Source organism: Nelumbo lutea, chromosome 3, assembly GCF_056320005.1.
Source record: "Nelumbo lutea isolate HS-2025 chromosome 3, American lotus-T2T, whole genome shotgun sequence".
In the NCBI taxonomy this organism is placed as follows: domain Eukaryota; kingdom Viridiplantae; phylum Streptophyta; class Magnoliopsida; order Proteales; family Nelumbonaceae; genus Nelumbo; species Nelumbo lutea.
Window position 1 is genome coordinate 90,665,508 of NC_142686.1, and position 144,179 is coordinate 90,809,686.

General features: G+C 40.7%; 1 protein-coding gene, 1 non-coding gene and 3 pseudogenes across 6 annotated transcripts; 4 read left to right on the forward strand and 1 right to left on the reverse strand.

Moving 5' to 3' along the window:
• Positions 1–6,957: 6,957 nt before the first annotated feature.
• On the forward strand, positions 6,958–97,159 carry LOC148866705 (cullin-4-like). 5 transcript variants are annotated; one of them, XR_016109915.1, is made up of 19 exons: positions 6,958–7,643; positions 11,043–11,158; positions 11,290–11,636; positions 33,715–33,895; positions 34,089–34,211; positions 34,327–34,614; positions 58,925–59,050; positions 59,252–59,353; positions 59,448–59,501; positions 75,555–75,661; positions 75,790–75,850; positions 75,947–76,078; positions 94,898–95,069; positions 95,211–95,356; positions 96,007–96,144; positions 96,228–96,308; positions 96,419–96,499; positions 96,614–96,694; positions 96,799–97,159. XR_016109915.1 is itself a non-coding variant. In XM_088978130.1 (17 exons), exons 1-17 carry the CDS (start codon positions 7,292–7,294, stop codon positions 96,910–96,912), a joined length of 2,484 nt encoding a protein of 827 aa, XP_088834256.1. In that variant the 5' UTR covers positions 6,958–7,291; the 3' UTR covers positions 96,913–97,159. The 5 variants fall into 5 exon arrangements, 2 of the variants coding, with proteins under 2 accessions (XP_088834256.1, XP_088834257.1); XR_016109914.1 differs by lacking the exon at positions 94,898–95,069; XM_088978130.1 differs by lacking the exons at positions 94,898–95,069; positions 95,211–95,356.
• Positions 35,832–35,915, forward strand: LOC148866706 (U6atac minor spliceosomal RNA; annotated as a pseudogene).
• On the reverse strand, positions 88,931–89,322 carry LOC148866707 (small ribosomal subunit protein uS9-like; annotated as a pseudogene).
• A 33,447-nt stretch (positions 97,160–130,606) lies between the features above and the next one.
• Positions 130,607–134,463, forward strand: LOC148866708 (25S ribosomal RNA; annotated as a pseudogene).
• Positions 134,464–140,249: 5,786 nt separating this feature from the next.
• LOC148866709 (small nucleolar RNA R71) lies at positions 140,250–140,357 on the forward strand. Its single transcript, XR_016112107.1, has one exon. It is a non-coding gene; the product is annotated as a small nucleolar RNA R71 (small nucleolar RNA).
• The last annotated feature ends 3,822 nt before the right edge of the window (positions 140,358–144,179 follow it).

Here is a 144,179-nt window from a genome sequence, read left to right on the forward strand (position 1 = left end):
AAATTAGAAAGTCCTAATTAGATTTAATCCTATCCTACCTAGTAATCTTAATCTCTTATCTTCCTACGATTATAATTGTAATTTAAATATGATAGGACTCTTCATTCTTGAATTCAAGTTGGGCTTCTTTAATAACTTGGGCCGTTACAAGGCTTTCCTGCGAATTGAGCTTCAACTGCGAACTGGGCTTACTATGAACTTGCTCCAACTTCAAACCCAATTTTGACCTCGATGCAGATTGAATATGTCCAAACCCAAAACATGGGAGTTGTGGAGTTCTCTCTTATCTTTCTAGTGCATCTTGGATCATCTGAATCCAAATCCGGAGTTGACAGTTATGCCCCCATTACTAAACGGTGTCAAAACTGTGCAAAATCATCCGATTAGCCTTGTTTTCTTCCAGTTGCCTTATTGTTTGCCCTAAATCAAAATACAAGAGTAATGAGTCCAATTAAGTGTTAATTTACTGTTAAAGAATGAGTAACTGGGGATAAAAATATGATAATTTTTTATTCACATCAAGCACTAATCCTGTAAGGGAGGGAAAAATCAATTCAATAAAGTAAACAATAATCTTGGCCAAAAGTAAGCACAAATCATAGAAAAAATGACAAGAAAACAATAAAAGTAAAACCATGGACCTTGATAACAAAAAAAAAAGAGCTTGAAAAACAACACAAAGATTGATTTATCGTCAACAACTGTGAGAAGTGATCGAGAAAGACAAACCCCAACCTTGGTTAACTATGGAGAACAACAAAAAAGCCAAATCCTAATCGAGAGAGTAGGCAACTATGAAAAACTCAAGGTTCTCTCGAAAAAAGAACATAATCATAGCCCATGCAAAATAATTTAACAATGTTGAAGCAATCATTAGTGGAAAATTGGGAGATAAATAAACAAAGTACCCTGCCAACCTATGCAAAATACTTTAACATTCCAAGCCATTCAAGGGATCGTTAATGGAAAATTAGGAGAGAAACGGAGATGACTGTAGAGAGAGAAAGGGTTTTATGGGGTGAAGCTTAGCGTTGGGGTTTTTGGGCTTCTAAGTTCAAGGCTTACATCTAACAGAGAAAAACGATAAAAAAACTTGCAAAGAGAAATGGTTAGGGTTTATGTGGTTTCAATTTATGAAGTTCAATGAAGAGAGAGATAGAGGTTTTAGGGTTTCTCATCATGGTTGCTAGAAATTTACTGCAATTCCCTCTCAATAGATAGCCCAAAAACTATTGTGCTTGTTGGTTAGGGCTTTCAAGCGAAAGAGATTTTTCACCCTGGTTGAGAGAGTGAGGCTCAATATGAGAGGGAAGGAGGGAGGGAGTGAGTGATGAAAGAATGGTAGGATCCATCTAATGGATGCCAAAAGATTGCGGAATGGGTGGACGAATTTCAAAAATTTTCCTACCTTCTTCCAATTGGGAATGCGGATTTCAAAAATTTTTCTACATTCTTCCAACTGGGAATCGTATTCCCTAAATTTAGAATACAATATTCAAGGATCATATTTGAAACCAGTTTTGAACCGAAAGGAAAATTGAGGATTATACCTGATCCGAGAAGCAGTATCTCCCAAAGTTGGTGTTCACGCCCAAAGAGGACACCAAGATCCGCTCCTGCTGAAGATGACACAGTTATAAGTGGAACGGAACCAGCAGAGTGCGTCTTACACACTGGATCCTTCTCAAGAACCCTCTGGAAACTCTGAGCACCAAATCTTTTTCAATCTTTTTTGCAAGACTGATGTCAATAATTGATTTATTGATTTCTTCCTTTTGCAAAGATCAAATCTTAGAAAAAGGAATGGTGGCGACTGGAGGAGAACTCTTAGGACGAAGATGGCTGAATTGCTTCTCTTCTCTCTGGAATGTGTATGAGATCTAGTCTCAGTTCGCAGGATGCTTTCCTGCTTGCTCACAACCCTTGGATCGAAAATCTCTTTTCTTTCTTCATAGGGTTTCTCCTCATTTCTTCTAGATTAAGAAACCTCCTAAATTATAAATTATCCCAATCCAAATCAGTATTTGGATGGGTGATTATCTTAATCCTATCTCCAGATTAAGTTAACTTACTCCTGATCTTATTAGAAGGTTACCAGATTCAAATCTGATTTGAGTTTGGTCTCCCAGAGTGGATAAAGTTATAGGCCCAATCCTTTTGCTAACATTAATCTCAGATCCACCCCATAGATGGGTGATCATATCAGCCTAGTTCGAAATGGGCTTTAGGCCCATTAAGTGTTCAACGCTTAACTAGTTTTCAATCTGTTGCTCAGTTGGGTTTCTTTGTATGGCGTGGGACCCAAGCATTGATCTACACACCAGCCACATGGGTTTGGCTCAGCCTTTATTACAAGGCCCAACAGAATTCACTGAAAAGCTCAGTGAACCCCTGAGCCCATCACATGGACCCTATGGGCCCAACACTTACATTAAGTGGTCCCTCGGCCAAGCCATCTTATAAAAACCCAGGGACTGTGGACAGGTGCAAGATTAGCCTATCAGGTACTATCCTAAATGGTTTTACACTTAACCTCTTAGCCTTTAATGATCAAGCACTGCCCGACAAGAGAGGGCCTCTCCCTCAGCTACAAGGAACAGTGCTGCACTCTCCACTCACGTGGATCCCAAGAATTAAAACCATTTGCAAACATTTTGAAACTGTACAATATATATATATATATATATATATATATATATATATATATATATATATATATATATATATATATATATATATATGCAAAAACAAAATTCCAATGATTGAAATCAACTACCAGCAGTTTGGTTTCTATTAGAGAGAGTGCATTCTCGATCATTACCTTTGTTCGACAAATGGGCTGTTTCTGTCACTATGATCACCCACTCAGATGAATTCTTAGAGTGTCCCAACATACCCTGGTTTTGATCCCCGCTAAAGATCTCACTAATTGGCATATCAAAGACAGCTCGATCCGACACTTAGTGAAGTGTCTCAATCAAGTCTAGGGGTCAGGTGTAACTTTTCAATTTTGCCCATCTGTCTCCAAGGTTCAGGGCAATACGGGAAATCTGGTCCGGTTTAAGGATTCGAGTAATTCTATACTACATGTGCTTTGGGTATTACCCTGGCGGTCGAGACAGGCCATCCCAACACTTGGTGGCACACCAATATCAACTTTGGCAAGATAAATCTCCCCAGACTTATCCAATCGGCTGTGAACATTTAAAATTAACATGAGTCTCTATAAGTGTCCAGTTTTAGGGTCTTCCACAGAATTATATCAAACAACATGAACCAAACATGTACTTTATTTATTTACACTAAATAACAAAAGTACATCAAATCATATTAAAACTAAGGGCATACAAAACTGTCTAACAAGTGAGTGAGTGAGTGTGAGGGATAGAGAGAGAGAGTAAGAAGTGTTTTTGGATCAGTGTTCTCGAGCAATGAGCCAGGTCTCACCATTCAATTGGACACACGTCAACTTATTATTCATAGATATAATCACTTTTATGCACATATGTAACATTAGCGATTCTTGAGGGTAGTTTGGGGAAAAATGTTGAAAACCTCTATTAGATTCCAAATACTGGATTCTTAGCGATTTCATCGTACAGATTTCCTTTCTATATAGATAGATAGTTTCCTCAACTCTACACATTCCTTAACATTAGATGATCAATATTTAACAAAAAGATGCATTAATCATTTGTTATTAACACATTAGAAATTATATACTTGAGTTATAGGGATTAATGACTCTTTTATGATGATAATACTTCCATAAAATGGTGTTATAATTTGATTAAGAAACAACTTAAAAATCATTGACCCATTTACCATGGCATAGACTTTGAATAATACTCATTATTAGGTCACTTTAAGAATGTTTTTTTTTTTAATTATTTTTACAAAATACTAGTAAATAATTATTGTATAAGATGCTGCACTTTTTTTTTTTTTATGGTTAAAAGTTTGATACAATGTCCATCATAAAACCAGAAAATCAAAGTTTGTCGTGCTTCAACAAGCAACTCATAGCTTTTCAAGGTGGGTTCCATATAAACATCATAGCTTTTCAAGGTGTAAGATACCATTTGGCAAGTCTTTTTTCAAAAGATCTTCCAATAGCTTAGATTGTCAAAATATGTAACAAACTTTTGGTCTCTTGTCTTTAAAAATCTAGACCGTTTGGTAAGTATCCTAATCTACCATTTTCTAAAAAGCTATCAAGTGTAGGATTTTAGGTGTAGAAAGATAGGGTGTTTCATTTAAAGGTTCCAAAATTTTGGCCATTTTGGGATTCAATGAGCTTTTTAGGGCATGAGTCTTTTTGACTTCTTGTATTTTATTGGCAAAACTAGGGGTGGATTCGAGCCGAGCCAAGCTGAATACCTGGCTATTTAAGCTCGATTCACATGAATAGTATCAAGTTCGAGCTCATTCAAGCTAGAAACTTGAGCTCAAGCTCAATTTGGTTCATAACTCGCAAGTCGGATCGAGCTCGACTATAAGCCAAGTTTTTTTTTTTTGTAAAATAAGAGTTATATGTATAAAATTGTTTTGTTATTTTTTAGACAAAAATTAAGAATTATAAAAATTATTTACTATTATACATAAAAATAAAAATATTATTATATAATAAAATTATTTATTATATATGTATGTATGTATGTATCTATAATAAAAATTATTTATTTAATACTAGGCTTAAGAGCCTCACAAGTCGAGCTTCACTGGGCTCGAGCTTCATTGAGCTTCACTGGGCTCAAGCTTGAGCGTGAGCTTCATTGAGCTTGGGCTTGAATTCGGGTCAAAGCTCGGCATAAACTAAGTCGAGTCGAACTCAAATAGCTTATGAAAGGCTTGTCTTGTGGGCACCTTTGACCAAAGCAAAAAAAAACCAAAATTTGGTTAATATTTGCCGATTGCTTCCTAAATGCATTTGCTATTTAATAGGGGTGGGGAACCATGATAACACCCTACACTAAACATAAAATATATGAAGCCCACCTATATTTTATGACTAGTGTGGGGTGTTATCATTGATTCCACAACCTATTTTGCAATAATCGTGTTTATTTGAGTTCATTTTGTTTAGCTATTTTGTATTGTTCGATATAATCTATTAAAGGAAGCAAATAACCCTTCAAATGAACAATTGTCGCTTGGAGGGTTGAGCTAATGATTCGGTTAAGCTAGTTTAGACATGTTCACGGGCCTAGCTTTGTCTTTGTATTAACAGAATATATTTAGGCCTAAGTCAAAGCTCGACTCTCATATAAAGTCCAAGGCCCAAGCCTGGGTCCGAGTCCAACCAAAAAAAAGTTTTTCTTTTTTATTCAATAAAAATCTATTTTATTTACATTAAAAGATTTCAAAACCAACAAATAATGAGAATCCTAACTATTACTTGAAAAATACGAAGAGGAATAAAGAAAAAATATTATATATACATTTTTTATTATATAAAATATATTTTTATCATATAATATATTATCAACTCGGGCTTGGGCTCAGGTTCAGGCCAGGCTTTGTTGAGAAAACCCGAGCCCATCCAGAAAGAAAGTTGGGTCTGGTGTTTTCGGCACGAGCCAGAGCTTGCAGGCCTAAAATGCATGTCCAAGCCTTAATTTAGAATGAGTCAAGTCGGGCCGGTTTGTTGGGCTACTTTGCCCATGAACAAGTCTAGGCTAGTTCAACTGCTTTGAAGCACTTTAGATAAGTTTTTTAAAGAGGCTAAGGTGGACAATCCTTCAAATGAATGACCTACAATTGACTTGGACTCCTTGCATTTTTCACCAATCATTGTTTATAGGTTGTTTATGTAGGTCCCACCTTAAAAAAACCTAGAAGCCTTGCCGGTGTGAGGCATAGATCCCAATTCCTACTTCATAATCCTCCCAAATGGGCATTTATAGCCAATTTGATCCTTACACTCACCTCATAACACTTGTAGCCATGCATTTGACTATGTTTGGTTGCAATGTAAATAAATTTGCACTGATGCAAAACTATGATAGTGCAAATGATTTGAGTGTAAATTTTGATCTTATTTTTTTTTTTAAATTCAATTCATTTGTTTGATTGTAGTATAAATGAAGTAAATTAAGACTTGAAGCAAAATAAAATAAAATCCAAAACAAAATTAAACAAAAATTTATATTATTTTCATTTGCACCCCATGCATTTGTACTAATACAAATGAAATTGCACTTTAACCAATAAAATCTTCCCATAAATAAAATTATATAAATGTGGGAGATATTCCATATGTAAAGGAGACCCCAAGCTTGCTATTGCCTGTCTTAATAGTGGAGTCCGTGTGGAGATGGAATGCCGTTATCGAATATGGCAAGAGAGAAGCCAACAAAGTTGCGGATTAATTAGTCATGTAAAAAATCTTCATACCCCTTCATCTGTTGTTGATTGCTTGGATTTATGGGGACGCGCGCCTGCTGTTCTGTGTAGCCCTATCTGGATTCGCGAATTCGGGCCACGAGGCTCTCTGCATTTTCACCAAATTCATGGACTACCAGAAGCCCCTAACTCCGAAGTCCAAAACAGGCACTCTGATGTCGTAGTTACAGATATTACCATGTTAATTGAACGGGCACCTAATTCTGTATCCAAACACCCTGCCACATCCTCTCCTCGACACGCAAGCGACCGATTGAGTGGCTCACTTTCCGATACGCGAAAAACGAAATGCCTCTAATCCTCAATCCTCATACCTTCTTCCACATTCCAAATTCAACCAATACCACCGACCGTAAATACTAAACCAAAACTACGTTTCCGGTTTCCCGTATCTCGCCGCAACAATGCCAGAAACCCCTTAAGGCTTTAACACGTAAATCGTTTTTACAATCGCCTCTCCTACTACCTCTCGATCACTCTCTCTACATCATTGACACGTGTCCGTTAGCCGTTTTAATAAATTTATATTCAATTCAGCCAAACGTTGCAATCTCAAGGAGAGTGTTAAAGTGGTTGTAAAAGCGATTACAACGAAGCTTCTATTGGACGAATTAAAATAAAAAATCTGTATTTTTTTTCCTCTGAAAGTGAAGAGAGGAAGAAAAGCTCTGCTGCGCCCTTAGCAAGTATATTACCATGGTCGCATCCTTCGCTGGGGCAGAGAAATCGAAAAAAATATTCATTTAAATTCATCTCAGAACAGGACATACAGAGAGAGAGAGAGAATAGAGAGAGAGAGAAATCCATTTCAGTTGCTGGATTCCAGTATTAGGTACTGTGGTTCGATCTCTCGGAGTCGCTCATATGATGCGCTTTTGATTGATTGATGTCTCACCATAACAAACGCCCGAACTGCAGTACCAGCAATACTAGCGGAAACAGTGGAGGCCCTTTCTCGAGTATGAAGAAGGCAAAGTCTCAAGCTGTGACTTGCTCTCTCGAGAAGAACGGTCTACAGCAGCAGCAACAGCAGAACCATGGCCAGCACCATCATTTCGACGATGAGGATTCTGCCATGGTTATTGACGATGATCTCAAGGTCGACACCGTTGATGCGCCTCTATTGGCTCTCGGCGTCGGATGCAGCGGAACCACTACTGGGATTGCCGCCAATTTGTCAAGAAAGAAGGCTACTCCCCCTCAACCGGCCAAGAAGCTCGTTATCAAGCTTGTCAAAGGTACGGGTGATTTCATTTTTATTTTAATTTGGTTGATTTTGTTCGGTAGTGGATACTGTTGGGTTTAGTTCTATAAAAATTTCTCCTTTTATCGTTTGTTTATTCCAAATTTAGCTGCTTCTCGTAGTCCGCCCACGAATTTGCCTGGTTGATGCGAAAGAGAAAAGAGGAATGCGAGAGGATTCGGATATTGTTGAAATTTATACCTTTTTCAATTGAAATGTCAATTTGGCTATGTTTTGGGACAATATTGAATTGTTGCTGGGGCTTTCAAATGGAAAGGGATTCTTATTCAAGGTTGTATAAATGGAACTTAAGAAGTTTAAGGATTGGGAACTATATCGTTTCGTTGATATTGGACCAAATTAGGGATTCTGGTCTTTCTTCCGTTTTCAGCTTTCTTTAGGAATGCATCGTCAAAGGGCGTTTATTGTTTTCTACCCCTTGATCTCATGAGGGTTTTATGACAGGATTTTCCACCAATGGGGCTTTTCTTTTAACGATCCCGTCATTTAGATGCTTGGTCATGGGGTTCATAACTATTTAACAAGAGGAAGCAAGTTTTACCTCTGTTATTTTCTGTTTTCAGTATTAAATGCCCTAATACTCACTTCTGTACATCTGCAAGAGTTAATGAGGTATTTTTCTTAAAAAAAAAGGGCTTTTAAAACATATGGAGAAGATATAGACCCAAGGTTGTATTTTCTTAGTGCATTTTCCATCCTCTTTTTTTCTTTTTTTCTTGTGAACTGATCTTTCAAAGGTCTCCTCAAATGTGATCCTATATCCCCTTCTTTTAGTGTTGATTGCCCTTTAGTAAATTGAATACTTGGTTGTAAATGATTTGAACCTCAAGCTAAGGTTGGGGTCGTTAATCATTAGTTAGCCTATAGAAATGTTTGTTAAGCGAAGGAGTCCTCTTTTGACCTTGATTGTATTCTCAATTCTCAAATGTGTTTAGGGGACTATGGAGCTAAAAGATGTAACCTTAATAAGGAAAATTGCTGGTAGCCTGGTATTAACCTCAAGGATGGAATGTTGAATACTTTGGAAGATATTTTTGGCTATGACTTGTGAGATTGAGGGGTGGTGCTCAAACAATCAGGTATGCTCTTTGGAGCTAATTTCTGATCAATGTAGTTGAATGAAGAAGATCTACAGATTTTTCTACCTGATGATTTAGAAAAAGCAAAGAGGGTAGGTCGAATTAGGGTTTTGGCTTGCAAGAGAGTAGAGAACAAGGTGCAAGAGTGAGGTACACAAGCATGTGTCCACCTCTACCTTTCATCTCCCCGTTATAGGTAAACTAATTCTAATGTAATTAGGACTATCCAAATCTGATTTGGTTAGACCTCTAATTTCATTAGTTATTAGAGAGATCCATATGCAAACCAATATCCATTATTCGACCAAAGCACATGACGACTTAAGTTGTCATGTTACTAGTCTAGTCCATTACTTAAGTGGTTTACTAATATAGCTGTTGCAAGTCTTATTAGGCTTGAATAGTGTATGGCATGGGACCCATAAAGGTCTTATATTAGTCCATTTGGGTTTGGCCCATGTAGGAAAAGCACATGGGCTGAATTCACCAGGTAAACCTAGTGAACCCTTGGGAATTGTGTCAATCGAATCGGGCTTAATACGGGCCCAACACTTAATTCTATTTACCCTTGGTTTCAGCCACCCTATGAAGACCAAGGATAATGGACTAACATAAGAAAAAAGCCCATTAGGTTTCAGCCCTTAATGGTCTTTTGTTCTTAACCTCTTGGCCCAAAATAATAAGACACTGCTCACAGGGAAGGGCCTCTTCCCTGATTGCTAAATGCATTGTTACACTCTCTACTCAGATGGATTATGGGATTAAAACCTTTTGCAAACCTTTTCATAAAATAACATATTATAAATATAAATATATTTTGCAAGATGATTTCAAAATAAGTTGAAATCTACTATCAATAGTTTTAGGTTTTCATTAGAGAGAGTGTTAACCCTTATATTCTCTGCCTGACAAAGGGTCTGATCCTATCACAATGATCATTTACTCAAGTAGCATTCCAAACTGCTCCAACATAACTAGGTATTTGATCATTTGGGAGTTGGAAATTCTGTTAGAGCAAATCGTTAGCTGCCGTACAAGGAGTTCTTCTTGCAAAAGATTTGGGAGTGGAGTAGTTGCTGATTGAAGGGGATTCTAAGATAGTAATGGGGTGGCTAAATAGTTAAGAGGTGGTCACTTGGGTCAACAAGAACGAGCTCAAGAGATATAAATGGCTGACAAGAAACACGACTGTTATAGTACAATGGGTGGGGAGATCAGTGAATGCCCTTGCGGTTACATTGGCAAAACAAGGGTCGGTCAGGGATACACTGTTTTGGGCTAAATTGTAATCTTATCAAGCATGTGTTCTTTGTTTTAGTTTTTTTGTTCATTTTTATGGGCTCCATGTCTTGGAGATGTGGCAATTCGCGCCTCCCCAAGGGTCTGTAATCTCTTCTTGATTTTAATGAAAAGTGATTTATTTTTTGATCAATAAATGTGATTTATTACTTTTCCAAAAAAAAAAAAACTAGGTATTTGACCCTTAGAGGATCTCACTAGTTGGCATATCAAAAGCAACTTGGTCTAAAACCTAGTGCAATATCATTATCCAGTCTAGGGTTAAGTGCAACTTTTCTAGTCTTGACCATCTGTCTCTAAGGTCCAGAGCATAATTGGAAATTGGTCTTTGTTCAGTGTTTCTCACAAACATCCACTGATTGCACCTTAGGTCTAACCCTAGCAACTGAGACAAGTTTCCCTACCATTTCGGTAGTACATAAGTGTTAGTTTTGTCAGGATATAATGGCTGAGAACTTTTTGAACTAACATAAGTCTCATAAATGTCCAGTTTAAGGGGTAATGTTCAAAAAACACACCAATCACAAACATGAAATAATAATGATATGGTTTATTATTAATTCATAGAATTCAGTATACATCATTCTGATTGGAGCTAAGGGCATGCATTGTCTAACACTTTCCTCAATCAGAAAATCAGCATGTTTTAATGAACTTCTATTGTTTTTTTGCTTGACCATGAAAAACAAAACTTAGGAACCGGAAAATTGAAACATACCTATTACCTACATCTATTTTTCCTCAAGTCAAATTGAGATTAATTTCAATCAGAAATATAAGATTTGGATGGGTCTAATTCTGTATTATTTTTGATAGTTCCAGAGTTGTAAAGGAATGATAGGGTTTTGGGTAGTTGGGTTTTGATTTTTTGGCCCAATTATCTGAACTGTCAACTGTGAAATGGTTAAACTGTTTGGACTTTGGTTTGGTTTTGTTTTCACTCTTACCTGTTCATGCTATTAATTAAATCTTCACTTTGGTTTGGTTTGATGAAGATAAACCAAAGCTGCCAACAAATTTTGAGGAGGATACATGGGCAACATTGAAGTCAGCTATTAGTGCTATATTTTTAAAGCAGCCAGATCCTTGTGACTCTGAGAAGCTTTATCAGGTCTCTTTTTACTGCAGTGTCTTGCAATTATATGTTTACTGTAGTGTCTTGTTTTGTTTGCATTGCCAATTGTGGTTCAGCTATGAATCTTATTGTGAATTGGGTTGTAAATGAATCATTTGTGTTATTAGGCTGTTTGTGATCTTTGCTTGCACAAGATGGGAGGAAATCTTTATCAACGAATTGAGAAGGAATGTGAAGCACATATTTCAGCAGCACTAGAATCTTTGGTTGGTCAGAGCCCGGATTTGGTGGTTTTCTTGTCTCTTGTAGAGAAATGCTGGCAAGATCTTTGTGACCAAATGTTGATGATTCGTGGTATAGCCCTGTATCTTGACAGAACATATGTGAAACAAACCCCAAATGTGCGTCCCTTGTGGGATATGGGGTTGCAACTGTTCCGCAAACATCTATCTTTGTCTCCAGAAGTTGAGCACAAAACGGTCACAGGCCTTCTAAGATTGGTTGAGAAGGAAAGGTACATTTTGGAGCTTTAGAGAAATTCTCCCTTGATTGTAAGAAATAAAAAACATGAAAGATTAGTTTTAGGGATCAATATGTATGGGCAATAAAGGTCTTTTTATCTTCCTCAAAGTCTTTATTTTTTGATGTGTTGGAACATGGCATATTACAACTGAATAAGCTTATTCACATACTATTGGTGGTGATAATTATTCTTTGCTTAGAGCCTTAGATATGTGGAGACTATCAAACACGTAGAACAATTTGATGCTAGGGTGTTGGAATTTTGCATGCAACCTACTTGTGATCCAATTATTCTCTTGTCGCTATGCTTTAATGTGCTAATATAAAGAAAAACAAAAGAGGGGAATATTAGAAACTGAGAAGGTGGAGAAAACCAAAAGCACAGCCATGTCATAGTCCAAAGAGGCCACTTCACCTCAAATATAGACAGGTGGCAAGGTGAGATTAGGTGACAGTGTACTGCCTTGGGCACTAGTTGGACATATTTTTTGGAAAAAATTACCTATAGTTTTTTTTTGTTTTTCTTTTGGCAGTAAATAGAAAAAGAAAATTTTATTAAGAAATAAGAAATAGAATACAAGAAAGGTGATAAGATATCACCCAAAAATAAAGAAAAAAACAATCCCCAAAACCAACCTCCCTCCTATAAAACCTTTCATGATAACCACCTACTCTGGCCAAACCTTCAAAGTCAGAATGAGGCCATTAAGTGAAGATGATAAATTTGAAGAGGATGGAGGTGATTGACTTGTAAAAAGCAAAGGAATTGGGTGCTGATAAACTAGTTGTTGAAGGTGACTCCATAGTAATTATAAGCTGGCTGTTGGATGGAGTAAAGCTAATTGGTGTTACAGAAATGGAATCAGAAGGTTAGGTTTAATGGAATATTAAGACATAGCAAATAGAAATACAGTGGGTACCAAGGTCAGCAAATGGCTTGGCTGGTGCTTTAGCAAAACAAAGGGTTACTAGACGTCAGCTGTATTTGGTTCTGTTGTAAGATCTGAGTTGGGGTGGGTAGCAGGGGCTGTGCTTACACTCTATTTTTGTAATGTGAAGCTGAAACCTCTTGTTGTACTGCATTTTCTTTTATCTAATAAAATTCTGTTTTTTGTTGATGATAAAAAAAAGGAGGATGGAGGTGAAGAATCTGAATCTGGTGAGGAGCTTTGTATAGATGAAACTCGTGATATTGGAAGATCGATAAATTGGGAGAAAGTGGAAGCTTTAAGCCTCAAGGTTAAGGGTGCTCAAGGTAGTTTGAAAGTTCTTGGTTTAGCAGGGGACGATGATAATGAGGAGGGTAAGGAGGTTGCATAACAATCTTTTGAAAGAAATTCTGTTTTAGAGTTAGAAAGGATCAATGAGTATCCTTTCTCAAAGGCTTTCTTGGAGGGTCGTAATGCTGTGAGATGTTTTAGAAGTAAAAAGGAAGATCATTATACTCTTCAGGTTTGAAAAGTTTTTGCTAGGTTGAAAGGGGGATTATTTGGTATTGGGGTTTGTAAGAAGGTGGGCAAGAGAAGTAAAGGGGTCATTCACAATCTACTGAAGATGCTCAACAATGAACAATGTTGGGAGATTTTAAATTGGAAGGTTTGTGTTGTTCAATTTTTTTTTTTTTCGGTCTTTAAGAGGTGTAGTGAAAGTTGTAAAGTCTGTGTCATAAGGTGGGGTCAGGAGGGCAGTATTTTTTCTTTTTTTTTTTTCCTGGTTTGTTAGGTAAGTTGTTATAGGTTTTTTTTCTCAGGTGAGGTAGTGTTTTTTGGTTTCTGGAGTGTCAAGCTGTGGTTGGTTTAGGCCTTTTTCTTCTCTTGGGTGACATTTGGTCACCTTTCTTGTACTTTCTTTTGTTACTTACTACAAAAAAGTCCTCAAGGTCAGGATCTCCTCACACCTGAAAACCCACACCCATGCAAGAAATTCAACTCTTACCATCACCCTAACACTACTCATCCAACCAGCACCAAGACCATTCATTTTTCCAGCTCCAAAAATATTTTCTTGCAAATTCTTCCCCTCCCAGAAAAAAACAAGTCCCGATGTTTTGCTTATTTGAACTTCTATTTCCACAATCTTTTCCAAATTCAACCTTTTCTCTTTCTCACTTGGTCTAAACTCACCTCTTCTTTCTCCTCTTGCCCCTTAGAATCCTTTTCCTCGTCCTTACTCTTTTTTCTTTGTCTTCTTTCCTCCCTCAACACCTTCATCTTTTTTTGATCAGTAATGAAAACATATTTTATTAATTAAAGAGAAAGAGAGGAAGAATACAACAAATGGGTAGCCTCGGCTACCCTCTAAAACTGGACCAAGAAACAAAACAAATGGCTAAGCCTTTTTATCATTACAATTGGGCCCAAAAGCATTGCTCTCTGTTAACCCATTGCTTTGCTAATTGATCTGCTAGACTGTTAACTGACCTTGGAGTCCAAAGGAGTCCAAAGGTGTTAACCCCTCAACACCTTCATCATCTCCACCTTTTTATGCAAATTATCAGAACAATACCTCCCTTCGTTGCTCTGATTTCTATTTTTAACATTTACGCACTTCCTCTTGTATACCCTCTTGAATTTAGTACATGGGCTGGCTCCCAACAGACCATCTTTTAGATGATCAAAAACTTTTGTAATGTGAATTGAGTGTCCAGTATTTGGTCCTTTGGGTTTGGCCAACACTCTACCCAAACAAGGGATCAACTGGGAAGATTTATTTTGGGCTGAGTTGTAATTCTGAACTTGCTGGGGTTCAGGTTCCCTAACTCTAGGGCTTGAACCTGTGTACTTTTTTAAAGTTTTAATCGAAGTTACCATTTCTTATAAAAAAAAAGCATTTGGTCCTTTGGTTTTTCAGATTAATGAAAGATTTGTCACCTTTTTTTGCTGATAAAAAAAGGTTTGTCATCTTTTTTGGCCCCTTCAACTACACTTCCATCTCTTTTCTGCCCTAAGTCCACCCCCGGCTTTCCAACTACCACTCAGAAACATTACCAGGAGCCATCATCTCCACTTTTACACTTGAAACTTCTAAAATACTGGGTTTCCTTCCCACAACTCCAAAGACCCATTGCCATTAATTGCTTCAACGACCTGATCATCCTGTTTTGAACCAGCACTGATGTTGGAATTCTGATCATCCCGCATCTGTATGGAGCCACTGTCAAACTCCTTTAGCTTGCCCCCATTTTTAATCTATCATTCTTCCTTGTCATCTTGAACTCAATCAACTTATTTTTGCCCTCCCCAATGTCAACCCACTCCTTTATCCTACCACCCTCTTCCCTAATTCTGGTTTTTCCAAAACCAAAACAGAACCCTTATCCTCTCCTCTATAATCTTGTTTCCCATCTTTCCCATAAGATATTGAACTCCACTTATCATGACTTCCTGAAGTCACAACCACAACAGATGCTTCCACCCCCTGGTGAATAGCCTTCTTCACACCAACTTCTCTAACCCCTCCTTTATCAAGACCCCTTGAAATCCACAGTCTAAACTTCCATCTGAACACATTTTCAGATCCCCGCCTCCATCAACTCTTCCTTCCTCCCCACACATCAGCAGCAAACCACTCTCCATGTGCTCAGTCTCCTGCCCCTCTTCATGAACCCGGACGGTTTGTCTTAACTCCCCATTTGACCTCTTCTGACTCTCATACTTGCAACATGGTTTGACTCAAAACCTGCATTTTCATGGCTTGTATCCCATGTACCTCCTCAGATTGAGCTGCAGCAACCAAATCAACCAATCTTGGCTCTGCAGCGTCTCCAGCTCCATCACCCCCTGACATGACCATTGATTGCCTCAGGCCTGCTCAAGATAGAATCAACGATTCTTGCCTCAACAGTCCCCAACTCTTGACACTGATTTTGTTTTTTCATCTCATTACATAACCTGTCATCAGTGACAGCACCTCAACCATCCTCCCCATTCTTTGAGCAATCTAAGACCACAGCTGACTTACCTGATATATCCTTCTCATCCATTGCTTCACCTGGCCTTCCTTTCCTTTGAACTGATCTATTGAACTTTGTAATATCCCAAACCTACTTCTCCCACTACACTTTTTCTGTACCCTCTCTTTGTAGCTTTTTTTTTTTTTTGTTTGAGTCTGATTGTGAACGATCTTTGAAGCGACACCCTTTATTATTTTGTGATAAATGAGAGCCATTCTGAAAATGTTATATTTTTAATTTCTTAATTTTTTGTATTAAAAATAGATGTAAATCAGTCCTCAAATATTAGGTGTAAATTTGAAGATTAGAAGAAAAGAAAGGAAGAAGAGAAGTAAGAGCAACAACACAAGAGAAGAAGATGGCGAAAAGAGAAGGAAAAAGAAGAAGAATTGAATTATCCTCCTATTCTCCTCTAATCCTTTTTTATTAAGAATTAATGTTAGAGTAATGACAAGTATGCCCTTAAGTGGGCGGCCAGCTAAGCAGTAACATAAAGAGATTAAACAAAAAAGAAATAACATGCTCATTAAGAGAGGCCCATTAGCCAACAAGAAAAGAAAGGATATTACAAGAGAAGATACTAGGACCCATTCAGACCAATCTCTTTACACTCCCCCTCAAGCTGAGCATAGATGTCAATCATGCCCAGCTTGCTTATATAGTGTGTCATTTTCCCTCTTGGAACTCCCTTGGTCAAGATATCAGCCAATTGTTCGGCTGATGTGATGAATGGCAAACAAACTTCTCATGAGGAAACTCTTTCCCTTATAAAATGTCTATCAACCTCAATATGCTTAGTTCTGTCATGTTGAACAGGATTATGTGCAATGTTGATAGCTGCTTGGTTGTCACAGTAGAGCATCATCAGCTTCTCATAGTCAACCCCCAATTCTTCTAAAAGGGATCGTAGCCACAGTAATTCTGACACACCATGTGCCATTGCCCTGTATTCTGCTTCAGCTGAGGATCTAGTAACTACAAACTGTAATGTTCCTAGCGACCAGAGCACAATAACTTGAGGTGGAGGCAAAGACATAGACCTCTTCATGTAGGCCTCCATTCAAGAAGGCATTTTTAACATCAAACTGGTGTAGAGGCCAATCAAAAGTAGCGGCTAGAGATAACAAAACCCTGACTGAGGTCATCTTAGCTACAAGAGCAAATGTCTCAAGATTGTCAATACCATACATTTGAGTGTAGCCTTTAGCAACCATCCTAGCCTTAAACCTCTCAATAGAGCCATCAGAGTGATATTTAATGGTAAACACCCATTTATAACCCACTGGTTCCTTCCCTTCAGGCAAGTCAACAATATCACAGATATGGTTCTTATGCAAAGCATTCAGTTCAGCCATCATAGATCCCTCCATTCAGGTTGAGATAAGGCTTCCGGTACGGACCTGGGTATCACATGGGAAGAAACAGAAGAAAGAAAAGAGTAGTAGGAAGGAGAGAGAAGGCTGTAAGGCAGGTGTTTGGAGAACAATGAGCTGTATACTCCCGCTTGCCCTTGCGGAGAGCAATAGGAAGGTCAAGGTCTGGGAAAGCTGTAGATGAGTCAGAAGAAGGCTGACCTGTTACCTCAGTAATGATGGGAGGAGCAAGAGCCTCTTCTGTAGGAGTGGAAACAACCTGCCCATGTCTGAATCTTTGCCTTTGGTACCACCTTTGGAGAACAGGAGGAGGAGGAATTATAGGAGAATGAGGTGGAAGAGGAGGAGGAATAATAATATTGGAGGTAGGTCCAGTGAGAAAAGTAGACACCTCATGATAGGACTCAAGAGGAATGGGAAGAGGAACAATTGGAGACATAGCAAAGGGCTCTTCAGATTTCTCCCTATCAGGAGAAATGCTAAAGAAAGGAGTCAACTCAGCAAATGTGACATCCTGAGATACAAAGTGGGTGCCACTAACCGGATCAAAACAGCAATATCCCTTCTGTGTGGAAGCATATCCCAAAAACACATTTACGAGCCTTAGGTTCAAACTTGTGCCTTTGATGACTATGAATATGCACATAGCAAGTGCACCAAAAAACACGGAAAGGAAGAGAAAATATCCTCATCCGAGAATAGAAGGCTAAAGGGGGTTTTGAAGTTAAGGCCCCGGGAGGGCATACGGTTGATAAAAAAATGTAGTAGTAAGAACATCATCTGCCCAAAATTTTATAGGAACATGGGATGCAAACAAGAGGGATCTGGCAACTTCAATCACATGTCTTTTCTTCTTTTCCGCCACCCCATTTTGTTGTGGAGTGTAGGAACAAGAACTTTGATGAATAACCCCAAAAGTTTTAAGATAGGCAGAGAGGGTTATCTCAAAATACTCCTTAGCATTATCAGAACGAAATATTTTGATACGAGTGTTAAACTGGGTGAGGATGAGTTCATGAAATTTTTGCACAATAGCTGGTATTTCATCCCTGGATTTCATTAGATAAATCCAAGTGTAACGAGAGTAGTCATCATTAAAAAGGATAAAGTACCTGTAACTCCCCACAGTTGGCAAATGATATGGCCCACACATGTCAGAGTGAACAATATGAAAAGGAGAAAGAGATCTTTTATTGCTTACTGAATAAGAATGTCAACAATGCTTTGCCAGTTCACACGACTCACGATGAAGACTCGATAAAGACACTCCCTTAAACATGTCTGGAAACAAATGACTCAAAGTAGAAAATGACAAATGACCAAATTGAAAGTGGCATAACAAGACTTTGTTAACAGACTCTAACAAAACTGACTCTAAGGCAACTCCATGAGGTGGTCCCAAAGCTCGATCCGGTGTCTCCAGCAAGTATATTCCGTTCGCCTCATGGCCACTCCCAATCATCCTCTGAGATTGCAGGTCATGAAAAACACAATGAATGGAAAAAAAAAAGGTTATGCTGCAATTCATGGATTTAGTTAAGCTGCTAACAGATAAAAGGTTTGCATTAAGTTTAGGGACATGAAGGACAAAGGATAAATAAAGGGTGTTAGAGGTCTTTATATCTCCTTTACCAGAGATGAGAGCAAGAGACCCATTAGCAAGGGATATTTTCTCTTTGCCGGAGAGAAGGTGGTATGAGCAGAAGAGATTAGATAGGTTGGTCATATGGTCTGATCCACTGGAATCAATAATCCAAGGGATTTTATGATTACCCGAAACTGAAGCATGATTTGTAGAAGCACGAATACCTGAGTGAGCAAATGCAGATGAAGATGATGTGTTGTTGTTGGAAGAGTGAGATGAAGAAACAATAGCTTCCAAGTGATTTAGTAGCCTCCCATACTTTTCAAAATCCGCCTTCATTGCTGCCAACTGCTCAATGGTTGATTTTTCTTCACTCTCCTTATTTCCTCCTTCAGGTACTGTTGCAACATTAGCTGTCTTGGGGTTTCCTACATGACTGCCCTTCTTAGAGCTATTGTTGTTCTTAAACCTATTAGGAAGAAGCTCAGGATGAAGCTTTCAGCAAGTGCCCTTTGTATGCCTCGGTTTCTTGCAATATTCACATATCTGCTTCTTTTTCTCAGTAGGACCCTTTGGCTTTATTCTAGCATGTGCAAAGTGTTCTGTAGGTGGACCCTACAACTGAACCTGCCGCCTATTCTCCTCACTGCTTATCATAGCATATACCTGGGAAAGAGTAACCTCATCTCTGGCCAGGATATTTTGCCTAATGATGTCAAACTTAGGGTTGAGTCCAGTGAGAATTTCAAACACCCTATTTCTCTCCACCAACTTCCTATACATTTCAGCATCATTCTTACTCCCATACAACTGTCTCCATAACATCAATTTCTTGCCATAGGGATTTCAGTATAGAGTAGTAGATTTCTATACTCTTCTCCCCCTTTCTTAGGTTCTTCACATCACTTTTCAACTTATAGACTCTGGCTACATTCAACTTCTGTGAATAGGTCTTAGTAACACTGTCCCATATCTCCTTAGCCGAAGACATCCAGAGATAATGCTGATTTATATGAGGTTGCATAGAATTGACCAACCATCCTATTACAATATAGTTCTCTTGCATCCATTTCTCAAATTCAGGGTCTCTCTTCGGGTTTCACTTTACTACCTGTGAGATACTCGAGTTTTCCTCTACTACAAACATAAATTCTTATAGACTGTGCCCAGGCAAGATAATTTGCCCCATCTAGCTTTATTGTGGTCACACCAGTCAAAACGGAATCTTTTGAGCCAAGGTCGGAAACCGACACTTGCTTGAACTCACTTCCGTATGGCTCCATTAATCAAACAAAAATCAAAGAAACATAAATTTTGTCTATATAAACTTGCTTGAAGTCAAACCAGAACCCAAATGCTTGAAAACTAGGGTTTTACTCCGTCCAGCTATTGGGGAGGAAGAGAGAAGATGCAGCTGCTCCTACCAGAACTTCCCAATCTCTTCCAATCTTGAACCACCCTCCTTTAGGAGTCACAATACTCCTCCCAAGCACAGAGCGCCACACCCAAAGCTTCACCTTTACCTGTACCTTCAAAAATCTCTAATTGGCTAGGGTTTTGGGTAGCAACAGAACAACACCGCTTCTTGGCAATATCCAGCCAGATTTAAACTCTCCAAACCCTTTACCAACTAGGCCAGAGATCCTCTGAACTATAGAGAATCAATCTCTCCATACACTCTCTTAATCTAAGGGTGTATGGGAAAAGAGGAAGAAGAAAAAGAAAAGGAAGAAATATACCTACCTGCTCTGATACCAAGATGTAAATCATTCCTCAAATATTAGGTGTAAATTTGAAGATTACAAGAAATGAAAGGAAGAAGAGAAGTAAGAGCAGCAACACAAGAGAAGAAGATGGCAAAAAGAGAAGGAAAAAGAATAAGAATCTAATTATCCTCCCTTTCTCCTCTAGTCCTTTTTTATTAAGAATTAATGTTAGAGTAATGACAAGTATGCCCTTAAGTGGGCGGCCATCTAGGTGGTAACATAAAGAGATTAAACAAAAAAGAAATAACAGGCCCATTAAGAGAGGCCAATTAGCCAACAAGAAAAGAAAAGATATTAGGACCCATTCGGCCCAGTCTCTTTACAAAAATTATCAAAGGAAAGCCAATAATAATGAATCTTGCATGTAAAAAACACATTGCACCTTTAACTTCATTAAGAAATATTACTTTTAAATAATGAGGGACTTTTTATGGGAACTAGGTGAAGGGAAGGGAGATCCATCATATGGATGACCGAACCATGCAGGGTGGCTGGGCGAAATTCAAAAAATTTCTTTCTCCCTTTCGGGAATCGTATTCCCCGATTTAGAAAAATCGCATTTTCAAGGTTCGTTTTTGAAACAAATTGGACTAGATCTGTAACCAAAATAAAGGGAGGTATATACCTGATACGGAATTCACGGCCAAAGGGGACACCAAATCCTGCCTCCACTGAAAATGACACATCTTAGGATGAAGCAGGATCAGCAAAGCAATTCTTCAATAAGAACTGCAATCCTTTAGTAAGGATCACGCAGGGGATGTGAGCATAACTTAAGATCTGATTTTTCTAGCAAAAATTAGAATCAATAACAATTTTTGATCAGTCCAAGACTATGGAGATCGAATTGGGTAGGGCGGCAAGAACAGAGGAAAGAACTGGATGCAGTAAAAGTGTTTCACAAGAGGAATTCACCCTCTATTTATAACCTTTCTGGATCAGCTTCCTAATCCTATCAGGAAAGGGTTCTTTGATCCAAATCTTTTTTTGGATCTAAACTCTTAAGTGGATAAGACTTATCTTATCCTCCTATTGATCCAGATCCGGATCTAAACTCAAATTCACCCATAATTAATTAATCAATTTAACCTATTTCAAAATGGGCTTTAGGCCCATCAAGTTATCAGGTTCACTTCTCTTTTAATTTGCTGGCTAGCTTGGCTCTCTTTGTATGGCGTGGGACCCTAACATTAATCTCCACAGAAGCCATATGGGTTTAGCCCAACCTCTGTTATAAGGCCTGGCCGAATTCACTGTTGAACACAACGAACCCCTGAGCCCATCAGTATGGGCTTTTAGCAGGCCCAACATTTACCCTAAATGGTCATTGGGTCCAACCTCCTAATGAAGGCCCAAGGACTACGGACTTAAGTGAGATTAGCCCATCAGGTAAAAACCCTAAATGGTCTTACACTTAACCTCTCAGCTTATAATGATCAAACACTGTCTGACAAGAGAGGACCTCTCCCTCGGCTGCAAGGTACAGTGTCGCATTCACTACTCAGGACAGATCCCAAGAATTAAAACCTTTGCAAACCTTTTTCATGAAAATATATTTTGCAAAACAAATTTCAAACATGTTTGAAATCAACTGCCGACAGTTTAGGTTTCTATAAGAGGGAGTGCTATCCCCGATCATTCACTTTGTCCAACAAAGGGGCTGATTCTGTCACTATGATCACCCACCCCAACCGACATGGCAGCACATTAGTGTTAGCCTTGGCATGATAAACATCCCTAGGTCTATCCAACGGCTGTGAAGATGCTAAACTAACACGAGTCTCATAAGTGTCCAGTTTATGGGTATTACACAGAAACACATCAGATATAAGATGAATCAATTTTGTACTATTTGTCATTTACAGTAAATGTTAAAAGTACATCAATCTGATTGGAGCTAAGGGCATACATTGTCTAACACTTGGAGATGAAAGGAATTGCCATCTCGTCAATTGGGAATTAGTGTGCAAGAGAAAAAGGTAATTGTAAGCATCCATGGATATTCCTAGTCCAACTCCCATAGGTAGGGCATTTTTCTTAGCAAAAGGTAATTGTAAGCATCCATGGGAACTAGTGAGCAGAAATATTACTTTTAAATAATGAAGACAACAGCCATGTCATAACTAAGGCATTTTTCTCAGTCCAACTCCCATAGGTAGGGTCTTCCATCTTTGGTTCCTTGACCAATCCAATGACCATAGTTTTCAAGGCGCCAAGGCGAGGCTAGGCGACAGGTAGGGGTGCTCACGGTTCAGTTACCGTGGGGTGATTTTTTAGACCAAACTGACCTGTTCGGTTTTTAAATTTAATCGATCTGAAACCGAACCGATGCAACCGGTTAACTGTGGTTTGTTTTTTTTTATGCATTGAAAATTAAAAAAAAGGAAAAAACCTTCCTCTTGCAGAAGAGATTGAGAGATATGAGTGACTGGGTCTGAGATTGAGAGAGAAGAGATTGAGTGAGTGTCGAGCGAGATGGAGAAGGCATTCTTGAAGCAGACGAAAGGTGTTACTATGTTCGAAGAAAACCAGAAAGGGGAAAAGGCCCAAGAAGGGTGGAAACTGTTTCTGGTGTGGAAAAGCATTTTTGGGTTTCAAGATGTCGAGAGAAGCTATTGAAGACTCTTCGTGTTCTCTCTCTCTCTCTCTCTCTCTTTGTCTAAGAAATGGATGCAAGAAAGAAGACAAAATAAACCAAACAAAAAATATTTTAATTTCTTAGTTACTTGTCTCAAATTAGCAAAAGAAACACGCATGCGAGCATTAATTGGTACGTTCTACAAACGGCGCATCAGACCATCGGACCATCCATAGTCTTTGTACGTCAGAACGATCCATTGTTTGAAGTATTCGTATGTTCTCTACATCAACCTATCAGACCATCCGAAATTTTGAACAAAAGGTGCCGAGAAAAGCATTGGTCTGTTTGTATTCTCTTACACTGGAAATTGGAAAGGCGCGTTATTCGAAGATTGTCAAAGTCAGACTGAGAGATTGTTAAACAACCAGACTGTAGTGACAGGTTCACTTTTTGAAAAAGTAGAAAGCTTGCTGAATTAAAAATATGAAATAAAATGAGTTTCTTGAAGAAAGAAGGAAGAGAGGAGAAGAAGGGAAGTTGAAAAGAAAGGAGAGCAATAATTTGGACGCCCCCTTCACTTATTATTTGTATTAAAAATAATAGAGCAATACAAAGACAACTATGCCCTCATATGGCGACAAGACATAAAGTAGCATATATAAGACACAAAAAACATAATAAAATTTGGACTCACATAACTACTGTGGTCCCCACCTCCTATCTAACAACTAACATAAAACATCTACTCATAAAAAACATCATAAAACTGATTAGTCTTCAACACTCCCCCTCAAGTTGGGAGTAAATGTCACACATTCCCAACTTGCGTAGATCATGTTCAAGCTTGTTCTTTGCCACCCATTTAGTGAGAACATCAACCAGCTGCAACTCTAAAGAGACATAAGGCAAACAGACTTCTCCATTGTTGCCCTTTCTCTTATAAAGTGTTTATCAACTTCAATGTGTTTTGTCCTATTATGCTGTATTGGATTGTGGGCAATATTGATTGTAGCCTAATTGTCACAGTATAACATCATAGGTTCCTCTGCTTTCACCCCAATCTCACTCAAAAGAGATCTAGTCCAAAGAAGTTCTGAGACACCATGCGCCATGGATCTATACTCAGCCTCTGTACTTGACCTTGCTACAACCGCTTGCTTTTTACTCTTCCAGGAGATCAAGTTTCTACCTACAAAGGTACACACTCCTGATGTAGACCTCCTGTGATCTAAGCATCCTACCTAGTCTGCATCTGTATAGGACTCTAACTTCAGATTCTCATGATTTGAGAAAAAAATGTCTCTATCAGGGTGCTTTTTTAGATATGCAAGTATCCTCTCAATAGCTTCCCACTATTGAACCCAAGGTGCATGCATGTACTATCTCACAACATTGATATTATAAGAAATATCTGGTCGTGTCATACACAAATACAGTAGTCGACCCACCATTTTTTGTTATCTTCTTACCTCCTTTACCAACATACCATCCACACCATTAACTCTGTGATTTGGATCAATAGGAGTGTCTACTGTTTGGTCCCCAGCTTCCCAGTCTCCCGCAATAGGTCTAGTACATACTGCCTCTGTGAAATAAAGATCCCATGCTTGGATCTTGCAACTTCAATCCCCAAGAAGTATTTGAGCTCACCAAGATCTTTGATCTCAAATTCTTGCTGCAATGATTTTTTGAGATCATCAACCTCTGTTGTGTGATTTATGCACAATTAATTCAGGTAAATGTACCTTAGTTAAATGCACGTATAATGATGAGAAAAGTGTCGATTCCACAGAGACTAGATCACAGTACCAAATCAATTTTAAATTAACCTAAGTTGAACTTGTGAATCAATTGAATGAATAAGAACTATGAAGAATTAATGCAAATCTAAGAACTTAATAAAAATTGAATCGGCGAATGAATGCAGCTAGGGTTTAGATTTCATTAAATCAAGGTTATATAGTTACCTATTTAATCCAACTCAAGACCGAAATTACCCTAAGGTATATTAAAGTTATTTGCATGTGATGGTGGATTTCCCTAAATTAATTAATAAGCTTTTTCAAGTCATACTAATCCTTTATTAATCCAATTCTACCATCAAATTTCTAAGTGGTTGTCAAAAGGAAAAATAAGCATTAAGTTCTTCAGAAACCTCTAATCGTAGAAGGTAAATTGATTCACTAAGCTTCCTTGATTCCCACACATGAGCTAATCATCTTTCCATCTCATAGTCTATCATGCGATCTTTATTGCCCAGGGATCTAATTCATAATAATCCTTTGGTCAGTCATGCATGAATCATCAAATCATTAAAAGATGGCCAATTCTTTTAAAGCATTAAGCACAACAATAAAAATTCCTCATGCAAATAATAAAAGTCTTGAATTTAATTAAACAAATAACTATATAATCTTAAGATCAAAATCCATCTAAACCCTAGCTAAGAGAATTTAGCTAGACATCATTAAATTCAGCATACTCAAGAAAATTAGTGGAGAAACACAGCAAAAACAAATCATAGAATGAATAGAATAACAAGAAAACTTTAGCCTTTGAAGGTTGAAGACAAGTGCAGCAACTAAGCCTTCCTTCCTCTTGGATTCGGATTCTTCCTCTCCTTCTTTAACGTGCTGAACTGCTTCCTCTCCTTCTCTGATGTGTTGAGAGTGCTTCTCTTCTTCTTTGCTGAATTCTCTCTAAGGATGTGCCCCCTTGCCTTGAGTCTATGGTCCTTTTTATAGTAAAGCCTCCCCTCAATTGCTTCTCAATGCAGACTCCTCTTTCAACACAAATTAGGTCTCTTAGTCTTTATCTCAGTTGAATTTCTCTCTCTTCTGCATTGTTAACTATCAGACTCGAAACTTGTAGCTCGAATTGCACTTGGTTGGCGGCGGAATTAGGGTGAGTGATAAACATAAGAGTTGTAGCCCTATTTCTTAGCTTTAATTAGCCATTTGAATCACCTCAATCCGAGTTATAGGTAGAAAGTTATGCCCAAAATATAGGAACTATATCAAAATAGGAAATTTCCCAATTTTTGTGCATACATATCAAATCCGATTTCAATAGATTCGCTCTTCATGGCTACATCAAGGAGCTGCATGGTCCTTCCTCTATGATTATCTTGATCAATTAAATTGAACTTCTCCTTAAAATTTCACAATTAAGCTGCTTCAAATCACTTTGCAATACAATTTTGTCATAATTAGTGCAATACCATGCTAATTCCAAAAACATTATTACCAAAATCATCAAGTTAGAGGTATGAAAATATGTACAAATATAGGCTTATCTATCTCTTTCAGATCATTTCCTGTCACCACTATATCATCCACATACACAATCAGAATTGACACCAGAGCATATCTTTTCTTCAGAGAGAGAGAGTGATCAGACTGTGTCCGTGTGTCTCCAAAATGGATGAGTGCCCCTCTGAACCTGTCAAACAAAGCCCTAGGTGACTGTATCAGTCCATACAGAGATTTTCTGAGTCTACACACCTTTCCCTTACCAACATTCTCATAAAAGCCTGGTGAAATGTCCATACTCCTGTAAATCACTATTAAGGAATTTTTGACATTAAGTTGGAACAAAGGCCATGATTAGGTGGTTGCTAGAGATAAAAGGATCCAAATTGAACTCATCTTAACTATTGGTGCAAAGGTTTCCAGATAATCAACACCATAGGTCTGGGTATACCCTTTTTGCTACCAACCTTGCCTTGTACCTCTCCATCTTGCCATCAGCCCTATACTTCACTGTGAATACCCATCTACATCTGACTGTCTCCTTGTCTGGGGGGAGATCAACTATTTCCCAAGTTTGGTTTTTAACCAAAGCATCCATCTCATCTTGCATGGCTGTTTTCCACTCAGGTTTGGAGAGAGCCTCGGTAACATTCCTGGGTATAGACACAGAATCCAGGGAAGAAAGAAAAGCACGATAGGAGAGTGATAAGGCATTGTAGGAAAGATGGTGTGAAATGCAATGGGCTGTACACTTTCTCTTCCCCTTACGAAGTGCAATGGGAAGATCAAGGTCAGTGGGATCAACTGCAACAATGGTGTTAGGGACAAGAACATTATCATCAGAAAACATAACAGGCTCAAGCTCAAGAGGAATACATGGAAATGTATCTGTCGAATCTGGAGCTTCAGAAGGACTGATAGAGAGTGGTGTGGGTTGAGGATGTGTGGAGTCAACCATCATCTGTCGGCGTTGATATTTTTGCGAGGCTGCCCGTAATGACTTAGGTAATGAAACTGGAGGTGCAGGTGTTGGCTGAACTGATGAAGGCACCAAAGAAACAGGAAGATGAACAGATTGTGAGTTCTCCCCAAAATGAACAAATTGTGAGTTCTCCTCCCCAAAACTCTCCCCTTGAAGAGAACCACTCAAGAAGAAGAAGGTGGATTCAAAGAATGTAACATCCAATGTGACAAATTTGCTCATTGACACAGGGTCATAATAGCAATACCCCTTTTGGTTCTGAGCATACCCATGAAAAACACATTTTTGGCCTTAGGATCCAATTTCTTGCGATGAGGGCCAAGAATGTGAACAAAGGAAACACACCAAAAAACCCTCAGAGGTATATGAAATATCTCCCCATTTGGAAAAAGCAGACTAAATGGCACCTTAAACCCCAAAGTCCGTGAAAGAAGATGGTTAATCAAATGCACAACTGTAAGAATTGCATCTCCCCAGAACTGCATAGGAACTGAAGCACACACCATAAGACTCCTTGCCACCTCTACAATGTGTCTGTTTTTTCTCTCAACAACTCCATTCTGTTGTGGTGTGTATGCACAACTGCTCTAATGAATTACCCCATGTTCTAGGAAATACGTGGTTAGGTCCTTTTCAAAGTACTCTCTGGCATTATCTGATCTAAAAACCTTAGTTCTCACTCCAAATTGTGTGACAACCATCTGGTGGAACTGTCGTACCAAGTTAGGAATCTCATCACGTGATCTCATCAAATATATCCAAGAATATCGTGTACAATCATCCACAAACAAGAGAAAGTACTGGAATCCTTCCACGAAAGGGGTATGATATGGCCCCCATATATCAGTGTGAATAATATTAAAAGCAAAAGTACTTTTATTACTTGGTTTAAAAGACTGTCTGCAATGCTTTCCTAATTGACAGCTCTCACACTCCAAGGTAGATAACTGAACATACTCAAACAACTTTGGGAAAAGACATTTTAAAGAACTAAAAGAAAGGTGTCCCAAGTGACTGTGCCAGAGCATAATCTGGTTCACTGACTCTGACTCACCACTACTGCTGCTGGTAACATGATGGTCCTGATGTCTCGGAATCTCATCTAGAAGGTAGACTCCATTCACCTCACGACCACTCCCAATCATCTTCTTTGTCTCCAGATCCCGCAAAACACAATTACCAGGAAGAAATGTTACAGAACAATTCAAATTCTTTGTCAAAGAACTAACAGACAGTAGGTTGGTATGAATTCTAGGGACATGTAAAGCAGAAGACAGAGTTATATCATCGGTCACTCTAACTGTCCCTTTTCCAGCAATGGGAATATGTGAACCATATGCTGTAGAGACTTTGTATCTACCAGAACACAACTGATAGGAACTGAAAAGGGTAGGGGTATTAGTCATGTGCTCATATGCTCCTGAGTCTATAATCTAGGGAGGTCCCTCCTTACTTGAAGTGGATGTAGGATTTGCAGTTGCATATGAACTACCTGTATGTGCAAAAGAAGAGGTGTAGTTGGCTCCTGCATTCTACGGTCCATGAGTTGTCCAAACCTCTCCAATTCTGTCCTCACTGCTGCTATTGCAATGGATTCCCAATCCGTTTGGGAAAGAGGGACCAAAGAGTCTCCTGTAGTGGCTACATTTGCATTTCCCTTCTTGTTCCTTATCTAGGCAGGCGTAAGATTTGGGTGAAGCTTCCAGCAAGTGCCCCTAGTCAATCCCTTCTAGTCTGGTTTGGTTACAAGAACGAACTTTGAAAATACAGTTTTCTAAATTAGGAATAGGATTCCCGGATGGGAGGAAAGAAATTTTTGAAATTTCGCAACCTTCCTACAGGGTTTGGCCATCCATATGATGGATCTCCCATCCCTTCACCAATAGCCATCTTAGCTGATTGTGCCTACTCCAAATAATTTATACCATCAAGTTTTACTGTAGTAATGATCCCAAACCCAAAAATATCACTACTACCTCCAACACTCAATACCACTGTACCGATAGACTTCATCTCGGTATTCCAACTCTTCATCTTATTTCAAACAGCTCAACAGTAAGAAAAAATAGATTGGAGACCTTCAAAAAATAATTTTATATCACACATAGAAACCGACCCTTTCGGAAGAAGAAAACTCTAGCTGGAGAGAAATCTCTTTCCTCCTCACGCCTCCCAACAGAGAGGAGTGAATCGATCACTCCAGGAGGCTTAGAAAATTCAAGAAACCAGACCACCCTCTTTAGGAAATCAAAAGAAAGCTAACAATACCTGGCCGCCCAAGATCAAATAAAAAACAAAGAGTCCCAACTTTTCTAGGACTCTTCCCCGTACTCCAGTTCTTCCTAATTTTGATGCCGTACAGTAGATCACCTTCCTGATGACTAGATCCCACCAAAAAATCCAAGAACTAGGCAATCTACAGCAGATCGATCAACCCTTTATTACTGTTAGACAGTGTATGCCCTTTGCTCCAATTAGAATGATGTACCTTATGACATTTAATGTAAATGAATAATGTGCATATTTGATTCATGTTATTGTGGTGTGTTTCTGTGTAATACCTTTAAACTAGACACTTAATGAGACTCGTGTTAGTTTAGAATGTTCACAGCCGTTGGATAAGTTTGGGGAGATTTATCCTGCTAAGGCTGACACTGGTGTGTCGCCAAGTGTTGGGGTGGCCTGTCTCAGCTGCCAAGGTGAGACCCGAGGTACATGCAGTGTAGGTTTACTTGAAACTCTAAACCGGACCAGATTTCTAGTATTGCCCTAGACTTTGGTGATTAGTGGGCATGACTAAAAAGTTACACCTGACCCCTAGACTCGATTATGATACTACACTAGGTGTCGGATTTGGCTGTCTTTGATATGCCAATCAGTGAGATCCTTAGAGGGGGTCAAAACCTGGGTATGTTGGGACAGTTCGAGAATTAATCTGAGTGGGTGGTCATAGTGACAGGATCAGCCTTTTTGTCGGACAAGGGTAATGATCGGGGATGCACTCTCTTTGATGGAAACCAAGACTGCTGGCTACCGATTTCAATCGTTGAAATTTGTTTTGCAAAATATATTTATATTCAGATATACATATATATATATATATATATTATGGTTTCAAAATGTTTGCAAAAGGTTTTAATTCCCGGGATCCATGTGAGTAGAGAGTGCAACACTGTTCCTTGTAGCCGAGGGAGAGGTCCTCTCTTGTCGGGCAGTTTTTGATCATTAAGGGTTGAGAGGTTAAATGTAAGACTATTGAGGGTAATACTTGATGGGCTAATCTTACATCTGCCCACAGTCCATGGGCTTTTATAAGGTGGCTTGGCCTAGGGACCACTTAGTGTAAGTGTTGGGCCCATTAGGAGCCCATGTGGTGGGTTTGAAGGGGTTCACTGTCTGTTCAGTGAATTCGGTCAGGCCTTCTAACAGAGGCTGGGCTGAACCCATGTGGCTAATGTGTAAATCAATGTTTGGGTCCCACGCCATACAAAGATGCCCAACTGGGCAGCAGTTTGGAAGCATATTGAGCACCAAGAGTTCATGGGCCTAAAGCCCATTTCAAACTGGGCTGATTTGATCAGTTAAATAAAGGGGCGGATCTGGGATTAAATCAATAGATAGGATAGGGTCTTACCCTATCCACTCAGAGAGTCTAGATCTGAATACAGATTTAGATCTGGAAACCTCCTAATAAGATTAGGAGAGGGCTGATCTAATCTGCAGATAAGATAAAGGTTTGTACTTATCACTTAAAGGGAATTCAGATCCAAATATGATTTGGGTCAGCAACTCCTAATGGGATTAGGAGCTGATTCCTTTAAGGTTATAAAAGGTGGAGGGGGCGGCAACCTCTTAGAAGATCACATACTCTCAGAGCAAGAGTTACAGAAGAGAGAACATAGCATCACTGCGCTATTTTTCTCTCTGCCCCTCCTTGTCGCCGCCGCCACACTGCTAGTTCGATCTCCTCTTTCAAGCAGGAACGATCAAGATTGGATATTGATATCAACCTTTGGAGAAAGGCTGATCTGAAGTTGTGCTCACAGCCTTCAGCGAATTCTTGTGAATTGTTCGGTTCGTTGGACGAACACTGCTGATTCTGCTCCATCATTCACTGTGTCATCTTCAGTGGGAGCGGTCTTTGGAGTATTTCTTTGGGCGTGAACACCTTCGTTGGGAGATATTGTTTCTCCGTATCAGGTATATCTCTCTCTCTTTTTTCTGGTTTCAGATCTGGTTCGATTTAGGGTTCAAGATTGATTATTGAAAATGCAGATTTTCTAAAACAGGGAATGTGATTCACAGATGAGGGGAGAGGAAATTTTTGAAATTTCTCCCAACCTTCCTGTAGGGTTCAGATATCCATATGATGGGTCTCTCGTTCCTTCAATAACTTCATGCAGTCGGCTGATCTAGGGCTGCACGAGAGTACTTCTAGAAACCCTAGCCACTGCTCTGATACCAAGTAGAAAGCTTGCTGAATTAAAAAATATGAAATAAAAGGAGTTTCTTGAAGAAACAAGGAAGAGAGAAGGAGAAGAAGAGAAGTTGAAAAGAAAGGAGAGCAATAATCTAGCCGCCCCTTTTCACTTATTATATATATTAAAAATAATAGAGCAGTACAAAGACAACTATGCCCTTATAGGGCGGCAAGACATAAAACAACATATATAAGACACAAAAACATAATAAAATTTGGACTTACATTAACTACTGTGGTCCCCACCTCCTATTTAACAACTAACATAAAACATCATAAAACTGAATAATCTTCAACAGAAGAGAAAGGTTGAAAACCGAATGTTTTTATTCAATTTTCAGAAAAAATTAAAAATATAATATATAATATCATACATATACAATATTATATAAATATATATTACTGTATATATTATATATATATATATATCGGTCAGTTCGATTAACTGCTGGTTTTTGAAAACACCGAACCAAAACCGAACCAGTCGGTTCGGTTAACTGGTTTTTTGGTTTGGTTTCGGTCGGTCCTGTTTTTCGGTTTCTTTTGCTCACCCCTAGCGACAGGGGGGCACCTTGTCACCTAGTCACCTAGACGATGGATTTTTTTAAGTAAAAACATGCATCCTATGGTAGTTCCCTAGGTTCCATAATCATATTTCCTTAATAAATATCCATAATTTTCATAAGAAAAGTATAAACAGCATGTTAAAGTATAGAAAATCAACATATTCCAATATATTCATGAGAAGAAAAAGAAGAAAGAAAAAAATTAAAAAAATATAGGAGCTGAACCCCTTTTTCTGTTATAGGAAAAGAAGAAAAGAAAAGGTGGAAGAAGAAGAAGTAGAAATTAGTATATAAACACACAAAATTAGTAAATAAAAATAAGAAAATGTGTTGATTGGACAATATTTTATGTTCTTCCTTGCTTATTGGTTCAGGCTTTGAAGTTGTTGAGGGTTCAATATAGCGTTTAGCAATGTTTGTGTTGATTGTTGATTAAACCCTAACAAATAAGAAAATAATAAAAATAAATTTGTATATAAACACACAAAATGAATATTTTAGTTTAAAAATGTCTATTTTATAATTATAACATCGAAATATTAAGAATATAAAAGTTTTTTTATAACAAGCTATAGAAAACTACTTGGCGATTAGGCGAGGCGAGCCTCCAAGGGCGCCTAGGCGTTGCCTTGGCAACTATGCCAGTGATGTATCCCAGCAAACTTCTACTTGTAATATGAAGTTTTTTTAGAGATGGATCACTCCTTAAAGTTATACTCATTTAGCTTCACATTAGTAATTTGTAGACTGGGGAAACTAGGGTTTTCTATGTTCAAAAACCCTCACTTGGTCTATTTTCCTTTGAGGTTACTTCACTTGAGTTTGAGGATGACATTTGACCTTCCAAAACTCAGTTGCTTTAACTTCGGTTCTGCTGTAACTTACAGGAACACAAACAGCTACCTTTCAGCTTTGACTCAGCAGTTTTTTTATGCTGATTCCCTATTCTTCCACTCGCCTGAACTGCATTCAGCTACAGTTTTGCCCAAAAAAGAGAAGGCCTATCAACTCCCTGTAGAGTGTCTGCCAGTCCATTTGCTGTCCTTTTGGTCCACTCAAATGTAGAGTTAAATTTCTTGGACAGTAGTTCAGGAAAAGAGTACAAAGAAAAGTCTGCCCCTGATTAGTGGGCAAGAAGAAAAAAAGAAATTACATATTAGAACAGTAGGGCCCAGGCCCATTAAGCTCAAGAGAGAAACAAAACAGAAAAAAAAACATAAGAAATAAAGCCCAAGCCCACAAACTAAGTCTCACAACAAGGACATATGTTACCTTCCAAATAAAGATTTCTTGGGAAGGAGTAATATTATTTGATTAATTGATAATATCTTAATATTGCTCTTAAAGATTGCGGATTTTGATATCAATTTCTTCATTTTTTTAATCTCCCTGGCTAATATTGTTAAATATGTGAGCCCAGGTTGGTAGATGATAAATCATTATCGTTTTCCAGTTCATAGCTCATGGTCTTTCTACCAAAAAGATCATTTTGATTTGACATCTAATGCACAGTTTTCTGTTTTTGGTCTATCAGATTAGGCGAAGCTATTGATAGGACGCTTGTTAACCATCTTCTGAAGATGTTTACTGCTCTAGGAATCTATTCAGAAAGCTTTGAAAAGCCATTTCTTGAGTGCACATCTGAATTTTATGCCTCTGAGGGTGTAAAATACATGCAGCAATCAGACGTTCCAGATTACTTGAAGCATGTGGAGGTGCTTTGTTATTGATTTCTTTCTTGCTTGTGCCTTTTATTCTTATGTTATTTTTGTTTCTGTTGGTTCCTAGCTTCTGAATTGTGAATATTATCTTGGACCTGTTGCTATTCTGAGAATGCTCTACTTGTTGTTTGAGCTAATGTTCTATGAACTTTATGTTTCAATGAATTAAGGCAATGCATGCTTGCAGCTAAGGTTGCATGAAGAACATGAAAGATGCTTACTCTATTTGGATGCAAGTACAAGGAAGCCGCTAGTGGCTACTGCAGAAAGGCAGCTTCTTGAGCATCATACCTCTGCAGTTCTTGATAAGGTTGGATCATGTTAGACTTTACAATACTCTGTTCAATTGTTCAATCATCTTTTTCTTGTTTGGAAATTCCAATGTAACTTCTTTTACCGCTATATGTGTATCCTGATCTTTTCAGGGATTCGCGATGCTGATGGATGGGAATCGCATTGAGGACCTTCAAAGGATGTATTCACTATTTTCAAGGGTTAATGCCCTTGAGTCTCTACGGCAGGCTCTTGGCTCTTACATCCGGGGTACTGGGCAGGGTATTGTAATGGATGAAGAGAAGGACAAAGATTTGGTGCCTTCTCTTTTGGAGTTTAAGGCTTCTCTTGATACAATATGGGAAGAAAGCTTCTCCAGAAATGAATCATTTTCTAATACCATAAAGGATGCATTTGAACATTTAATTAATCTTCGTCAGGTTTGTGTTGTCTTAACAGACTTATCTTGTTCAGTTGGAAATATCATATGTTTACCTAGTAAAATGGTAGAAAATAGGAAAACAGTAACATCAACATTTAGTTATGAAGATGAGATTGAAAACTTAAGAGGGTTTGGGCAGGGATAAGAACCATAACCCTCCACAGTCATAGGTTTAAAGAAGATGCCTAGTTGACAAGGTTGAGATATTGAAGGTTCCACATATTGAGTTAGAGAAAACCCAAAAGCTCTGCTCATTGCTTTGGTATCCAATAACTGATAAATAATATCCCAGAAACCAATGAATAAATCAAGAGAATTAAGAAGAGAAAAAGAAAGAACAAAGAATGATAAGAAATGACATGAATGTTATATTTTGTATAGAAATAGATTTTTTTTTGATAAGTGCAGCACAAAAATAGAAATACCCAAAATTATAAGTGTATTTTTTTCCTGAGATCAGAGTAATTATTTTATGTATGATTAATTGGAACAAAACAAGAAACAGCCCGGCTAGTATTGACAACAATGGCAGGCCAGGGTAGTAAAAAGACAAAATCAAGGAGTTATTCTTTGCTCCTTTTTTTTTTCCTTTTCTTTCAACTCATTCCATTTAGACAAAAGGAATTGGAACTGCTGATAAATTTTGTAGATATGTTTTAGTTACAATATCTAGGTTTTATTGAGAAAGCAAACAAGGAGGAGAAAAGGAGATGAGAGGAGAAGAAGAGAGAAATGTTCGAATGGAGAAGAGAGAGTTACTGTTCACTCTCTCAAACTTGGAATTTTTTACTATTAAGAGAAATTACAAGTAAGCCCTCATATAGGTGCCCAAATACAAGAGAGAGACCCAAATACAAAGGAACAGAAAGACAAAAATACCCTTGCATCCAAACAATCTCAACACTCCCCCTCAAGCTGAGCGTATATATCAATCATGCCCAGCTTGTCTATGTTCTTGGCAAACTTTGGATGATGAAGGCCTTTAGTGAGACAATCAGCCAGTTGGTCTTCTAACCTTACAAAGGGTAGGATGAATTCTTTGATTAATTGGACAAAAGTTCAAAATGGATTGCTCAGTTTGAGGTCCAGATTTCTTTTTGAAGGGGAAGTAGAGATAATATAATATAAAGCCAACAGTAAAAAAATCATGTACATGGAGGTTCCATACAAAAGCTTAGACTGTGCAAAAGATTATATGTTACAGTGAAACAAAAAGGGTGTGTTGAAAGAAGAGATGGTTGTCATCTCTTGGGATAGGGATGGAAACAGCCTTTGGTCATACGACTCTTACCTGTTATTGCACATACTGTCAACCAAAAGGTGTAAGAAGGACCCAACACCAGGCTATTGTGTTTTAATAATTGGCCCAGTGGTCCAATGAGGGAAAGGCAATAGAAAAAATGCAAAGAGGGTTTTTATGGAGTATTAAAGGGTTGGAGAAGAAATGCCATTTAGTAAAATGGGACTAGGTGTGTAGGGATAAGAAAGATGGTGGGCTTGGGATAAGAAGGATAAGACTTTTTAACAAGGCTTTTTTGGGGAAGTGGTTCTGGCGGCTGGGAGAGGAAAGAAACTCTTTATGAAGGAAGGTGGTGGCTTGCAAGTATGGGGTGACAGAATTTGGGTGGGATTCAAAGGAAGTTAAGGCTCCCTATGGGTTTATGTGTGGGAAGGAATCATGATCAGCATTTCTGTACTTTGTTTCATTCAAGGTGGGAAATGGAAGGAACATTAGATTCTCAAAGGATGATTGGTTGGGTATTGGTAGGCTGTTTGATTTATGCGCAAGATTGTGTATATGCTCAGTAGGTAAAATGTGTCTATTGCTGATTGCTATAGTGTGAGACAAAGGAAGAGTGGTTTGGTCCAAGGTTTAGGTGCCCCCTTTTTGATTGGGAGATTGAGTGTGTGGGCCTATTGACAAAACTACAGTCGATGGAAATCCAAGTGGAGAAAAGTGATGTGAGGTGGTGGAAAGAGAAAAGGAATAGTCTTTCCAGCAAAACCTTTCCTTTCTATATAATGCTTTGGTGAGGCAGGTGGAGAAATCCATTGGCAGTGGGGTTTGGAGAAATCTTGTACTTCCTACAGTGGAACTTAGACATCATTCTTACTCAAGATCATATAAAAGGAAGGGGAATTCTATTGGTAGAGAGATGTTACCTTTGCCTAGTAGAAGAGCAGAGTGTGAGCATTTGTTTATTGACTGCTGTTTTTCAAAGTATATTTGGGGGTATTATTTCAGCCTTTTCAGCCTTGATTTGTGGAGACCAAGGTAACCTCAAGAAATTTTTGATAGATGGCCTGTGCTAGGGCTGTCAACGGGTTGGAACCTGGTAGAATCGGTCCTGAACCGACAAGAAAAACCATGGACCCGGAACCGAACCTGATCCTATAGGGTCTGTAATTTTGGACCCAGATTGGTTCTTGGTTCCCTGTGAGAAGAAGAAGAACTAAAAAAAACCTAGGGCTAGCAAACTTCCGATCTCTATCAAGTAATGGAGATGAATCACAACCAAACTATAGATTTTTCTCTTGTAATTTTGAACAAGACAAAAAATAAACTAATTTCAAGCATGAGACATACATGTCAGTTGCCACACAGCCACACTGTTGCAAAGCTTTGTCATAGCTATTGCCTATAATTCCACTATTTGGACTCTACCAGTCGTTGTTGCCGCTGCTGCCTCCACCAGTAGATGTTGCTGCTACTTGTGGATTGGCACTCTTAAGTTCACACTCATAGTCTAGTACAGATTAGAGTTTGGTTTCTTTGAGTTTGTAGAGAACACTGATGTGGGCCCCACAGCTACGGTCCCACTGTACTTGTAGGGTAGAAGGTGTTCTAGTCTTCCTAGGGTTAGCTATTGGTTATTTAGTTGTTTTAGTTGTTATTTGTTACTTATTATTTCAGTCTTATTTTGATTTGTTTGTTATGTAAAGACTAAGGGCCGATCTGTCCTTTCCATGTAATGAGCATAACCTATAAATATTAATTAAAGTGGTGGCAACAGAACATCAAGCTTCTGCTCCTCCTTTCAACTCTTGTGTTCTATTGCTTCTCCTCCCTCTTCCTCTTCTTTCTTCTTACCTTCTTATTTTCGATCCTAAAATCCATTAGGGTTCAAGACTGATAACAGTCCTGAACTTCTACTTGGTATCAGAGCGAGGGTTTCTCATGTGAGTCTAGCCCAGCCGACCACATGAGAACCATCTAAGGCTGGAAGCTGAGAAAGCAGATTTCGTTGATTGGTTCTTGGAGATCTCCAGAGGATTAGTAGCTGTTTGAAGAAGTGCCATAGTTGCAGCGAGTTGGTGATTAGGAAGAACCAGAGAAGGCTAGGGTTCGGGTAACCTTGGTAGGCAGCGAACTGCATCCTATTGTAAGCCTTTTATTTTCTGAGAGAAGTAATATCAGAGAAGATAGGTTGGACCTATCCAGCAAGGGTGGCCGAACCACTCTAGGGTTTTATCTCTCTATTCTCTAGGGTTTTGTCTTATCCCTGCGGCAAACCCTAGTATTGGACTGAACCTTGTGATCTTATCCCTGCGGCAAACCCTAATAGTTCTCAACATTGATCAGTTTTAGGGTTTCATATTAACCCTAATACAAACCTTATCCATATGATACTGTCTAGAGTGTTCGACTTTTAGGACTGATTAAAACCTCAAATTGGCTTCGGCATATCAGATTGTTCTTCAAACTGTTTTTCAGTTTTCTTTTGGGGTTTCGAACACTTCTAAAGGGGTGAAAACAGTTCGAACTGTTGCTGTTGTGTGTGGTTATTGATTTCAGATCAGTTTTATACATGTTTCATGCACATCTATTGTGAGTACAGATTGGTTCTATGCTGATTTTGTGATTGTGGTTGGTAGTCCTAGTGCTGGTTTTGATTGTAGTAACCCTAATTTTGATACTTCAGAAGGCAGTTTTGGGAACATTAGTTATGGTGGTGGTTCTGAGATAGGTTTTCAGATTACAACCGTAAAGTTTGATGGATCAAACTATTTGGAATGGGCCCAATCAACCATGATGGCTATTGGGGGAAGGGGCAAAGTAGGGTATCTCTTGGGAGATGTGGCAGAACCTTACAAGGGAGACCCTATGTATACCAAGTGGGTCCAAGAAAACTACTTGGTTATGACATGGCTCTGTAATTCTATGCAGCCCCACATCAGCCGAAATTACTTATGGGGAAAGACAACCAATGAGATATGGGATGTGATGAAAGAGACTTACTCCCAACCCCTTAATGTTGCCAGAGCATATGAATTGAAATGTGAGGTGAATTCCCTTAAACAAGGAGAGAAACCGGTGTCGGTCTACTTCTCTCTACCTTGAAGTCACTGTGGCATGAGATTGATCACTTAGAGACTCTTGAGTGGGAGAGTCCTAAAGATGCTCAGATACATAGAAAGCACATCGAGACAAACAGAGTGTTTGAGTTCTTGGCAGGATTGAATTCAGAATATGGTATTGTGAGGCAGCAGATTTTGACCAAAGATAGTGTGACCCTCTCTCAGGCATACTCCTTAGTGCACAGTGAAGAGACCAGGAGGAAAGTCATGATGCAACCTCAGCCGCTTACACCTGCCTTGGTAGTTGTCAAATCCAAAACAGGGGATGATTCAGAGAGGGACAGAAAGAAGGAAGATAAAAGGGATGTGGTGTGTGAGCATTGCAAGAAACCTAAACACACAAAAGAAACATGTTGGAAGCTGCATCCACATTTGGTCTTGGAAAAGTTGAGAAGTAAAAAGGGTAATGCTCATGTGGCTATGACTACTGATTCAGCATCCTCATCTGGCACAAGAGGCACGCCATTAGAGACCTTAGCTGCAGTTCGAGCTGCTCTAATACAATTGGAGAAGGAAGTTGGCAGTTCGGCTCAGTTACCACAGTCATCGTCAGCCTCGACCACATCGGCCTTTGCACACTCAGGTACTTGAGCCTCAGCCTACCATGCCTCCGCTCCAGGTACTACTGAATCTTGTTGGGTAATAGATTCAGGTGCATCCGACCATATGACTAGCTTGCCCTCTTTGTTTACTACTTATTACTTATCTTCTGGTAGGGATAAAGTATCTATAGCTGATGGCTCTCTTGTCCCAATTTCTGGCAAGGGTGACATCAAACTGTCGGATACTATATCCTTGTCCTCTGTCTTGCATGTTCCTAAATTGGATACTAACCTCCTTTCCATTAGTAGTATTACCAAACATTTAACTGCTCAGTAACTTTCTTTCTTGATCGATGTGTTTTTCAGGACCTGGAGACGAAGAAGGTGATTGGGACTGGCCGTGAGACGAATGGGATCTATCTGCTCGGGGAGAATTCTCGTCCGGAAGAGTCAGTGGATAAGAAGTTACTTGTTTCTCAGGTTGTGAGTCCGGTTATGCCAAAGCATAACCGATTGGGTCATTTATCTTTACGGTCCTTGAAGAGTCAGTTTCCTACTTTGTTTGAGTCTGTTGAGTCATCTCAGTTGAAGTGTGAAAGTTGTGAGTTTGCTAAACATTGTAGAAACTCTTATTCATTGAGTAATAAAAGGAGTAATAGTTCTTTTGATATTGTGCATACTGATGTTTTGGGGCCATATCACATTCCTTCTATGGGTGGGTACAAATATTTTTTGTTATTTGTTGATGACCACACCCGGTTTTCTTGGGTTTATCTTATGTGTTCACGAGATGAGGTGCCTGCCCTGACCCAAAACTTCCACCAAATGATCCTAACCTAGTTTGATGCCAGGATCAAAGTGCTTAGATCTGATAATGCAAAGGAATACTTTGCTAAGCCATTGGCATCGTACCTCCTTAATCATGGGGTTATCTACCAGAGCACTTGCCCTCATACACCTCAGCAGAATGGGGTTGCAGAAAGGAAGAATAGACACATCTTGGAGGTGGCTAGAAGTATTATGTTTACCTCCAATGTCCCTATTCGCTTCTGGGGTGATGCTATCCTTACGACAATATATCTTATTAATCGGATTCCTTACCGGGTTCTTGATATGAATCCTCTGTTTTCCCTTCTATACCTCAATGAGGAGTTGTTCACTATTCCCCTCAAAACATTTGGTTGTACTTGTTTTGTTCAGCTTCTCGGTCCCTATCACTCCAAGTTTGAACCCAAGGCCTCCAAATGCATCTTTCATGGCAAGAAGTATTATGTTTACCTCCAATGTCCCTATTCGCTTCTGGGGTGATGCTATCCTTACGACAGCATATCTTATTAATCGGATTCCTTCCCGGGTTCTTGATATGAAACCTCTGTTTTCCCTTCTATACCCCAATGAGGAGTTATTCACTATTCTCCTCAAAACATTTGGTTGTACCCGTTTTGTTCAGCTTTTCGGTCCCCATCACTCCAAGTTTGAACCCAAGGCCTCCAAATGCATCTTTCATGGTTATGCACAAACTCAAAAGGGTTATTGTTGTTATGATCCTATCTCAGGGAAGAAGTTTGTATCCATGGATGTCACTTTCTTTGAGGAGACACCCTACTATTCTCGGGTCTCTCCTTAGAGGGAGAGTAGTGAGCGTGGAGATTTGGGTCCTTTTCATCAGGGGGAGTGCAGTGAGGACAGGGTTAATACTTTTGGGGCTGCTCCCTTACCTATTCCAGTTGGTGATGAGGGCTGCAGTAGCGAGGGTGGTCAGAGGGATCGGGAGTTGAGAGTCTATCACAGGCGATACAGGCAGGTTGATCCCGGTCATCAGCAGTCCCAACCAGCTCCAACCTCTTCTACGGCTCCAAGTCCAGATATTACAGTCCTAGGTTCCATAGAGACTCATTCCATTGTTTCTACCTCACCCTCTGCAGATGACCTTGACCTTCCCATTGCCCTCCGTAAAGGAAAACGGAATTGCATCACATCTACAACCCACTGCATCTCCTAGTTTTTGTCCTATGATCGCCTATCTCCCTCCTACAGGTCCTATCTCACCTCCGTTGCTGATGTTCCTATTCTGAGAACAGTGCAAGAAGCCCTATCAGTCCCGGAGTGGAGAGGTGCAATGCAAGTTGAAATGGATGCCCTTTTGAAAAATAATACTTGGGAGCTAGTTGACTTGCCCAAAGGAAAGAAACCAGTTGGATGCAGGTGGGTATTTACTGTGAAGCACAATGCGGATGGTTCCAATGAGAGGTACAAAGCTCGGCTAGTTGCAAAAGGGTTCACTCAGACTTATGGTATAGATTACTTGGAGACATTTGCCCCGGTAGCCAAGATGACCACCATTTGGGTTCTATTATCTCTTGCAGCAAGCTACACTTGGCCTTTGTACCAAATGGATGTTAAGAATGCCTTCCTGAATGGGGACTTGCAGGAAGAGGTTTACATGCAGTTGCCTCCTGGATTCTATGATACAAAGGCAGGTAAGAAGGTCTGCCGGCTCAATAAGGCATTGTATGGTTTGAATTAGTCACCTAGAGCTTGGTTCGACAGATTCAGACTAGCCCTTGGGAAGTTCGGTTATGTACAGGCCCAGTTAGATCATACATTGTTCATCAAGAGGGTGGAGTCGTCACTGACACTACTTGCAGTATATGTTGATATTGTGGTGACAGGAAATGACAACCATGAGATTGAGTCCCTCAAACAACTCCTTCATCAAGAGTTTGAGGTGAAAGATCTGGGTACACTACGGTATTTTTTGGATATTGAGGTTGCTAGATCTAAATAGGGGATCTTTGTCTCTAAGAGGAAATATGTTTTAGATCTGTTGGCTGAAACTGGAAAGTTGGGTGTCAAACCTGCAGATACACCCATTGAATAGAACCACAGGATTAGTGTAGAGAGTGGGGAGTTGCTTGAAGACAAAGTTATGTTCCAACGGTTAGTGGGAAAGCTCCTATTATCTATGCCTCACTCGGCCAGATATCAGTTATGCCGTTAGTGTTGTCAGTCAGTACATGCATTCTCCTAGAACCACGCACCTTCTAGCAGCAGAAAGAATACTAGCATACTTGAAGAGATGCCCGGGTAGAGATATACTGTTCAAGAACAATGACCACATGAAGGTGGAAATCTATATGGATGCCGATTGGGCTGGGAGTGTTGATGACAGAATGTCTTCCTTTGGATATTGTGCTCTTGTGGGAGGTAACCTGGTCTCTTGGAGGAGTAAGAAACAGAGTGTTGTCTCCCGATCCAGTGCTGAAGCTGAGTATAGGTCAATGGCTAATGGAGTGGCTGAAATTCTTTGCCTGAGATCACTACTTGAGGAGTTGGGTATTGAGTATGAGAAGCCCCTGATGCTGTATTGTGATAATCAAGCGGCTATTAATATAACACACAACCCGGTGCAGCATGACAGAACTAAACATATTGAATTTGATCGACACTTTGTACAAGAGAGGGTCTCATCACAAGAAGTGTGCCTCCCATACATCACCTCCAACATGCAGCTGGCAGATATCCTCACCAAAGCTGTACCACGGAAGAAGCTAGAGGCGGATCTATCCAAGTTGGGAATGATAAGCATTTATTCCCAACTTGAGGGGGAGTGTAGAGAAACTGATGTGGGCCCCACAGCTACGGTCCCACTGTACTTGTAGGGTAGAAGGTGTTCTAGTCTTCCTAGGGTTAGCTTTTGGTTATTTAGTTGTTTCAGTTGTTATTTGTTACTTATTATTTCAATCTTATTTTGATTTGTTTGTTATGTAAAGACCAAGGGCAGATCTGTCCTTTCCATGTAATGAGCATAACCTATAAATATTAATTAAAGTGGTGGCAGCAGAACATCAAGCTTCTGCTTCTCCTTTCAACTCTTCCTCCCTCTTCCTCTTCTTTCCTCTTACCTTTCTTCTTATTTTCGATCCTGAAATCCATCAGGGTTCAAGACTGATAACAGTCCTGAACTTCTACTGAGTTCAATAGATCTAAGACCGAGAGAGGATTGATATTGAGTGAAAATATGAAAGGGAGAGTGAGAGTGATTGAATGAAAAAGTGAAGAGATTAAAGGAATAAAGGAGAAAAAGGGGGAAAGAGAGGAGAGAGCATACCTGATGCCTGAAACTTGAAGACTTGGAGGTTGGAGCCGATGGTCGATACAAGAGAACTGAGAAACAGAGGGGGGGGGGATGAAAAGTTTTGGCATTTTTCTTGTTTTGTCTTATGGTTTCATTTTAAAACCTTAGTGAATGATCTTTTTGGACATTTAGAAATTATAAATATTATATATAAATCTATTTAATATATTATATATATGCATCGGTTCGGTTCTAAGTCGGTTTGGGACATGGCAGAACTGGTCCCAACCCAATAATAATCGGGACCAACAAACAGGAACTGGAACTGACCCATGGGTGTAAATCCTGGAGCAGTTCCGTCAGGTCCATTGGGTTGGACCTGATTCATTGATAACTCTAGCCTGTGGTGAGGAAAAGTACAAAGGCAAAGATAGTTTGGGGTTGCATTCTTTTTGCTATTTGCTAAGAGATTTGGAAGGAAAGAAACAGAAGAAATTTTGATGGTCAGTCAAAATGCAGGGATCAAATTGTTTTCTTTTGTGGAAAAAGATGTAGGGATTGGGTCTTGCTTCTTCCAGAATTTGAGGGAATCACAAATGAAGAATTTAATTGTTGTTTTTGTACTGTTATAGATCTAGTTCTTGAGAGATGAAAGACTTGTACTTTTTCTTTTTATTTTGTTTGGAGTGATCCCTCAGGGTCAAGTCATGAATATAGCATGTAGACCTGTGGTAGACAACTGACCACCTATGCCGATGTGAAATAACTATTGGAAGATTCTAGGAAATCTCTTGTTTAGAAAAGTAAATGAAATTGTTTAAGGTAATGTGGATTTCTAAACCGGGGGGGGGGGACTTTGACTACTCCTCTCATCTTCCTCCACCAAATCATTCCACTGACTCAGCCATTCAGACTTTTGGACATCTGACCACCGCTACTCTATGCTCTCATGAGGTGAAGAAAGATCAAACTAGGAGGCATGGGGAACTTCCTTGAATTGCTTCTGCATTATCAACCAAGACCAAGAAATGATGTATCCCATACCTTGGATTTTCTTAGAAGCACTTCATCAGAGCTGAATTTGTTCTAAAAACTGCAAGAATTTCTTCCATGCCAAATTGTCCATAAGACCATAGAGGGAAGCATTGACCTTAGTACTTTGCTCCTTTTACCAAGTCATTAGGATGCCAACTTATAAAAAGCTACTCCAAAGTCTTGGGAAAGCACTACTCGATCCTGAAAACACAAATGAAATAAGTCCATGGAGCTGACTAATATGGCAATCCATATTGGACAGATCCATTCCTTATAGAGTTTAGGTATGAATTGATATTTGCCCAATGTTGCTGACAACACCATAAAAAACTGCATTGGAGGGTATAGCAGGACACATGATTTTATTGCTGGAAAGGACCATGGTGGCCTGTACTACTGGAGTTAAAACTTCTGAAAAAGGAGTATGATCTATAATTGCTCTGTAGTAATGTGGCTACTACATGATTGTTTGCAATTAGAGAGACAAAACAGTTGACAAGAGAGTTGAAAGCAAGCTTTAACAGTTCCCGAGATTTGCTAATCATGTGGCTGATGCTTTGGAAAGACAAGGAGCAAGGAGAAGTCAACTCTATTGGGGTTTGATCCCCGCCCCCACAGGGGAGAACTTCCAGTGGTATGGAAAAGAATGTAGACAAGGGTGGGTAGTAATAGTTGACTCAAAATTTTGGGGGTGCATTGACACATGTATACCTGGAGTAATTTTTTCATTATAATCAATAAAATTTTACTGATTAAGAGAAAGAAAATGAGTTAGTTGATTATCCTAGGCTTTCTGCAATATCATTGCAGCATACAATAATATCTTGTCAATTCTCAACAGCCTGTCTCCCTATGTTGTCATGCTTTGGACCTTTGGTAGGTGTTGAAATGAAATGCTCTCTCTAAATGATCATTAACAAGTCCTTGCACCCCCAAGAGGACAAGTTCTATTGGCATGGAAAGACCAAATTCCTTGGAAATTCAGACCTTTAGTGAGAACGGCTCAAGCTCTAGGTGCTGATTTAAATGCCTCATTTAATGGGTGCCTAGGAGTGCCAACATGTTGACTGATTTTCTGGCTAAGGATGGGGTGGGGAAGTCTTGTTTAGATTGGGGATACTGTTAGACAGTTTTGTATGCCCTTAGCTTCAATCTGATTTGATGTACTTTTGTTATTTAGTGGAAATAAATAAAGTGCATGTTTGATTCATGTTGTTTGGTTTAATTCTGTGTAAAACCCTAAAACTGGACATTTATAGAGACTCGTGTTAGTTTTAAATGTTCACAGCCGTTGGATAAGTCTGGGGAGATTTATCCTGCCAAGGCTGATGCTGGTGTGCCACCAAGTGTTGGGATGGCCTGTCTCAGCCATCAGGGTAAGACCCGAGGCACATGCAGTATGGGATTACTTGAATCCTTGAACCGGACCAGATTTCCAGTATTGCCCTGGACCTTGGAGATAGATGGGCAAAACTGGAAAGTTACACCTGACCCCTAGACTCGATTATGACATTTCACTAGGTGTTGGATCAGACTGCCTTTGATATGCCAATCAGTGAGATCCTTAGCGGGGGTCAAAACCTGGGTATGTTGGGGCAGTTTGAGAATTCATCTGAGTGGGTGATTATAGTGACAGAATCAGCCACTTTGTCGGACAAAGGGTAATGATCGGGAATGCACTCTCTCTGATGGAAACCAAACTGCCGGCAGTTGATTTCAATCGTTGGAATTTTGTTTTGCAAAATTAATATATTTATATATATGTACGGTTTCGAATTGTTTGCAAATGGTTTTAATTCCCGGGATCCATGTGAGAGGAGAGTGCGACACTGTTCCTTGCAGCCGAGGGAGAGGTCCTCTCTTGTCGGGCAGTGCTTGATCATCAATGGCTGAGAGGTTAAGTGTAAGACCATTGAGGATAATACCTGATGGGCTAATCTTGCACCTGCCCACAGTCCCTGGGTTTTTATAAGATGGCTTGGCCCAGGGACCACTTAATGTAAGTGTTGGGCTCATAGCGTCCATATGATGGACTCAAGGGGTTCATTGAGTTTTTCAGTGAATTCGGCTGGGCCGAACCCATGTGGCTGGTGTGTAGATCAATGCTTGGGTCCCACGCCATACAAAGAAGTCCAACTGGGCAGCAGATTGGAAAGTAATTAGACACTGAACACTTAATGGGCCAGAAGCCCATTTCGAGGTGGGCTGATATGATCACCCATCATTGGGGCGAATCTGAGATTAATGTTAGTAAAAGGATTGGGCCTTTAGCCTTATCCACTCTTGGAGGCCAAATTCAAATTAGATTTGAATCTGGTAACCTCCTGATAAGATCAGGAGTAAGCTAACTTTATATGCAGATAGGATTAAGATTATCCCCTATCCAAATACTGATTTGGATTGGGATAACTCCTAATTAGGAGGATTCTTAATCAAGAAGAAATGAGGAAAAACCCTAACCAAAAAAGAGAAAATATCAGATTTCGAACCACCTTGAAGAGAGATAGGATATCTCCTGCGAATTGAGATAGGATCTCATTTTCATACTCCAGAAAAGAGAAAGGCAGTTCAGCTTTTTCGCCTTTAGAGTTCTCCTCCTGCCGCCGCCATCTGTTTTTTGCAAGATTAGATCTTTGCAGAAAAAGAGAGTCAAGAAATCTGTTCTTGACATTAGTCTTGCAACAAAGACTAAAAGGATTCAGTGTTTAGTGTTTCCAGAGGATTCTTGTGAAGGATCCAGTGTGTAGGATGCACCCTGTTGGTTCTGTTCCATCCACAGCTGTGTCATCTTCAGCAGGAACGGATCTTGGAGCATTCTTTGGGTGTGAACACCAACTTTGGGAGATACTGCTTCTCCGGATCAGGTATATTCCTCCCATTTATCTTTTGGTACAGATCTGGTTTGGTTATGGTTCAAGTGGGATCCTTGAATATTGTATTCTAAACTTAGGGAATATGATTCCCAGTTGGGAGAAGGTAGGAATTTTTTTTTGAAATTCGTCCACCCATTCCGCAACCTTTATGGCGTCCATTAGATAGATCCTACCATTCTTTCAGATACCCAGGACTAGGCTAATGTGTAAAATGTAATCAGTTTCTGTCTTTTATTTTTGCTCTGTTGTCAGTTGTGGGTGGCCTCTTGGGAGGCTTAGCAGTGTACACTTTTTTTGGATGTATACTTTGTGTGCAGCTTGGCATTGAATGAATATTTTGGCTGTATACTTTAAAGAGCAATAAATATAGGCAATACAAGCATTCCCACAGATAGGCACGGGGTGATACCTCTCACACATATAAACAAATTATCCCTGTTAACCTATTGATTAGCTAGGACATCCGCCATTGCATTAGCTGATCTCCTAGCCCAGGATATCATCAAATTCATACTTCTAGTAAGCCATTTAAATTTCTTCATCTCATCCCTACAGTGCCAAATTATAGACTATGGACCCTTCAGCCATCCTACCACCAATTTTGATTCCCTTCGATCTCCACATTTATCGAACCCAATTCACTAGCAATCTGTACCCCTTTCAAAGCAGCAAATGGTTCCACCCTAATGGAATTCCCCACCTTCACTGGGTAGAGAATAAAGCAATGATATTTCCTTCTTTGTCTCTCAAGTCTCAGAAATCAGGTTTCAAGAGGAGAGAAGAGGAAGACGAAGGTGGCGGCAACTAGGGTTTAGTGAGAGATTTTCGAAAATAATCTCCTCTTACACCCCTAATTCCATTTCATTAAGTTAAACTTTAGTAATTTACAGAGAGGCCCCTGGTTGGGCAGAAAATAAAAAACATAACATAAGAAAGAATAAGAGCCCAAATTAAGGCCCATTACAGAAAAGAACATAAAAGATAAAAAAAAGATAAACAACTTGTGAGCCATTCGACCCATCTTCTCTACACTCCCCCTCAAGCTGAGCATAGATGTCAATCATGCCAAGCTTGCCAGTATCATGCTAAGTTTAGCCTTTGGAATGCCCTGGGTGAGGAAATCAACTAATTGTCCTTTAGAAGCAATGAAAGGTAGACACACTTCTCTAGAAGTCTCTCTTTCTCGAAAGAAGTGTTTGTCAACTTCAATATGTTTGGTTCTGTCATGTTGTACTGGATTGTGAGCAATGTTGATGGCAACCCGATTATCACAGTATAACATCAATAACTTATCATGCTCAATACCCAATTCCTCCATCAAGGATCTAAGCCACAATAGTTCAGAAACTCCATGAGCCATGGCTCTGTATTCAACTTTGGCTTAAGATTGGGCAACAACTGGTTGTTTGTTGCTTATCCAAGAGACAATATTACCTGCCACCAAGCTACAGTATCTAGAGGTAGATCTTTTGTCATCAATATTTCCGGTCCAATCAGCATTTGTGTAGGCTTCAAGTTTCATATGACCACGCTTAGCAAATAGAATTCCCTTTATAGGGGAACCCTTCAAATAACACAAAATCCGCTCTACTGCTGCTGCCATGTGAGTGTCCCTAGGAGCATGCATGAATTAACTAATGCAACTGGCAACATATGTAATGTCTGGCCGAGTCATGCATAGATAGAGAAGTTTTCCAAGTAGCCTCTAGAAGACTCCCTTATCTTTTAACAATTTTCCATCTAAACCGGAGAGTTTATGATTCATATCAATAGGAATAGCAACTGGTCTAGCACCCATCTTCCCTGTTTTAGAGAGCAAGTCAAGTACATACTTTCTCTGAGAGATAAGGATTCCATATTTGGATCTAGCAACTTCTATGCCACTCATAGAAGGTAAGTGGTAAGGCCCCCACACATCAGAGTGCACAATATGGAATGGAGAAGAAGATCTTTTATTACTCAAAGGATAACTGCTTCTACAATGTTTTGACAACTCACACGACTCACAATGAAGACTAGACAAACTAATTCCCTTAAACAGTTCTGGGAATAAATGACTTAATGCAGAAAAAGAAAGATGACGCAAATGAAAATGACATAACATGACTCAACTGATGGACTCTGTAGATGTAGACCCAAAAGCAACTTTTCCAAGTTGTCCATGGCTTTGTCCAGGAGTGTCCAACAGATATATTCCATTTGCCTCATGGCCACTCCCAATCACTTTCTGAGATTCCAAATCCTGAAAAACATAGTAGGATCTTGACAGTGTAGCCGACCAGAGATAGGTGAAAGAGGAGAGAAGAGAAGAGAAGAGAAGAGAAGAGAGGAGAAAAGAGAGGGTTTGCAATGCAACAGTACTGGTGGCGCCAGTGTTTTTTTAATATATATAGGGCGACAGAAAATAACAAGGGAAAAGACCCTTGTGCCCCTGAGTACAATAACAGACATAATAGAAATAAAAAACGAAATAAAAAAACACTTTAATTTGGACAAACAGGCCCTAACAACTGCAACTAAGTTATTCTAACATCATTCCAACACTCCCCCTCAAGTTGGAGCATAGATGTCAATCATGCCCAACTTGTCACACAAATCTTTGTGCCACACATGATTAAGACCTTTGGTGAAGATATCTGCAAGTTGCTCTTCCGAGTTGACATATGGTGTGCACACTTCTCCACTTTCAAGTTTCTCTTTGATAAAATGCTTGTCCACTTCAATGTGTTTCGTCCTATCATGCAAAACTGGATTAGCAGCAATATTGATGGCTGCTTTATTGTCACAGTAGAGTGAAGTAGGATTGTTTACTGCAAAACCCAGTTCACCTAACAGATTTCTTATCCACATGACTTCCGCAACCCCATGAGCCATCGCTCTATACTCTGCTTCAGCACTGGATCTAGCCACCACACTTTGTTTTTTGCTTCTCCATGTGACAAGGTTTCCTCCTACAAAGGCACAATAACCACTGGTGGACTTCCGGTCATTGACTGCTCCTGCCCAATCTGCATCAGTATATACTTCCACTTTTAAGTGACTGTGTTTCTGGAACAACAAACCAGCTCCAGGAAACTTCTTGAGATATCTCAAGATCCTCTCTACAGCCTCAAAGTGAGTTGTCATCGGGTTGTGCATGAATTGACTAAGGACACCCACTGCATAGGCAATATCAGGCCTGGTCATAGACAAATACAGAAGTCTCCCCACGAGTCTCTGGAACATCTTTACATCTTTCAAAAACTCTCCCTGACTATCTCCCAGATGGTGATTAGGTTCAATAGGTGAATCAGATGGTTTTACCCCCAACTTGCCTGTATCTTCTAGTAGATCTAGTACATACTTCCGTTGGGAAATAAAGATGCCCTTGTGAGAGCGGGCAACTTCAATTCCAAGGAAGTATCGTAAGGGGCCTAGATCCTTCACCTCAAATTTAGTGGCTAAGAATTTTTTTAGTCTCTGGATTTCAGCCTCCCAATCTCCTGTGATCACTATGTCATCCACATACACAATAAGAGCTGCGATTTTACCTTCACCTCTTTTTACAAACAAGGTATGATCTGACTGGCATTGCTTGAACCCCATTTGTTGGACTGCTACATGGAACTTACTAAACCAAGCCCAAGGTGATTGTTTCAATCCATATAGGGACTTTTTCAACCTGCACACCTTTCGTTCACATCCTCTGGCACTGAACCCTGGGGGTTGGGTCATGTACACCTCCTCTTCCAAGTCACCATTCAGGAAGACATTCTTGATGTCCAATTGGTGAAGATCCCAGTCAAGATTTGCTGCCAAGGAAAGGAGAATCCAGATGGAGTTCATCTTCGCTACAGGGGCAAAAGTCTCTGCATAGTCTACTCCATATACCTGTGTGAAGCCTCTTGCTACCAGTCTATCCTTGTACCTTTCAACAGTTCCATCAGCTTTGTGTTTCACTGTGAACACCCACTTGCACCCCACTGGTTCCTTCCCTTTAGGAAGATCTACCAACTCCCATGTACCATTTTTATGTAAGGCATCGATTTCTTCCTTCATTGCATCTGTCCATTCAGGTTTTGACAAAGCTTCTGCCACGGTCTTAGGGATGGGAACACTATCCACAGAGGAGAGGAAGGCATGGTACGAGGGTGAAACATGCTCATAGGACACAAAGTTAGAGATAGGATGATTAGTGGTACAAGATCTAACACCCTTTCTCTTAGCAATAAGAATATTAAGATCATTGGGGACATGTGAATCAACATTTAAAGGAGCAATGGGAGCAAGTGTACCTGGCTGATGAGACGGATCTACCTCGGGTGAATCCGATGATGTTGGTTGCATAGTGTCCGGCTCCATGGCTCTTGAACTCTGCTGGCTCTTATGACGACGATGGAAAACCCGGAACGGAGGAGGATCGGGTAAAGGAGGTAGTTGAATCTGAGTCGTCGCCTGTTTCTCCTCAACCCTACTCTCCCCCTGAGGAGAAACCGAGAAGAATGGTTGACTCTCAAAGAATGAGACATCAATGGAAACATAGTACTTGTAGGCAATGGGATCATAGCAACGATACCCCTTTTGAGATGAGGGGTAACCAAGAAAAACACAAGGAATAGACCGAGGGTCAAGTTTACCACGAGTAGGTGATAGGTTGTGGACAAAACAACGACACCCAAAAACACGCATCGGAATGGTGGATAGCGGGGCTGTAGGGAATAGGAGCTGATGTGGGGCCTTATACTCTAGTAGCCGAGAGGGCATGCGATTGATGATATATGTCGCACACAATACTACATCCATCCAGAACTGTTTTGGCACATTCATATGAATCAGCAAGCCACGAGCAATTTCGAGAAGGTGACGATTTTTTCGTTCAGCCACACCATTTTGTTGGGGTGTCTTGGCACAAGAGCTTCGCTGAAGTGACCCACTCAAAGCAAAGAACTTCGTGAGATCACTATGGAAATATTCCTTTGCATTGTCCGACTGGAAAATATGAATTTCTGTTTGGAACTGAGTGAACACCATGCGTTGAAAATCTTTCACAATTTGTGGCACTTCATCTCGAGATCGCATATGATAAACCCAAGTGTATCGAGAATAATCATCATTCAAAGTAACAAAATACTTATAGCCAGCCGCAGTAGGTAGAGTAACAGGGCCCCAAACATCAGAATAAACAATATGAAAGGGAAATTCAGATCTTTTATTTCTTAAAGGTAAAGAGCTTCTACAATGCTTACTCAACTGACAAGTTTGACACTGTAACTGACTCACTGACAAGGACAAACAACTTTGGGAACATAACTTTTAACGACTCAAAAGAAAGATGACCTAAACGACTATGCCATAAATAGGCATGACTCTCACTCGACGAACTTGTGGACTCAGTCGCCACTAGACCAGCATTATTCTCCAACACGTAGAGACCATCCACCATGCTTCCTCTACCAATCGTCTTCCCCGAGGTCAAATCCTGAAACACACATGAAGACGGAAAAAAGGTGACTGAGCAGTTCAAAGAGTGAGTAATACTACTGATGGACAACAAATTAATAGGTAATTTCGGAACATGCAGGACATTTGGAAGAGTAAGGCCAAGTGGGAGAGATATGGTGTCTCGGCCAGCTATGGTAGAAAAAGAACCATCAGCCAGTCTTACCTTATCTCTCCCAGAGAGAAGGTTATATGTCTGGAACAAATTTGACTTACCGGTCATGTGATTTGAGGCTCCGGAGTCAATAATCCAAGGTGAATTAATTGTATGAGATGACACATGAAGGATGTGGCGTTACCTGATGTAGACGCAAATGAGGTAGGAGTAGGCCCAGAATCCACCTGGCGGAGAGTCCTACCATACAATTCCAAATGTTCACGGAAGGAATTGATAATATCTTCCTTAGGGTCAGAACCGGGATGTCTCTCCTGAGTTACGGAAGGACTAGTCTCTGTCGATGCCAGATTAGCTTAGTTATACCTTCTTTGATTATGCTGGCCTGGTTTCTTGCCCTGATCCGGTGTTGACTTCTTGCCCAAATCCTGCGCCCATTTTGGTTTTCCATGGAGATCCTAGCATGTATCTTTAGTGTGTCGTGTCTTCTGGCAGTGAGTGCACCAAAGCTTGCTTTTATCTTCTGTTTTTTTCTGAGTGTCACCCCTTTTAAAACAACCTCTGACATTTGTATCTGAATTTCCCAATGCTAGGGCAACTGACTCCCCTTCTACACCATTTTTCAATGACTGATTCAGCCCTAGGAGAAAGGCAAACACGCGTTGCTGTGATACAAGTGACTTATAGGCTTTTGCATCTTCATCACACTTCCAATTCACGTTCTGATTGTGATTAAGTTCTTTCCATATTGATGTCAAATCAGAATAGTACATTGAGAGACTCCTCTCCCCCTGCTTGCAAGTAGAAGATTCAACTTGTAGTTGATATATCTTGGCATAGTGTCTCTGTTCTGAATAAGTGGACTTCGCTTGTTCCCATATCTCACAAGCAGTTTCAGCCCACATAAAAGTCCTCCTTACTTGTGGCAGCATTGAAACCAAGAGCCAAGACATCACCATACTGTTCTCTTGGTCCCACCTATCATGCTCAGCACTTCCATACTAAGGTTCCTTTACTCTCCCATTGATGTATCCTATTCGCCCCCTAGCAGTGATGTAGAATTTTATCCCCCTAGACCACTCAAGGTAATTCAGACCATCAAAGGGAATGACAGCCATGGGAAAGCTCATATCCATTCCCCCACTCACTCCATTGTGGCTTCCTGAGATTTCTGAAGTAGTAGAATTCTCAGTCGACATGGTCAAGCAGTTACTCAGTCCCACACATCGGATTTAGGACCCCTCCTTACTCCACAAGCAATGCTCCACTCAGTTCACACCCACACACTAGGGTTTACCAACCAGATTGTGCACAAACCGTACCAAATTCTGGACAAAACTGAGGTAATATTTGGCAGTTCCAGACCTGCCTATCAGAATTCTAGAATGGCTAACAGCCACTAATCCGCAGGAGAGATCCTTCTTGCTTATGGTCAACTCAAACCATTGAGAAGACATGCCAGCATTGACCTACAGGTGTCTTAACACACCAACAGGATCACACGATCCAAGACAACTAGGGTTACACAGGTTCGATAGCATTCAGCCGCCCCTGATTCATAGGGTTTTCACTCGGCCCATGATTAAGGAGAGTAAAGAGGAGAAAATTAGAGGGAGAACTATATCAGTCGTAGCTATTCTGTAGTCCAGAATCAGATTTCCTTTCTGCTAGTCAGTTCGACCTATTCTTTGGGTTGATCGATCTTCTCTTGACAGTAGGGTTGATCGGTCTGCTCTCTTTTAATCAGTATTCCTGCTCTGATACCATCTTGACAGTTTAGCCGGCCAGAGATAGGTGAAAGAGGAGAGAAGAGAAGAGAAGAGAAGAGAAGAGAGGAGAAAAGAGAGGGTTTGCAATGCAACAGTACTGGCGGCGCCAATGTTTTTTTAATATATATAGGGCGACAGAAAATAACAAGGGAAAAGACCCTTGTGCCCCTGAGTACAATAACAGACATAACAGAAATAAAAAACGAAATAAAAAACACTTTAATTTGGACAAACAGGCCCTAACAACTGCCCTTGTGCCCCTGAGTACAATAACAGACATAACAGAAATAAAAAACGAAATAAAAAACACTTTAATTTGGACAAACAGGCCCTAACAACTGCAACTAAGTTATTCTAACATTATTCCAACAGAAGGAAAGAAGGTTCCATAGCAGTTCAAGGATTTGGTTAGGCTACTTACAAGTAACAAATTTGTATTTAGCTTGGGTACTTGAAGAGCAGAAGAAAGTACCAAGGAATCTATAGCCTTGATAGTTCCTTTGCCAGAGATAGGCGCAAGAGAGCCATCAACTAGGGTGATTTTGTCACGGCCAGGAAGTAAATCATAAGAAACAAACAAATTGGAAAGGCTGGTCATATGATCAGAAACACCGAAATCAATAATCCAAGGGATCCTATGATTACTTGAGATAGTTGCATGATTGGCAGAAGCCCGTATACCTAAATGAGCAAATGTAGAAGAGCTTGAATTTCTTGGAGGGTTGGAAGAAGAGGCCACACCCTCTAGGTGACTGATCATCCTTCCAAACTTCTCATACTCTGCCTTCATAGCTGCTAACTACTCACTAACAGTCATCTCTTCAGTTAGCCATCTGTCACTATCTGGATCAATAGCAACATTGGCACTCTATGCCATGCCTTCATATTATCAGACTTCTTTTGAAACCGAAGAGGAAGAAGCTCAGGATGCAATTTCCAACACTTGTCTTTAGTGTGTTTTGGTTTCTTACAATACTCACAATTAACTTTTTTCTTCCCTGAGCTACGTGGAGTCCCTGTAACTCCCTTGGGTTTCACTCCCATATTAGCAAATTGATCATTTAGACTAGCCCCTTGAAATTGGACAGGTCTCTTGCTTTGTTCACTACTTACCAAGGCATAGGCTTGAGACAGTGAAACACTATCATTTGCTTTGTGATGTTATACTCTGGATTCAACCTTGTCAAAAACTCAAAACCCTGTTTCTCTGAACAAGTTTCCTGTAGGTCTCAGCATCATTAGTGGTGTCCCAGGCTATGACTTCTGTCAAATCAATTTCTTGTCATAGAGACTTCAATATTGCGAAGTAAATAGCTAAAAGGTTTCTCCCCCTATCTCAAATTCTTCACATCACTCCTCAGCTTGTAAGCCCTGGCTACATTTAATTTCTGGAAATAGGTTTCAGCAACACTATCCCAAATTTGCTTTGCTGAATTCATCCTCAAGTAGTGTTGACTAATCCGCGGTTGCATTGAGTTCACAAGCCATCCAATAACTGTATAATTTTCTTGCATCCATTTTTCATATATGGATCATCTTCTGAGGGATATGAATTTTTACTATAGATCATCTTTCGAGGGATATGAATTTTTACTACAGATATAATAACAGTATAATTTTCCTCTACTACAAATATGAATTTTTACTGATTGTGACCAATCTAGATAATTAGTTCCATCTAGTTTGACTGTGGTCACAACTAGTAAAGAGTCTACAGAGGCTCCCGGAACCTGTTCGGATTCAGCAACATGCTTGTTTTCAACTTTTGAAGGGTTCATCTTCTTAATATACTTCGAAAATAACTTCTAACAACTTCGAGTAACAACAAATGAAGACAGAAGAAAAATTGTGTTGTGAGTCAACCTGTATGCAGTCGTACTTGCTACTTGCGTCTCACCCGCAACCTGGGAGAAACAAAGAAATCTCAGCCGCTCCTTGTAGACTTCACAGAACACCAAACCACTTGAATCGATCTTCAAGATGAAGGATGAGAAGACTTTTAGTCACTGAGCGCCAGGTCAAACTCTATGTGGGGCCCACAATCAGATTTCTCTAGAAACATAGGGTTTTGGGCAACACACTTGAATCTGTTAGGAGGACGACAAAACCAGTCCCCTTCTCTCCAAAAGCCACTAACAACTGGACTGAAATAGGTTTCTTTAACTATTCGTCCGATTCAGTTCTCCATACACACTGTGTACGGGAAAAAGGAGGTGAAAAAAAGAAAAAGTTGAGCTTGCTCTGATGCCAAGAAGAAAAACAGCCTTTTGAAAAGAAAGGACTGTTTAAAAAGTTGCAGAAAATCAAAAGAAAGTGGCAGAGATCAGGTTTCAAGAAGAGAGAAGAGGAAGAACAAGGTGGCGGCAACTAGGGTTCAGAGAGAGACTTTCAAACATAATCTCCTCTTACACCCCTAATTCCATTTCATTAAGTTTAATAATTTACAGAGAGGCCCCTTGTTGGGCAGAAATTTAAAAACATAACATAAGAAAGAATAAGAGCCCAGATTAAGGCCCATTACAGCAAATAACATAAAAGATAGAAAAAGATAAACAGCCTATGGGCCATTTGACCCATCTTCTCTACAATAATCAATAAAATGTTAATGATTAATAGAAAGAAAATGAGTTAGTTGATTATCCTAGACTTTCTGCAATATCATTGCAGCATACGATAATATTTTGTCAATTCTCAACAGCATGTCTCCATATGTTGTCATGCTTTGGACCTTTGGTAGGTGTTGAAATGAAATGCTCTCTCTAAATGATCATTAACAAGTCCTTGCGCCCCCAAGAGGACGAGTTCTATGGGCATGCAAAGACCAAATTCCTTGGAAATTCAGACCTTTAGTGAGAATGGCTCAAGCTGTAGGTGCTGATTTAAATGCCTCATTTAATAGGTGCCTAGGAGTGCCAACATGTTGGCTGATTTTCTGGCTAAGGATGGGGTGGGGAAGGTTTGTTTAGATACGGGATGCCCAGGACTGGGCTAATTTGTAAAATGTAATCAGTTTCTGTCTTTTATTTTTGCTCTGTTGTCAGTTGTGGGTGGCCTCTTGGGAGGCTCAGCAGTGTACACTTTTTTTGGATGTATACATTGTGTGCAGCTTGGCATTGAATGGATATTTTGGCTGTATACTTTAAAGAGCAATAAATATAGGCAGTACAAGCATTCCCACAGATAGGCACGGGGTGCTACCTCTCACACATTAAACAAATTATCCCTGTTTACCTATTGATTAGCTAAGACATCTGCCATTGCATTAGCTGATCTCCTAGCCCGGAATATCCTCAAATTCATACTTCTAGTAAGCCATTTAAATTTCTTCATCTCATCCCTACAGTACCAAATTATAGACTATGGACCCTTCAGCCATCCTACCACCAATTTTGATTCCCTTCAATCTCCACATTTATCAAACCCAATTCACTAGCAATCTGTACCCCTTTCAAAGCAGCAAACAGTTCCACCCTAGTGGAATTTCCCACTTTCACTGGGCTAGAGAATAAAGCAATGATATTTCCTTCTTTGTCTCTCAAGTCTCAGTGCCTCTCCTATTCTGGAGAGGAGATGGGCATGACTATCTCTTATGCTGTTTTTTGGTTTCAAAAGATCCTTTGGAATTCTCTTATCACATTGAGTGCAGTAGTAGAGATTTCATGAGAGAATCATTTACAAGCAATTCTTCTACTAGCCTAAAAATAATATGAAGTGCCTTGTAATTTTTAGGTGTCAGGGATGTGGTAGTTTTTTAGTTCATCAATGCTTAAAAAGGCCATTAGTTACCCAATGTTGGTCCCAGATGTTTGGGGTCTTGCGAGGGGTATAATGGATGTAGTCCTAAACTTTAATGTTTTTTTTTTTTTTTTTGCACAATGGGGTCTAGTTTGTCAATGTTTATGAGAACATGTGTGACCTATTTGCTGGTGGTAGGCAAATTATTAGAGTTCTTTTTTTTTTGATAAATAATTTACTAGAGTGCTTTTGCAGTAATTTTTTCTTGATTTTCTTATTTATTTCTTCCACTGAAATTATATCACATTTTGTTATCTTGAATAGAACCGCCCTGCTGAGCTTATTGCAAAGTTTCTGGATGAAAAACTTCGTGCTGGTAATAAGGGTACTTCCGAAGAGGAGTTGGAGGGCACACTTGATAAAGTTTTAGTTTTGTTCCGATTTATACAAGTAAGTTACTTGGACATCTTTTTTGACTTGAAGGGAAGCTATAGAGTTGTTGCATGGGGATGCTATTTTTTCTATATCTACATTCGATGCTTTTTCTTCAGTTCTGATTCATCTTGCCTGCTTTTCTAGTTAAGTTATTGTATTTCCATACTTTTAGGTATTGATAGCCATGTTTCATATTTTATCTCCTTATAATGAAAGGGTAAAGATGTATTCGAAGCATTCTATAAGAAGGATCTTGCAAAAAGGTTGCTGCTGGGAAAGAGTGCCTCCATTGATGCTGAGAAATCAATGATATCTAAGGTAATGGATGTATTAGCTATTTTTACTATTTTATCTGTGAGTTTTAACATATCTAATTTTAGGTCTTAACAGCAAGTTCTTTCAACTATTTCAGCTGAAGACAGAATGTGGGAGCCAGTTCACAAACAAACTTGAAGGAATGTTCAAGGTGTGTATCCATGTTTTTACTGATGTTCTTTTTAGTTCAGTTTTCCATTTCTTTTCCTCTATTTGATACCAGAACTCTTTTTATTAAAAAGAGTCCCCATTTAATCCTCTTGCTGCATAAGATCATCACAAATGGTGGGACCTTCGGATTAGTGTTATTCTCATAAATTTGTGCATGAGTGGCAATGATATACAATGCCAAAGATTTTGTAGAACATTGATGGGCCTAGTCTCCTTCTAGTCTAGAATTGCTTATATAGATTTCAAGTGGAAGAAATGGATATGTTTTTGGACTGTTTACACAAATTTATGTAATAAAGTAGGGTCTCCTAGTCTGATATCTTGCTTATCCTTTCATCTGAAGTCTCACATCTGTGACATTTATGTTCATATCCAAACTCACAGCTTGGGTCAGTGGGTGGATGGTTGGGGAGCTCACAAGAGCTCTCTCTCTCTCTCTCTCTCACTCTCTCTGTGGGGTGATGAGCACAGAAGCTCCAAGGCCAACTAGAAAACTGCCTTGGTTGGAGAATTGGGGAGTGAGAGTTAGGAACCATGCCTCCTAAAGTGATGCAGTGAGTGCGAAACTATGGCCATTGGGAGGCAATTGCTATTTCTATTGGAAGAAAACTCTGGAAGATGTCATGCAGTCAAGGGAAGCACTCCTTAGAGAATGTTTGGTGGGCAAAATCATGGGGAGGTCTGGCAAGGTGCGAAACTGAGCTTTGGAAGAATGGTGTCCCATAGGCAGGGTGAAGGTTTAAAAAATTGGTGAGTGCACTATTTCTGTTCATCTCCTCAAAAAACGAAGCAGTTGTATATTAAATAAATCAACACAGTGGATGGGAAATAACAACCTTCTCCTAGACTGGTGGAGTGTGAATGCAGGTTATTATGTGTGAGAATTAGTATGGATTCATGTATATAGGCTCCTGTTGCTACAATGAAGCCTAGAAATCATTAGAACTATTGGGGGTTTATAGGGGAGGGGGGGGGGTTCATTGGCCAGAGAGGCAGAGCTACAGCCCTCCGCAGGATAATTATTGGTAGAGCTCCTTCAGGCAAAGGAACATCTCAGGACAAACTTCTCAAAATCTATGACGGAGATGTTGATTTGTGTTGAGAGAGCTGTTTTATGTTAAGTCTTGGGAGGCAGGGTAATCTAGTAATTACCAAAAGAAAATAAGGGCGCTCCAGTCTTAAAATTATCATAAACAGGGGCATTATTGTAGTTGCACTTATTTTCTATTAATATATATATATATATTAATATGCTGGGCTGACTTTTTTAGAGAGATTAGATTCTAATCTTCTCTTCTAAGAGAGGCTTGGCTGTTTTTCTCTTGACCTAATCTCTCTTTCTCCTCTCCCTCGTCACTCTGTCTTCCTGGTCTGAATACTAATACAGCTCTGTTGCTTGGTATCAGAGCAGGGAAATTGAGGTATCTCGTTCTTTCTACTCCATCTTATTCCCTTCGAACTGCTCTAGAAGTTACTTTTGTGGTTAACTAAACCCTAGTTCTCCTGGTCAGCCTAGGGTTTTCTCACTTTCAGTTTACTAAGTGATCTGTGATGGGTCTAACAATCACAGTTGGTGGTGCAAGTGATGTGTGAAGTGAAAACCCTGTAGTGGGATCATTCCAAGAGGGAGCTGTGATGAATCTGTGTGAAGACATTAATTCAGAAGTGATTGAATGAGCAAAACAGGTGAGGTACTGAAGTGACTTGTGATTAGTAGATACTGCGAATGAAGGAGTGAAGTGATCAGCCCAGCAAAGTGATAGATACAGGTGTAAAGGTGTGCAAGAAACTTCTTAATATTCAGTTTGTGAACCTGTGATTTTCTAGAATTATTTCAGAATTGAATTGTGATTGATTTCATAATTTCTGAGTTGAGCGAAGACCCTCGTTAGGTTTTAACATCTGTTATTGTGAAAGATATGGATTCAAAACAATCTATAGTTGTTATTACCAGACTTTATGTCTGTTCAAATGACCAATATTAAGCTGAATGACAGTGGTAGCTATGCAATTTGGGCTAAATCTGTAGAAGTATACCTTATGGCTAGAATGAAACTGAAGTTTATAACTGAAAAGAGTAGAAATCTGCTGGATTTAAAAAATATAAAAGAAAAGAGTGTTTTCTTGAAGAGAGAAGGAAGAGAGAAGAAGAAGAGAAGAAGAAATCTTGAGAAGAAAGAGAGCAATAATCTGGCTGCCCTCTTCACTTGTTATTTATAATAAAAATATAAGAGGAGTACAAAGACTACCGATGGAGGTAGATTTGGCCCGACCCCTTGGCTGTGCGACACGTGGAAGCAATTGGGTATGACTTGGTAGGAGCGTCAGCTCGGCACAACGACATAGCCATATCCCAAGAAGAGGCCCGAGCTCCCCAAGGAGAGGCCCCGAGCTCCCCAAAAGGAACCCACGCTTCCTAGGAGGTAGAACCCGAGCCTTACAAGGAACCCCGCGAAGGGCGAAGCCCAGACTGATCCACCTCGGGTTAGTCCGGGCCACACCCCGGCACCTCGGGTCAGTCTGGGCCCATCTCCTACCTGAACTTAAGACTTCACCTCGTGCACCACCCCGACACTTTGGCTCCAGGTCGCAAGACTGAATAACCGTACCTGACAAAGAAGTCTGTACTCTGAGGCGGCACGCCTGACTGATCATGGATTTGACAAATGAGAACCGCACTCCAATGGCCACTTGCTACCGCCATCTTAGTTGTTGCAGAGACGGCCCTGTCAGAGAAGACAGTGGCGGTTATGCCTGCCCCCCACAGAGACGGTTACACCTGATTTGGCAGAGGCTTGGGAGTGAGTGCACCAGGGTGGTTATAAAAGGCCCTCTTCCCCCAGAGCAAAGGTAAGTAACACCTTGCGCCTTCTGGTCTCAGAATCTCTCATCCTCCTTGCCTTCTCAAGAGTACTAACTTGAGCATCAGAGCATTCCCACCGGGTTCCTCCCTCGGGAATCTCTTGTTTCCTCCTTGTTTCAGGCATCTCCTGCTTCGTCAGAGGCAAGGTTACCGGCAACTAGGACCGACCGGATCGTGCATCATCATTTGGCGCCGTCTGTGGGAACGCTTCAAATAGCCTCCCCCAACCTCTAGCTCTTTTCTAAAGAAAGAAAACTTAGCATTCATGACTTCCTCCGGTAGAGATAGACATAATGCCGACCTGAATGCCGTCGGGGAACACCCTCTGCCCCCCACTATCTGCATCGGGCAGTTCACCATCCCCCTCTCGGTGGACGGAATCCCTAGCCTAAATGTGCCACGAACAGTGGCGCCTGTGAATGTTCCCCTTCTCCCCTCTGTTGAGACAACCTTTGTCGAACCAACCATTGTCCCCTTGGCGACCAGCCATAACCAACTTGATGATTTGATGCAATGCATGCGGGCCATGCAAGCCCAAATGCAGCAGCTTCAGCAACACCAACTCTACCAGCTGCAGGTACTACATCACGTCTCTTAGTATCACTACCAACAACAGTTCCCCCAACTACCTCAGAGCCAGCCACAGCTCCCACCTCGGCACCTTGCTGTCAAGCAAGTCAAGCCCTCTCCTCAGGGCGGGCACCTTCACCGGAGAGAAGCCTCCTAGTCTCGAAACCCCTCCAGAAGCCAAGCCTCATCCCTTGGCAGGAGGGAGAGACTAACTACCCCCGCTTCGCAGCATGCCGGCGGATCGGGGACCTCCCGGCCTATCAAGTTAGCATCACCTCGGCGCTCTCAGTTCGGGCTCCCACTTGCGGAAAACTAGTTCGGCGCCTTAGCCGCGGACTACCACCAGCAGTCCGGGTCCATTGAGCTCGGCAACACCAAAGTGAGCAGCGCCAACACCGGACCTTCCAAGCAGCAGCGGAGGCGCCGACAAGCTTGCCGAACTACCACCCGCGTCCTACCTGAGTTCAGAGGTAAAGAGGAAGTGAGCTCGGACGAGGTAAAGGTTACTCCTATTCTTTCAGTCCCTTCCCCCCGTCATCAAAACTCCTCGTGGTCCCCATGCCCAAGGATTTCAAACTCCCCCCGCTAGACAAATATGATGGTTCCTTTGACCCGAGTGATCATGTAGATGCTTTTTAGTCCCAGATGCACCTAGCGAGGGCCTGCGAGTCCTGCATGTGTGTGGCCTTTACTACCACCTTCAGGGGAGTGGCCTGCACTTGGTATAGGAACCTGGCCCCCGGGTCGATAAGGAGCTGGACCCAGCTCGTGCAAGTCTTCACCATGCACTTCGTCACCAGCAAGCGGTGCCCTCGAACTGAGGAGAGCCTCCTCGGTATAGTCCAGAAGGAAAGGGAGTCCATTCGGAGCTATATCAAGCGATTTAACGACGCGTGCTTACAGATAGCTTCCGAGGTATGCAAGTATTCTCTCAATAGCTTCCGAGGTATGCAAGTATTCGTGTTTGAAAAATGAATGCCTCTGTCGGGGTGCTTCTTCAGGTATGCAAGTATTCTCTCAATAGCTTTCGAGGTGCATGCATGTATTGGTTCGCAACACTGATGGCATAGGAAATATCTGGTCATGCCACACACAAATACAACAGTCAGCCCACCTTTCTTTGATATCTCCCCACATCTATTACCAACTTATCATCCACAACATTAGTTCTATGGTTTGGATTAATAGGAGTGTCGGTTGGTTTAGTTCCCAACTTCCCAGTCTCCCGCAGTAGGTCAAGAACATACTTTCTCTGAGAAATGAAAATCCCATGCTTGGATCTTGCAACTTCAATCCCCGGGAAGTATTTGAGCTCACTATGATCTTTGATCTCAAATTCTTGTTGCAATAATTTTTTGAGAGCATCAATCTCCTCCAGATCATTTCCTGTAACCACTATATCATCCACATATACAATCAGAATTAACACAAGAGTATCTCTCTTCACAAAGAGGGTGTGATTAGACTGGGTTTGTGTGTACCCAAAACGGATAAGTGCCCCTCTAGACATGTCAAACCAAGCCCTAGGTGATTGTTTCAAGCCATACAATGATTTTCTGAGTTTGCACGCCTTTCCTTTACCAATATTTTCATAAAAACCTGTTGGAATGCCCATATATACCTCTTGCAAATCACCATTGAGGAATGCATTTTTAACATCAAGTTGAAACAGAGGCCATGAATAGGTTGTTGCTAGAGACAACAAAATACGAACTGAATTCATCTTAGCTACTGGTGCAAAGGTTTCCAGATAATCAATGCCATAGGTCTGAGTATGCCCTTTTGCTACCAACCTTGCTTTGTATCTCTCTATCCTACCATCGACCCTGTACTTCACAGTGATCACCATCTACATCTGATTGTCTCCTTGTCTGGAGGAAGATCAACTATCTCCCAAGTTTGGTTCTTAACCAAGGCTTCCATCTCTTCTTGCATGGCTGTTTTCCACTCAGGTTTGGGAAGAGCCTTAGTAACATTCCTGGGTATAGACACAGAATCCAGGGAAGAAAGGAAAGCTCGGTAGGAGGGTGATAAGGCATTATAGGAAAGATGGTGTGAAATGCAATGGGCTATACGCTCTCTCACCTTTGCGAGGTGCAATGGGAAGATCAAGGTCAGTGGGATTAGCTGCAACAATAGTGTTAGGTACAGGCAAGGTTTAAAATGTCGACGTTGATGGAAATGTCGCTTACCAAAATATAGGACATATGTCGGAAATGTCGAGGGGAAATATTGTAAAAATTAGAGACATTGTGGAAATATGCAATGAAATTTTGTAAAATGATAAAAGAAGCATTAATACATATTTCTAGACTATTATCTTATTCCCAACCATTATATAAAGCTAAGAAACTAAGATCAATAACAAATTAGTAAATGACAATTTACTGATTTATTATGCATTTTGATGTTTTTACAAGGTTATCTGATATTTTCTTTTGTTATTTTTAATTCTGATTTATTATAAGTTCTAATATATTTATTTCACACTAGTAAATAGAAATACACTTATTCTGATTTTTTAAATATTAAAGTTATAATACATTATGTTTTATTAAAAATTTAAGATGACACAGTGTGAGGTGAAACAGGATCAGTAGGACGGCTATTGAGCAAGAACCGAATTCTTCAGCAAGAATGGGGTAGAGGGCTGGTGAGCACGACTTCAAATTGCCCCTTCTGCCAAGAAGCAATATCAAGAACAATTCTTGATCACTTCTACAAGTGGAGATTGTTGGTTTGGCTGATATGTTGTTATTCTCTTGTCTGGGCTGGGTATTATAGTCTCTAGTTAATGGGCCTTAATAACTGGGCCTAATTGTATCTTGTGTTTTATTAGACTGGGTGTCCCATCACTAATTAGGGGCATCCTGGTCCATTCATGTAAATTATGTATTACTCTTATATTAGTGAACAGTGCCAGCTGATGAACAGTGCCCATTCGAACACATCAGACTCTCCTCTCTTCTTCTTCCTCTTCTTCTTCTTCTTCTCAGCTCTCTCAACAGGTTCAGTTCGGCAAACATGGTATCAGAGCTCTAGGTCTGGTCGTAGAACACCTCTCTCGCCTGGTTACAGCAGCTGTTTCGCACTTCTCTCTCTATCTTGGTACTGCAAAGAAACCCTAGGTCTGGTCGTAGAACACAGCATAACCTATACCTAGGGTTCCCTTGGTTGTAGGGCCCAAGGGGAGTTAGTCCCAGTAGCTGATGCCCTAAGAGATACATAGAGCAAGGTGTAGCCATTCGGCTATGTGAGCTCTGTGTAAAACAGATCTAGAAGAGAGGACTGATTTCAGCAGTCCTAGAGCAGTTCGTGGGTGAAGGTTAACCTGCGATAGCAGTGATTGGTGTGTGGTAGAAGCCACAACAGCTAGGTCAGGGTTGCGGCAACAGCGGCCAAACTCAACAGAGTTTTTTTTTGGCTCGACACTTCAACTGTAAGTGGAAGCTTGTGACAGCAGTGACTGGAGCAGTACAGCAGAGTGGGAAGGGTATTACAGCCCTAAAACAAACCCTCAGGTCTGAGATAACAATGCTGCAAGGTCCGGAAGTCTGAAGAGGTTTCACATAACCTGTGTGACAGTTTTGGTACTCTTGCAAGTCGGAGAAGATGTCTTCCATATCTGGGGAAGTTTCTTCTAGAGATATTAGGACTAGTGGGAGGTCTCCTAATCTGGAGAACCCTAATTTGCACAGCCTATAGATAACAAGTGTGTTACTTGATGAATATAACTTTAGGGAATGGTCTGTTTTGGCCATGCTCTTTATCACATCCCGGGATCTTATAGGCTATTTGGATAGGCAGAAGAAAGAACCCGAAATAGGGAGTGCTGAATATGCTGTTTGGAAAAGAGAGAATGCTACAGTCATGTTCTGGCTGCTTGCTTCAATGACTCCCAAGGTAGCTAGGATGGTTCAACACTTCTCCACAGCTGCCAAGATATGGGAAAAGGTGTCAAAGATCTATGGGCAAAAAAAGAATAATGCCCGAATCTATAGACTGAATCATGATGTTGCTGCCTTGAAGCAGGGAGACATGAGTGTTGCTACATACTTTACTACATAAGAAGGATTGTGGGAAGAGCTGGATCACCACCTCATCATAGACTGGGAGAATGCCGGAGATAAGGAGAAACACGACAAACAAGTTGAAGAGGGTAGAGCATTCAAATTTTTGGCTGGCCTAGATCCGGTATATGAGAACATAAGGTCCCAATTATGGGAAGAGATGATATGCCTGATCTACATCATGTCTACTATCTTGTGAGAAATGAAGAGGTGAGAAGAAAGGAGATGCAAGTTGATGCCCATATTAAACCAGTAGAGCAGTCTATAGAACATTTAGCTCTCATTTCTACAAGCCAAAGGGGGAACAAGTTCTCTGATAAGAGACACCTGAGGTGTACTCACTATGGGGGAGAAAAACATGTGAAAGAGAACTGTTGGGTTCTCTACCCTCATTTGAAACCAACAGCATTGAGGAAAGAGAAGAAGCACCAGAAGGGCTATTCGACAAGTGGGAACCTAGCAGCAAGTCACAGCGATGGAGGTTCCAAACACTCATCCATAGTTGCTTCCTCTTCTTCGGGACAGACTACCAGTTCCCAAGGACATGGGCCTATGGATTTCACAGCTGATGAAGTAGAGGTACTTAGCCGGGCACTGGCCCGCCTAAGGACAAATTCTCTTTCTTCCACCTCCCTTGCTAGATCAGGTATTGTTTAAGCCTTTAGTGCAACTAGTTCCATTGATCCAGCCTCCTGGTTTATTGATTCCGGTGCAACTGACCACATGTTTCACATGTCTTTCTTGTTCTCTTCCTATCATTTAATGTCTGGTCAAGACAAGATGAAGGTTGTTGATGGTTCCCTCTCTACCATATCTGGGAAAGGAGTGGTTGACCTAAGCAAGGATATCTCCCTCAAATCTGTCTTACATGTTCCCGATCTCTCTTCAAATCTTTTATCTGTTTCAAAACTTACCAAGAATTTGAATTGTAGCATAACCTTTTTTCCTCCTCATTGTGTTTTTCAGGACAGTTTGACGAAGAGAACGATTGGAAGCGGTCATGAGCGTGGAGGTCTCTACTACCTGGATGCAGACATCAGTTCATTCCTTCAATCATCTATTACTAGTGGTCAATCTAATGTGGAGTCATTATCTAAGCTGCACCTGTGGCATGCTAGACTAGGTCATTTATAGTTCTCGTCATTGAAAATGTTGTTTTCGGAATTGTTTCAAGGTGTGTCAAGTCAAAAGTTAGTCAGTGAAGTCTATCAATTATCAAAATAGTGTAGAACTGTGTACTCAACTTCTAGTAATGAAATTCAAGCACCTTTTGACTTAGTGCATTCTGATGTTTGGGGTCCTTCTCCCATTGTTTCTGTGGATGGCTATCGATACTTTATCAGTTTTATTGACCACTATTCTCGATGCACATGGATCTACTTATTAAAGACACGAGATGAAGTGCCACGGGTAACCATGGCATTTTGCAAAATGATTGAAACACAATTTAGCAAGAAAATCAAGAAATTCAGGTAAGATAATGTTGCTGAATATTTCGAAAAATCCTTAAACTTGTTTATGGAGGATGCAAGAATGATTCACCAGTCATCTTGTGCTAGTACCCCCCAACAGAATGGGGTTGCTGAGCGCAAGAATAGACACTTATTGGAGACTGCACGAGCTTTATTATTTCAACGCAAGGTTCCAAAAGTCTATTGGTCTCAAGCAATCCTCACTATATCACATCTGATAAACCGAACGACATCTAGGGTCTTGGGAATGAAGACTCCATTTTCGGTTCTTTGCCCTCATCTCCCTGTTTTTTCTCTTCCACCGAGGGTCTTTGGGTGTGTATGTTTCATACATGTCAAGGATCCAAAGAAGACAAAACTGGATCCTCGAGCTACAAAGGGAATCTTCTTGGGTTATTCTCCTACTCAGAAGGGATACAAGTGTTATGATCCAGTCACCAAGAAAAGATATGTCACAAAAGATGTGGTGTTCTTTGAGTCTCAATCCTACTTTCAATCTTCCTCGGATCCTCTTCAGGGGGAGACTAGTAGGATGGAAGAGGACCCTCCGGTTGATTCTTCTATTCCCCATTTCTTTGTGCCCCTCTCTGCCTCGGATTTTCCATCTTATCCTCTTGATCCTCCTAGTTGTGGTATCCCAGGTGAATCTAGTGAGGCTCCCATTGGCCCGACTACTACTAGTAATGTGGAAAATGTTATTAAAGGCTCCAACAGGCAGCAAAAAGATATCAGAGTTACCTACAATAGAAGGAAGAAGAGCCCTCCAACTCATGACAACAACCAATTGGACTCGGATCAACCTGTCTTAGTAACTCAAGGTAATCCTATCAATTCCTCTGACTTGGATCTTTCAATTGCACTTCGTAAATCTACTCGTTCTTGTACTATTAGATACCCTATTGTGGATTTTGTGTCTTACTCACACTTGTCCCCTAGTTATTGTTCTTTTGTGTCTGGTCGGGTTAGACAGAGATAAAGATGTTTCCCAACCAACCTTTGGTACATAGCCTTGTCCTTAAGGAGTTCTCCACTTTCTGCACTTATCTTATGGTTAGGCTCAATGGGAGTATCAGCAGGTTTCACTCTTAACTTGCCAGTTTCTTCCAATAAGTCCATAACATACTTCCTTTGGGAGATGAAAATGCCATGCTTAGATCGAGCTACCTCAATTCCTAGGAAATAGTGTAACTTTCCTAGGTCTTTCACTTCAAATTCCTTGTGAAGGTGTTGTTTAAGGGTTTCAATTTCACTAGTGTCACTTTTTGTTATCACAATGTCATCTACATAGATCGCAAGTAGAGTCAGGGAATTACCTGTTTTCTTAAAGAAGAGAGTATGATTTGGCTGAGCTTGTATGTATTTGAATTTGTCTAGAGCCAGTCAAAACCTATCAAACCAAGCTCTTGGGGATTGTTTCAGCCCGTACAAGTTCTTCCAAAGACAAACTTTCTTTCTTGCTTCTATACTATAAAACCAGGGGGTAACTCCATGTATACTTCCTCTTGCAAGTCTCCATTGAGGAAGGCATTCTTAACATCCAGCTGAAATAGTGGCCATGAGAAGTTTGCAACAATGGATAAAAGAACTCTGGTAGTGTTCATTTTTGCAACAAGTGCAAAGGTTTCTGTATAGTCTATGCCATAAGTTTGTGTGAATCCCCTTGCAACCAATCGGGCCTTATACCTCTTTACAGTACCATCAACATTATATTTCATAGTAAACACCCATATGCACCCAACAAGTTTCTTCCCTTTAGGTTGGTTAACTAGTTCCCATGTATTGTTCTTGACAAGAGCATCAATCTCTACTTGCATTGCTTCCTTCCATTAAGGTATCAAAAGAGGATGCCAAGTAAGATCTGTAGGATTTTGAAAGACAGTTATAGGAAAGGAACTTGGAAATGCAATGGGCAGTGGATGAGGTGCAACGATGCTTCCCTTTACGAATAGCAATTGGAAGATCAAGGTCATCTGTCGATGAAGGTTGAACATCTGTAACAGTGGGATCAACAGTAGTAGTGTTTGGATCTAGAGCTGTAGAAGATGTTGGAACTGGCCTGGATTGCTGTTGAGTACGAGAATCAACCTGCCTCCGCCACTTTCTGTGATACACTCTCAACTCCCTGCATTTTTGACAACCTTCTTCGCAACTCCCCCTAGTAACCGAGACAGGTAAACTGAAATCCCTTCCTCACTATTCTCCCCCTGAGGAGAAGCCTTTTGATAGTAGGGCATATTCTCAAAGAAGGTGACATCCATGGACACAAAGTGCTTCCCTAAAACTTGCTCATAACAGCAATATCCCTTTTGATTTTGTGCATACCCAAGGAAAATACACTTAGTGGCTTTGCGATCAAACTTGGAGCGATGAAGTCCAAGGATTAGAACAAAACAAGTACACCCAAAATTTTTCGAAGCTAGTCTAAACCTATCAAACCAGGCTCTTGGAGATTGTCATGCATTGAAAATCTCTCACAATCTTTGGCACTTCATCTCTAGATCGCATAGGATAAACCCAAGTATATCTAGAGTAGTTATCAGTCAAAGTAATGAAATACTTGTATCCAGTGTTAGAAGACAGAGTAGCAGGGCCCCAAACATCATAATAGACAATGTGAAACGAAAATTCAGATCTTTTATTTCTTAAAGGAAAAGAAGTTCTACAATGTTTGCTCAATTGAAATGTCTGACACTGTAACTCACTAACTTACAAAGACTTAAATAACTCTGGAAACATAAGTTTTAATGGCTTGAAAGAAAGATGACCAAGACGACTATTCCATAAGTAGGCGTGACTCTGACTAGATGAGCTTAATGACTCTGTAGGCACAAGACCAACTTTATTCTCCAACACGTAGAGACCATTGACCATGCTTCCTCTACCAATCATATTCTTCGAGGCCAAATCCTGAAACACACACGAAGATGGAAAGAAGGTAACTGAACTATTCAAGGAGTGAGTAATACTGCCAATGGAAAGTAAATTGATAGGTAATATAAGAATATGTATCACATTAGAGTGGGTAAGACCGAGTGGAAGAGATGAGTCCTTGGCCGGCTATGGTGGAGAATGATCCATCAGCCAACCTCACCTTATCTCTCCCAGAGAGGAGGTTGTATGTCTGAAATAAAGTTGACTTACCAATCATGTGGTTTGAGGCTCCAGAGTCAATTATCTAGGGGGAATTAGAAGTATGAGATGACACATGGAAAGCAGTGGCAGTGTTACCTGATGTAGACACAAAGGAGGTAGGAGTAGGGCCAGAATCCATATGGCGAAGTGTCCTACCATATAATTCCAAATGATCATGAATGGAGTTGATAATCTCTTCCTTGGGGTTAGAACTAGGGGCCCGCTCTTGAGGTACCATGAGATTAGTCTCTTGAGATGCCACATTTGCTGAGTTATATTTCTTTTAATTTTGCTGGGTTGGCTTCTTACTCTGATCAAATGCTGATTTCTTACTCAATTCTTGAGCCCATTTAGGCTTCCCATGGAGGTCCCAACATGTGTCTCTAGTGTGCCTGGTTTTCTGACAATGAGTGCACCAAAGTTTGTCTTTGTCATCCACTATTTTGTGTGAATCACCCTTGTTAAAAGATCCTTTGACAGTTGAATTTGTACCCCCTCAGACAGCTAGAGCAACCGGTTCCCCCTCTGCACGATTCATCACACTTCTTCTGCTCTCTTCAGACTAAACTAAGGCATAAACCTCCTGAACTGAAGGTAAGTCTTTACTTCCCAAGATCTGTACCCTAATAGACTCATGCAGGATTCAGCCCCGAAAGAAAAGCAAATACTCGTTGCTTGGAAACAAGTGACTTGAGGCCCTTGCATCTTCATCACACTTCGAGTTCACATTTTGGTAATGATCCAGTTCCTTCCATATTGATGTCAAATCTGAGTAGTACATTGAGAGACTTCTCTCCCCCTACTTGCAAGTGGAGGATTCAGTTTGCAGTTGATATATCTTGGCATAGTTCCTCTTCTCCGAATAGGTAGATTTCGCTTGTTCTCATATTTCACAAGCTGTTTCAGCCCACATGAATGTTTTCCTTACTTGCAGCCGCATGGAAACCAAGAGTATTCAGCAGACCAGCTTCATCAGGTTTTTTTCTTGGCACACAACCAAGATAAGAGAAGAAGGAAAAGGAGAAGACTTGTATCAGTTGTAGGTCAGTTTTTTTGTTCTCAGTTTGGAGAAGACAACAAGATGAAGGGGAAGACCTTGTTTGATCTGCTCTCAAATCCAATAGAGTCGCTTTGATGCCATCTTATCAGTGGATGAACAGCAGTAAACAAGAAGGGAAAGGACAGAGAAGAGAGAAGGTAGAAGAGAAGAAAGAAGATTGACCAACTCAAACCTAAGTCTAGCGGCGCCAGATTACATTAATATTTATAGGGCGACCATAAATAAAAGGGAAAAACCCTTGTGCCCCCGCTGAGATTAAAGTACAATAACAGTAATAAAAAACTACTTTAAACAGACCAAACAGACCCTAACTAAGCATAATATGAAAATAAATATAAAATAAACAAGAAGGGAAAGGACAGAGAAGAGAGAAGGTAGAAGAGAAGAAAGAAGATTGACCAACTCAAACCTAAGTCTAGCGGCGCCAGATTACATTAATATTTATAGGGCGACCATAAATAAAAGGGAAAAACCCTTGTGCCCCTGCTGAGATTAAAGTACAATAACAGTAATAAAAAACTACTTTAAACAGACCAAACAGACCCTAAATAAGCATAATATGAAAATAAATATAAAATAAACTATTTCAACAATAGACTTTTCCTATATTTAATATTTTATTAGGAATTTTAGAGTTCAGTTTTTTGGGTTTTATTTACCACCAACTCCACCTATGATTCACCCCCCCCTTCTTGAATTCTGATTCACTCCCCCACTTGTTACTGAACAATAAAAACCCCTATTTTATATTTAAAGGCATGGGTTCAAAGCTTGGCCTAGGCCCAGGTTATAGCCCTTATCATAGGTGTTAAGGCTGACTCAGCTTGGGCCATGATCACTCTGATTTACACCAATGTATTGTCTTGAAAGCCTTTGTCTTAACTTTTTGGTTTGAGTTGGAAAACTAAAATTAATTTTGATTTGCTATTAAAGGATCTGAACTATTTTTTTTTCTAACTTGAATTAGAAACAGTACAGCTTTAGATGGAGTTGTCAATGGGTTGCGTCTACCAGACAGAACTGATCTGTCCAAACTGATTATGTTGATTGTGTGTTTGTGTCTCTATTGATAATTGTTTTGGGGCCATTTCATGTTGTTCTGAACTGATTATTTACTTTATAATATCTAGAGGCCCCCTGGTTTTGTTGTAACTGTGGTTATATTTTCAGTCTAACAGGGTCAATTTCATAAGCAATATGTAAGATGATTTTGGTTAAAAACACTTATTAACTACATATAAACAGTGTACTATTTTAATGTCATTTTTATTAAGTTTATATTTGTTAATGTCAACTATGTAGGTGTATTTTTGTCTTTATGCTTATGTTTAAATTGCTGATGTGTAAAGCTATGTTAGATCTTATGTCCCTCACTTAAGTAGGGGCAAAGGTGTCATTTCCAGATTAATAGAAATATAAAAACAAATCTAGCCAAATGGGAGAGACTGATTTTCTCTCTTGTTCAAACCAGATATTCTTCTTCTTCTTCTTCTTCTTCTTCTTCTTCTCTTTCTTTTATTTCTGCTGTCATCACTCTAACAGAATTCAAGGGCAGACCGAATTCTAATAATATTATAAAAATGAAGTTATTAAGTTATTATTATAATAGGTAATTATAGATATCAAGTATAATCAGGTTTAATTGGGTCAGATTTGATTGTCCCGATTAATAACCGGTTTGCGAATGGTACACCCTGTCCCGAACCAGATCCAACCCATCGACAGCTTTAACTTTAGAGATAGTGGGACCCATTGCCACTCTACATATATTTTTGTTTTGAATTAAAATTTATTTATCCCTTTTTTCTGACTTGAAGGCCTCATTTTTGAAGGAGAAATCCTCCTCTCTGAGGGCTTTGCTTTATGGATGGTTTGATGTTTAAAAAAGAATTCTGGGCACATAATGGTTAGTGTAAGGGCTTAAACATGTTAGTTTTTGGTGCATGAACATCTCAAAGCTAGTCAATGATTTTGGGTTTGCCTAACCAAATGGTTTTTACATTCAATACACCCACTTCCATCCTTAAGTTGTGCAATTTGCAAAGCACACATTATGAAGTTCTAGCCATTATTGATAAAAATAATTGCATAACTAACATGCAATATCCAACTGGAGAGTTTTACATTTGTCATTTAACTATTTGCTGACCATATGTTTCCTTGATGGATCTTTGATGGTATTCTGCAGCAAAGGTTTGAAATTTCACAATGTTTTGGCCAATATGTTGCGTTCCGCCAAGGGTCCAATATGGGGAACATACAGAATTCATATATTTTGTTTCTTTTTGTCAGTATTGGGCCGATATGGGCCTGTATTGAATTGTTTTAGGTCTGTATTGGCTGATACGATCCTGATGCGGTCTGGTACACTATATGTATCAGCGAATACAATGCAAATGTAAGGTATATTGTACACTATAACTAAACAAATATTAATATAAATTATATTGAGTTTTAAAAATTAAGGCATATTATACACACTGTAGCTTTTCCATCATTTTTTAATGTACCCAATTGTATCACGATACCTTGCACTTTTATAAAACATTAAAATATTTTTTATAAATTACCAAAAAAATAAAGTATGTTTTTATGTTTAAATTATTTATTTATAGTTATACAAAACTCATATTTGTTGTTATTAACATAATTTTTTAGGATTTATACGAGTTTCCTAACGTATCCATGTGTATCTTGATTTTTCGTCTGTATCCATGCATATCCAAAGTGTATCTTGATATATCTCTTAAAATCGCCTCTCCAATACACCTTGTGTTTCTGATACATTGAACCTTGGCCGCAGCTTGTACTGAATCATTTGGTTTAGATGTTCATTGACTATAATTTTGTACCTTTGCATTTGCAGGATGTTGAGTTATCAAAAGAGATAAATGAATCATTCAAGCAGTCATCCCAAGCAAGGACAAAACTCCCTTCGGGTATTGAAATGAGTGTCCATGTGTTAACAACTGGGTGAGCCTTGTTTTCTCTAATTTAGTGCTTGTAATATTATATTGCATTGCAATATCACAAATTGCCACTGCTATGTAAGCTTACTTTCTTGGAAAGTCGTAATTTTGCTATTGTTAACTGGTCTGCAGGTACTGGCCAACATATCCACCCATGGATGTTCGACTTCCACATGAGCTAAATGTGTACCAGGTTAGTGAGAATGGTCTAGGAAACCAAACTATCTTTTGATATCATTTTGACTGGTTTTTTCCGGTCACTTACTGGTTGTCTTGTCCTTGATGACAGGACATTTTCAAAGAGTTCTACTTGAGCAAGTACAGTGGAAGGCGCTTAATGTGGCAAAATTCATTAGGACACTGTGTATTGAAGGCTGAGTTTCCAAAAGGCAAGAAGGAACTAGCAGTGTCACTATTTCAGGTAGGCCCTTGTTTGTATTTTTTTTCTTCATTTTTAAAAACTTCTTAATCAAGAACTAGATTTAATTAAAGATTGAAAGAAAAAAAAAGTACAATGAAAGTGAGCCTGAGAACAAAAGAGGCTACCTAAAAGCTGAAACATACAAAGCATTGAAATCGCCCAAACAAGAAAACAGGAAAACAGTGCTAAGCTGGTAGCAGAAACCTCACTGATGGAATCTCTCCTCTAGCACCTGCTTGTGCAAGAAAATCAGATAAGGAGTTGGTAGAAATTGGTGTCCAGTAGGAGTAGTTCAATCCATCCATGTTTGGCCTAGCCTCCCTGTCCCAAAATCATAAACACTAATCCTATTTCATGTCTTCTGATCTATAGTAACTAACCCAACGACTTTATGGCATCGACAAATCATTTACAAACTCAAGAAAGAATCTGGAAACACTAAAACAAAAATAAATCAACTAGAGAATGAGATTTAAATGTGTATACTCCTCCCTTTCTTCTTTCTTCTCTTAGACCACCAGTTTTGAAGATAAATAAGGAAGAAAATATTATTGAAAAACAAAAACAAGATACAACTTCTAGGTGACCAGAAGTCACCATTCATCAAACAAAACAGAAAACCAAAATGTACAAACAGGCCACTAAGCGTATCACTACTTCAAAGTACAAAAAACTCAATCACGGCAATCTGCCCATGATTGTGATTTTCCCCCAAACTTCCTAATCTCTCATTCCACAATCCCAAACATTGATTTGCTCCAACCTCTCAATCCTTCTATTAGGCTTTGTAATTTTCTCAAACCCAGCTGTACCCTGAAATTTATAAAAATTCCATTTTTGCTCCACGGACTCCAACAAGATAGGATGTCCATCAAACTTGCAAAATCCCTAAAAAAGTAGTATTGATCTGAAAATGGAGTCACTGATGTTTCTTGGACCAAACCCCATCCACTCCCACTCCCTATTAAGCAGAAACCTATCCAACCTCTCCATCATGAAACCCCTCCATCTCCTCCCACATCTGATCCCTATCCCTATGCACGATTGGATGCTAAACATTAGATATCAAAACTCTTGTTTTTAGACTGCCATGTCTCCTCATATTTAAGACCTCTACATCATCTTTTTCTCCTTGATCAATAAACCATGAATTTCATTAATTAAAGAGAAACATATACAATTAAAATGAAGATAAAGAAGGGAAAGAAGGAAAGCTCCCAACTAGAGGTATGTTTGTGGTGATAAGGTCAGTCTTGAGGTTTTCGTTTAACGAGGATCATTAGATGGAATGTTAGGGGTTTGGGGAGTGCAAGGAAGAGAAGAGTAATCAAGGATTTACATAGAAGAGAAAAGCCCGATATAGTGTTGATTCGGGAAACAAAATTACGAGAGTTGGATAGAAGGTGATCAAGGGGTGTGAATTGGACCTCAACACCATCTTGGGGAGCCTTTGGAGGTTTGGTGACTAAAGAGGGAAGATGTTGTGGAACCTTTGGAGGAATTGTGATAGGCTGAAGGGAAGGGAGATCCATCATATGGATGGTCGAACCTTGCAGGGAGGTTGGGCGAAATTTCAAAAATTTTCTTTCTCCCTTCCGGGAATCCTATTCCCTAATTTAGAAAACTACATTCGTTCTTGAAACAAACCGGACTAGATCTAAAACCAAAAGGAAGCAAGTAGGGATGCACCTGATACGGAATAACAATAACTCCCAACGTAGGTGTTTATGTCCAAAGAGGTGACGAAAACCCGCCTCCACTGAACATGACACAGCTTATGGTGATGCAGGATCAACAAGGTGATTCTTCAGCAAGAACCCTAATTCTTCAACAAGAATCACACAAGGGGCTGGTGAGCACGACTTTAGATTGTTTCTTCTAGTAAGAAACAATATCAAGAACTATTTTTGATCAGATCCAAAGGGGGAAATCGAACTAGGTAGGGGCGACAAGAAATGGAGAACTCTACAGATTGCTGAGTGTATTAAACTGGTGAATTCGCCCCCTATTTATAGCCTTTTTGGATCAGATTCCTAATCCAATTTGGAAAGAGTTTCTTGATCCAAATCTGATATTTGGATCTGGACTCTTAAATGGATAAGACATATCTTAACCTCTTGCTGATCCTAATAAGCTTTTAAACCAAATTCGCCCCAATTAATTAAGTCACTTGAGCCTAGTTTGAAATGGGCTTTAGGCCCATTAAGTCATACAACTCACTTTCCCTTTTATATGTTGGTTAGTTTGGTTCTCTTTGTATGGCGTGGGACCCTAGCATTGATCTCCTCAAAAGCCAAATGGGTTCAGCCCAACTTCTATTACAAGGCCTAGTTGAATTCATTGCTAAAGTTAGTGAACCCCTGAGCCCATTAGTATGGGCTCTTAGCAAGCCCAACATTTACACTTAAATGGTTCCTGGGTCCAACCACCTTATGAAGGCCCAAGGACTAAGGAATTATGTGAGATTAACCCATCAAGTATAAACCCTAAATAGTCTTACACTTAACCTCTCAGTCCATAATGATAAAACACTACTCGACAAGAGATGATCTCTCCCTTTGCTGCAAGGTACAAAGTTGCACTCTCTAATCACATGGATCATGGGAATTAAAACCTTTTTGCAAACATTTTGTGAAACCATAGTTTATATGTATATCTATATATAAATATATTTTGCAAAAACAAATCTCAACAATTTGGAATCAATTGCCGGTAGTTTAGGTTTCCATAAAAAAAGTGCATTCCCCGATCATTCACTTTGTCCGACAAAGAGGCTAATCCTGTCACTATGATCACCCACTCAGGTGAATTCTCGGACTGCCCCAACATACCCAGGTTTTGACCCCCTCTAAGGATCTCATTGATTGGCGTATCAAAGACAACCCAATCCAATACCTAGTGCGGTACCATAATCGAGTCTAGGGGTCAGGTGTAACATTATAGTTTTGCCCATCTATCTCCAAGATCTAGGGCAATACTGGAATTTGGTCTAGTTTAGGGTTTCAAGAAAACCCACACTGCATGTGCTTTGGGTCTTACCCTGGCAGTTGAGACAAGCCACCCCAACCTTCTTGGCAGCACATCAGTGTCAGCCTTGGCAAGATAAATCTCCCAAAATCCATTCAACGGATGTGAAGATTCTAAACTAACACGAGTCTTATAAGTGTCCAGTTTAAGGGTATTATACAGAAACACACCAATATAACATGAATCAAATATGTACTTTAATCATTTACAATAAATGTCAAAAGATACATCAATCTGATTGGAGCTAAGGGCATACACTGTTTAACATAGGTAACTTCTCTTTATCCATAAAATTAAAAAATGTAGACGATGGATTTATTTGGGTGTTAATCAATATTCATGGGCTTAATTCCTACAAAGAAAGGAATGAGATGTGGGAGAAGTTGTATGGGCTTAATTTAAAAATGTGGGTGGAGATTGTAATGGGCTTAATTTAAAAGTGTGTGTGGAGATTTTAATGTAATCAGGTATTGTAGTTAAATCAACAACCCCCAACACAACTAGCATGAAAAAATTTAATGAGCTCATTAATACCTCTGAGATTTAAGAAATCTCCCCTTTGCAAGCCAATTTCACTTGGTCCAATTTCCAGGAAAATCCTTTGTGCTTTAAGTTGGATAGGTTCCTTTTCATGAAGGTTGGGAGAACCACTAGAGGGATTTGGTGGCTAGTGCCCCACCTAGAGTTAAGAGGGTTGACACATCTGATTCTGGACTGAAGGACCAAAATTGTTTGGGTTTGGTCCAACATCCTTTATATTTGGGAATAAATGGTTGAGGAATAGAGACCATTTTGGGAGATGAGTCTTTGTAGTGAGAATGGGCCGAATGGGCCCTAGTGTTCTTTTTTCTTTTAAGTAGTGTTTAAAAGTTATGTTTCTTAGTTATGGGCCTTCTTTTATTTTCTTTAATTATCTCTTTAGTGCTGGTCGCCCCATTAAGGGCATCCAAGTAATTGTACTCAGACTTTGATTTATTAATAAAAGTGATGAAAGGTGGCTAGGAAGAGGCTCAAATTCTTCTTTCTCTTTCTCTCTTTTCTTCTTTCTTGCATTATCTGAATTACTCTAGGTGTAATTTTCAACTTGGTAACAAAGTGGGTTCTCACTTTTGACTTTTTTCTCCCTTCTTTACCCATACATAGTGTGTATGGAGAACCAGCCGGTTGATCAATCAAATACTTATGCAGCTCAGTTAGGAAGGTTTTTGGAGAGTTTTGTGGGGTTTTTCATCCTTAGTTGAAGCCTAGGGCAGGTTCTTGGAGATTTTTTCTGAAAACTCTAGATAACTAGAGAAACCTTGTCACAGATCGTAGAGACAGTTTGAACCAGGCACATGGGGATCCCACAGGACCTTGTGAAACCCTAATTTTGGTTGGATTGAATTCTAGAACCTCTGGAAGGGGCGGTTGGAGTTTCTCTCTTTCTCTCCATCCCACAAGACCTTGTGAAACCCTAATTTTGGGGGGTTGAAGGTTTTTCTTTTCTTAGAACAGTAAATCTAGCCTAGTAAGTCCCTAATTTGATTTTTGTTTGCATTCGTTTACTCACTGGAGCAAACTGGAGGAGAGATCAAATATTCCATAGGTTTCGGGTTTGGACATAGGGGGTCAGTGGAAAATCTTTTTGGGGCTGTGGCTATTGTGAAGTTTGATGGGACCAATTATTTAGCTTGGTCTCAATCTATTAAGATACATGTGTGTAGTAGAGGAAAATGGGGTTATATTATCGGGAGCAAGAAGAAATCAGGGGAGGATGATCCTACCTATGACTATGAAAGGTGGATGTAGGAAAATTACACAATAGTGGGTTGGTTTGTGAATTCTATGCAACCACACATTAGTCAGCATTATCTGTGGATGGAAACTACAAAAGAAGTGTGGGATAGTGTCTTAGAGACCTATTCCCAAAAGCTTAATGTTGCTTGAGCCTACAAATTGAAGCATGATGTGATCAATCTTAGACAGGGGGGAAGCCCTTAGCAGTCTACTTCTCTATGCTGAAATCTCTTTGGTAAGAGATTGATCTGATGGAGACTATTGTTTGGGGTTTGTAAAGAGATTGGGCCTAATGGGTCCTAGTATCTTCTCTTGTAGTATCTTCTCTATGCTGAAATCTCTTTTATCTGTTAGCAGTTTAACTAAATCCATGAATTGCAGCATAGCCTTTTTTTCCCACTCATTGTGTTTTTCATGACCTGCAATCTCAGAGGATGATTGGGAGTGGCCATGAGGTGAATGGAATATACTTGCTGGACACACCGGATCGAGCTTTGGGACCACCTCATGGAGTTGCCTTAGAGTCGGTTTTGTCAGAGTCTGTTAACAGAGTTTTGTTATGTCACTTTCGGTTTGGTCATTTGTCATTTTTTGCTTTGAGTCATTTGTTTCCACATATGTTTAAGGGAGTGTCTTTATCGAGTGTTCATTGTGAGTTGTGTGAACTGGCGAAGCATTGTAGACATTCTTATTCAGGAAGCAATAAAAGATCTCTTTCTCCTTTTCATATTGTTCACTCTGACGTGTGGGAGCCATATCATTTTTCAACTATAGGGGGTTAATTATCTCATGAAATCCAGGGATGAAGTACTAATTATTGTGCAAAAATTTCATGAATTCATCCTCACCCAGTTTAACACTCGGATCAAAATATTCCGTTCTGATAATGTTAAGGAGTATTTTGAGAAAACCCTCTTCGCCTATTTTGAAACTTTTGGGTTTATTCATCAAAGTTCTTGTTCCTACACTCCACAACAGAATGGGGTGGCGGAAAGGAAGAACAAAATGTGGTTGAAGTTGCTAGTTCCCTCTTGTTTGCATCCCATGTTCCTCTAAAATTTTGGGGAGATGCTGTTCTTACTACTACTTTTTTGATCAATCGTATGCCCTCTCGGGTCCTTAACTTCAAAACCACCTTTGTCTTCTCTTCCCGGCTGAGTATATTTTTTCTCTTCCTCTCTGTGTTTTTGGGTGCACTTGCTATGTGCATATTCACAGTCATCAACGGCACAAGTTGGAACCTTAGGCTCGTAAATGTGTTTTTCTGGGATATGCTTCCACACAGAAGGGATATTGCTGTTTTGATCCATTTAGTGGCACCCGCTTTGTATCTCCTTTCTTTTGCATTTCTCCTGAGGGGGAGAAATCTGAAGAGCCCTTTGCTATGTCTCTGGCTGTTCCTCTTCCCATTCTTCTTGAGTCCTATCATGTGGTGTCAACTTCTCCCACTGGACCTACCTCCGATATTCCTATTTCTCCTCCTCCACCTCATTCTCCTATAATTCCTCCTCATCCTGTTCTCCAAAGGTGGTACCAAAGGCACAGATTCAAACATGGGTAGGCTCTTCCCATCATTACTGAGGTAACATGTCGGCCTTCTTCTGACCCATCTACATCTTTGCTAGACCTTGACCTTCCTATTGCTCTTCGCAAGGGCAAGCGGAAGTGTACAACCCATTGTATCTCCAAACACCTGCCTTACAACCTTTTCTCTCCTTTGTACTACTCTTTTCTTGCTTCTGTTTCTTCCCATGTGATACTTAGGTTTGCACCGGAAGCCTTATCTAAACCTGAATGGAGGGATGCTATGATGGTTGAACTGGATGCTTTGCATAAGAACCATACCTGGGATATTGTTGACTTGTTTGAAGGGAAGGAACCGGTGGGTTGTAAATGGGTGTTTACCATTAAATATCACTTTGATGTACCTATTGAGAGGTTTAAGGCTAGGCTGGTTGCTAAGGGCTACACTTAGATGTATGGTATTGACTATCTTGAGACATTTGCTCCCGTAGCTAAGATGACCTCAGTCAGGGTTTTGTTATCTCTAGCCGCTACTTTTGATTGGCCCCTACACTAGCTTGATGTTAAAAATGCCTTCTCGAATGGAGACCTATATGAAGAGGTCTATATGTCTTTGCCTCTAGGGGTGTATGGGAAGGAAATGCAAGGCAAGGTGTGTAAACTGCATAAATCTTTTTATGGTCTCAAGCACTCTCCTCGGGCTTGGTTTGAGAGGTTCAGGTGACCTTGTTTTTGAAGAGAAATGGCTCTCTGGTGACCTTCTTAATAGTTTATGTTGATGATATTGTGGTCACGGGTAATGACACTCAAGGGGTCATTAAACTAAAAGATTTCTCAACTTTGAATTTGAGATCAAGGATTTGGGAGATCTTCGGTATTTTTTGGGCATTGAAGTTGCTAGATCTATGGATGGTATCTTCATTTCTCAGCGTAAATATGTCGTTGACCTCTTTGCCGAGATTGGTAAACTTGGAGCTAAACCAATCTGCACTCCTATTGATCCCAATCATAAGCTTTCTGCTACAGATAGTGATCTTTTATCTGATAAGGGGGTGTTTCAGAGACTGCATGGGAAGTTGTTATATTTTTGCATGACTCGGCCAGATATTTCCTATGCAGTAAGTGTTCTTAGTCAATTTATGCATTCTCCCAGAGATACTCATTTAGCTGCTGCAGAAAGGGTTCTGTGTTACTTGATAGGTACTCCCGGGAAAGGTATTCTATTTGCCAAACATGGACACGTGAAGTTGGAAGCTTTTACTGATGCTGATTGGGCAGGATGTATTGATGATAGGAGATCCACCTCAGGTGATTGTGCTCTAGTCGCTGGGAACATTGTGTCATGGAGGAGTAAGAAACAGTCTGTAGTTGCTAGATCCTCAACTGAAGCAGAATACAGGGCAATGGCACATGGTGTGTTGGAATTATTGTGGCTACGATCCCTTTTAGAAGAATTGGGGGTTGACTACGAAAAGCCAATGATGCTCTACTATGACAACCAAGCAGCTATCAACATTGCACATAATCCTGTTCAACATGACAAAACTAAGCACATTGAGGTTGATAGACATTTTATAAGGGAAAGAGTTTCCTCAAAAGAAGTTTGTTTGCCATTCATCACATCAGATGAACAATTGGCTGATATCTTGACCAAGGGAGTTCCAAGAGGGAAAATGACACACTATATAAGCAAGTTGGGCATGATTGACATCTATGCTCAGCTTGAGGGGGAGTATTAAAAGACTGGGCCGAATGGGTCCTAGTATCTTCTCTTGTAATATCTTCTCTTTTCTTGTTGGCTAAAGGCCTGTTATTTCTTTTTGTTTAATCTCTTTATGTTACTGCCTAGCTGGCCGCCCACTTAAGGGCATACTTGTCATTACTCTAACATTAATTTGTAATAAAAAAGGATTAGAGGAGAAAGGGAAGATAATTCGAATCTTCTTCTTCCTTCTCTAATATTCAAATTTACACCTAATATTTGACGACTGATTTACGTCTGGGTTGCACAAGTGATGCAGAAACATATAGGAGGTTGGTGGAGAGAAATCGGGTCTTTGAGTTCCTCATCGGTGAGGAGAACAGAAGACATGTTCAGTCTTTTGTGTTGTAGGTTTATCACTACGCTAATGTGGGAATGTAGCCAAATGTTAGCATTGGGAAGAAAAATGTTATCTATTAATACTGCAAGAAGCCTAAACACATTAAAGACACATGTTGGAAGCTGCATCCAGAGCTTGTTCCTACCAGATTCAAGAAAGAAAATGGTGGGAAAAGGTGGAAATGCAAATGTAGCCACCTCTTCACAAGGTGAACAAGGGTAGGGTGGAGAGAATTCAGTGGGAGAACAACTTACAGCTGCCGAGGCTGAATATGAGAAGTATGGCCGAATCATCAGTCACTTGGAGTCCATTGGTATAGCTCCTTCAGAGGCTATTCCTTCCTGCACATATGCTCACTCAGGTATTCATGCCACTGCACATCATGCTTCTAATCTTAGGTACTGATAAAACCCCTTGGAAAATTGATTATGGGGCTTTTCACTGTATGACTAGTGTTACACAGTTATTCACCTCTTACCAACTTTTTTTTGGCTGGGATAAGATATCCCTTGCTGATGGCTCCCTAGCCTCTATCATAGGAAATGGAGACATTAAGACCTCTAATGCCCTGAACTTATCATCTATTCTTCATATACCTAAACTTAATACTAATTTGCTTTTAATTAGTAGTTTGACTAAATCCCTGAATTGCGGTGTGACCTATTTTCCTTTATATTGTGTTTTTCAGGACATGGAATCTCATAAGGTGATTTGGAGTGGCCATGAGGCAAATGGGATCTATCTGTTAGACATGCCTGAGCAGAACCAAGTACAACCTAAGAGATTTGCATTTGTTTCAGAGTCCACTAGTCGTATTATGTTACGTGTTAGTCGTTTGGGTCATTTCATAAAGTCAATTGTTTCCAGAGTAGTTTAAAGGAATTAGTCTATCGAGTCTTCATTGTGAGTCTTGTGAGTTTTCAAAGCGTTGTAAGAGCACTTATCCTTTAAGTAATAAAGATAAACTATTCCTTTTAATATTGTTCACTTTGATGTGTGGGTGCCTTACCATTTAATATGTATGGGTGGGTATAAATATTTCATCCTGTTTATTGATGACTTTTCACGATATACTTGGATTTACCTTATGCGTTCTTAGGCTAAAGAATATTTTGAGGACTTTACCTCCTATCTTAAGAAGTTTGGAGTTATTCATCAGAGTTCTTGTGCCGGCACTCCACAATAAAATGGAGTAGCAGAGGGGAAAAACAAACATTGTGGAAGTTGCAAGGAGCATTCTTTTTGCTACCCATGTTCCTGAAGTTTTGGGGTGATGTAGTTTTAACTGCTATATACCTAATTAACCGCATGCCTTCTTGAGCCTTGGGGTTAAAATCTCCCTTCGGAGTCCTCTTTCCTGATGTTGAGATTTTCTCTATTCCTCTGAGGGTCTTTGGTTGCACTTGTTATGCCCACATTCCCAGTTCCAAAAGACACAAGTTTGACTCCGAGGCTCTGAAGTGTATCTTCCTTGGTTATGCCTCCACACAGAAAGGGTACTGTTGTTTTGATCCCATTAGTGGCACCTAGTTTGTTTCCATGGATGTCACCTTTGCAGAGTCAGTTCCTTTTTATAGCCATCATTTTGAGGGGGAGAGATCTCTCAAGTTGCTTTCTTCATCCTTTCCTTTGCCAACTCCATTTGGGTCTTTAGTTGAGCTCTCTATAGTTACCCCCTTCCAATGGAGGGATCTTCTCCTTTGAGGTCTTCCACTCCTGCTTCTCCCCCTCCTCCTACTAGTCCTCCAGTTGTTTCAACTCATCCTATTCTCTAGAGGTGGTACCAACGGAAAAGGCTAAGGCAAACACAGGTTGATCCCACATCTCCAATTGAGACTCAGGCGGTCCCAATTACTGAAGAGAGGACATGTCCATCACCTCCGCCACTAGCACCCTCGTTTCTAGACCTTGACCTACCCATTGATTTGAGAAAAGGTAAGAGGAAATGTACAACTCATTGTATTTCCAAACACCTTTCCTACAGATTGTTGTCCCCATCCTACTATGCCTTTCTAGCCTCCATTTTCTCTTAATCCATCCGAAAGTCTGTTTTAGAAGCCTTAGCCACACCAAATTGGAAGGATGCTATGACTATTGAAATAGAAGCCCTTCATAAAAATAATACCTAGTATTGTTGACTTGCTAGCTGGGAAGGAACCTATTGGGTGCAAGTGGGTTTTCACTATCAAGTATTGCGCAAATGGGTCAATTGAGAGGTATAAGGCACGACTTGTTGCCAAGGGATATACCTAAGTATATGGGATAGATTACAGTGAGACATTTTCTCTAGTTGCTAAGATGACTTCGGTGAGACTTCTTTTATCCTTAGTTGTGAGCTATGATCGGCCTCTGTATCAATTTGATGTTAAGAATGCATTCCTAAATGGTGATCTCACTAAAGAGGTATATATGTCCCTTCCTCCTAGTATATATGGCAAAGAAATGCAGGGTAAGGTGTGTAGATTGAAGAAATCACTTTATGGTTTGAAATAATCTCCACGTGCTTGGTTTGACAGGTTTAGGGCTGCTCTTGTTCAGTTCGGCTACACTTAGACTTCATCAGATCATACCCTCTTTGTTAAGAGAAAAGGCACTCTGGTGACATTCCTTATAGTTTATGTAGATGATATTGTGATTATTGGTAGTGATACATAAGAAGTTAGTGTTCTCAAGAAGTTTCTTAGTTTTGAATTTGAAATTAAAGATTTAGGGGAGTTGTGGTATTTTTTGGGCATTGTGGTCCAAGGAAATTATCTTTATTCCTCAATGGAAGTATGTGCTAGACCTTCTTATTGAGACTGAAAAACTTGGTGCTAAAGTTGCCTTTACCCCTATTGATGTTAATCATAAACTCTCAGTTAATGATGGAGAACTTTTAGCTGACAGGGGAGTGTTTCAGAGATTACTGGGGAAACTTCTATCTATGTATGACTCATCTAGACATTTCATATACTGTGAGTGTTATTAGCTAGTTCATGCATGCTCCCAGAGACACACTTGTGGCTGTTGTAGAAAGGGTGTTATGCTACCTTAAGGGAACCCCATGAAGGGTATGTTATTTGTTAAACATGGACACATGAAGCTAGAAGCATATACAGATACTGATTGGATAGAAAATGTGGATGATAGGAGATCCACATTAGGATATTGTGCTATGGTAGCTAGAAATATTGTTTCTTGGAGAAGCAAAAAGCAGTCAGTGGTTGCTAGATCTTCAGTTGAGGCAGAGTATAGATCTATGGCCCATGGTGTTTTTGTGTTGTTATGGCTTAGATCTCTCCTTAATGAGATGGGTGTTTCATGTGGGAGCCACTGATGTTGTATTGTGATAACCAAGCTGCTATTAACATTGCTCACAGCCCAGTTCAGCATGATAGAACTAAGCACATTGAGGTAGACAGACACTTTATACGGGAAAGAGTGGCTTCAGGAGAAGTGTGCCTACCTTTCATTGCATTGGAAGAGCAGCTAATAGATTTTCTAACTAAGGGAGTCCCAAAGGCAAAGCTTCAACATTATGTAAGCAAGCTTCAACATTATGTAAGCAAGCTAGGCATGATTGACATCTATGCTCAGCTTGAGGGGGAGTGTAGTGAGAATGGGCTGAGTGGGCCCTAGTGTTATTTATTTCTTTTAAGTAGTGCTGGCCGCTCCATTAAGGGCATCCAAGTAATTGTACTTAGACTTAGAATTATTAATTAAAGTGATGAAAGGGGGCTAGAAAGATGTTCAAATTCTTTTCTTCTTCCACAACCTATTACTGAAACTTTTTTTCTTCTCCTTTCTCTCTCTTTTTTCTTCTTTTCTTGCATTATTTGAATTATTGTAGGTGTAATTTTCAACTAGTCTCAATGGTCATTGAGTGAGCAAGAGAGACGTGAGATGGAGATTGAAGGAGCTGGAAGAAATTTTGTTGAGGGAGGAAATATCTTGGCGGTAGGAATCAAGACACAAGTGGATTAAGGAGGGGGGTGGGAACACCACATACTTCAATGCTTTGGCCAACGGGAGAAAGAGAAAGAATTTTATGGGTAAATTTGAGATTATTGAAGAAGTAACCTCTCAATATGAGATAACCATAATTTCTCCCATTTTATAGTTGCCACTTTAATATAACATAAATTGTTGGTTTTCTTTTCTTATTCATGTTTTCGTATTTGTGATTTTGTTTGGATTATTATTATTATTATTATTATTATTATTATTATTTTGAATTTGATACAAAATTCAAAAATCTAGCATTGCATATTCCTAATACTATGCCATTTCAGTTCAAAATTTTCAAAATCAAATTTCATAGCATTTTGTCACTATATCACCCTTTATAGAAATCCTAACCAATACAAACCAAAAGGAGTGAGTCAATGGTTTGACTCTAGAAAGTGAAATCTCTCAAAGTCTCCTCAACAACAACCCTCATTCCTCAGTGGTAAGAATCATAAGATTTTTGGAACCTAGCATGAATACCTTGTCTATTGAACTTCTTGGGCTTGCATCACCAAGGGTACGCAATAAGTAGTGTTCAGTTGTACCTCACCAGAATGTGAATGCCTTTGATTCTCTATCAAATTGCATATATTTGTGAAGTGTGACCACCACCCCTCATTCTGGTTCGCATATTGACATCGGCGAATCGGTGCCTACCGAGTAGAAGAATGGGTTCAAAAGCTTTATAATGAAGGATCTCCGTCTCCACAAACTTGATTGGACAATTGTTAACCTTGATCAGACCCCTCTTGTGTTTGCAGTAGGTAATGGTGGTAGCTGTTTTCTTTCGGGCAAAACATTGAACAAACTTTCTATTGATGTTGCCATGATTGTACCCTTCCCTATTCATCTTTCTTTCATCGGTTCTTCTTTCTCTGCCTCACTAGGTGTAAGACAGTGGATTTGTATAAGTACACTAGCCCGGATAACCCAACATAAATCCAGGTTGGACCAGACCGAATCAGACCGATTATCCACTAATTATTTACAAACATTTCAAGAGCTAGAATCTTCTAGAATAATAGCATTTAAGAACATTCCAGAATAGCAATTAAGTGCATGTGCATTAATTAAGGGTAAAATGGATTAAAAGGAAATATAAGAAGATTCTAAAAGATGGAGGTTAAAAACACTATAAATAGGTCCCCATACCCATATGGGGACCCAATAATATGATAACCATTAGACCCATTTAAGGGGTAAAGGAGATTTAAATCCTCTCTCTCTCTCTCTCCCCCCGGCCTCTCTCACCACCACTCTCCTCTAGACTTTCAGAGTTAGATCATCCCTCTGTCGGCTTACACTAAGTTGTTGGGATTTGTGAGAATCTCACCATCACACTCCTTCGTTAAGACGAATGGTGCCTGGGTGAAAGATAAGTAAATACAATGTGCATATTGAGCTGGAAGGACTGCCTATGGTGAAAATTTCCATTTGGTTGTACTTTTGTAAGTTTTGGCTTCTTGTATATGGATTTTATTAACCAAGAAAGCTTAGTCTTGATAGAAATGATGTTCCAATGAAAGGTATGAAGCCAATACTTCTGAAGTCAACGAAACAAGATCGGATTGGACCCCATCTAATTTAAATCTCATTTGGACGGATTGGACGGTCCAACAAAACATATGATATGTATCGGTCAGAATCAAATGTCCAATGAGTATTTCCGGATTGGAGTAGACATAATCCATGTCTAATGGTCCGTCCAAATCCCATCTTACCTCTCTGTGATTCTTTCGTTCCTTCGATTTTTCCTCCATCTCCCTCTCTTTAAATTCCAACTTCGTCGTGTTGGAATGACACAACATGACTTTGCGGGTCACTCGTTCTTTGGCGAGTCGTGTTTGCCTCTAGGATATTTCAAAGGTCAACCCCCCATGGCACAAGCCCAAGTGGGCCTGACCCCAGTCGTGTCATGTCATAGGTTGGGTTGGGTAATAGGCCAAGCCTTGGGCTAGGCCATGAAAGGCATATTTTAAAATCAAAAGAAATAGTGAGAATTTTAAAATAAAAAATCTTAAAATTTTATTTTATATGAAATTTGATGTATAATATTGTTCATGGTTTTGAAAACTAGACTGGACCGGAAAATCAAACTGGTTGACCTAAGAACCGGTCAGGAAACCAGTTTTGTTTCACCCTAAAACCACTCTTGGTTCAAAAACCATTGATTTGGTAGCGCCCCAGTGACCTAAGCAATCAAACTGTCAACTCAAACAACAGTTTTGGATGTTTTTTTATTTTAAATAATTATTTAAAATTTTTATTTTTTAAAATCAAAGTAGGACATCAATTCGAACCGGATAACCAAACCATTTAACCTAGGAACTGGTCCCCAAAATGGTTTCGCGTCTGGTTTGGATTTTAAAACCTTGCAATTGTTTATATATGAAATTAAAAAAATTACAATACAATTGTTTATAAACCTTGCACCAGGACTGGAATCCATCAACCTGACACCAGGACTACCTTGCATCTCAACAAGCATGAGTCCTCAATTCGGATTCCAATCCAACAGTTGACAACTCAACATTGAGTTTGAATTTTGAATCAGTCCAATTCGTATGTTCTTGTTTTTATCTGCTTTCCTTTTTAGATCTCTCTCTCTCTCTCTCTTTCTCTTTTGTATTTTCTATTATTTGTTAGTAGTGTCAATTGGACCAGATTTGGTCCAGCCCGATCCGGTCCAATATGAGTCATTTTGGACCATTTTGGATCGGTCCAATTCAATGTCTGAACTGTTCAATCTGTTCAAAATGATTTTAATTTAGATCAGGTCCAGCCCAAACTTGATCCATTGACTCCATCAATGCTTTTAAGGCCGTGTTTGAGAGTGCTTACTGATTGAATCCGATGTTGGTTCAATCAGTAATACAACATGTTGAATTGGACCAATTCAAACTTAATGGTCCAAAGTATTTATTAGATTGGATTGGACTTGGTCAATCAGTAATGGATTTATATTGGACCGGATCGGATTGAACCAACATCTGGTCCAATATAAATCCATTACTGATTGACCTTAAAAGTGCTTTTATTAAAGAAATTTCATAAATGTACTTTTATAAAAGTTCTTTTGTGTAAAAGTACTTTTCATTAAATTATTTTTATAGAAGTGCTTTCATAAAAGTGTTTTTATAAAAGTAATTTAACAAAAGTACTTTCATAAGGGTATATTTTGAAAATTTGAAAGAAAATAGAGGACAATAGTCACAAATGCTTATTTATGTGCTTATTGGAGAAAAAACTACCAAATGCCCAATATGAAATAAAAGTTGGGTCACTTGGGTGGTAAATGCAAATAAGTGGTTATTCAAATGAACACTTATTTGATAAGCACTTATTTTTAACATAAGCACTCCCAAACATGGCCTAATTGTCCATAGTTTTTATGGTTTTTATTTTTATTTTTCTGTTTTTTAGTGTTTGTATTGTATGATATCATTTTCTATAAAGTATCTAATATATTTCTATAGTTTTTTATATTTTATAGGTTTTTATAGAATTTTTTTATGTTTCATTCAATTTGGATTGGATTGGATCCTATTCGATCCATTTGCATTTCTATTGGACTGGTTCGGACTTGGTTTGTATGGGATTTGGACTGGATTGGGTCCAACCCATTTATAAATGGATCCATGCTGGACCGGATTGGATTGGAAAAAATCCAGTCCAATTGACACCCCTATCCATGAGTCTCCATGACCTTGGATATGGATATGTTAGACAATGTATGCCCTTAGCTCCAATCAGATTGATGTACATTATGACATTTATTGTAAATGAATAAAGTACATAATTGATTCATGTTATAGTGGTGTGTTTCTGTGTAATACCCTTAAACTGGACACTCATGAGACTAGTGTTAGTTTAGAATGTTCACAGCCATTGGATAAGTCTGGGGAGATTTATCCTGCTAAGGCTGACACTGATGTGCCACCAAGTGTTGGGGTAGCCTGTCTCAGTTGCCAGGGTGAGACCCAAGGTACATGCAGTGTAGGTTTACTTGAAACCCTGAACCAAACCAGATTTTCAGTATTGCCGTGGACCTTGGTGATTAGTGGGCAAAACCGAAAAGTTACACCTGACCCCTAGACTCGATTATGATACTGCACTAGGTGTCGGATTGAGCTGTTTTTGGTATGCCAATCAGTGAGATCCTTAGCGGGGGTCAAAACTTGGGTATGTTGGGACAGTCCAAGAATTCATTTGAGTGGGTGATCATAGTGATAGGATCAGCCCCTTTGTCGGACAAAGGTAATGATCGGGGATGCACTCTCTTTGATGGAAACCAAGACTGCCGGCAGCCGATTTCAATCGTTGAAATTTGTTTTGCAAAATATATTTATATACGGATATATATATATATATATACATTACGGTTTCAAAATGTTTGCAAAATGTTTTAATTCCCGGGATCCATGTGAGTAGAGAGTGCAGCATTGTTCCTTGCAACCGAGGGAGAGGTCCTCTCTTGTCGGGCAGTGTTTGATCATTAAGGGTTGAGAGGTTAAATGTAAGACCATTGAGGGTAATACCTGATGGGCTAATCTTGTATCTGCCCACAATCCCTGGGTTTTTATAAGGTGGCTTGGCCCAGGGATCACTTAGTGTAAGTGTTGGGCCCATTAGGAGCCCATGTGATGGGTTTGAAGGGGTTCACTGTCTGTTCAGTGAATTCGGCCAGGCCTTGTAACAGAGGCTGGGCTGAACCCATGTGGCTAATGTGTAGATCAATGTTTGGGTCCCACGCCATACAAAGAAGCCCAATTGGGCAGTAGTTTGGAAGGTTAATGAGCACATGGACTTATTGGGCCTAAAAGCCCATTTCGAACTGGTTTAATTAGACTAATTAAAGAGGGGCGGATCTGGGATTGGATCAACAGATTGGATAGGGAGTTATCCCTATCCACTTAGAGTCCATATCTGAATTTGGATCTGGAAACCTCCTAATGAGATTAGGAGAGAGCTGATCTAATCTGCAGATAAGATAATGATTTATCCTTATCCCTTAAATAGAGTCCAGATTCAAATAAGGAAACTCGTAATGAGATTAGGAGCTGATATCTTTAAGTCTATAAAAGGAGGAGGGGGCGAACCGTTCAGTTCATCCCATCACATCCCAGCATCCCAGAGATCAGATCTCAGATCACACAGAGAGAAGACAACAACAGTGTGACCGCGCCATCTTCTCCCTCCGTTCTCCTCCAGTTGCTGCCATAGCCAGTTCGATCTCCATTGTTATAGGAGCAATCAAGAAGCGTTCTTGATATCATTATGTCATCTTCAGTGGGAACAGTCTTTGGATCCTTCCTTGGGCGTGAACACCTCCATTGGAAGATATTATTTTCTTTGTATCAGGTATATCCCTCTCCTACTCTTTTGTTTCAGATTTGGTTCGGTTATTGGTTCAAGATTGATCTTTGAAAAATGCAGTTTTTCTAAAACAGGGAATGTGATTCCTAGATGGGAGAGAGATTTTTGAAATTTCACCCTATCTTCTTGTAGGGTTCGGCCATATGATGAATCTCTCATCCCTTCAGGATACATATCACTTACAGTAATTCTTAGAATGTGATAGTCGGGTCTCCAATACCTTGTATATGGATATGTATCGATATTTGGATTCTTGATTATGTAATTCTTAGAATGTGATAGTCGGATCTCGTGATGAAAAACAAAAAGACAAGAAGCTCCCATTTAGAGCAGGGTCCATGGTAGGGTAAAACTGGGATTATGATAAGATATAACAGGCACATAATATCAGGTGTAAATGGCCTTAAACATTTCACTAATGGAGTACCTATTTTTGTCAAGTGGGGTCATCTAACAAGGTATATTTAAGTAGTTTTGGAAACCTTGGGGTATATTTAAGTAATAAACCCTATATGAAATGTATAATACGTTTGTATTTGTACATGTTTATTCATGGGTGTCATTTTAAGCTAATTATATACATATTGTAAGTAACTAAATGTAGTTTAGGGTGTATATGATACTATAAATATGTAATCTACATACATATATACATGTCATACATACAGAATTTACACATCTATCGTCACACACTGTTAGGCTGTCTCAAGTTGTTACTGGGCTTGGGCTACCTAAGGCCTCAATTCAAGCCCAACCCAAGTTCAGGTCAGGCCTGAGTTTTCTGGCCCAGGCCTAGCCCAGAGCTCAAAAACCCAAGCCCAACCTGTATACAAGCTCCGGTTATGTAGTGTTGTGCTTGGGTTGGGCCCATCCAAGTCGTAACTATAATTGTTATTTCTCAACCCATGTGTTATCTTTGAAATGCAAGTTGTTAGGCTACCTATATTTATTAATCTCCTACCTTTTTGTCCTTGGTATTTGGGAATTTTTCTAGTCTCTTTCTGAATGCAGATTGTTACCTATGTAGGAATGTGCCTTCCATGTCTGAGGACTCCCTTTGTCTCTAACTAAAAGAAGAGATTATGAAGATGCACAAGGGAAACAAAGACAATGTTATGGTCAGTCTGGAAAGGAAATACATGCTAGAATTTTCAAAGAGCTAATCTAAAGAGTCTCGCTCTTGTAGAGTATTTGTTAAGGTTGGAATATTAGATGAAGATGTTGAATCTGTTTGCCTATTTATTCATTGAAGATATTATCAGAGGCTAGAAAAAAATTGCAAAACCAAGCTGGACACCGCCTAATAATAACTCAATTTAACTAAATTTTGATGGTTGCAGCTTTTGCAACTCTGGAGTGCAACTTTGGTAATATTTTTCGGTTCAATTGGGACAGAGATTCAACAAGGGAGGAGTTTCTGGCTGTTTTAAATGAACTGAAAATGAGCAAAAGTCTGATTTACAGAAATGTGGTGGCAGAATAGAAGGTGACTCTCGGGTTTAGTAGGATTGCTTAAAAATAACGGTATGGGCTCTTGGTGATATAGGCACATAATAAGAGAAGCATGAAGTTTGGCTAACGAGATGGGAACAATATTCATTTAGATAAATAGGTCAATCAACAGCTGATTTGTTGGCAAGAAAAGGAATCAGTAAAAATTAATTATTTTGGAGTAATCTCCTAGAGATGTTATCTGCCTTGAGGCAAGGATACAATTGGGATAGGTAGCTTGCTTGACCTTTGATCCAAATAAATGTTGCTCCCATCGTCCTAGCCAAATTTTGTGCTTCTCTTATATTGTTCCTGTATTTATCAGTACTTTGGTTGATCCGTTGGCAAGACTTAGGAATCACTAGACATTAATTATTTTGGGGAGTAACCTCCTAGAGATGTAATCTTCTGTAAGGCAAGGATACAAATGCACCTAAATTATAACCAGTGCTGGCTACCTTTCATTCCTTTATTTATTTTTTCAATATTAATAAAATGCTTATAAGTTACTGAGAAAAACTGGCCAAGAGCATAACTGTATATATTATTCTTTACATTGTTTCACTAGTTTTATAATGCCTTGTTCATTACATTCTTACTTTTTCCTTTCTCATTTTTGCTGTGCTTGATCCATGGGTGCACCAGACTGTTGTCCTGATGTTATTTAATGATGCCCAAAAGCTTAGTTTTCAAGACATCAGGGACTCAACAGGTATTGAGGACAAAGAGCTGAGAAGAACTCTGCAATCACTTGCTTGTGGAAAAGTTCGCGTACTTCAGAAGGTCAGTCAAGGGTTCCCTTTGAAAATTGTATCTTTCTATTTCTTTGGTTGGTTAAATATGGATGATGGTGGAGTTATGTTCAGTCCCCTAAAGGGAGAGAAGTGGAGGATGATGACTTATTCGTGTTCAATGAAGAATTCAGTGCTCCTTTGTATCGTATAAAGGTAAATACCTTGTCACTATTTTCTCTTTCTTCTTTATTTCAAATAGAACAAAAGCAATCTATGGAACTTGAAGCTTAAAACATATAGCTGATTTTATCTCGAGGGGACAGGTAAATGCTATCCAGATGAAGGAGACGGTGGAAGAGAACACAAGCACTACTGAAAGAGTTTTCCAGGATCGTCAATATCAGGTTTGTCTTCTCTAATCTTCTGCTATCTTATTGATATGTGAATGCCAATGCAATTCCAATTGGAAGCATTGAATTAGGTGAGTGAAATTACTATGTTGCTCGGTGTATTTGCAGGTTGATGCAGCTATTGTTCGTATAATGAAGACTAGGAAAGTGCTGAGCCACACACTTTTGATAACCGAGCTCTTCCAACAGGTAACCAGAAAAGAATTTTCTATCTTCGCACTTTTAATTAGGTGGCACGAATGTGACCGAAGGGACTTATTGATAGGGAGTTTTTCTTTTTTTTAATTAAACAGCTCAAGTTTCCAATAAAGCCTGCCGATTTGAAGAAAAGGATTGAAAGTCTTATTGATAGGGAGTACCTGGAGAGGGACAAGAGCAATCCACAGATATACAACTACCTGGCGTGATTATCTTATCACAGTAGGGTTTGACTTTGGCGCATTCCTAAATGTAAATGACGCAGAGGAAATTCGTGTCCTCGTTCGGAGGCAAGACTTTCAGGGGTTGATCCATTTCTAGATTCATGTACAGGAACCTGTAGTTCTAGTTTTGTTATCTTTTGACACTGTAAAGTATATTTTCGTCATTCCAATCGCCACAGTTCCTTCTTGTAGATTGAACCACCTTAAAGTTGAAGAAAAGATAGATTCCTCATCCCTTGTACATGTTTTGGTCGCGCTTTTAATCAGGTGTTTTGCCAAATTTATCATATCGCAATAACGTTTAAAATGTTCATATGATAGGTACTATCTGCAACTTTGGTGGGCCCAATCTGATCTCAGACTGAACCAGCACTGCTAGGAGTGCTCACGGTTTGGTACTGATCCATCAACTCTTTTTTGAAACTGAACCGGTACCACTAGTTTTTGCAATTCCCTGAACCAAAACTGAACTGTTACCGCTGGTTAACCAGTTGACCATATCCCCAAACTCTACTCCCCTTGGCCATCGTGGATTAACAAAGTGGAAAAAACCTAGGAGAGGGGGGGGGGGGACAAAAAAACCTTACCCCTCAGAAAAGCTATATAGAGGGCCATAAACTCATATAAACAAAGGTGTCTGATGCACCTTAAAATTATCTAGTCTAGGAAAAGGTAAACCAAGATCATCATTACTTAAAAGTTGCCGAATGCCGAATGTTGGATGGTAAATCAATTGTTATGTTAAAAATTATAGGGAAAATTTTTTAAACCACCCTTATGGTTTTAGTTAATTGATTAATTCTATCCTTATTGTTTATATAATGACTTAAATTATAGAGAAAATTTCTACAATTGACATTGCCAAAGTTGCTTTATTATTCTTTAAATTTTCAAAATAAAATCCAACAGATGGCAAGATTGGCTCCTTCAAATGCGGCGGCAAGATTGACCCTGGACAAGGAATATAGTGCTAGAAAGTGAGTCTCCAATTGGAATTGGGGATGGAGATATAGACATATAGTTCATCGGCTGTACAATGGAAGGCTTGGTGGTCTTGTACCTAGCAGGGTGCTCATGCTTTGAGTAATCCACTCAGGTTACTAGAGCTGTTCCCTTTTGTTTTTTCTCTGATGTCCATCATCCACCTATTTTGAGAAAGGGATCAGCGAGAGAAAAGAGAAACCATTGGAAAGTTGTTCTTGATTACTAACATCAAGGTCCTGTTTGATGATTAAGTGGTTGTTAAAAGTACTTGGTGCACAAGTACTTCTTGGAAGAACTTATTTTAACAACCACTTAAAGTTGTTTGGTGACCCACTTGCTAAATCACTTATTATGTTTTTAAGCACTTATTGGGATTGAGATGTTTGGTAAGCTACTTTTCCAATAAGTGTTTATATTGACACAAATGAAAATTTTAGCCCTCACTTCATTCATACAGATATATAATGCTTTTTACATATTATACTTGTTAGACAGTATACGCCTTTAGCTTTGATCATATTGATGTACATTATACATTTATTGTAAATAAATAAAAGTACATAATTGATTCATATTATATTCGGTTTGTTTTTATGTAATAACCCTTAAATTGGACACTTATGAGATACGTGTTAGTTTAGAATGTTCTTAGATGTTGGATAGATTAGGGGAAGTTTATCCTGCCAAGGTTGACACTAATGTGTTACCAAGTTGGTTGGGGTGGTTTGTCTTAACTGCTAGGATGAGACCCGAAGTACATGTAGTGTGTGTATGTTTGAAACACTGAACCAGAACCATTTTCCAATTATGCCTTGGACCTTAGAGGCTGGTGGGCAAAACTAGAAAGTTACACTTAACCCTTATATTTGATTATGATACTGCATTGGGTGTCGGATTGGATTGCCTTTGATATGTCATTTAGTGAGATCCTTAGAGGGGATACAAACCTGGGTATGTTAGGGCAGTTTGAAAATTCACTTGAGTATGTGACCATAGTGACATTATCAGTCCCTTTGTCGGACAAAGTGAATGATCGAGACTGCACTCTCTCTGATGGAAACTGATAAGGAGAATTTGGCCCGACCTCATGACAGGGGGACACATGGACGTGACCCCGCATAAGCGACAACTTGACATGGTCAGATCAACACGTGGACATGCCTCAACACGAGTGACAACTCATCTCGCTACAAAGTGAGCTCGGGTAAGCTGGTACCTCGAACTAAAGCCACTTCGAGTTAAGATTGTCTCGGAACCAGATCGCGACAAGCGAAACCAAGTTCGTTATAAATCATGCCCGACCGATGGATTACCTCGGTCCAAAGGCACTTCAGCAGTCGTGTCAAAGCAGACCTAAGGAGCACAAGCTCGAGGAGCTTGCTGTTAGACAGTTTTGTATGCCCTTAGCTTCAATCAAAATTATGTACTTTATGAGTTTATTGTAATTGAATAAAAGTGCATATTTGATTTATGTTCCCTTGGTATGTTTCTGTGTAATACCCTTAAACTGGACACTTAATGAGACTCGTGTTAGTATAGAATGTTCACAGCCAGTGGGTGGGTCTGGGGAAACCTATCCTGATAAGGCTGACACTGTGGTGCCACCAAGTTGGTTGGGGTGGCTTGTCTCAACTACCGGGTTGAGACCCTAGGCACATACAATGTGGGATTAATTGAATGTTTGAACTGGACCAGAGTTTCAGAATTGCCCTAGACCTTGGAGATTGATGGGCAAAACTGAAAAGTTACACCCGACCCCTAGACTCGATTATGATACTACACTAGGTGTCGGATTGGACTGTCTTTGATGTACCAATCAGTGAGATCCTTAGCGGGGGTCAAAACCTGGGTATGTTGGGACAGTCTGAGAATTTATCTAAGTGGGTGATCATAGTGATAGGATCAGCCCCTTTGTTGGACAAAGGTAATGATCGGGGATGCACTCTCACCTATGGACCAAAACTGTTGGCAGCCGATTTCTCGTTGAAATTTGTTTTGCAAAATATATTTTTAATGAGATATAAAAGTATATATATTATGGTTTCGAAATGATTTGCAAAAAGGTTTTAATTCCCGGGATCCATACTTGAGAGAGTGCAACACTATTCCTTGTAGCCGAGGGAGAGGTCCTCTCTTGTCGGGCAGTGTATGATCATTATGGGTTGAGAGGTTAAGTGTAAGGCCATTGAGGATAATACATAATGGGCTAATCTTGCATCTGCCCACAGTCCCTGGGTGTTACAAGGTGGCTTGGCCCAGGGACCACTTAGGGTAAGTGTTGGGCCCATAGATCCCATCTGATGGGTTTCAGGGGGTGCACTGTCCATAACAGTGTATTCGGCCAGGCCTTGTAACAAAGGCTGGGCTGAACCCATGTGGCTGATGTGTAGATCAATGTTTGGCTCCCGCGCCATACAAAGAAGCCCAACTAGGCAACAGTTTGAAAGGCTAAATGAATACATAACCCTAAATGGGCCTTAAGCCCATTTCGAATTGGGCTAATTTGATTAGTCACTTAAGGGGCGAATTCTGAGATAAGATCAGTTGATAGGATTGTGCCCACACCCTATCCACTTAGAGAGTCCAAGATCTGAATAAGATTTAGATTTGGAAACTTCCTAATTAGATTAGTAGATGGCTGATCTAATCTGCAGATAAGATAAGGTTTATCTCTTATCTTAAATGAACTTTTAATCCAGATATGATTTGGGTTAGCAACTCCTAATGGGATTAGGAGCTGATCCTTTTAAGTCTATAAAAGGAAGAGGGGGCGGCAATCTTTAGACACACAATCACCAGCAATAGTCTTGTCTTCAGAGCTGAGATCACATAAGAGAGAATTCTGCACCCTACAAATACTCTCTTGCCACCTCCTTCCTGCAGCCACCGCCTACAGCAGTTCGATCTCCATTCCTCGGGAGAAATCAAGATTGGATCTTGATTCCAATCTTTTGGAGAAAATATTGGTGGGAGTTGTATTCACAAGCCATCCAGGTGATTCTTGAGAAGGATCAAGTTCTTTTGGAAGAACACTGCTGATTCTGCTCCACCCTGCACTGCGCCATCTTCAGTGGGAGCGGATTTTGGATCCTTCCTTTGGCGTGAACACCTCTATTGAGAGATATTATTTCTCTGTATCAGGTATTATCTCTCCCTACTCCTTTTGGTTCAGATCTTGTTCAGTTTATGGTTCAAGAATGATCCTTGAAAATATGATTTTCTAAATAGGGAATTCGATTCCTAGTTGAAGGGAGAGAAATTTTTTTTTGAAATCCGCCCCCTTATTCCACAATCTTTGGGCGTCCATATGATGGATTTCCTATCCCTTCACTTGCTACCAGTCAACCTGCCATCGAACAACTCGATATCCTATAGGCGACTTGCCTACCGTTCAAACCTCTAAATGGCAACCTTGAAGAGCACCCCACAATACTTTGTATCTTATAAGGCCATACCTTGTAACGGTCACATTAGTTCACCAACTCCCCTGTTCTGATGGGAAGGGACAACATTACCGTTTGACGGCGTTGATAGTATTACCGTTTGACAGCGCATGATAGTATTACCGTTGGACGACGTTTCGCCCACCTAACACGCAAGCAAGTCCCAGGGGTGAGGTACATTATTTTCTCATTGTGATGTGTGTAATCTCTAGCTCTCTCACTATTATCATCTTCAAGCTCTCTACCATCATTGTACTCTAACTTAGCCATCGGAGTATCCTCGTCGGGTGAGCCACCCCGGGATCTCTGACTCATTTTTTTCAGGAACCTAGTTTTCACCGTTGTTGGCAGCTAGATCATATCCAACAAGGATTAGCCGGATTACGCCACATCAATTGGTGCCGTTTGTGGGAACTTGTTACTAAAGTCTTTCTATTTCAATTTCAAAAACCCCAAACTAAAAACCAAACCTATGGCTTCTTCCAGCAATGCCGGACAACACAGAGGAGCAAACGTCCCCGGGGGGCAACCTCAGTACTTAACTGTCTGTGTAGGCCAGCTCACTATACCGCTCCCCGCGGGGGGGGGGGGATCCCGACACCTACTATGCCTCAACCGATTGAGCCTATGAACGCCCCACTTCCCCCTGGGGGGGCAACCCCCATTGAACCATCCTTAGTCCCTCCGGGAGTAGGACACAATCAACTAAACAACCTGTTATACTGCGTACGAGCTATTCAAGCCCAAATGCAGCAGGTCTAGCAGTTCCAACAATACCAACAACAAGTTCTGCACCACATGTACCAGTAGTAGTTCCAGTCGCTGCAACAAAACCAATCTACCTCACCTGTGTCCAATCACCCCAAGCAAACCCCAACGCCAAAGCAGTCATCCTGGTCAGGTAGAGGCCTCCTAGGTCTCATCCTGCGGCAGGAGAGAAAGACAATTTCCTCCCACTTCTCAACAAGTAAGCAAGTCGAAAGATACTTGGCCCACCAGAATCATTTCACCTCGGCCTTCGTGACCTGAAAGCATTCTCACAAGAAACTGGTTTGAGGTCTTAGCTGAGGAATCCAGGCAAGACGTTTCAGACCATAGTAGTCGGCAGTCTGAATCACTCCAGACCAAAACACCATCTGATAGTGCGGAGGTTAGCAGCACCGCTACAGAACCAATTGAACAATGACCAAGGAGACATGCTGGAGTACCCCGGGCAGTAAATCCAGCCAGATCCCATGACCTAGCCGACCCGAGCAGCCAGTGCCCTCTCCGCTATCTCTTGAGCTCCTGGCCTCTCGATGCCAACGAACTTTAGGGTTCTCCCTGGACAAGTATGACGAGTCTTTCAACCCAAATGGCCACGTAGATTCCTTTCAGTCCTAGATGCATCTTGCGAGGGCTGACGAAGCCTGCATGTGTGTCGCCTTCTCCACAACTTTCAAAGGGTAGCCCGCACTTGGTATGGAAACATCGCGCCCGGGACAGTTAAAAGTCGGTCGCAACTCATACAATTGTTCAGCTCGCACTTCATCACTCATAAGAAGTGCTCGAGGTCACAAGAAAGCATTGTCAGTATAGTCCAGAGGGAAGGAGAGTCAATCCGAAGTTACATCAAATGCTTCAACGACACCTGCCTACTAATCCCGGACTTAGACCTGGCTGTGAGACTCGCGGCAGCAAAAAAGGGGATCATTCACCGAGAATTCAAGTGGCATGTGGTGGCGAACAAACCCAAAGACATCACAGAATTCCTGAAGCTCATCGATCAGTTCATTGGGACCGAGTAAGGGATGAGCCAACGGACTAAAGCCCCAATAGATAAGAGAAAGAGGGAGGATCACAGCTCAAACAATGGTGGCAAGAGAAAGAAAAGCAAGTCCCCCACCAGGGGAGGGAATAGGTCAGATTTTCATCCCCGAGCTCCCCCGGTTGAAAGAACGAGCTTCACACCCCTCAACGCAAAGTGAGGGGAAATTCTCATGGCAATCAAGGATGCTTCCTTTGTAAAGTGGCCACCCTAGTTGAGGAGTGACCCGACCAATATATATATAAATGTATATTGTTACATTCACAGAGACCATAGTCATAGCATCGAAAACTATAAAAACCTCCGCGACGAGATTGAAGAGCTCATCCATCGCGGGTAGTTGAGAAATTTTGTACAAAGAAGCAGTAAAGGCCAGACAGACCAATGAGGGGAGTAGAAGAAAGATGCTCCCGAGTCCAACAACATGCCAAGTGAACAGAGGCAATTGCCTGAAGAAAGATCAATTGGTGGGATAATTAACACGATCACTGGTGGGTCAGTCGTCGCGGGTTGTTCTATAGTGGCGGGAAAAACATCAGCTCGCGAGTTAGAGCGTGAAGTGTAGAACCCTCCAAAGCGGCCACGACCTAAGGACCCTATATTCTTCACCGAGGATGATGCGCACGGGATTCAATACCCCCACGATGACGCACTGGTCATAAGAATGAAGATCAACAACTTCAAAGTCAGGCACGTCCTTATAGATTCAGGGAGCTCTACTGATATACTATTCAAAGGCACCTTCGACAAGCTGCAGCTCCGGGAAAGTGACCTCCAGCCCGCAAGTACTCCCTTAGTGGGCTTCAATTGAGAAGAAGTCAGGCCTCTCAGGCGAATCTCTTTATCCGTGGAGGTCGGCATGTGGCTCATCCTAGTAGTTGCAACACCTTTTTCGTACAATGCCATCGTGGGACGGCCCATCACTCACACGCTTCACGCGGTGGTATCTACTTACTACCTGGCCATGAAGTTCCCCATGGACTTCGAGGTAGGGGTAGCTCGAGGCGACCAGCTTGAGTCCCGGAAGTATTACATTGCCGCTCTCAAAGGGAAGGCCAAGCTGGCAGATGACCTCGAGTTAGAATGACCTGTGGAGTACTTCAAGGAGCGGGCTATGCCAACCGAAGGAACGATCCACATACTGACCTCGGTGGAAGATCCAACAAGAATTCTCCAGATCGGAACCATGACCGGAGAGCCTCTCCGCTCTCGACTGGTAAGTTTTTTACTTAAGAGTTTAGATGTGTTTGCCTGGTCCGTGACTGAAATGCCTGGTATAGATGCTAAGGTTATAACTCACCGATTAAACACTGATCCTTTAGTTAGGGCAGTTAGACAGAAAAAGCGCAACCTAGCCCCGGAGTGCTGGAAGATAGTTGATGAGAAGGTCGGGAAACTCCTTGCAGCCGATTTCATTAGGGAGGTCCACTACCCGAGTTAGGTGGCTAACCCTGTTTTGGTAAAAAATGCCAACGGTAAATGGCGCATGTGCGTTGATTACACCAACCTGAATTGTGCTTACCCGAAGGATTGTTTCCCTCTCCCTAAGATCGATCGTCTAGTGGAGGCAACCTCGGGGCATGAATTCCTGTGTTTTCTAGACGCATACTCGGGCTATAACCAAATCAAGATGGACCCCACCGACGAAGAAAAAACAACAATCATAATCGAGCTAGGACTGTACTGTTACAAGGTTATGCCCTTCGGACTAAAAAATGCCGGGGCAACCTTTCAAAGACTTGTCAACAAAATTTTTGAGTCATTGATCGGCGATAAGGTTGAATGCTATGTAGACGACATGGTCGTCGAAACCCAATTTTTAGACTGTTTAATAAGCGACTTGCAATGTGTTTTTGAAATTCTATGCAAGTATAGTATGAAGTTAAACCCTAGCAAGTGTGTTTTTGGTGTCACATCGGGCAAATTCCTGGGTTACATAGTTAACCGGCGTGGAATAGAGGCAAACCCCAAAAAAATCAAGGCTATCCTAGAAATGAAGCCACCTCACAAGTTGAAAGAGGTCCAAAGGCTGAATGGCCGCATGGTTGCCTTAAGCCGCTTCATGTCCAAGTTGGCAGATCATTGCTTACCCTTTTTTAAGGCAATCAAGAAAAGTAAAGACTTCGATTGGACTAAAGAGTGTCAGCTCACCTTCGACGAGCTATAGAAATACCTAGTTAGTATCCCGATCTTGACCCGACCCGAGGAGGGTGATGTTTTAAAGTTGTACCTCTCTGCTAGTGATGAGGTGGTCAGCTCAGTACTGATAAAAGAAGTAGATGGGGTCCAACGACCTATCTACTATGTGAGTAAAGTTTTGTAGGATGCAAAAACCAGGTACCCAGAGATCAAGAAGCTGGCGTACACACTGGTCACGGAAGCCCGGAAGCTTCACCCGTATTTCCAAGCCCACACTATAGTTATCCTCACAAACAAACTTCTGAGGCAAGTCTTACTCAAGCCCGAGGTATCTGGTAGACTGACGAAGCGGCCTATCAAACCCAGAGAATACGACCTCCAGTATGAACCTCAGACGGCGATTAAGGCCCAAGCCTTAGCTGACTTCGTGGCGGAATGTACCTTCACCACCGAAGCTGATAGAGCTCGAGTATAAAGAGGCGACTTCAAGTAGTACAACACCGATCCCAGTCAAAGCAAGGCCAACTTGGGACAAAAAGCCCTGGATCCTCCATGTAGACGGCCCATCCAATCAAGAAGGAAGCGGAGTCGGTGCTGTTCTACATGGACTAAGCGGGGTGAATCTGGAGTACGCACTTCGATTTGAGTTTGCGACATCCAACAACGAGGCAGAGTACGAGGCATTACTAGCTGGGCTTACATTGGCGAAAGTAGTACAAGCAAAGCACATCATCATCTGTAGTGATTCCCAGCTTGTAGTCAACCAGGTCACCGACAATTATGAAGCTCGCGACCCCACCATGGCTGCTTATTTAGCCAATGTCAAGGAAATTCTAGAAAGCTTCCAGTCATACTTCATCAGGTAGATACCGAGGTTCGAGAACGCTGAGGCCGATGCTTTGTCCCGATTATCCAGCACGAGTAGTAATATCATGAGGACCATGCACAAACAGAGCCAAGCTGGATTGACCCACTCGCAAATTACCTACTTCACATAACTCAACCTACAGATCGCAACACAGCCAGAAGGGTAGAACGGAAGGCCGCCAAGTACGTCATGATAGATGGACGATTGTACCGAAGATCCTACACGCTCCCCTATTTGCGTTGTTTGCGACCTTCAAAGGCTGAGCTCATCCTCCACGACGTCCATGAAGGCTTATGCGGCGGACACTTGGGGGGCAGGGCTCTCACCTAAAAAGCGCTACGACAAGGATACTACTGGCCCAAAATGAAGGCAGACACACTCGAGCTTGTCAAGAAATGCGACAAATGTCAGAGATACGCCAATGTCCATCACCAACCTACTGTTGTTCTGAAATATCTCACCAGCCCATGGCCCTTCACATAGTGGGGGATCGACCTCCTTAGACCATTCCTGCTAGCGATAGGACAGAGGAAATTCTTAGTAGTAGTAGTGGATTACTTTACAAAGTGGGTAGAAGCGGAACCCCTAGCAACGGTCACAGCTCGAATGATGCAGAACTTCTTTTGGAAGAATATAGTGTGTGTTAGACAGTGTATGCCCTTAGCTCCAATCAGAATGATGTACCTTATGACATATAATGTAAATGAATAAAGTACATATTTGATTCATGTTATTGTGGTGTGTTACGGTGTAAAACCCTTAAACTAGACACGTATGAGACTTGTGTTAGTTTGGAATGTTCACACCCGTTGGATAAGTCTGAGGAGATTTTGAAGGGATTAGAGAACCATCATATGGATGGCCGAACCCTGAAGGTAGGTTAGGCAAAATTTCAAAAATTTCCTCTCCCTTCATCTAGGAATCACATTCCCTGTTTTAGAAAATCTGCATTTTCAAGGATCAATCTTGAACCAAAACCGAACCATATCTGAAACCAAAAGCAGGAGAGGGATATACCTGATACGGAGAAATATTATCTCTCAGTGGAGGTGTTCACAACCAAGGAAGGGATAAAAAACTGCACCCACTGAATATGGCGCAATGTAGGATGGAGCAGAATCAACATTGCTCGTCCAACGAACCGAATCCTTCACAAGAATTTGCGAGAGTCTATGAGCACAACTTTAGATCAGCCTTTCCCCAAAGGCTGATATCAAGATTCAATCTTGATCGTTCCTGCTAGAAAGAGGAGCTCGAACTGGTAGTTATGGCGGTGGCAGGAAGGAGGCGGCAAGGAGAAAAAAACTCAATCTCACTGGGTGCAATGATCTCTCTCTGATTTGAATGTGATGATCTTCTAAAAGTTGCTGCTCCCTTCCAAATTGTTGCCCAGTTAGGCTTCCTTATATGGCGTGGGACCCAAGCATTGATCTACACAGCGGCGACAAGGGTTCGGCCCAGCCTTTGTTACAAGGCCTAGCCGAATTCACTAGAAAGCCGAATGAACCCCCTGAGCCCATCACATGGACTCTATGGGCCCAACACTTACACTAAGTGGTGCCTAGGCCAAGCCACCTTGTAACATGCATGGATTGTGGGCAGATGCAAGATTAGCCCATCAGGTATTACCCTTAATGGTCTTACACTTAACCTCTCAGCCCATAATGATCATACACTATCCGACAAATGATGACCTCTCCCTTGGCTACAAGGAACAATGCTGCACTCTCTACTCACATTGATTATAGGAATTAAAACTCTTTTGCAAACATTTTGAAACCATAATATATATAATTATATCTGTATATAAAATATATTTTGCAAAACAAATTTCAGCAATTGAAATCGGCTGCCAGCAATCTTGGTTTCCATCAGAGAGAGTGCATCCCCCGATCATTACCTTTGTTCGACAAAGGGGCTGATCCTGTCACTATGATCACCCACTCAGATTAATTCATAGATGGTCCCAATATACCCAGGTTTTGACCCCCTCTAAGGATTTCACTAATTGACATATCAAAGACAACCCAATCCGACACCTATTGCAGTATCATATTTGAGTCTAGGGGTCAGGTAAAATTTTCCAGTTTTGCCCACAAATCATCAAGGTCTAGGGTAATACTGGAAATCTTGTCCAGTTCAGAGTTTCAAGTAAACCTACACTGCATGTGCTTCGGGTGTTACCTTGGTAGCTGAGATAGGCCACCCCAACACTTGGCAGTACACCAGTGTCAGCCTTAGTAGGATAAATCTCCCTAGACTTATCCAACTACTGTGACCATTCTAAACTAACACGAGTCTCATTAAGTGTCCAGTTTAATGAATCAAGTATACACTTTATTCATTTACAATAAATGTCAAAAGTACATCAATCTGATTGGGCAGTGTTTGATCATTATGGGCTAAGAGGTTAAGTGTAAGACCATTGAGGGTAATACCTGATGGGCTAATCTTGCATCTGTTCATAGTCCCTAGGTTTTATAAGATGGCTTGGCTCAAGGACCACTTAGTGTAAATGTTGGGCCCGTTAAGAGCCCATGGTGATGGGTGAAGGGTTGAGAGATCCATCACATGGACGCCCAAAGATTGCGGAATAAGGGGCGAATTTCAAAAATTTTTCTCTCCCTTCAACTGGGAATCACATTCCCTATTTAGAAAATCATATTTTCAAGGATAAATCTTGAACCTTAAACTGAACCAGATCTGAACCAAAAGGAATGGGAGAGAATGATACCAGATACGGAGAAGCAATATCTCCCAACGAAGGTGTTCACGCCCAAGGAAGGATCCAAAGACTGCTCCCACTAAAGATGGCGCAGTGCAGGATGGAGCAGAATCAGCAGTGTTCTTCCCCAAGAACTCTGTCCTTCGCAAGAAACAGCAGGATGGAACGTGAGCACAGATCCCTTTTCAATCCTTTCTCAAAGAATTGATGTCAAGATCCAATCTTGACTTCTCCTACAGCTGGAGATCGAATTGGAAAACAGGGCGGCAAGAGCAGGGAGGCGGCAAGAGAGTATTCGCAGGGTGCAGAATTCACTCTTCTTGATTTCAACACTAAAGAGGATCTGATGTGTTTCTTGGTCTCTCTCAAGGCTGCCGCCCCCTCCTTCCTTTTGTTAACTTGAAAAGATCAGCTCCTAATCCCATTAGGAGGTGCTTATCCAAATCATATTTGGATCAGCCTTCTCTTCTAATGATAAGGATAAACCCTTATCATATCTGCAGATTAGATTAGCTTTATCCTAATCTTATTAGGAGGTTTCTAGATCTGAATCACATTCAGATCTGGACTCTCTGAGTGGATAGGATTAAGACCCTATCCTAACTGCTAATCCATCTCAGAATTCACCCCTTTAATTAACTAAAATAATAGCCCAGTTCGAAATGGGCTTTAGGCCGATTAAGCTTATGTGCTCACTTAACCTTCCTAACTGCTGCCCAGTTGGGCTTCCTTGTATGGCGTGGGACCCAAGCATTGATCTACACATCAGCCACATGGGTTCGGCCCAACCTTTGTTACAAGGCTTGGTCGAATACACTGTTAAAGACAGTGCACCCCCTGAAACCCAACAAATGGGCTCTATGGGCCTAACACTTACCCTAAGTGGTCCCTGGGCCAAGCCATCTTGTAAGACCCAGGGACTGTGTGCAGATGCAAGATTAGCCCATCAGGTATTATTCTCAATGGTCTTACACTTAACCTCTCAGCCCATAATGATCATACACTGCCCGACAAGAGAGGACCTCTCCCTCGGTTGCAAGGAACAGTGTTGCACTCTCCACTTATATGGATCCCAGGAATTAAAACCCTTTTGCAAACATTTTAGAAACCATAATATATATACTTTTATATCTCATATAAAATATATTTTGCAAAACAAATTTCAACGGTTGAAATCGGCTGCCGGCAGTCTTGGTTTCCAACAGTGAGAGTGCATCCCCGATCATTACCTTTGTCCGACAAAGGGGCTGATCCTGTCACTATGATCACCCACTCAGATGAATTCTCGGATTGTCCCAACATACCCAGGTTTTGACCCCCGCTAAGGATCTCACTAATTGGTACATCAAAGACAGCCCGATCCGACACCTAGTGCAGTATCATAATCGAGTTTAGGGGTCGGGTGTAACTTTCAGGTTTTGCCCATCAATCTCCAAGAGGTCCAGTTCAAAGATTCAATTAATCCCACACTGTATGTGCCTAGGGTCTCACCCGGGTAGCTGAGAGAAGCCACCCCAACTGACTTGGTGGCACCACAGTGTCAGCCTTGTCAGGATAGGTCTCCCCAGACCGACCCATTGGCTGTGAACATTCAAAACTAATACGAGTTTCAATAAGTGTCCAGTTTAAGGGTAATACACAGAAACATACCAAGGGAACATGAATCAAATATGTACTTTTAATCATTTACAATAAACTCATAAAGTACATCAATTTTGATTGAAGCTAAGGGCATACAAAACTGTCTAACAATGGGCTTAGGGGTTCACTGCCCATAACAGTGAATTCTGAAGGGGGATAGGATATCCATCACATGGACACCCAAAGATTGTGAAATAAGGGGGAAAATTTCAAAAAAATTTTCACTCCCTTCAATTGGGAATCGAATTCCATATTTAGAAAATCATATTTTCACGGATCTTTCTTGAGCCATAAACTGAACCAGATCTGAACCAAAAGGAGTAGGGAGGGATAATACCTGATACAGAGAAACAATATCTCGCAATGGAGGTGTTCACGCCCAAGGAAGGATCCAAAATCTGCTCCCACTAAAGATGGCACAGTGCAGGGTGGAGCAGAATCAACAGTGTTTTTCCAAAAGAACTTGACCTTTCGCAACAATAAACTGGATGGCTTGTGAATACAACTCCAACCAAACTTTTCTCCAAAAGATTGGTATCAAGATCAAATCCGGATTTCTCCCAAAAACTGGAGATAGAACTGCTGGAGGCGTTAACTGCAAGAAGGAGGCGGCAAGAGAGTATTTGTAGGGTGCAGAATTCTATCTTCTTTTAATCTCAACTCAGAAGACAAGGATCTGTGGATTGCATTGCATGTCTAAAGGCTGCTGCCCCCTCCTCCTTTTATAAACTTAAAGGGATCAACTCCTAATTCTATTTGGAGTTGCTAATCCAAATCATATCTGGATAAGAAGTCTCTTTAAGGGATAAGGGATAACCCTTATCTTATCTGCAAATCAGATCAGCCATCTCCTAATCTAATTAGGAGGTTTCCATATCTAAATCTTATTTAGATCTTGGACTCTCTAAGTGGATAGGGTCTGGGCCCAATCCTATCAGCTGATCCATTTCTGAATTTGCCCCTTAAGTGACTAATCAAATTATCCCAGTTCGAAATGGGCTTAAGGCCCTTTTAAGGTTATGTATTCATTTAGCCTCCCAAACTGATGCCCAGTTGGGCTTCCTTGTATGGCGTGGGACCCTAACATTGATCTACACATTAGCCACATGGGATCGGCCCAGCCTTTGTTACAAGGCCTGGCCAAATACACAGTTATAGACAGTGCACCCCGTGAAAACCATCTCATGGTCTTTATGGGCCCAACACTTACCCTAAGTGGTCCCTGGGCCAAGCCACCTTGTAACACCCAGGGACTGTGGGCAGATGCAAGATTAGCCCATCAGGTATTATCCTCAATGGTCTTACACTTAACCTCTCATCCCATAATGATCATACACTCCGACAAGAGAGGACCTCTCCCTCGGCTGCAAGGAACAATGTTGCACTCTTTGCTTATATGGATCCCGATAATTAAAATCCTTTTGCAATCATTTTAGAAACCATAATATATATACTTTTATATCTCATATAAAATATATTTTGCAAAACAAATCTCAGCGATTGAAATCGGCTGCCGACAGTCATGGTTTCCATTAGTGAGAGTGCATCCCCAATCATTACCTTTGTCCGACAAAGGGGCTGATCCCGTCATTATGATCACCCACTCAGATGAATTGTCAGACTATCCCAACATACCCAGGTTTTGACCCCCGCTAAAGATCTCATTGATTTGTACATCAAAGACAACCCAATCCGACACCTAGTGCAATATCATAATCGAGTGAAGGGGTCGGGTGTAACATTCCAGTTATGGTCAACAATCTCCAAGGTCCAGGGCAATACTGAAAATATGGTCCACTTCAAAGATTCAATTAATCATACACTGTGTGTGCGTAGTTTTTCACCCTGGCAGCTAAGATACGCCACCCCAACCGACTTGGTGGCACAATAGTGTCAGCCTGTCAGGATAGGTCTCCCAGACTGACCCACTGGCTGTGAACATTCTAAACTAAAACGAATCTCATTAAGTGTCCAGTTTAAGGGTATTACATAGAAACATACCAAGGGAACATGAATGAAATATGCACTTTTATTCATTTACAATAAACTCATAAAGTACATCATCTTGATTGAAGCTAAGGGCATACAAAACTGTCTAACAGCTCCCACTTGCACTTAGGTCCAATCGGCTACTAGCCGGAGTCCCATGCTTTCCACGTGTTTCTCAAACACTTTCTGTGATAGTGGCTTTGTTAATGGGTCTGTTACATTTGCCGCTGATGCTACCTTCTGAATCAGGACGTCCCCTCTACCAACAATCTCCCTTAGTACATGGTACATCCTCTCGATGTGCTTCGATTTTGAGTGGGCTCGTGGCTCCTTAGCCTCAGCAATAGCTCCATTATTGTCATACAACAATGGGATGGGTGATGTGCTGGACGAAACAACTCCCAACTCGTGAACGAACTTCTTCATCCACACGGCTTCTTTTGCAGTCTCACTTGCGACAATGTACTCGGCCTTAGTCGTTGAGCCTGTAGTGGACCCCTGTTTGCTACTTTTCGAGCAAACAACACACGATCCTATCGTGTAAACATATCCAGATGTAGACTTTCTATCATCTGGATCCGATTGGAAATCGGCATCTGTATACCCTTGGATTTGTAGTGAATTACCATCGAATACTAGACAAAACAGTTTTGTCCTGCGAAGGTATTTAAGTATGTTTTTCATAGCAGTCCAGTGCTCCTGCCCCGGGTTGGCCTAAAATTTTCTTACTACACTCAATGCCTGAGCAATGTCAGGACGAGTGCACAGCATGACATACATGATGCTCCCTATGGCAGAAGTATAGGGAACGTCTTTTATGCCATCAATCTCCTCAGAATTCTTGGGAGACATCTTCTTGGTGAGAGTGACTTCGTGCCTGAAAGGAACATTTCCTTTCTTGGAGTTTTTCATGTTGTATTTTTTGACTATTTTGTCAATGTAGGCAGAATGGGATAATCCTATTATCCGCTTCGATCTATCTCTATAGAGTCAAAGACCTAGTATATAGGAGGATTCTCCAAGATCTTTCATGGACAATTGCTATGAAAGCCATACTTTCACCGTAGTAAACATTCATACATCATTTCCAATGAGTAGAATGTCATCTACATACAAAACCAAGAAGGTAACCTTATCTCCACTGTACTTCCTGTAAACACAGGGTTCATTCAGATGCTGCTCAAAGTCAAACGATTTGACACTAGAGTCAAAATGGATGTTCCAACTTCTAGAAGCTTGCTTAAGTCCATAAATGGATCTATTAAGTTTACATACCATGTTTTCCTGACCTGCAGCAATAAAGCCTTGCGGCTGCTGCATATAGAAATCTTTAGTAAGATCTCCATTCAGGAATGTAGTTTTGACATCCATTTGCCAAATGTCATAATCATGATATGCTGCTATAGCTAGCAGGATCCTAATGGATTTAAGCATGGCCACAGGCGAAAATGTTTCCTCATAATCGATGCCCTCTTTCTGAGTGTACCCTTTCGCCACCAGACGATCTTTAAAGGTCTCAACCCTACCATCGGGGCCCTTCTTCCTCTTGTAAATCCATTTGCAACCGATTACTTTTACCCCAGAGGGTGGATCTACTAGAGTCCAGACTCCATTGGTCTCCATTGAGTCCATCTCTGCTCTCATGGCCTCCACCCACTTCTGGGAATCTATGTCCAACATAGCTTCCTCGTACGTCACGGGATCCTCCTCACTAGTCAAGGTTTCCACCAGGTAACTATCCTGGTCATAACCATAACGGACTGGTGGCCTGGATACCCAAGTGGATCTTCTAGGTTGGTCATTACCTGGTACTTGTGGGACATCTCCCACTGCTCATAAGCTCTCCTCATCAAGAACAATTTCCTGACGATGGGTGTCCAGGATATAATTGGTCTCCAAGAACTAGGCATTTCGACTGCAGAACACTTTCTGCTCACTTGGGTCATAGAATAGTTAACTACAGAGCCTTTTGGGTAGCCTACAAATAGGCAATGACAGGTTTTGGATTCCAACTTGTCTGCACTCGTTCTTTTAACGTGTGCGGGACAACCCCAAATCTTCAAGTGTCTGACACTTGGTTTATTTCCGGTCCAAAGTTCACATGGAGTATTCGGAACCGATTTGGTTGGAACCCGATTCAGCACGTAAATTGCAGTCTCTAATGCGTAACCCCAAAAGGATGTGGGTAAATCTGAGTGTATGAGAAGCGACTAGACTATATCCAATAAGGTCCTGTTCCTCCTCTCTGAAACACCGTTAAGTTGTGGTGTAGCAGGAGGAACTAATTGTGATACTATCCCACTGTCCTTTAAATAGTCCCTAAATTCATCAGAGAGATACTCGCCACCTCGATCTGATCGAAGGGCTGTAATTTCTCTCCCAAACTGTTGTTCGACCTTTTGTCTAAACTCTTTGAACTTTTCTAAGGAATCCGACTTGTGTCTCATTAGGTACACGTAACCATATCGTGCGAAATCATCTGTGAAGGTTATGAAATACTTGTGTTGATTTCGTGTCCTAACACTCTGGGGACCACATACGTCACTATGTATTAGGTCAAGTGTGCCTGTACATCTTTCAGGCTTACCGTTAAATGGCCGTTTCATCATATTGCCTTGTAGGCAAGGCTCACAGGTGGAAAGATCTTCTACAGTTAGAAAATCCAATGGACAGTCCTTTACCAACCTTGTGATTCAGTCAATTCCGATGTGGCCAAGTCGGTAATGCCATAGACACATGGGATTAACTGTATCATGGGCTCTCTTCTTGGGGATCTCAGCCGACGTAGTTTCGGTTATTTTTGTTTCTAGAGAAGGATGTAGAAAATAGAGACCTTTCTACAGTTCCCCGTATGCGATGAATCTGTTATTTTTTTTAATAGTAGTCGTATTACTAAAGAAGACAGAATAACCATCTGCACACAGTTTTGAGAGAAATCAAAATTCTCCTTAAATTTTGTACATAAAGACAATCTTTTAGTACAATTATTCATTCTCTAAAAATTAACTCCATGGTTCCTATGGACGCGGCTGCAACAGTTGTAGTAGTCCCCAAGTAGAGTGTGACTTCTCCTTCACTCAGCCTTCTGCTTTAGTTGAACCCCTGCAGTGAGTTACACGCATGAGTTGAAGCCCCAGTGTCAACACACCAGGACGCAGAAGCTACCAATAAATTGGTTTCTATAACATAAGTTTCAAAATTACCTTTCTTGGATTCCAGGTAGGCAGGACAATTCCTTTTCTAGTGGCCGGTCTTCTTGCAGAAGTGACAGGTATCCAATGCTTTGTCTTTCTTCTACTCTTACCCTTAGGGGCTTTCTTCTGAGGCTTCTTTGCCTTCCTCTTTCTCTTGCCTATCTTGCTAGCTTCAACAAGCATAGCTACAGGCTCATCCTTTCTAATCAGTTCTTCATCTCTTTGCAACATATTGTTGAGCTTTAGCAAGCTAACATTCAGCTTGTTCATGTTATAGTTCATGATGAACGGATTAAAGGAAGGAGGCAAAGAATTAAGGATAGCATCTATCTGGGTCGCAAGGTCCAGCCCGGATCTAAGAGCCTCCAGTTCGTTGATGTAACCCATCATCCAAAGACAATGGTCATGAACTTGTTGGCCCTTGGACATTTGAGTGGTCATGAACTGTTTCAAGACCTTTTGTCGAGTAGAACGATTCTGCTCTTCATACATCGTCCTCAAGCTGTCAAATATGTCATTGGCAAATCGATCTGATCAAACTGCCTCTGTATTGGGTTGTCAAAGGAGGCAGTGATGTAACACCGGGCTAGGGAGTTTTTCTAACATTCCTGATAGTCTCTCCTTCGGGCCTCAAAGCCCTGTCACCTGGACGCTCCAGGGCAAGATTCTTTGCCACTTTGTCCAGCTTTTCAAAAGCTAGGACCAGCATAAGGTTCCTCTTCCAGTCGGCGTAGTTTGGGCCCTTAAGCATGTTGTCATCAAGAAGCTTTGCAAAAGATCCGTTTGCCATTTTCTGATAAAAGAGCAAACATCTGTCTACAACCAAATTTGATTCATGTTCATTTCATAGATATGGATTTTAATCTATGATCCTTTTCTATTTATTCATCAGTTTCCATCAGAGAGAGTGCAGTCTTGATCATTCACTTTTTCCGACAAAGGGACTGATAATGTCACTATGGTCACCTACTCAAGTGAATTTTAAAACTGCCCTAACATACCCAGGTTTTTATCCCCTCTAAGAATCTCACTATATGGCATATCAAAGGCAACCCAATCTGACACCCAATGCAGTACCATAATCGAACATAAGGGTTCGGTGTAACTTTCTAGTTTTGCCCAACAGCCTCCAAGGTCCAAGGCATAACTGGAAAATGGTCATGGTTCAGTGTTTCAAACAAACACACACTACATGTACTTCGAGTCTCACCCTAGCAGTTGAGACAAGCCACCCCAACCAACTTGGTAACACATTAGTGTCAACCTTGGCAGGATAAGATTACCCAAGTCTATCCAACATCTAAGAACATTCTAAACTAACACGAATCTCATAAGTGTCCAATTTAAGGGTAATTACATAAAAACAAACCGAATATAATATGAATCAATTATGTACTTTTATTTATTTACAATAAATGTATAATGTACACCAATCTGATCAAAGCTAAAGGCATACACTGTCTAACAAGTATACTATGTAAAAAGCATTGTATATATGTATGAATGAAGTGAGGGCTAAAATTATCATTTGTGTCAATATAAGCACTTATTGGAAAAGCAACTTACCAAACATTTCAATCCCAATAAGTGCTTAAAAACATAATAAGTGATTTGGCAAGAGGGTCACCAAACAACTTTAAGTGGTTGTTAAAATAAGTACTTCCAAGAAGTATTTGTGCACCAAGTACTTTTGACAACCACTTAATCATCAAACAGGACCTTGTTTTAATTTTGTATATCAGTTTGGTAGTGTGCAATATTCTTGATTTCTGTCTTGTATATTAGATTTCAGATCTATCTATATTAGTTTTCAGCTGGCTGATTGTTCTTTTTCTTGAAGCTTTTCTTGTTAGGCAGCATTCAACTTTTTTGCTTTGTTGATTTCTACTCTCTTAGTGTTAGACAGTCTTGTATGCCCTTAGCTTCAATCGGATTTGATGTACTTTTGTTATTTAGTAAAAATAAATTAAAGTGCATGATTGATTCATGTTGTTTGGTATAATTCTGTGTAAGACCCTAAAACTGGACACTTATAGAAACTTGTGTTAATTTTCAATGTTCACAGCTATTGGATAAGTTTGGGAAGATTTATCCTGCCAAGGCTGATACTGATGTGCCACCAAGTGTTGGGATGTCTTGTTTCGGCCATCAGGGTAAGACCCAAGGCACATGCAGTATGGGATTGCTTGAACCCTTGAACTGGACTAGATTTCCAGTGTTGCCCTAGACCTTGGAGATAGTTGGGCAAAACTGGAAAGTTACACCTGACCCCTAGACTCGATTATGACACATCACTAGGTGTCGGATCGGGCTATCTTTGATGTGTCAATAAGTGAGATCCTTTCTGGGGGTCAAAACCTGGACATGTTGGGGAGGTCTAAGAATTCATCTAAGTGAGTGGTCATAGTGACAAGGTCAGCCCCTTTGTCGGACAATGGTAATGATCGGGAATGAACTTTCTCTGATGGAAACCAAACTGCCGGCAGTTGATTTCAATCGTTGGAATTTTGTTTTGCAAAAATAATACATATATATATATATATTTATATGTATGATTTCAAAAGATTTGCAAAAGGTTTTAATTCCCGAGATCCATGTGAGTGGAGAGTGCGGCACTGTTCTTTGCAGCTGAGGGAGAGGTCTTCTCTTGTCGGGCAGTGCTTGATCATTAAGGGCTGAGAGGTTAAGTGTAAGACCATTTAGGATAATACCTGATGGGATAATCTTGCACCTGCCCATAGTCCCTGGGTTTTTATAAGATGGCTTGGCCCAGGGACCACTTAATGTAAGTGTTGGGCCCATAGGGTCCATGTGATGGGCTCAAGGGGGTCACTGAGTCTTTCAGTGAATTCAGCTGGGCCTTGTAATAAAGGTTAGGCCGAACCCATGTTGCTGGTTTGTAGATCAATGCTTGGGTCCCATGCCATACAAAGAAGCCCAACTGGGCAACAGATTGGAAATTGGTTAAACACTAAACACTTAATGGGCCAAAAGCCCATTTCGAACAGGGCTGATATGATCACTTGTTCATGGGGCGAATATGAGATTAATGTTAGTAAAAGGATTGGGTCTTTAACCTTATTCATTTTAAGAAACCAAATTCAAATTAGATTTGAATCTGGTAACCTCCTGATAAGATAAGGAGTTAACTAACTTAATTTGTAGATAGGATTAAGATTAACCCCTATCCAAATGCTGATTTGGATTGGGATAACTCCCAAAAATATTGGGAGGTTTCTTAATCGAGAAGAAAGAGGAGAAAACCCTAACAGAAATATCAAATTTCGAACTAGGGGGTTTGAGTAAGCAAGAAACACATCCTGCGAATAGAGATCGGATCTCACACAGACTCCAGAGAGAAGAGACAGTTCTGCCCTCTTCATCCTTGGACTTCTCCTCCTTCAGCGGCCGTCACTCCCTATTGGAAGATTGGATCTTTGCAGCAACAGGAAGTCAAGAAATCAGTTCTTGACAACAGTCTTGCAAGAAAGACTAAAGGATTCGGTGTTCAAGTTTTCCAGAGGATTCTTGTGAAGAATCCAGTGTGTAGGATGCACCCTGCTGGTTCCGTTCCATCCACAACTGTGTCATCTTTAGCGGGAGCGGATCTTGGTTACTTCTTTGGGCGTGAACACCAACTTTGGGAGATATCATTTTTCCGGATCTGGTATAATCCTTCCTGTTTCTGTTTGGTTCGGATTTGGTTTGTTTATGGTTCAAGTAGGATACTTGAATAATGTATTCTAAATTTAGGGAAGAAGGTAAGAAATTTTTTTGAAATTTGCCCCCCATTCCGCACCCTTCTTGGCGTCCATTAGATGGATCCTACCATTCTTTCACTTAGTGTTTAGCAATTCCTCTTTTTTAGGATTGCTGCTTGTTTGATAGCTTACATTCCTTGATTAGTGTACAATAGTTTCTTTCTATTTTGATAGAGGAGATGGAAGCAACCAACCGTCAATGGCATTCCAAAAGAGCACAAGTTAGAAGGCAGCAAGGTCTTCACTATGTGGACACATATACAACTTTATTTGCACAAATAGGTGCAATCAGTAGGAAAATAGATGAAATGCAGATGGAAGCCATGCATGTTCAGTCCATGACTTGTGATTGGTGTGGGGGAGGCCACATCAGCACTGCATGCCAAGTTGGCAATCAGTTTATGCAGGCTCCAGAACAGGTAAACTTTGGTGGCCACTTTCCAAGGCAGCAATACAGTCAATATCCTTGTGCCTTTAACCCCGGATGGGGAGGATATCAGTCATGGCCAAATCAGCATGTGCCGAAGCCCTTCCCCCAAAAATTCCATCAGCTAGAACAGAAATCTAACCTAGAGGAGCTGATGAACAAATTCATAGCTAGTGCTGAAACCAGATTTCAGAATAATGAAGCAGCAATAAAGAACTTGGAGAAGCAAGTCAGGCAGTTGGCACAATTGGTTTCAGCAAGCATACCAGACACTCTACCAGGGAGTATTGAATTGAAGGAGAGAAAGCAAAGGCTGAAAACAAGGTTAGCAAGTTGGCCAACACCCTTGAGCTTTGCATACAAGAGGAAGGAGCTTCAAGGGAAGAGAATGAAAAGATGCAAGGCATGGCAGCATACCTGAATGCCAATCCACATTTTCAAGGGAAGGAGAATCTCAAGTTGGATGGCTTGGATACCCCGCCAATACCCATAAGCAAGCCTTCAACCCAAGAGCCACCCTCCCTTGAATTGAAGGAACCCCCTCCACCTCTAGAGTATGCTTTCTTAGAGGCTCCATCAACACTACCAGTAATCATATCAGCAGATTTGAGCCCTTTGCAAAGAGAAAAGCTGTTGAGGGTGTCTAGGGAACACATGACAGGTTTAGCTCGAAAGGTGTCATTGATGATGAGGTTGGTAGATGTTTTTAGGCCAGCGGTCAGCACCTCACTAGAAGGTCGAGCTTTAGACGAAAAAACATGCGTTTGTTGGGAGGCAACCCAATTCAGATTTTTAGTCATAAACTCTCTTGTTTTTGTTTCTGCTTTTCTTATTCATATCATTTGAGTTTAGATATTATTTATGTATGATGTTAATTAAATAAGTTGCTGACATCTCTTTGTAGTTTTATGTGATTCTTAGCAGCTAGAGGATTCCCATCACAAGAGCTATTGCAGTATTCAGAAGAAACTTCAGGGAAGTCCTCTAACCCCTCTCATTGATTGATAATGCTCTTCATGCAATTACCTTCATTGCTGAATTTTTTTTTGTTACTCTCTAACACTAGAAACATTGAGGACAATGTTCATCTTAAGTGTGAGGGAGTGAGGCTGTAGCCATGCACCTCAATCATCCCAACACACACATGCTTGCAATTACATAACCAAATAAACTAGAAAGCCCCTTAGGATCATTGCTGTTTATTGGGTGAATTCAAAGAGGGAATACAATGAGTTGAGGGAGACCACTGTATGTACAATAAGGGGGGATGATCAGTTTATGGGTTATGTCTTTGCTTGAGGACAAATAAAAGCTTAAGTGTGGGGGTGTTTGGTGTGTGCACACTTTACATATAAATTCTGGTGTTTATGCATGGTTTTGATGCTGATTTGTGTGAATTCTTACCCCAATTTAGCTTGATTTTAGGAAATTGTCAAAGGGGACAAGTCTAGGGAAAAAGAGCAGAAAATCATGCTAAAGGAGGTCAAATAAAATGTGAAAGAGCCCAGCTGGGAGCAAGGCCCAGCCGAGAGGTCAAAGGAGGGCCATTCGGCCCATGTAGCCCATGCTGCACTCTTTGGGAATGCCCAAAGAGAGAGCACAACCGAAGCTCTCCAATGGAGCCTATTCGGCCCAGCAATGAGGAGGCTCATTTGTAGCTTAAGAGCAGCCCAAAGTGCAGCCCAAGGAGCCTAAATGTGGGAAACTTTTTAGAAGAGAGAAATGAGGCATTAAGTGAAAAACAAGGCTAATTGGGTAATTCTGGACAATTTCGGCACCTAATAGTAATTTGGGCATAACTCTCTCATCCGGACTCCGATTGAAATGATTCAAGATGAGTTGGAAAGATTAAGAAAATATTTAGAACTTTCATGGTTTTAGTTTTGATAGACATAGACTGAATCGGGGTCAAAATCGAGACCAAATTATCTAGAACCGCACTATAGAATTTTCTAGATGAGAGAACTTTCTAGAGGAGAGAACTTTTTAGATGAGAGAACTTTCTAGATGGGAGAAATTTTTAGGGGAGGAAAGGGGCTGAGGAGAATACTATAAAAAGAGAAGAGAGCCAAGGGAAAAGGGGTCCAACATCTGATTTCAAACTATCCTTGAGCTCTTGTTCTAAGAGAGAAGAAGAGAGAGAGAGATAGCTACAAGAGAGGAGAAGAGAGGAGGAACAAGTAGCTTCAAGAGAAGAAGAAGCTGAGTTCGAAGGGGGAGAAAGCAATTGGAGATCATGGTTTCATCCTCACTTGATTTTTGCACAAATTGGTAATTGAATTCAGTTAAGATATATGTAATTTCTCCATCGAATTTTCCTTTCTTGCTGTAATCAAAGCATGTATTGTGCAAATTCAATTCTGTAATTTGTTTTCTAAGTTCATTCGAGTAAAGTAGATTCAATCTTGAAGTTTCTTGTTTGGAATATCAATTGTGGATTGTTGGCCAAACTACTATTCTGAAATCTCAGATCTGAAATTTCAGATCATGAATTTACAAGGTTTGAATTGCTATTTTCCAATCTCAGATCTGTAAATTCAGATCATAAAATAGTGAGATCCGAACTGCTATTCTATAAATTCAGATCTGTGAGTTTAGATCATGAACTTGTAATACCTGAATTACTTATGAAAGAATTCAGGTAGCTTTAATTCAGTCTGGCCGAATTGTTCATCTTTCTTGGAATTCCAAGAGTGCTTGAGAAAAACTCTAAGATTTCAGATCTGCCAATCAAGAGCCGAATTGAGTGCAAGGTTAGAGATAACTTGCACAATTCGGTTGGTGTTCATTCAGCTGAGTTGATGATCATCCAGCTGAAATGAAGCCCTAGAATTGCTAGATCTGAATGCATGCATGAGGATTAGATCTTTGATAGAGATATAAGGACCATCACTCATGCATAGATTGAACATACGCTCGAGAGGGGCTGTTCATTGCTTTGGGATTTCACCAAACCAAGGCTGATTTCTATTCTACTCGAATTGCCTAGAAAACTAGTTGCTGAATTTATTTTTTTATGCATCTTTAGCTTGTCTCCTCACTTGCATACAAGGTGTTTGGTCCAATGTGTTAGGAATAGCTTTTTCATTAGTTTTACATTTTGGATGATCAGATAATAGTAGACTGATTTATTACTAGTAATTGCTACATAAGTCCTCATGGGAATGATACTCTACTCACTACTCTATTACTTGAGTGGCTAGTGCACTTGCTAGTGTCACAATGAGCCACACATCACTTCTCAGCACCACTGCACTAGCATTTTCCTTGGGATTAACTACCATATACGATGGTAGCTTTCTAGAGTTTTGCGCCTCCAACTTGCTAATGGAAGTAGCAAGCTAACTGATTTGGTTCCCTAAGTTCTGGATGCTGGCCCTTATTTCCTGTTGAAATTATAGAGTGTTAGTAGAAAGAGCCTTAACGATTTCATCTAATGACATACTTGAACTTGAGTTTTGACTTTGCGCTGAGATAGGTGCTGAAATTGGGGGCTGTGTGTTGAAAGTGAAAGAATGGTAGGATCCATCTAATGGACACCAAGAAAGGGGTGGAATGGAGGGCGAATTTCAAAAAAATTTCCTATCTTCTTCCAACTGAAAATCATATTCCCTAAATTTAGAATACATTATTCAAGGATCCTACTTGAACCATAAACAAACCAGATCTGAACCAAAAGGAAACAGGAAGGATTATACCTGATCCGATGAAATAATATCTCCCAAAGTTGGTGTTCATGCCCAAAGATGTAACCAAGATCCGCTCCTGTTGAAGATGACACAATTGTGGATGGAACGGAACCAGTAGGGTGCATCCTACACACTGGATTCTTCACAAGAACCCTCTGGAAAACTTGAACACCGAATCCTAGTGTCTTTCTTGCAAGACTATTGTCAAGAACTGCTTTCTTGACTTCTTGTTGCTGCAAAGATCCAATCTTCCAACAGGTAGTAGCGGCGGCAGAAAGAGGAGAAATCCAGGGACGAAGAGGACAGAATTGTCTCTTCTGTCTGGAGTCTGTGAGAGATCAAATCTCAGATTGCAGGATGTGTTTATTTCTTACTCAAACCCCCTAGTTCGAAATTTGATATTTCTGTTAGGGTTTTCTCCTCTTTCTTCTCGATTAAGAAACCTCCCAATATTTTTGGGAGTTATCCCAATCCAAATCAGCATTTGGATAGGGGTTAATCTTAATCCTATCTACAAATTAAGTTAGTTAACTCCTTATCTTATCAGGAGGTTACCAGATTCAAATCTAATTTGAATTTGGTTTCTTAAAATGAATAAGGTTAAAGACCCAATCCTTTTACTAACATTAATCTCATATTCGCCCCATGAACAAGTGATCATATCAGCCCAGTTCGAAATGGGCTTTTGGCCCATTAAGTGTTTAGTGTTTAACCAATTTCCAATCTGTTGCCCAGTTGGGCTTCTTTGTATGGCATGGGACCCAAGCATTGATTTACAAACCAGCAACATGGGTTCGGCCTAACCTTTATTACAAGGCCCAGCTGAATTCACTGAAAGACTCAGTGACCCCCTTGAGCCCATCACATGGACCCTATGGGCCCAACACTTACATTAAGTGGTCCCTGGGCCAAGCCATCTTATAAAAACCCAGGGACTATGGGCAGGTGCAAGATTATCCCATCAGGTATTATCCTAAATGGTCTTACACTTAACCTCTCAGCCCTTAATGATCAAGCACTGCCCGACAAGAGAAGACCTCTCCCTCAGCTGCAAAGAACAGTGCCGCACTCTCCACTCACATGGATCTCGAGAATTAAAACTTTTTGCAAATCCTTTGAAACTGTACATATACATATATACAAATATATATATATATATATATATATATATATATATATATATATATATATCTTATTTTGCAAAACAAAATTCCAACGATTGAAATCAACTGTCGGCAGTTTGGTTTGCATCAGAGAGAGTGCATTCCCAGTCATTACCATTGTCCGACAAAGGGGCTGATCCTGTCACTATGACCACTCACTCAGATGAATTCGCAGACTGCCCCAACATGTCCAGGTTTTGACCCCCACAAAGGATCTCACTGATTTACACATCAAAGACAGCCCGATCTGACACCTAGTGATGTATCATAATTGAGTCTAGGGGTCAGGTGTAACTTTCCAGTTTTGCCCATCTGTCTCCTAGGTCTAGGGCAATACTGGAAATCTGGTCCGGTTCAAGGGTTCAAGCAATCCCATACTGCATGTGCCTTGGGTCTGACCCTGATGGCCGAAACAAGCCATCCCAACACTTGGTGGCACACCAGTATCAGCCTTGGTAGGATAAATCTCCCCAGACTTATCCAATGGCTGTGAACATTTAAAACTAACACAAGTTTCTATAAGTGTCTAGTTTTAGGGTCTTACACAGAATTATACCAAACAACATGAATCAAACATGCACTTTAATTTATTTCCACTAAGTAACAAAAGTACATCAAATCCGATTGAAGCTAAGGGCATACAAGACTGTCTAACAACTCCCACTTGCACTTCGGTCCAATCTGGTACAAGCCAGAGTCCCATACTTTCCACATGTTTCTCAAACACCTTCTGTGTCAGTGGCTTAGTCAATGGGTCTACCACATTGTCCGCTGATGCTACCTCTTAATATCATCCTCCGGTAGGTCCAGTGTTGTCATACAATAGTGGAATGGGTGATGTACTGAATTCCAAATTCAGGAATGAACACCTTCATTCATAAGGCAACCTCACTTACGACAATGCGCTCGGCTTGGGTTGTGGACTATTAATTTGCTACTCACGACCTCTATTTGCTGACAATCAGGAAACAATACACGATCCTATCATGAAAACTTATCCAGACGTAGACTTTCTATCATCTGGATCCGACTGGAAATCGGCATCTATATACCCCAAAACTTGTAGTGAACTACCACCGAATTCCAGACAAAACTCTTTTGTCCTTCGAAGGTATTTAAGTATGTTTTCACAATAGTCCAATGCTCCTGCCCTAGGTTAGCCTGAAATCTGCTTACCACACTCGTCGCCTGAGCTATGTCCGGGCGAGTGCACAGCATGGCATACATGATGCTCCCTATGGCTGAGGCATAGGGAACGTTTCTCATGCCCTCAATCTCCTCAGAAGTCTTGGGAGACATCTTCTTGGAGAGAGTAACTCCATGTCTGAAAGGAACATTTCCTTTCTTGGAGTTTTCCATGCTGTACCTTTTGACAATTTTGTCAATGTAAGCAGCCTGGGATAATCAGTTATCCACTTCGATCTATCTCTATAGAGTCGAATACCCAGTATGTATGAAGCTTCTCCAAGATCTTTCATGGAGAACTGCTGTGACATCCATACCTTGACCGAAGTCAACATTCCTACATCATTCCCAATGAGTAGGATATCATCCACGTAAAAATACTAAAAAAAGTAATCTTGTTTCATTGATTCCCTTTAGGTTAAAACATGTCAATACATTGGTCAAAGGCTTCCATGAACAATTGACCGAGAAAGATATTAACCTAATTGCTACTTGTACCACTATTCGTGACAATTACGGATCACCGAACCATGGATAGCAGTAGGAAAATCAATATTAACTAATTTGTTAGACTAATTAACATTAACATCCATAGAGAATAAGCACAAGAATCAATGCATACTTAAATTAAATATAGAACCTCACGATGACACAATCGAACCTCCCCCCTTGAACCAGAAAAGAAAAGCTTAGCTGCTCATGATTTTCGAATCCTCCAGGCTTTGCTTCTTAGAAAGCCGAACTTATCTTTCTTGATTGAATTGCCTGATGCTTGATTTATGGATTGTTGAATTGATGTCTAAAGCTGGTCCATCCCACCCCTTTATATAAGTTTATTAGGAAGGGCTCTCTCCAACTCCCTTTAGGAGATTAACTTTAAAATTAGAAAGACCTGATCTGATCTACTTCTATCCTATCCAATCTAGTAATCTCAATCTCTTATCATTTTAGGATTAGTATTGACATTTAAATCTGATAGGATTCTTCATTCTTGAATTCGAGTTGGGCTTCTTTAATAAGTTGGGCCGCTATAGGACTCTTCTGCGAATTTAGGCTTCAGCTGTGGGTTGGGCTTTACTATGAAATTGTTCGAAATTTAGGATGAATTTTGTCCTCGATTCAGACTGAATTTGTCAAAACCCAAAACATGACGGTTATGGGACTTTCTCTTATCTTTCCAGTGCATCTTGAATCATCCAAATTAGAGTTTGGGATCAAGAGTTATGCCCAGATTACTAAATGGTGCTGAAACTGTGCAAAATCATCCGATTAGCCTTGTTTTCTTCCAATCACCTTTTGCTTGCCCTGAATCAAAATACAAGAGTAATGAGTCCAATTGAGTGCTAAATTAATGTAAATGAATATTTGGGGATAAAAATAGGGTACTTTTTATTCTCATCAAATCTCCCCACACTTAAACTTTGCCCGTCCTCGGGCAAGACAAAATTCATGCAAATATAGAACAAGAACAAACTAACTATCCTACAAATTTTTAAACTCAACTCTCCTTCATCTTTTTCTACAAATATTCTAGGTTAAATATTATGAATCATTAAATCAACACAATCAAGTCATACACAACTCATTCATCAGTCAATCCAATTTTTTGCTATTGCAAACTAGGTAGTAAATAAGGGAAAACCTTTTTATCTTCTCTCTCTATTTATTTTCTTTTTCTCTCCTCTGAAGAAGCGAGTGCATTTTATGCTCCATCTCACTTTTAGATTAATTGGTCAGTAGATGCATTTTATGCTCCATTCTTCTGTTTGATTTACTAGCTAGTAGGTGCATTTTATGCTCTGTCCTTCTATCAGATGACTTGGCTGGTAGGTGCATTTTATGCTCCATCCTACCATTGGATTACTTGACTGGTAGGTGCACTTTATGCTCCATCCTACCAATTGTGGCAATGGTGAAGTATTTACCCTATTTACTTAAACCTGAATTTAGGACTAGCTTAACTGGAAATGGCTTCAGATAAGTCATGTACTCCTTGATCATACCTCATTACTAGGTTCACATGAATTTCCCTAGAGCATTGCTTCAATTGATTTCACAAGAATTTCAGTCTTTACTGAAAGGCTGATTGTGTATGGTGCTCTTTGCTTCCATCGAATTCTTGTGAAGAAATTGGTTCGTAGGACGAACACTGCTAGTTTTGCTTTAGCATCACTGCATCATCTTCAGTGGGAGCAGATCTTGGGAGCATTCTTTGGGTGTGAACACCAACGTTGGGAGATACCGATTCTCCATATCAGGTATAACCCTTCCCTTCCTGTTTGGTTCAGATCTAGTTCGGTGTTGGTTCAATTAGATCCTTGAATACTGTATTCTAAAATCAAGGAATATGATTCCCAGTTGGAAGGGAGGAGAGAAATTTTTAAAATTCGACCACCCTATTCCACTACCTTTTTTGCATCCATATTATGGATATCTCCTTCCTTTCACAGTGTACTATGGGCTTAACGAACTACCATCAAGACCGCCATGGGAGAAACCCCCTTCAACCTCACCTATGGCATGAAAGCGGTAATCCCAGCCAAAATTGAGGTACCCACATTACCCTTGGAAGCCTACGACAACGAAGGAAACGGTGACGAGCTCCGCACCAACGTCCACCTAGTAGAAGAGGTACGAGATATCATGTACATCTAGACCGCACCCTACCAACAAAGAGTACCCCAATATTATAACGCTTGATTCAGGAAGCAACACTTTGTATATTATGGCACCTGAGCCCGGTGTAGGTAAGATCAGACTAATCTAGGAGGGTCCCTACTGAGTGAAGTGGATATTCGGGGAAGGTACATACAAGCTCGAAACCCTAGAAGGAGAGTGAGTATCCCGGGTGTGGAACATCAGCAATCTAAGGTGATAATACCTTTGATTACGAACTGGAAAGGCACCAGCCCCAAAAACAAGTAAGCAAGCTTTAACTCTCAGATTGTGTTTTCTAGCTCGCAATATACTATGAGCGTACTAACTTAGCCATCAGAGCGACCTAACCAGGTTGGCCACCCCGGGTCCTCTGATATTTAGTTCCTTACAGATCCCTAAGGAGCAACAAAGCTCCAGAGTGGACTACAGGTCTCCCAAAGCCTAAGGGCCACAAGAAGACCCAATCGCCTCTACGACATGGGCAAAGTTCAGGAGCGGACTACGGGTCCCTCCCAAAGCCTAAGGGCCACGAGAAGACCCAGTCGCCTCTATGGCATGGGCAAAGTTCAGGACCGGACTACGGGTCCTTCCTGAAGCCTAAGGGCCACAAGAAGACCCAATCACCTCTACGGCATGGGCGAAGTTCAAGAGCGGACTACGGGTCCCTCCCAAAGCCTAAGGGCCACAAGAAGACCCAGTTGCCTCTACGGCATGGGCGAAGTTCAGGAGCAGACTATGGGTCCCTCCCAAAGTCTAAGGGCCACAAGAAGACCCGGTTGCCTCTACAGCATGGGCAAAAGTTTAGGAGCGGACTATGGGTCCCTCCCAAAGCCTAAGGGAAAATACTGCTGAAAGACCCAGTTGCCACTTTGGCATGGGCAAAATTTAGGAGCGGACTATGTGTCCCTCCCAAAGCCTAGGGGCCAAAGATGCCGAATTGACAAGGACCTAGGCGCTGCATAAGACCTGGTTACTTCACTGGCATAAGCAAGCTACTCCTAACACCTAAGTTAAAGACAGTTCGTGTATACCCTACGATGACTATTTCACCTCGGTTACCCTTATTCGTTGCCAAGCCTGGTAACTTAAAAGTTCAGGGTAATCTGCATGATTCGACGCAAACGCAATTCATTCTTTCGGTAATCCCTACTCGCTGCCAACTCGGTAGCTCGGGTAGCCTATATCTTAAATTGCCTAGCTCGGAACTAACTCACACCTAGAATTATTTTGCACTCAGGAGTACTCAGAAAACTATATATTTCATTAATAGAAAAAGTTCAGATACAAGATTTTTACTAAAACTCGAGCTCAACAGCCCGGGAAAGTACATCCATGGTCCAAAAAAAGAAAAGAACAAGAAGCCATCACGCAGAAGGGTCCACTACTTCAACCTTGGTCTCCTCTCCCGAAGAGTCAGGCTCCTCATCCGCTACTCTGGCCACCTCGGGGTCCAAGCCCATCATCAAAATGCCGCTGAGGTTGAGGTTGGGGAACTTTTGCCGAACCAAGTACCAGCATGACTTGAATCCAGGTGGATAGGAGTCCAAGCATAATCCGACCTGTAAAGCCTCAAACCCCAGGGACTCTTTGAAGCTCTAGATGACCTTGATCCTTTCTTTTGCAATGGAGGCCTCGAGGTTCACAATCTCTCGCTCAAGCCGTGCCTTCTCCTCAGTCAGGGAGGAGATCTGCCCTTCTTGGGACAAGATCAACTTCTTTTGAGCATCGACCCCCTTCTTGGCTCTAAGTATCTCACCCTGAGCCAAGTCCAGTTCACGGTGGAGTTGCTGCGCCTCCTTCTTGGCATCACGAGCCTCCTTCGAATGGATCACCGCCTGGTAGGCCTGAGCATGACCAACAGAGTTAGCCTACCAGAAGAAAACCGAAGTCAGTAAAAAAAAAAAGAGAGAGTAAAAGGGCAGAATGCTTACCACCATACCATGGCTACTGATTATTCCCAAGAGCTGGCCCATAGACATCTCGACCCACTTCACGACTTGGGGCCACCCACTGAATTTAAGCTTATCAATAAGTGGAGGAAAAGAACTTAACAAGGATTCCCCTAGTAACGATGAGTGAACCGGGATCATCCCAACTTGAGAATCGGGCGACCTCTGTTGTCCGAATTATAGTATATAGAAGCGTCCTCAGCAATGGACCGGGCCCAAGTCCCCTAGAAAAGGGTGCCAGAGAGGGTGAAAGCCCCATCATGCCCAGACCCTGTCGCACCATGAGGCATTGTCGATGAGTCAGGTTGTTTGGGAATGCAGCTCCAATTGGGCGGTAAATTCCATCCAAGGCTAAATTCTCGCGAGGGAAAGATGAAAAGGACTTTGAAAAGAGAGTCAAAGAGTGCTTGAAATTGTCAGGAGGAAAGCGAATGGGGGCCGACGATGCTCCCCGGTTGGATGTGGAATGGTAAAATCTGGTCTGCCACTCGGCTCAGGGAGCGGACTGATGTAGATTGTGGTGGTACCCCAGCACGCGCATTTAGGTGTGCCTTGGCACCTGTGTGCTCTGGGCATTGTCCTGTGGGCTCCCCATTCAGCCCATCTTGAAACACGGACCAAGGAGTCTGACTTGCGTGCGAGTCAATGGGTGAGTAAACCCATATGGCACAAGAAAGCTGACTGGCGGGATCCCCTTGTGGGTTGCACCGCTGACCGACCTAGATCTTTTGAGAAGGGTTCGAGTGAGAGCTTGCCTGTTGGGACCCAAAAGATGGTGAACTATGCCTGAGCAGGGCGAAGCCAGAGGAAACTCTGTTGGAGTCCCGCAGCAATACTGACGTGCAAATCGTTTGTTTGACTTGGGTATAGGGGCGAAAGACTAATCAAACTGTCTAGTAGCTAGTTCCCTCCGAAGTTTCCCTCAAGATAGCTGGAGCCTAGGTGCGAGTTCCATCAAGTAAAGCCAATGATTAGAGGCATCGGGGGCGCAATGCCCTTGACCTATTCTCAAACTTTAAATAGGTAGGACAGTGTGGCTGCTTCGTTGAGCCATGCCACGGAATTGAGAGCTCCAAGTGGGCCATTTTTGGTAAGTAGAACTGGTGATGCAGGATGAACTGAAAGCTAGGTTACGATGCTCTGAAGGGATAGGAAATCCATCATATGGACGCCCAAAGAATTGATGAATAAGGGGGCAAATTTCAAAAATTTTTCTCTCCCTTCAATTGGGAATCGAATTCCCATTTAGAAAATCATATTTTCAAGGATCATTCTTGAACCATAAACTGAACCAGATTTGAACCAAAAGGCGTAGGGAGAGATAATACCTGATACAGAGAAGTAGTATCTCCCAATGGAGGTGTTCATGCCCAATGAAGGATCCAAAATCTGCTCCCATTGAAGATGGCATAGTGCAGGGTGGAGCAGAATTAGCACTGTTCTTCCAAAAGAACTTGATCCTTCTCAAGAATCACCTGGATGGCTTGTGAATACAACTCCCACCAATCTTTTCTCCAAAATATTGGAATCAAGATCCAATCTTGATTTCTCCCAAGAACTGGAGATCGAACTACTGTAGGCGGCGGCTGCAGGAAGAAGGCGGCAAGAGAGTATTTGCAGGGTGCAGATTCTGTCTTCTGTGATTTTAGCTTTGACGACAAGACTATGTATTGCTTGCTGGTGGTGTCTAAAGGCTGTCGCCCCTCTTCCTTTTATAGACTTAAAGGGATCAGCTCCTAATCCCATTAGGAGTTGCTAACTCAAATCATATCTGGATTATAAGTCCCTTTAAGATAAGGAATAACCCTTATCTTATCTACGGATTAGATCAGCCATCTCCTAATCTAATTAGGAAGTTTCCTAATCTCAATCTTATTTAGATCTTGGACTCTCTAAGTGGATAGGGTGTGGGCCCAATCCTATCAGCTGATCCATCTCAGAATTCGCCCCTTCGGTGAATCGATGTGGCCAAGTCGGTAGTGCCACAGACACATGGGATTAACTGTATCACGGGCTCTCTTCTTGGGGATTTCAGCCGACGAAGTTTCGGTTATGTTAGTTTCTAGAGAAGGATGTAGAACATAGAGACCGTTCTCCAGTTCGAAATGGGCTTAAGGCCCATTTAAGGTTATGTATTCATTTAGCCTTCCAAACTGCTGCCCAGTTGGGCCTCCTTGTATGGCGTGGGACCCAAACATTGATCTACACATCAGCCACATGGGTTCAGCCCAACCTTTGTAACAAGGCCTGGCCGAATACACTGTTATGGACAGTGCACCCCCTGAAACCCATCAGATGGGCTCTATGGGCCCAATACTTACCCTAAGTGGTCCCTGGGCCAAGCCACCTTGTAACACCCAGGGACTGTGGGCAGATGCAAGATTAGTCCATCAGGTATTATCCTCAATGGTCTTACACTTAACCTCTCAGCCCATAATGATCATACACTGCCCGACAAGAGAGGACCTCTCCCTCTGCTGCAAGGAATAGTGTTGCACTCTCTGCTTATATGGATCCCGGGAATTAAAACCTTTTGCAAATCATTTTGAAACCATAATTTATATACTTTTATATCTCATATAAAATATATTTTGCTAAACAAATCTCAATGATTGAAATCGGTTGCCGGCAGTCTTGGTTTCCATTAGTGAGAGTGCTTCCCTGATCAGTACCTTTGTTCGACAAAGGGGTTGATCCTGTCACTATGATCACCCACTCAGATGAAATCTCAAACTGTCCCAACATACCCATGTTTTGACCCCTACTAAGGATCTCACTGATTGGTACCACAAAGACAACCCAATCTGACACCTAGTGCAGCATCATAATCGAGTCTAGGGGTCGGGTGTAACTTTCCAGTTTTGCCCATCAATCTCCAAGGTCTAGGGAAATACTAGAAATCTGGTCCAGATCAAAGATTCAATTAATCCTACACTGTATGTGCCTAGGGTCTCACCCTGGTGGCTGAGACAAGCCACCCCAACCGACTTGGTGGTGCCACAGTGTCAGCATTATCAGGATAGGTCTCCCCAGACCCACCCACTGGTTGTGAACATTTTAAACTAACACGTATTTCATTAAGTGTCCTGTTTAAGGGTATTACACAGAAACATACCAAGGGAACATGAATCAAATAAGCACTTTTATTCATTTACCATAAACTCATAAAGTACATCATTTTGGTTGAAGCTAAGGGCATACAAAACTATCTAACATGCTCAACTCCATGTTAACCTAGAACCCACAAAGGGTGTTGGTCGATTAAGACAATAGGACGGTGGTCATGGAAGTTGAAATTCGCTAAGGAGTGTGTAACAACTCGCCTGCCGAATCAACTAGCTCCGAAAATGGATGGCGCTGAAACGCGCAACCCATGCCTGGTCATCGGGGCGATTGCCAGGCCCTGATGAGTAGGAGGGCGCGGCAGTCACTGTAAAACCTAGGGTGTGAGCCTTAGCAGAGCAGCCATTGGTGCAGATCTTGGTGGTAGTAGCAAATATTCAAATGAGAACTTTGAAGGCCGAAGAGGGGAAGGTTCCATGTGAACGACACTTGCACATGGGTTAGTCGATCCTAAGAGATGAGGGAAGCCTATTATATAGCGTGATTAGTGCGAGCTTCGAAAGGGACTCAGGTTAAAATTCCCGAACCAGGATGCGGCGATTGACAGCAACGTTAGGGAGTCCAGAGACGTCGACGGCGGCCCCGGGAAGAGTTATCTTTTTTGTTTAACGACCCGCCCACCCTTGAATTGGCTTAGCTGGAGGTAGGGTCCAGCGGCTGGAAGAGCACCACATGTCACATGGTGTCCGGTGCGCCTCTGGTGGCTCTGGAAAATCTAGAGGACCGAGTGCCGATCGCGCCCGATCGTACTCAAAACTGCATCAGGTCTCCAAGGTGAACAACCTCTGGTCAATGGAACAATGTAGGCAAGGGAAGTCGGCAAAATGGATCCATAACCTTGGGAAAAGGATTGGCTCTGAGGGCTGAGCACGGGGGTCCCGGTCCTAAACCCGTTGGCTTTCAATGGACGTCTCGAGTTGCTCTCGCGGCGAAAGCGGGTCGCTGCATGATGGATGGGGGACAGACAGGGAACGGCTCCCTCGGGGGCCTTCCCTGGGCATCAAATAGCCGACTCAGAACTGGTACAGACAAGGGGAATCTGACTGTTTAATTAAAACAAAGCATTGTGATGGTCCCTGCGGATGCTAACGCAATGTGATTTCAGCCCAGTGCTCTGAATGTCAAAGTGAAGAAATTCAACCAAGTGCGGGTAAACGATGGGAGTAACTATGACTCTCTTAAGGTAGCCAAATGCTTCGTCATCTAATTAGTGATGCGCATGAATGGATTAACGAGATTCCCACTGTCCCTGTCTTCTATCCAGTGAAACGACAGCCAAGGGAATGGGCTTGGCAGAATCTGCGGGGAAAGAAGACCCTATTGAGCTTGACTCTAGTCCGACTTTGTGAAATGACTTGAGAGGTGTAGGATAAGTGGGAACCCTCAGGCAGAAGTGAAATACCACTACTTTTAATGTTATTTTACTTATTCCGTTAGTTGAAGGTGGGGCATCGCCCCTCCTTTTGGACCCTAGGCTCACCTCGGTGGGCTGATCCAAGTGGAAGACATTTTCTGGTGGGGAGTTTGGTTGGGGTGGCACATTTGTTAAAAGATAACGTAGGGAAATAGTAGTAATATCATTAATTAACTTTGCTATTTTGGAGGGTGGGGAATATTTAGCCAAAATTTTTTGGGTTAGATCATTCCAAGTTGTGATACTTCCTGCAGGGAGTGAGTTAAACCAATCTTTGGCTCTATCATGCAATGAGAAAGGAAATAATCTAAGCCTAATTGCATCATCACTAACTCCATTATGTTTAAATGTATCACATATTTCTAAGAAGCTTACGATGTGTGCATTTTGGAGGGTCCTTTCAATTTTTGGATCGAATTAAGCTAGTCCTTCCTTTCTAGTGCGTGTCTTGCTCTAGTAAATTCTGAACCAACAAGAAATCGAACAAGTAGAGTAAAAATAAAATAAAATAAAAAAAAATTAAAATAACAAAATAAAAACAGCAATAAAAAAAATCAAAATTAATCAATGTCAACAAGTTCTAATATTATTTTAGGATTAAATCCCCGGCAATGGCACCAAAAACTTGATAGCTATAAATATATAACCCTAGCAAGTGCACTAGTTATCAAGTAGTATAAAATATTGTTCCCATGGGGATTTAACAAAATAAGTATTAGAACCACAATCTTCCCTATTATATGGACAACCGAAATTCAGAATTGAGCAAGGACTATTGAGAATAAAAATTAGCATAAGAAAATAAAAGCGAAGGTGATCACTAATCGAATCTGTAAAGGATGGAATTGCTAGGGCTTTTGGTCCACCTAACCAATGCAATGAATATTTATGGGTTCGATTTACCAAGATTATTTGTCATTCTCATAAGCTGAAGTCTTTCCAATTTTATTTATTATTCTCTGTCGAGATATACTAAACCAACGCCCATCAGGTAGTCCTTCGATCTCTCGAGTAGAACTCTCAAGATCGGAGTGCATTAAGTCTAAGAAGACCATGAAATTCAGTTGAATCATGTATATATATCTCTATATACCATTCAATTCACACTATGAATTATTCAGTCGATTATGTGAATTCCTCTCTCGATTCATTCACATAACTCAAATCAATTAAGAGATGGCCAAGCTCTTAATTGCATTAAGCACAATAATCATAGACTATATGAAAATCACAATCTTGGATAAATCATAAAGATAAAAATATATTCATTAACATAATTAGGCATTTCCTCAGCCCTAGCAAGAAACAAATTAGTTCATGATAGAAGATTTAAAGCAAACAAAGGGAAAGAAAGAACTCTCAGAATTGCCCATGATGCTGAGATCTCCTCCTCTTGCCGCCACCTTCTTCTTGAATTCTTGTTCATTTCTTGACTGATTGCTCCTTTCTTCTTGATTCAATCCCCCTGATTGAGTGATTGTCTGATGCCTAAATCTGGTCTGCCCCCTCCTTTATATAGCTTAAAGGAGAGGGGGTGGTCTCCTACTTCCTCTTGAAGTTGATCTTTACAAGAATAGAAAGTCCTATCCTAATTCTAATTTTATCTTTTTATCTAATGAATTCAATCCTCTTATCTCTCTAAGATTACATAAAAAATTTAGATCTGGAAGGACTCTTCTCAGTTTCTTGTTTTTGGATTCGTATTAGACCTCCTCTGCGAATTGGGCTTCAGCTAGGCTTTTCTGCAAGTTGGGCTTTAGCTACGGATTGGGCCTTGCTTTGAATTTTCTACGACTTCGGGTCCAGATTTTCCTTCGATTCAAGCCGAATCTGTGAAATCCCAAAAGTTGTGTATTTCTATCTTATCTTTCTAGTGGATCTTGAATCAGCCTATTCGGAGTTTGGATACGCGAGTTAGGCCCAGATTACTAAATGATGTCGAAACTGTGAAAAATCATCCGATTTGTCTTTCTTTGCTCCTGATGCTTTCTTTCATGCCCTGAACAGAAATATGAGTCCAATTAGATGCTAATTTGGTATAAAAGAAATAATAATTGGGGATAAAAAAATGATAAATTCTACTCTCTTCAAATCCCCTACACTTAAACTCTTGCCCGTCTTCGGGCAAGACAAAACTCAAAACAAAATTAAAACAAGAACAAACTAACTAAAAGATTGTTTTGGATTTTTCTCAACAGGGTATTTGTTCTCCCACATGCCTTGATTAGTATTCATGATCATTCCCTTCGTCCACTTCTTTTTCTCTTTAACTTGGCAAAGAATAATCTTAAATTGCCCTTCCTCATGTTCCCAAGTGAAATCGACAATCAAGGGAAACAGGCATCTCTTCGCATGAATAATTTAGGACTAGAGTAAGCCCTCTTTGTTTTCATAATCACATGTAGCAAGATTCAAAAATACCCTCTCACAATTTTTCAGAACAAAGCAAGGAATGTTACTACCATAAGCTTGCTTCTATGTCACATCTCCACTACTTATCATGAGTCCACTGCATCAAAAGGTGAATTAGGGTTTGGGATCTAAGGATGAGTGCATTTTATGCTCCATCTCACCCTTTTCTTATTCTTTTAGTGTGAGTGCGTTTTATGCTACATCTCACCCTAGCTCTTTTTTCTCTCGGTGTGAGCGCATTTTATGCTTCATATAACACGAGTTTTTTTTTTTTGGATAACACGTTCCAATACATGAACTCATTATCATGGTCTCAACATGCCTACCAAAACAAGTTCTGCAATAATCAAACCATATTTGTCCATTAGAAACCAAATTCTCACAAGGGTCAAATCTGTATTGCAACTTGCCCGTTGATCATTCAAACTACTGAGATACCTTCCATAGCCAAAAATTTCAGCTAGATTTGCCTACATCCTTTCCTGTCTATCCCACCTAAGCACATGATTCAGGGTGGTTTGCAATCATTCAAAAACAAGTCTCTAAGGAGCAGAAATTTCAAAATGAAAGGTTAAAAAGTGATGATTAAAGCATGGTAGAGTCCAAAATTTTTTTTCAACCCCTTAATCCTCCCCCACACATAAGATATACATTGTCCTCAATGTATGGAATATGCATAACAAGAACAAGGAGAGAGAGATTTAAAGGGACTTCCCTGAATGCCTCATTGAGATCCTACAGATGCGAGATACGAGAAAAAAAAACACTCATAAGAAAAAAAACTGAACAAAACAAACAACTAAACTAAATGGGTTACCTCCCACAACCGCTCGTTTTCAGTCATGAGCTTGACTTTCACCTTTCCTTCATGGCGGTTTCAAGGAGAGAATGGACCCATACTGGATGGGTTGTTCTCCTTCAATGTAATGCTTCAACCCCTGTCCATTTACCTTGAATGTACTCCCATCATCATTATGTAGTTCAATTGCTCCATAAGGGAATGCCTTGGCCACTACAAAGGGTCCACTCCACCTGGTTTTCAATTTCCTATGTTTCCCCCTTTCATCCTTCATAGGTGGGTTTAAACCTGGAATAGGGGTCTGCACAATAGATGGGATGGGTTTTGTGTGAGATGGAGGTAAACTAATAAAAGATGCATTATGAGTTGCAATTTCAAAAGAGTCTAGCTTAGAAGTCAAATTTCACAGTTCTGATTTCAGTACAAACTTTTGCTCTGCTTGTTGCAATTGATTAGGACTATTGTTAAGTGCAACTTTCAGCATATCTTCTGATTTAGATGTATCTACTTCAGCTACACCAACATCAAATTGTGTTGGGATGTTCCATGGTTATAAATACATTGAACACCACTTCTTCACCATTGATTCTAAGGGTAAGTAGACATTTTCGCACATCAATTAAAGCATCAATAGTAGCAAGAAAATGTCTCCCTAAAATTAGAGGCATTGTCCTATCTTCCTCCATATTCAACACAATGAAATCAGTAGGAATAATAAAATTGCCCACTTTGACCAAAACATCTTCTACTATTCCCCTAGGATATTTAATGCTTCTATCAGCTAATTACAGGATAATAGTTGTAGATGTTAGTTCATGTAGTCTAAGTTTTTCAAAAATAGAATAAGACATTAAATTTATACTAGCACCTAAATCACATAAAGCTTTTTCAAATTCAGTATTCCCTATGGTGCAAGGTATAGAAAAATTCTCTGGATCCTTAATCTTTGGGGGCAATTTCTTTTGAAGAATGGTTGAACATTCTTCGTTTAGTTTTACCATCTCACCATCCTCCCACTTTCTTTTGTTGGACATTACCTCTTTTAGGAATTTGGCATACTTTGACATCTGTGAAAAAACATCAAGAAGAGGAAGGTTAGTATGAATCTTTTTGAAAACTTCTAAAAATTTTTCAAATTGCTTATCTAATTTAGCCTTAAAGCCTCTTCTTGGGTAGGGAATAGTAAGTTTAATTTCATGTAAATTCAGTTTAGGGGTACTTCCCACGTTTTCCCGCTTCTTAAGGCTATGGAGTTTACATGCTCTCTGTGATTCTTTTCTGTGTTGTTGGGTAGCCTTCCCTCTTTCCTTTCTGACAACATGCTTACAATCTGCCCCACTTGAACCTCTAAGTTTTTAATCAATGTTTCTTGCTCTTGGAACCTTGCTTCAATGGCATTAATGAACTTAGAGATCATTTCCTCCAGATTGTACTTTTTTTCTTGTGGGGGCGGCTGTGGTTGGAAACCCATGGGTGCCTTTTGCTGATTGTTACTCCATGAGAAGTTTGGGTGATTCCTCCACCCTGGGTTGTATGTATTGGAGTATGGGTTAAAGTTTGACCTGCCAGCATGAGAGATAAAATTAGCATTCTCATGGGAAATAAAAGGACTATTTAATTGACAATCAGAATTAGTATGTCCCATTTGACCACATAAATCGCATGAGATGCTAGATGGTGTATTAATGGCTGCAATATTAAAAGTATCCAGTTTCTTATTCAGATTAGCAATTTGCGCAGATAGGGCTGCAAAGGAATCGATGTGGTGTACTCCCCTCTGATTGGTTCGGTCATTGCTCCACTAGTAGCTGTTTGATACCATCTCCTCCACTAGGTCATATGATTCCTCTAGAGTTTTCCTCATGATCGTACCACCCGCGGCTGCATCAATAATGAATCGATTAGAGGGGGTAATACCATTATAAAAAGTCTGAATCTATCACCAAGTTGGTATCCCATGGCGAAGACACTTCCTAAGCATCTCCTTGAATTGTTCCCATGCTTCATACAAGGATTCCCTCTCAAATTGAGCAAAAGTAGTAATATCATTAATTAACGTTGCTGTTTTGGAGGGGGGGAAATATTTAGCCAAAAATTTTTGGGTTAGATCATTTCAAGTGGTGATACTTCCTGCAGGGAGTGAGTTAAACCAATCTTTAGCTCTATCATGCAATGAAAAAGGAAATAATCTAAGCCTAATTGCATCATCACTAACTCCATTATGTTAAATGTTTTGCATATTTCTAAGAAGCTAACAATGTGGGCCTTAGGGTCATCACTTGGTAACCCACTAAACTGAATACTTGTTTGGATCATCTGAATTATTGTAGGCTTGATTTCAAAATTATTAGCATGAATGGTGGGTTTGCAAATGCTGGATGTCGCCCCATCAATGTTTGGACAAGCATAGTCCAAGAGGGTGCGATTTCCTTCTGCCATCTCTCCTTCAATCTCTATGGCAGGTTTGCAAATAACAACCTCCTCTCTTGCTTTTCCTTTGTTGGACCTTTGCAACAAGCAAAGGGTCCTCTCAATTTCTGGATCAAATTCAGCTAGTCCTTCCTTTCTAGTGCGTATCATGTACTAGTAAATCTGAACCAGCAAGAAATTGAACAAGTAGAGTAAAAATAAAATATAATAAATAAAAAAATTAAAATAACAAAATAAAAACAACAATAAAAAAAATCAAAATTAATCAATGTCAACAAGTTCTAATATTATTTTAGGATTAAATCCCTGGCAACGACGCCAAAAACTTGATAGCTATAAATATATAACTCTAGCAAGTGCACTAGTTATCAAGTAGTATAAAATATTGTTATCACGGGGATTTAACAAAATAAGTATTAGAACCACAATCTTCCCTAATCATCTGGACAACTGAAATTCAGAATTGAGCAAGGACTATTGAGAATAAAAATTAGCATAAGAAAATAAAAGTGAAGGTGATCCCTAATCGAATATGCAAAGGATGGAATCGCTAGGGCTTTTGGTCCACCTAACCAATGCAATAAATATTTATGGGTTCGATTTACCAAGATTAGTTGTCATTCTCATAAGTTGAAGTCTTTCCAATTTTATTTAATATTCTCTCTCGAGATATACTAAACCTATGCCCATCAGGTAGCCCTTCAATCTCTCGAGTAGAACTCTCAAGATGGGAGTGCATTAAGTCTAAGAAGACCATGAAATTCAGATGAATCATGTATATATATCTCTATATACCATTCAATTCACACAATGAATTATTCAATCAATTATGTGAATTCCTCTCGATTTATTCACATAACTCAAATCAATTAAGAGATGGCCAAGCTCTTAATTGCATTAAGCACAATAATCATAGACTATATGAAAATCACAATCTTGGATAAATCATAAAAATAAAAATATATTCATTAACATAATTAGGCATTTCTCAGCCCTAGCAAGAAACAAATCAATTCATGATAGAAGAATTAAAACAAACAAAGGGAAAGAAAGAACTCTTAGAATCGCCCATGATGCTGAGATCTCCTCCTCTTGCCACCACCTTCTTCTTGAATTCTTGCTCCTTTCTTGACTGATTGCTCATTTCTTCTTGATTCAATCCCCAAGATTGAGTGATTGTGTGATGCCTAAAGCTGGTCCGCCCCCTCCTTTATATAGCTTAAAGGGGAGGGGGTGGTCTCCTACTTGCTCTTGAAGTTGATCTTTACAAGAATAGAAAGTCCTATCCTAATTCTAATCTTATCTTTTTATCTAATAAATTCAATCCTCTTATCTCTCTAAGATTACATCAAGAATTTAGATCTGGAAGGATTCTTCTCAGTTTCTTGTTCTTGGATTCGTATTAGACCTCCACTATGAATTGGGCTTTAGCCAGGCTTTTCTGCAAGTTGGGCTTCAGTTGCGGATTGGGCCTTCCTATGAATTTTCTGCAACTTTAGGCCTAGATTTTCCTTCGATTCAGGCTAAATTTGTGAAAGCCCAAAACATGAAAATTGTGGATTTTTCTCTTATCTCTCTAGTGGATCTTGAATCAGCCCATTTTGAGTTCGGATACACGAATGAGGCCCGGATTACTAAATGATGTCAAAACAATGAAAAATCATCCGATTTGTCTTTCTTTGCTCCTGATGCCTTCTTTCATGCCCTGAACAGAAATATGAGTCCAATTAGATGCTAATTTGGTATAAAAGACATAATAATTGGGGATAAAAATATGATAAATTCTACTCTCATCAGTAGCCAAATGCCTCTTCATCTAATCAGTGATGCGCATGAATGAAGTAATGAGATTCCCACTGTCCCTGTCTACTATACAATGAAACCACAGCCAAGGGAACAGGCTTGGCAGAATCAGTGCGGAAAGAAGACCCATTGAGGTTGACTCTAGTTTGACTTTGTGAAATGACTTGAGAGGTGTAGGATAAGTGGGAGCCCTCAGGCAGAAGTGAAATACCACTACTTTTAATGTTATTTTACTTATTCCATTAGTCGGAGGCGGGGCATCGCCCCTCCTTTTGAACCCAAGGCTCACCTCGGTGGGCCGATCTAGGTAGAAGACATTGTCAGGTGGTGAGTTTGGCTGCGGTGGCACATCTGTTAAAAGATAACACTAGTGTCCTAATATGAGCTCAACGAGAACAAAAATCTCATTTGGAACGAAAGGGTAAAATCTTGTTTGATTCTGAGTCAGAATCCTGGCTAAACATGCGATGCGTGCACCCGTCGCTTGATTGCCGACCCACAGTAGGGGCCTCTGGGCCACCAAAGGCACATGCCATTGGTGAAGCCCTCATGACGGATGAGCCACGTGGGCCGCCTTGAAGCACAATTCCCACTGGGTGGTGGGTAGAATCCTTTGTAGACGATTTAAATACTCGATGGGGTATTGTAAGTGGAAGAGTGGCCTTGCTGCCATGATCCACTGAGATTCAACCCTCTATCGCATCGATTCGTCCCTCCCCCAACATTTCGCATTCCACAACGATTTGTCCCTCCCCCCAATAACGAGTTTTCAAAAGAAGTCCCTCCCCCATGCAACATAGTGTGCCAAGAATAAAGACACTCCCTCTCCTTTCCAACATAACACATGGTTGTGAAAGTCCAACTCATCAGAACAACCTTCCACATCCCATGTCTCCACACCCATCATATCCCCATAGAGGTTATTGACGCTACCCTCCCACTCGGTCGACTGCACAAGGCTGCCATGGTGCGAGTCTATGTGAAAATCTAACTCATCCGAACAGCCTTACCTCCCCTCCTTTTCAACATAACACCCTTGGGGAATCTAACTCATCAGAACAACCTTCCATTATCCAAAATCTCCACACCCACCATATCCCCATAGAGGTTACCAGTGTGCATTGCCGACTACACATTGTGCCCTGTGGCCTGCCATTGTGCATGTAAGGGTGGTTGTGGCTGTGTAGTGCGCAGCGAGCTGGCTGCATGGGCGTGTGCTGGCGTAGGCATGTGTGGGCGTGGGCGTGTGAGAGTGGGCCTGCATATGCATGCGCAGGCGGGTGTGTTCAGGCATGTGCGGGCGGCGGCTGTGTACGGGCCTTCGTGTGCGTGCGTGTGACGGAGGCTACTGTATGCGGGCCTACGTGTGCGAGCGGTGGCCGTGAGTGGGCGCGGGCCTACGTGCGTGTGTTGGCATGTGCGGGTAGCGGCTGTGCATGGGCCTGTGTGTGCGTGCGTGCCTGTGCGGGTGGCTGCTATGCACGGGCCTGTGCATGGGCGCGGGTGTGCGAGTGCGGGCCTGCATGCGCGTGTGTGCATGTTCGGGCGTGTACGAGCTGTGGCTTTGCATGGGCCTACATGTGTGTGTGCGTATGTGGGCGGCTGCTGTGCATGGGCTAGCGTGTTCAGGCATGTGCAAGTGGCGGCTG

Excerpts from the sequence above, each read along its gene's own strand:
- LOC148866705 (XM_088978130.1), top strand. The coding sequence starts at position 7,292 with ATGTCTCACCATAACAAACGCCCGAACTGCAGTACCAGCAATACTAGC. Across the intron at positions 34,615-58,924 it reads ATTTAATTAATCTTCGTCAG|AACCGCCCTGCTGAGCTTAT; the intron begins GTTTGTGTTGTC and ends TATCTTGAATAG. Across the intron at positions 59,502-75,554 it reads AACTTGAAGGAATGTTCAAG|GATGTTGAGTTATCAAAAGA; the intron begins GTGTGTATCCAT and ends TTGCATTTGCAG.